The 123,137-nt window shown below is 37.9% G+C and overlaps 7 protein-coding genes, 4 long non-coding RNA genes and 2 other non-coding genes across 20 annotated transcripts; 8 read left to right on the top strand and 5 right to left on the bottom strand.

The window, feature by feature from the left end:
• Positions 1 to 22,503: 22,503 nt before the first annotated feature.
• On the top strand, positions 22,504 to 25,247 carry LOC149618861 (uncharacterized). 2 transcript variants are annotated; one of them, XR_016375246.1, is made up of 2 exons: positions 22,504 to 23,691; positions 23,761 to 25,247. It is a non-coding gene; the product is annotated as an uncharacterized LOC149618861 (long non-coding RNA). The 2 variants fall into 2 exon arrangements; XR_016375247.1 differs by having other exon boundaries at positions 23,755 to 25,247.
• LOC149618860 (U2 spliceosomal RNA) lies at positions 25,059 to 25,250 on the top strand. The gene has a single exon (XR_016375641.1). It is a non-coding gene; the product is annotated as a U2 spliceosomal RNA (small nuclear RNA).
• Positions 25,251 to 25,689: 439 nt separating this feature from the next.
• Positions 25,690 to 25,808, top strand: LOC149618859 (5S ribosomal RNA). The gene has a single exon (XR_016375582.1). It is a non-coding gene; the product is annotated as a 5S ribosomal RNA (ribosomal RNA).
• A 2,548-nt stretch (positions 25,809 to 28,356) lies between these two features.
• LOC149618858 (major facilitator superfamily domain-containing protein 6-like protein B) lies at positions 28,357 to 30,775 on the top strand. Its single transcript, XM_089854336.1, has one exon. The coding sequence runs from the start codon at positions 28,792 to 28,794 to the stop codon at positions 30,640 to 30,642; it is 1,851 nt and encodes a 616-aa protein (XP_089710462.1). The 5' UTR covers positions 28,357 to 28,791; the 3' UTR covers positions 30,643 to 30,775.
• Positions 30,776 to 31,944: 1,169 nt separating this feature from the next.
• On the top strand, positions 31,945 to 45,313 carry LOC149618857 (putative pyridoxal-dependent decarboxylase domain-containing protein 2). The gene is made up of 16 exons (XM_089854333.1): positions 31,945 to 32,130; positions 32,334 to 32,407; positions 32,480 to 32,542; positions 33,153 to 33,248; positions 33,311 to 33,463; positions 34,187 to 34,379; positions 37,072 to 37,347; positions 37,417 to 37,488; positions 38,891 to 39,046; positions 39,717 to 39,845; positions 39,912 to 40,079; positions 40,150 to 40,255; positions 41,146 to 41,204; positions 41,266 to 41,503; positions 42,627 to 42,938; positions 44,457 to 45,313. Exons 1-16 carry the CDS (start codon positions 32,044 to 32,046, stop codon positions 44,639 to 44,641), a joined length of 2,367 nt encoding a protein of 788 aa, XP_089710459.1. The 5' UTR covers positions 31,945 to 32,043; the 3' UTR covers positions 44,642 to 45,313.
• Positions 45,314 to 46,731: 1,418 nt separating this feature from the next.
• Positions 46,732 to 54,658, bottom strand: LOC149618856 (uncharacterized). 2 transcript variants are annotated; one of them, XM_089854330.1, is made up of 10 exons: positions 53,313 to 54,658; positions 53,187 to 53,254; positions 52,990 to 53,109; positions 52,265 to 52,369; positions 52,100 to 52,191; positions 50,891 to 50,970; positions 48,446 to 50,812; positions 47,757 to 48,105; positions 47,083 to 47,187; positions 46,732 to 47,017 (listed from the first exon to the last, which is right to left on the bottom strand). In XM_089854330.1, exons 1-10 carry the CDS (start codon positions 53,359 to 53,361, stop codon positions 46,900 to 46,902), a joined length of 3,453 nt encoding a protein of 1,150 aa, XP_089710456.1. In that variant the 5' UTR covers positions 53,362 to 54,658; the 3' UTR covers positions 46,732 to 46,899. The 2 variants fall into 2 exon arrangements, with proteins under 2 accessions (XP_089710456.1, XP_089710457.1); XM_089854331.1 differs by having other exon boundaries at positions 47,757 to 48,075.
• Positions 54,659 to 55,084: 426 nt separating this feature from the next.
• LOC149618855 (WD repeat domain phosphoinositide-interacting protein 3) lies at positions 55,085 to 61,247 on the top strand. 3 transcript variants are annotated; one of them, XM_089854381.1, is made up of 9 exons: positions 55,085 to 55,216; positions 55,277 to 55,544; positions 56,774 to 56,950; positions 57,006 to 57,188; positions 57,629 to 57,819; positions 57,896 to 57,981; positions 58,319 to 58,420; positions 58,502 to 58,626; positions 60,830 to 61,247. In XM_089854381.1, exons 2-9 carry the CDS (start codon positions 55,478 to 55,480, stop codon positions 60,934 to 60,936), a joined length of 1,038 nt encoding a protein of 345 aa, XP_089710507.1. In that variant the 5' UTR covers positions 55,085 to 55,216; positions 55,277 to 55,477; the 3' UTR covers positions 60,937 to 61,247. The 3 variants fall into 3 exon arrangements, with proteins under 3 accessions (XP_089710507.1, XP_089710506.1, XP_089710505.1); XM_089854380.1 differs by having other exon boundaries at positions 55,101 to 55,303; positions 55,390 to 55,544; XM_089854379.1 differs by having other exon boundaries at positions 55,101 to 55,544.
• Positions 61,248 to 62,741: 1,494 nt separating this feature from the next.
• On the top strand, positions 62,742 to 102,195 carry LOC149618850 (ATP-binding cassette sub-family C member 1-like). Of its 4 annotated transcripts, XM_089854324.1 has the most exons (25): positions 62,742 to 64,533; positions 64,636 to 64,808; positions 65,454 to 65,543; positions 70,672 to 70,894; positions 70,970 to 71,040; positions 72,589 to 72,765; positions 73,488 to 73,601; positions 73,666 to 73,803; positions 73,878 to 74,015; positions 74,178 to 74,236; positions 74,349 to 74,651; positions 76,150 to 76,324; positions 76,393 to 76,647; positions 84,188 to 84,391; positions 88,873 to 89,016; positions 89,224 to 89,314; positions 89,753 to 90,123; positions 91,236 to 91,403; positions 92,589 to 92,764; positions 95,156 to 95,264; positions 95,947 to 96,471; positions 98,917 to 99,116; positions 99,430 to 99,556; positions 100,530 to 101,299; positions 101,377 to 102,195. In XM_089854324.1, the coding sequence occupies exons 5-25, from the start codon at positions 70,996 to 70,998 to the stop codon at positions 101,486 to 101,488; spliced, it is 4,401 nt and encodes a 1,466-aa protein (XP_089710450.1). In that variant the 5' UTR covers positions 62,742 to 64,533; positions 64,636 to 64,808; positions 65,454 to 65,543; positions 70,672 to 70,894; positions 70,970 to 70,995; the 3' UTR covers positions 101,489 to 102,195. The 4 variants fall into 4 exon arrangements, with proteins under 4 accessions (XP_089710450.1, XP_089710451.1, XP_089710453.1 ...); XM_089854325.1 differs by lacking the exon at positions 65,454 to 65,543; XM_089854327.1 differs by having other exon boundaries at positions 64,636 to 65,543; positions 70,975 to 71,040.
• Positions 71,688 to 74,649, bottom strand: LOC149618854 (uncharacterized). The gene is made up of 8 exons (XR_016375248.1): positions 74,529 to 74,649; positions 73,926 to 74,459; positions 73,679 to 73,849; positions 73,426 to 73,614; positions 73,117 to 73,217; positions 72,883 to 73,046; positions 72,370 to 72,752; positions 71,688 to 72,307 (listed from the first exon to the last, which is right to left on the bottom strand). It is a non-coding gene; the product is annotated as an uncharacterized LOC149618854 (long non-coding RNA).
• On the bottom strand, positions 75,883 to 76,915 carry LOC149618853 (uncharacterized). Its single transcript, XR_016375250.1, has 3 exons — positions 76,684 to 76,915; positions 76,395 to 76,624; positions 75,883 to 76,312 (listed from the first exon to the last, which is right to left on the bottom strand). It is a non-coding gene; the product is annotated as an uncharacterized LOC149618853 (long non-coding RNA).
• Positions 78,222 to 82,548, bottom strand: LOC149618851 (uncharacterized). Its single transcript, XR_016375245.1, has 4 exons — positions 82,086 to 82,548; positions 80,666 to 80,759; positions 78,760 to 79,955; positions 78,222 to 78,703 (listed from the first exon to the last, which is right to left on the bottom strand). It is a non-coding gene; the product is annotated as an uncharacterized LOC149618851 (long non-coding RNA).
• On the top strand, positions 79,581 to 82,021 carry LOC149618852 (uncharacterized). Its single transcript, XM_089855793.1, has 3 exons — positions 79,581 to 80,557; positions 80,624 to 81,643; positions 81,739 to 82,021. The coding sequence occupies exons 1-3, from the start codon at positions 79,581 to 79,583 to the stop codon at positions 81,860 to 81,862; spliced, it is 2,121 nt and encodes a 706-aa protein (XP_089711919.1). The 3' UTR covers positions 81,863 to 82,021.
• Positions 102,196 to 109,110: 6,915 nt separating the features above from the next.
• On the bottom strand, positions 109,111 to 110,022 carry LOC149618849 (nose resistant to fluoxetine protein 6-like). The gene is made up of 5 exons (XM_089854534.1): positions 109,997 to 110,022; positions 109,810 to 109,933; positions 109,519 to 109,693; positions 109,312 to 109,454; positions 109,111 to 109,218 (listed from the first exon to the last, which is right to left on the bottom strand). The coding sequence occupies exons 1-5, from the start codon at positions 110,020 to 110,022 to the stop codon at positions 109,111 to 109,113; spliced, it is 576 nt and encodes a 191-aa protein (XP_089710660.1).
• Positions 110,023 to 123,137: the final 13,115 nt, after the last annotated feature.

Raw genomic sequence — 123,137 nt, 5'->3', positions numbered from 1 at the left:
AATTCGCGGCCATCTTTGAAGCTTCCACACCTCTGTTCATACTCCTTGGGTGTTTTCAATTTCTTTTCTTAAAGAATTGAGAAGTTGAAACTATATATTTTATTAGTGGCGTATTTAAATATTTTTTACCGTCGCGAAACACCACAATGATAAGGAAAAATGTTTTTAAAACATAAGCAGACGAATTTGAGTTATAAAGGACTAAAATCCTGTGCATACCTAGGAGTAATGGAGTGAATTTTTACCAATGTCCAGAGATGATAAACATAAGCGGGATTGTTTCATATTTCAATAAAAATACTGTTTCCACTAATGGGTTTATACTCCTTGTTTGTGTAAGAGTAATGTAGCTGTAGAGTGTAATCAGGATAAAAGCTTAAATTAAACTGACATTTTTTAATCCTCTTGATTTATTATTAATAAGAATATTAAAGATTTATTCTTTGTTAAAAAATATTTTATGAGCTTTGATTCTAAGATTGCTTTAGAAAAATCCGAACTTGTTGGGCAGGGTTAAAAAAGATATTTTTAAGCAAATTGTAGAGATTGAAATTGATATTTATGTTTTAAATAAGACTAAAGCTTCCACTATTGTGTTTACACTCCTTGTTTGTTTGACCTAAAACCATATAGCTTTAGATAACAGTTCGAAAAAAAAAATCACTAAAATTATATTTTTAAATCTAATGAGATAACGCCCACCTAGTTGAAAATTGACCTTTTTAGTCCGCGGGAGCCATTCTTAATGAGAATTTCTATGCTTGTAGGTTGTCAATTAAACTACCGGTATATTATTGTTGTTGGAAGTTGGAGAGTAAGTGAAATTAAGTGGTTGTAAAGAGCCAGCAGGTTTTTGCCGCTTCTTTTTGTGAGTATTTGACTTTTTGTATGTAAAATGGAGGAAGATAATGTTGAGAGTAAAGAGGAAATGCGAAAGCGTAAAGCTAGGGAAAGGATGAGGGCAAAAAGGTCGGATCCAGAGTTTAAAAAGAGAGAAAATGAAAGGAGACGAGTTTTAGCAGCTCAGAAAAAAGCTAAGGGTGAAGGTAGCGGTGCTAGAACGTCCAGTCCTAATATGTTTGATAGATCTATGGCGTCGCCAGTCGGCCACGGTAGTTCTGGTTCAGATCGCTCTTTTGTAAACCCAGAGCTGGTTACTGACGATGAACCTATGAATTTAGTTAGTAATAATGCTAATAGTTCGACAATGGTAGCGAACGATGAACAATTACCTTGTACGTCTCATGGTAATGTTTATCCGTTAGAGAGAATGAGAATTTTGAGACAGAATGAAGAGTATAGAATGAAAGAGGCGCGATCAATGGCCAAAAAGCGGGAGAATGAGTCATATCGTGAAAGGGAACACCAAGTTGGTATACTGACCAAGAGAGTTAAAAGGGTGGATGAATGTTATAGAGCAAGCGAAAGAGTTAAGAACCAGTTAAGTATGGCTAATAAACGGCAAGATTTAGAGTACGTTGAAACTGAACGTGTTAGAAATCAGTTGGCTATGGCTAGTAAACGCCAAGATTTAGAGTACGTTGAAACTGAACGTGTTAGAAATCAGTTGAGTAAGGCTAGTAAACGCCAAGATTTAGAGTACGTTGAAACTGAACGTGTTAGAAATCAGTTGGCTATGGCTAGTAAACGCCAAGATTTAGAGTACATTGAAACTGAACGTGTTAGAAATCAGTTGAGTAAGGCTAGTAAACGCCAAGATTTAGAGTACGTTGAAACTGAACGTGTTAAAAATCAGTTGAGTAAGGCTAGTAAACGCCAAGATTTAGAGAACGTTGAAACTGAACGTGTTAAAAATCAGTTGGCTATGGCTAATAAACGTCAAGATTTAGAGTACGTTGAAACTGAACGTGTTAAAAATCAGTTGAGTAAGGCTTGTAAACGCCAAGATTTAGAGTACGTTGAAACTGAACGTGTTAGAAATCAGTTGGCTATGGCTAGTAAACGCCAAGATTTAGAGTACATTGAAACTGAACGTGTTAGAAATCAGTTGAGTAAGGCTAGTAAACGCCAAGATTTAGAGTACGTTGAAACTGAACGTGTTAAAAATCAGTTGAGTAAGGCTGCCAGGCGTGAAAATGTAAATGTTAGAAACCCAGAGCGTTCTAGAAATAGATTGTCTATGGCTGAAAGGAGGACAAATCCTTTGTTTATAGAGCAGACTTATTTTGAAAGTATTAAAGAAGGTCCAACGTGGCCATGTGAAGGGTGCTCTGGCCTTTTTTTTAAAGCATCGGGTAGCTTTGTTAAGTCTACAGTGCTTTTGGCTGTTCCTGGGGTTCACGGTCGTGAATTAGGTGACAAAGTATTTTTATGTAGTACTTGTAATAAAGCTGTGAAAATGAACGAAATTCCCAAGTTTTCCAGAGAAAATGGATTTGAATTCCCTGAAATTCCGGCAGAACTAGTTAATTTGTCCAATTTGGAGGAAAGAATGATTTCACCAAGAATACCTTTTATGCAAATAAGAAGGTTAGGTTGTGATCAACAAAGGGGGATTAAGGGAAACGTGGTCAACGTTCCTATAAATGTAGAGTCTACAGTGTCAGTGTTACCACGGTTACCTCGTGAAACAGATACTATTCAAATTGAGTTTATGAGGAGAATGCAATATAATACACCCTATTTGTATGAAACTGTTAGGCCGAAAAAAATGCACGAAGCTCTTAAGGTTTTGGTGAAAACACCGTTGTATATTAAGCATGGGATAACCGTTAGGAGCGATATATTAGATCCAATTCCAGAAGAACTTGAATTTATTGTTGACGAAAATGACCGTCAGTTAAACCATGGTGATACATTAAGTGAAAACCCACAAGGGTCAATGAATGTAGAGAATGAGAATGATAGCGATGAAATTTGGAATGAATCTAACGAAGTTAATTCATTCCCAGTTGGGAATCAAGACACGTTGTTAGTGTCATTGTCTGATTTCCTACCCACTAATACCATGCATGTTAAGTTTGCTCCTGGTGAAGGTCAAACGCCAATGTCTTTACTCTATGACGAGGACGCGGAGGAATTGTCATTCCCCTGTATTTATGTGGGTCAGAAGAGAGACCTTAAGGTTAAAGGTAGTTTTGGGGACATTGCTAAGTGGGAGCTTCGTAATGTTGATAGGCGTTGTGCTAAAAATCCGTCTAAATTGTTTTACACTTTTGTTAAGTTGGAAACTATGAAAGTTAGAGATTCCATACAAGTTTGTATGAGAAAAACCAAGAGAAAAGATGGCTCAAACTACACTGCTGGGTTTTTATCGTCTGCTGGTGCACTCGATTCAATTGTTAAGCAGGATGATGGTTTTAGAGTATTAGAAAATTTGCAGTCCTCGCCTTCATATTGGCAGCATAGGCAGAAAGAGTTAATGGCTATGATTAGACAGCTTGGTACGGCTACCTTTTTTATAACGTTTTCAGCTGCGGAAGGCAAATGGCCTGAGCTTTTGAACATATTGAGGGTGACTTCGGGTCAGGATCGCTTAGCGAATGATGATATTGGCAATTTAAGTTTTTCGGAAAAGGCAAAGTTGATTCAGGATGATCCTGTTACTTGTGCTAGATATTTTGACCACCGTTTTCGGGCTCTTCTTAAAGCTCTGCAAAAGCTAGGCCCTCTTGGTGTTATTGAAGATTATTACTTCAGGGTTGAAATACAGCAAAGAGGCTCTCCTCATCAACATGGGTTGATTTGGATTAAAGATGCGCCGAAGCTTAAAGGTGACTTGTCAAATGTTAAAGAGGTAGAGGAATATATTGATAAAGTTATTTCTTGCGCTGGTAAATTGAACGATGATAATGGGGATTTGTTAACGTCATTGCAAATGCATAAACACACGACAACGTGTAGGAAGAAGGTTAATGATAGTTCAGTTTGTCGTTTTGGAATTCCATTTCCTCCCATGCCTAGAACTATTATTTATGATCCGAGTTTAAGAGAACCCGGTACTCTTGACGAAGAACTTAAGTGTAAGAACAATTCAAAGAAATTGCGTGAGCTTTTGCAATCGAAAGAAAAAGAATTGTGGGTAGATAGTTTTGAGGAGTTGTTGGAAAAGTTGCGTATAACTGAAGATGATTATATTAAAGCCATTACGTATGATCTCAAAAGGAAAGTGGTTTTATTGAAAAGACACCCTAAAGATACTAGGGTTAATCCGTACAACCCGTGCACTTTGCGCCTCTGGCAAGCGAATATGGACATTCAGTTTGTTCTTGATCCTTACGCTCTGGTTATGTATATCGTGTCTTATATAGGGAAATCTCAGCGTGGTATGTCAATGCTTCTGCGTGAAGCTGCTAAACGAGCGCAGTCAGATAAATGTACGGTGAAGCAAAAGTTGAAGGTGATTGCTAATCAGTTTTTGAACGCGCACGAGGTAAGCGCGCAGGAAGCGGCTTATAGCGCTTTACAAATTCCAGTCTCCAGGTGTAGCCGGGCTTGCATTTATGTTAATACAAATGTGCCCGAGAATCGTGTTCATATTCTCAAAAGCAAATTTGAGCTTGAACAATTGTCCAAAGATAGTTTGGATGTTTTCGCTTCTGGAATGTTAGACCATTATGTTCAAAGGCCAGATGATTTAGAGGCAGTAACGTTAGCTCAATTTGCGGCTTGGTATGAATTTTCCAGAAGTCGTAGAGTTTTGAAAACTCAAAGTCATATTGATGACGGTGAGAGCGATGAAGTTCAATGTGGTAAATGGTTAAAACTGAAAAATGATTCAGGGTTCATTAGAAAACGTGGTCATTCTAAAATTATACGGTATCGTAGATTCAATTTAGTGAAAGATCCCGAGCAGTTTTATCGTGAACAAATCATGTTATTCTCGCCTTGGCGTGATGAGAGTAGAGATATTTTGACAAAGGATGTAAAATCTGAGTATGAGCTTAGACTTGAGATTATAACGGAATCCAGAAAAGAATTTCATAATGAAATTGACGAAGTAGCTATTGAACAGGCTGTGAGAGATTTCGAAAGTGAAGCTATTGATGCTGATCTTACTAATATCCAACCTGAATTGGAACATCAAAATGAAATAGATAGGTCTTTAATTGTTGAAGATTCTGAATTTTTAATTAATACAGTGGAAGAGGCGATAGGAAATATTAACAGAGATATTCTTGATGGTAATGCGGAAAAAACTGTTGCTCCATCAGTCACGTTAGTTAATGATTCAGAATACAATGCCCTTGTTAGAAAGCTGAATTTGAAACAGAAAGAAATATTTTATGAAGTTCTGCACCATTTAAAGTGCAAAGAAACGCCTTTACGGCTATTTGTTACAGGAGGCGCTGGTGTTGGAAAAAGCGTTTTGATAAGTGCCATATTTGAATCTGTTACTAGATTTTACAATAAGCAACCAGGGTCTAATCCCTCGGAGGTTAAAGTTCTGCGATGCGCACCTACGGGCAAGGCTGCCTTTAATATAGGTGGGGCGACTTTGCATAGTACCTTTTGTCTACCCGTTAGTCAATTTGCCGGAAACATTTCCAGATTAGAAAGTGAAACTCTTCACAATTGTAGGTTGATGTATGGTCAAGTGAAATTGTTAATTATTGACGAAATATCAATGGTTGGTGCGAAGGTTTTTAACCGAGTTAACTCGAGAATGCAAGAGATAATGGGTTGCCCAGATTATTTTGGTGGTGTCTCTGTACTTTTAGTTGGAGATTTTAACCAACTTAGACCCGTCCGGGATCATTTCGCTTTTCAAAGTCAAAGTGATAGTGACAATCCATATGCGTCTTTAATTGGTAACCCAATATGGGAGGAATTCCAATTTAGTGAGCTTGAAGAAATTATGAGGCAAAAAGATGATAAGAGGTTTGCGGAAGCTTTGAATAGAATGGCTGTGGGAACTATGAATCAGGATGATATTGACTTATTCGTAAGTTTGGAAGTAAACAGAGAGCGTGTACCGCCAAAAGAAGCGATACATCTTTTCCCTACTAACGTTGAAGTCAACCAATTTAACCAAGAGACTCTATTAAAAATGAGTACGGAAAAGTCTGTTTCAATTTCAGTAGATGTTGTAAATGGTGATCTTAGTAGCGAAGTTAAAAGTAACATTCTTTCCCAAGTTCAAACGTTAGCAACGTCTGATACGTATGGTCTTCCCAAAGAACTAACACTCGCTTGTGGTGCGAGATATATGATGACTAACAATGTCGATACGTCTGATGGACTTACGAATGGTGCGACAGGCTGGTTAAGAAAGATAGAGTACGGTAAAAATAGGCTCGGGGAACAAATTCCGTTCAGGGTTTGGATTGAGTTTGCTGATGCTAATGTTGGAAAGTGTTTGAGACAAAAGTGTCTTGGATTGTACGAGCAGAATAACTATAACAGGACTTGGACTCCTGTCGAGAAGGTTATTAAGGCATTTAGTAGAAAATGGAGGCAAAATAATGTTTCAGTCTCTAGGAGACAGTTTCCTTTAGTAATTTCGGAGGCTATTACGATACACAAGAGTCAAGGCGATACATACTCGTCTGTAGTAGTGCATTGTAATCCCAGAAAAAAATTAGAGAGAACTCATTTATATGTTGCTTGCAGTAGGGCGAGAAACGCCTCCGGTTTGTATATTGAGGGTAAATTTCAAGTTCCAAATGCTCCCAAAAACAATCAAGTAGAATTGGAACTTCAAAGATTGCGAGATACGAAGAGTATTGTATTACCGTTCTTGAACGAACAAGTTTACATTTATGTTCATAATGTGCAGTCCTTAAACGCACATTTGGAAGATATTTTAGCAGACAGTACCGCGATAAGAAATGCCCACTTATTATGCTTTGTTGAAACGTGGAAGAAGGAAACCGATGAGTTTCGTGTGCCATTCTTTAAGGAAGTGGGGGGTATTTATCTGCCAAGAACGGCACGTAGAATTGCTTTTGGTTCTTCCATTTATTTAAAAGATACACCCGAAAATATAGTTAACGATTTGGAAAATAGGGTTTTGCGAAGCGATAGACCTTTCAGAAATTCGCATGTGGAACGCTGTTGGTTAGATGTTTCCATTGAAAATGAACCGATTAGTGTTGTGTTGTTATACAAATCGCCCGGAGCAAGTTTGAAATTAGTGTTTGAGGATTTTAATCCTTTATTCGATATTAGATATGATGCCTCTGTTCCAACAGTTGTTGTGGGAGATTTCAATATAAATTTTTTAAAAAGTAAAACGGCACTGAAGATGTTCTTTGATTCCTTTGATATGACACTTATGCCTGGCCTTGAAGAGAAAGTTTCAACAGACTATCATTGCCAGTTAGATTTAGCGTTCGGAAACAAACTATTCCGAGACAGATTCAAGGCCTGTTACAGAGAAACTTACTACTCGTATCATAAAGGAATATGTTTTGTTAAAAAGTAATAGGGGTGTCTGTTGTCCTAGCTGTAATAGCTTTGTTAAATAATAGTTGATGGAATTCCTAGCATTGTTACCTCGTCTCAAGTGAAAATACTCAGCAGATTATCATTGCTAATTATATTTATGCTTTGAAAACAGAGCTTTATAGACCGATACGTAGCCTATTATAGAGAAAACTATTATTCTTATCACAAAGAAATATTTTTTGTCGAAAAAAAAAGAAATTTAAAGCTGGCAAATCTTGGTGTCTAAAGATATATTTATCAAGCGACTATTCATAGTACAACCAGTAGTAGATAAAAGTGGGTGGAGAGGTGGCTGTATCTACTTGGCTTACCCGGGAGGGTCTTAGCCTGTAATTAATTAATAGAGCGGTGGCGGTAAGGTAAGATGAAACGTCATACCCTTCTATCTCTTAGTCCGCCTACTGGGCGCTTACAGTTTCTTCTCTTACAAGAGCGCGACCAAAGGGGGGATACGTAGTCTACTTTTCTCTCTACCGCCACTACTCTATTACACGTCATGCCTGTATAAAACTACGTAAATGGCTTGCAAAAACGCCCTTTAACTCTGGGGTTCCATTTGCCAACTTGCTAAATGACTTGCAAAAACGCCCTTTAACTCCGGGGTTCCATTAGCCAACTTGCTAAATGGCTTGCAAAAACGCCCTTTAACTCTGGGGTTCCATTAGCCAACTTGCTAAATGGCTTGCAAAAACGCCCTTTAACTCTGGGGTTCCATTAGCCAACTTGCTAAATGGCTTGCAAAAACGCCCTTTAACTCTGGGGTTCCATTAGCCAACTTGCTAAATGGCTTGCAAAAACGCCCTTTAACTCTGGGGTTCCATTTGCCAACTTGCTAAATGACTTGCAAAAACGCCCTTTAACTCTGGGGTTCCATTAGCCAACTTGCTAAATGGCTTGCAAAAACGCCCTTTAACTCTGGGGTTCCATTAGCCAACTTGCTAAATGGCTTGCAAAAACGCCCTTTAACTCTGGGGTTCCATTAGCCAACTTGCTAAATGGCTTGCAAAAACGCCCTTTAACTCTGGGGTTCCATTAGCCAACTTCCTAAATGGCTTGCAAAAACGCCCTTTAACTCTGGGGTTCCATTAGCCAACTTGCTAAATGGCTTGCAAAAACGCCCTTTAACTCTGGGGTTCCATTAGCCAACTTGCTAAATGGCTTGCATTCCTGTGTGAAAGAAAGAAATCTGTGCAAATTCAAATTGCAATATTCCTGTGTGGAATAAATAATTCTGTGTGAATTCAAATTGCAGTATTCCTCTACGGAATGAAGTATTCAGATTGCAATATTCCTGTGTGGAGTAAAGAATTCTGTGTGAATTCAAATTGCAATATTCCTGTGTGGAGTAAAGAATTCTGTGTGAATTCAAATTGCAATATTCCTGTGTGGAGTAAAGAATTCTGTGTGAATTCAAATTGCAATATTCCTGTGTGGAATAAGAAAATCTTATTGGGGCTTTGGGGCCGTTCACAAATTATTTAACAATAACAGGGTTGGAGGGGGTTTGATTCAATGTTGCTAATTGTTACCTTGGGAGGTGGGAAGGTCATGGGAAATTTTACGTAACAAATTATATTTTGACACAAAAACCTAATAGCATAATTAAAGATAGTCAAAATTTATGATGAAAGACATTCCCATTGAGGATTACTAGTACAACTTCCACTATGTTCTTATGAAGTAGAGGAAAAATGGACGAGTATCAAAATGTTAGTATATATTCTAGCATACAAGAGGTCGAAACAGTTTGTTACGTAATTAAGGGAGAGTTCTCGATTGTTCCTTTTGTTCCGAGGGGGAGATGTAATATAAGATTGCTATTAAACATTAGGGTTCAGAAGTGATTGTTACGTTGTAGACCATTCCTTTAATTGCTTGTAGAGAAACCAACGCGCAGGGGCGGAGGGTTTCCTTCCTACTTGTAAAGTGGCAACGTCTGATGGAGCCCGAGTTAACTACACGCGGGAGGCTAGCTAACTCGCAATGCCTCTAGTGGTGCTTCTTGACGCACCCTTACGCCCTGTTAAGTTCTCTTTACTCATGTCAATAATGAAGTGGTCTGTTACGGGGAGAACACTGTATCAATGAACGTTGTTGCCTATCAAGATCTGTTGTCTAGATATATGTAAATATCAGGATTTTGTAATAATTGGGGATTTTACTCTTAATGGATTCAAACCTGATGTGCGGAATAAAGAGAACTGTGTGAATACAAATTTCAATATTCCTGTGTGGAATAACGCAATAGGTGTAAATTCAGATTAAAATATTCCTGTGTGGAATAAATAAATCTCATTGAGCCTGCTCACAAATTACGTTAGAAGAACAGGGTTTCATCAAAAGTGTATAGATATAAACAAAAAGTACACTTCATTAACAATTCCCTTCCATTGACTGTAGACTACATGTAAACTGAGAAGCAAACTGCAATCCGCTTAACCGATTACATGAACTAACCGATCAGGAAAATTATAGAAAGTAGTAGATGATGCTGGCTATCCTAACGTTCATTTTTGGTACTAGAGCTAGCATCTGCTACTTTATGAGCCTATTCACGGCTTGTTCCCTGTGCAGAGGGGGTCAACACTATCCTGAGATAAAGGAGGACTCCGCATATTACATGGCACTAGCAAGTTTCAACGAAGTGTACTTTTTGTTTCTATTTCTATGTACTTTGGGTTTTATCAATGAATACATTTCCATTGAGTTTTACTAATACTAGCCCTATTTCCACTATGTTCACATTATTTAGAGGGCAATAGACGATATAGATTTAAAGTAGCGAAATTATAGTATACAATATAGTTCGTTACGTAATTAAGGGGGAGAACTCTCCCGATTGTTACTTTTTGATTCGGGGAGGGGGAGGGGAGTGTTAATGTAAATTTGCTATTAAAATGTTTCAGGTCCGTTTTTTGGTTTCCTGGCGATACCTACTTTGAGTCCTGTATCATTTAACGTTGTTGTTGTCTATCAAGTTCTGTTGTCTAGGTGTATGTATATGTCAAGATTTTGTAATAATTGAGAATTTCTGATCAAGGGTTAAAGGATTAAAAAAGGACAAATTGCGTTTAATTGTCACATTTCTTACTGCTTTAGTCAATGTGTTTACAATATTGAAGCATTCGACTCACGGGAGAGTTCGAATGACGCAAGTAACATAGTTTCTTGTTATTCACATATATTCAAAAAGCTCGTTTGCGCAAACTGAAATGCAAGCCTGCTCCAAAAAAAACGTTCGCTGCCATTTCCCAAACGATCCCGTTTAGTAAGTCTTGGTGGAAAACTGAGCTTCAGGCAAAGTCACTGGATGTGTGGCATGAAGTGACGATCGCTGCCATTTCCCAAACGATCCCGTTTAGTAAGTCTTGGAGGAAAACTGAGCTTCGGGCAAAGTCACTGGATGTGTGGCATGAAGTGACGATCGCTGCCATTTCCCAAATGATCCCGTTTAGTAAGTCTTGGTGGAAAACTGAGCTTCGGGCAAAGTCACTGGATGTGTGGCATGATGTGACGTTCGCTGCCATTTCCCAAACGATCCCGTTTAGTAAGTCTTGGTGGAAAACTGAGCTTCGGGCAAAGTCACTGGATGTGTGGCATGATGTGACGTTCGCTGCCATTTCCCAAACGATCCCGTTTAGTAAGTCTTGGTGGAAAACTGAGCTTCGGGCAAAGTCACTGGATGTGTGGCATGAAGTGACGTTCGCTGCCATTTCCCAAACGATCCCGTTTAGTAAGTCTTGGTAGATAACTGAGCTTCGGGCAAAGTCACTGGATGTGTGGCATGATGTGACGTTCGCTGCCATTTCCCAAACGATCCCGTTTAGTAAGTCTTGGTGGAAAACTGAGCTTCGGGCAAAGTCACTGGATGTGTGGCATGAAGTGACGTTCGCTGCCATTTCCCAAACGATCCCGTTTAGTAAGTCTTGGTAGATAACTGAGCTTCGGGCAAAGTCACTGGATGTGTAGAGCAAAGTAACGTTAACTTCCATTTCCCAAACGGTTTGCTTTCTTGAAGGGAAATTGTCAGATTTTCGAACACATAATTATCAAATAGAAGCAACATTGGTGTAATTTTAAAATCCGCTAGGTATTTTGTCTTCATGAATGTGTGTCAATTCTGGAATATTTCCATGATACATTACAATTACTTGTGACTACCTTATACGATAGGACAGTGTCTTTAATCCGTTAATGCAGGGTCAGAAATTGGTAATTATTTCAAGCCCAACACTCACACTAGAGAACAGTACTTATCAGACAGCAACAATTATCAGGGCTTTATAATAAACAAACTTTATTATTGGTTTCTTTAAAATATGCGTTTTAGTTACGTAATTACAACTTAATTATATAATTTTCAATGTTGGGAATTTGTCTTAGCTATTTAGTTATTGATACTAAAAAATATGACTTTGTTACTTAATTACTGATGTTGAGAATTTATGACTCTGTTACTTAATTATTGATGTTGAGAATTTATGACTCTGTTACTTAATTATTGATGTTGAGAATTTATGACTCTGTTACTTAATTATTGACGTTGAGAATTTATGACTCTGTTACTTAATTATTGATGTTGAGAATTTATGACTCTGTTACTTAATTATTGATGTTGGGAATTTATGACTCTGTTACTTAATTATTGATGTTGAGAATTTATGACTTTGTTACTTAATTATTGATGTTGATAATTTGACTTTGTTACGTGGTTAAGCGTTGAGCGCTATTTATGAGGATCAGTTTGCTAAACTAATACGAAAAAAATATGAATATTAATAAATATAAATTAAAATTCACGCAAATGCGCTGTTCTTTGACATTGCTGCGATTCGAAAAGACTGTATAGACACGTAGGCCCATGCATGCTTAAAGCCAGGTAGCCAGAGCTAGGTAATCTGGAGCCGTCCAAAAAGTCATGAGTCAACGCGACGCCAGGGTTACAAAAAGCCATGGCATTGAAAGGTCATGAGACAACGCGACTCCAGGGTTAAAAAGCCCTCGCATTGACGTCATTGGTTACCGCGAAGGTGCTAGCCACTTACATCGTTTGGCGCGAAAGCAAGAGCCACTAATAACGGGTTACAAACCAGCCTCACCAATGTTGACCGACATGATTGGTGCCTTACTTTAACAACATCAGAAAAAGGGGTAAAAAGAGGATGCGGGTTGTTTTCGAGACCACAGAAGAGAAGGACCGAAGATACCGAGTCGGACGGAACAACAATCCAAGAGTCGGTTAATAGACTATGACTAAAGCAGTAGACTTTTACCGTGAGAACATAGCGGAGCGGAGTACTTAGAAACGTTAATGGCAGAACGACCCAGGTTAAACTAACTAGGCTGGAATCACGGGAGACTGGTTCCCGAAAGCGTTCCGAAGTACCTCAGAACCGAAGGGAGACGAGAACAGGAGTCAGAACTGACGTCATAATGATGATAGCCAAGGCGATGGCCACGCCAACTATTATTATGTAACTACAGACAAGGACACCAACTGTAGACGTCCACCCCGTATGTCTGAGTCAAAAGGACGGATGTAGAGAACGATTTCAGAAGCCCTCCACCGATGTGTCGCGAAGTGATAAGTGATTCACATTTTGATCACTATTTTCTTTGTCTCATGCAATCGTAATAGTAGGGCGGCACCTGGCTATATTATTAGATAGCGATATAGTCTTAAACCTACACCTAGTTTAAGTATAAATTGTTATTAATTAAGATACCCAGAAATTAAAGAGAACACTGGCTTGCTCAATTCCTTGTTTTCATTTGGTTAATCAATATTAGTAACATGTTTAAAGTAGCATCCTTTACCTTAGCGGCGGTGCGCGTTCAGCACCAACGAATAGAAAAGAGGGTTGCAAATTAATAAAGAAAGAGTTAAATAGCACTATGAGTTTATCTGTGTGTGTGCGTCCGTCCGTTGTTAAATGCGCCACGTTAGTAGTTCGCCTTCTGTAGATATGTAAAGAAATCCTATAATACCTTTATATTTGTTTTTGTCCTAATATAAATTGATTATAAGGATTTTTTTTGTAATTTCGAAGAATTCACGTAGTTTTGTAACTTTAAAGCTCTGCTTCATTTTGATATTCCAAAAACAATTTTTATACTTTTATTTGAAATGTCTGTTTATATATTACTTAAGCTATACTACAACTGTAGATGGCATAAACCTGGCTTTAGAGATTAGAAAATAAAGCTAAGGCATATCCTACTTGGATGAAAAATGTCGTCTGCTTTACTGTATATGCGCTTTGCCTTCACTACTGCTTTAATAATTCGTAAATTTTAACATAAAAAAGAGAAATAATTCCATAATTAATTAAGTTTTGAAGTAGTTCTCCTCTTGACTCGGAGAGGTAATATTTTGGTTTTCCCAACTTGTTTTTTGTTACAACAAATTATTTATATAAGGACGAGAAAAAAAAAAAAAAAAAAACGCTTCAACAAGAATATTTTTCAGGTCGTTTAGCAGAGCGCTGGGGTCGATGGTTTCTACGGGTCGGAGAAGGCACGGGAAGTGGCGCCTTGGCTACCCCAGGATTTAAGGATAATGCCGGGTCTCTAGAGACGAACGGCTTGATGTTAACGACGTTGATTACGCCATGATTGGTATTTGTTTTGGGGTTGACCAATGCGTAATTAAGGTCGCTAGTCTTTGCAGAAATTTGAAAAGGACCATCCCAGCGTTCTGCTAGTTTTTTGGAGAAATTGTTGTCCTTTGAGGATTGATGATGGGTCCGAGTGAGGACAAGATCACCAACCTCATACGTGACATCGCGCCTAGTTTTATCATAAATGTCTTTCTGATATTCGTGCGCCTTATCGCGAGAAATTAACACATTGGAATTAATTTCCGCAATCTTTTCAGTCAAATGTGTCACATATTCTGTTATGTCGTTCAGGGAACTAGTGGTTTCGCCTCGTTCAAGGAGTCTGTGTAGAGGCAACTTTAAGTTCCTACCAGTTAACATGAAGTGGGGCGAATAACCCGTAGCAGCGTGAGGGGCAGATCGGACCGCGAGAGCGAGTTCGGGTAGGTGTTCGTCCCAACGACGATGCTCTTTCTCAACATACATGGCTATCATTTGCTTGAGAGTTTTATTGGCCCTCTCTGTAGGGTTAGCCTGAGGATGATAAGGCGTGGTATTTTGGACTTTTGCACCCCAATCGTGGCATAGGGAACGAAATGCAATGGATATGAATTGGGGACCATTGTCTGAAATAATCACGCGAGGGACACCATAACGGGGAAAAATGTCCTCGACTAATTTCTTGCCAATGGCTGAGGCGGTGGCCTTACGTAAGGGAAAGAGTTCCACGAATTTGGAGAAATTATCTACTATTACTAATAGATATTCATGCTGTTTGGGACTCCGAGGGAAGGGACCCATAAGATCGAGACATATAGTTTCCCAAGGTTCAGTGGCAGACACTGTACCCATCAGACCTTGCGGGCTTTGATTTTCCGCCTTATAGGACTGACATGTTGGGCAAGATCTGACGTAATGGGTGGTGTCTGCGGTCTGCGTATCCCAATAGGCTACTGTCTTAACCCTCCAAAGCGTCTTTTCAACCCCCAAATGACCCGCACTAGGGTCATCGTGAACTACTCGTAGGATGTGGGCCCGAAGGTTGGTGGGAATCACTGGCAACCAGGCGATTGGTTGGGCGAGCTTATGCTCGTGACGACATGGTCGGGTTTCGTGTAACCGATAAAGGACATTTTCAGAAACGGAGTATTTGTCCGCGTTACCTTTAATTTTACGAGCCAGTTTAATCTCTTTGGGAAGGGTGCTAGTGGTTAAATAGGTTTTTAACGCGAGAAGCTTTGGGTCCGAGTCTTGCGCTTTCGCTAGCTTAGGCCGGTCGAAAACATCGGAAACCTTGAAACTGTCTACAGTGGGTACATCTGAACTAGCAACCAGAGGAGAAATAGAAAGTGATGGGCATGGAACGCTTATCGAATCCTCGAAGTCTTTCGAGTCTATAGTTTCACTTTCCATTTCGGAACCAGAAATTGGGTGACGCGATAGGGCGTCGGGGACTTTGTTGTCAGCGCCCTTACGATGACGGATATCGAAGTTAAACCCCTGGAGTTGGATAGCCCAACGGGTCAACTTCGAGGATGAATCTTTCATTCGCCTCTTTCCGTTGCGTGATATCGGGTTTCCGCTGGGTGCAAGTTCTTGCTCGCGTAAGCTACGACTTGTTCGGTGCCCGCGATATCGGTTTGGAAAAGAACAGCCCCGAGACCTATCATGCTGGCATCCGTTTGCAAGAAAAATGGGAGTTGGTAGTTTGGTAGCTTAAGGATTTTAGGCGAAAGTAAATTCGTTTTAAGCACAAGGAAACTATTTTCACAAGCCGAAGACCATTCGAATTCTACATCCTTCTTAGTGAGGTGTATCAACGGTTCTGCTAAATCCGCAAAGTTTGGAATAAATTCCCGATACCAACCGGTGCATCCGAGAAATGCTCGAATGTCCGTAGGGCTAGCTGGGCGAGGGTACTGCGCGATGGCTTCAGCTTTGGCAGGATCAATACTAATGCCAGATTCCGAGACAATGTGCCCAAGGTATTTAATTGACGTTTGGAAAAATTGGCATTTAGCGCTTCGACAAGTTAAACCGACAACACGTAGCTTATCTAAAACTAACCTGATATGGTCAAGGTGTTCGGCGTACGTGCGGGAAAATACCAGTAAATCATCGATGTAAATGAGGAGGAAATTTCCTAGCTCTTTATCAAAGATACCGGCCATGCCTCTTTGAAAAGTGGCGGGTGCATTTTTGAGCCCGAATGGCATAACGTTGAATTCAAAGAGACCGCGATGAGTCACTATGGCTGTGAGAGGTTTGGATGTTTCTTCTAATTCAATTTGCCAAAAGGCGTCATTAAGATCAAGGATTGAAAAATGCTTCGCCCCTTCTAGTAAATTTAACTCATCCCGTATAATTGGCAAAGGGAAAGCATCCGAACCTGTCACCGTATTCAACTTTCGAAAATCTCCACAAAAACGGGAGCTACCGCCTTTCTTTTTCACCAAGAGTATTGGGGAGGAATAGGGAGACTCACTCTTCCGCAAAACACCTTTGGCCAGCATGGTATCAAGCTGGGCGTCCACAATAGCCTTTCGCGGGGGTGACAGGGGGTAGGCGCGAGATTTAAAAGGCTCGCGGGAATTCAAAACTATTTTGTGCTTCACGGCAGTACAGCGGCCAGTAGTTTCCGAAAATACTTCGGGGTAGTCTTGAATTAATGAATCTATCTTGGCCTGATCATCGTTTACTGGTATGCCAGGAGGGGGTGGAGGGGAAGCATCCGCAGATACTCCGAAATCCTCTACAGGGATCGGTGAATCTTGATCACCAGGAGGCGACTCTAGTTCAGGCAAAGTATGCGATTCCTCTATGCCTGACCCTACTTGACTAGCCAACTTGTATTCTTGCGGGTCGTTTCCGAAAACAAACGTTCCGCTATGAGGTTTTGGATAAATCTGAGTGAACTCAGCGAAATCCCAGCCTAAAATAATGTCACTATCTACATCGGCACCTATGGCCATAGATGGGCACTATCATATCATTTGATAGTTTTACCACTTGATACGATAGAAAACTAAATCTGCCCCTATCAAAGTATCAATTTTGATAGTTATTTTCGAGAAAAATTTGAATTATAATGATCGATTGAGTTTGATAGCTTAGAAAGTGCACTCGAAGTTGATATGATTCATTGATTCGTTGAAATCTTCTAGAGAAAAATATCGATTCTCAACGTGATCTGGCTACTAACCCCATCTTTTAGAAATCATAAAAAATGATAGGCATTATTCCTTGAGAAATAAATTGATTCTTTTAGTGAGTTTATTTGGCGACATCTGTTTTCTGATTTCATTTTAAAAAATTATGTGCTAATATTTGATAGGCAATTTTGATAGTTATGAAAATTTCTGGAAAGATAAGTCGTTTTTTGAATGATATCGAAGTTTTTAATATATTTGAACGTTAGCAAGTGTAGGTTTATTCTATAAGAAGATTCTGTACTTGGTGGTCGTTATAACCCTCTCAAACAAATAAATAAAAATAAAATAAACGATGGTTCAACAGTTCAAACTGTGAAGACGGAGCTTCTTGTATATAGAAGCTCCGTGCTGTCACTGATGTGAACGACTACTCGAGGAGGAAGAACGATTCCACGAAATCATCCAAACGTAGAATTAGATAAATTAAAGTGTAGATTTTCTGATTTTTATTACCCACAGTTTTAATTGCAATTTTTGCCTTTAATTATTATTAGTTAACCGTTTATAGTAGATGGTTTAGATTAAATCAAGGGCGAATAATTTGAAAAAGTTTGGATAGTAGCTTTTGAACTATAGACAGTTAAAAGTCAAACTTGAGAAATGAGATTATGGAAATTATATGAATATTTGAAAATATTAGAAATTCTACAAAATCAGGAAATATCAGGAATCGATTAAACAGAGTAAAAGTAGGTAGAGCCCAAATCAGTTTGATCGAAAACAATGAAATTTAAAGTCCGGAAATTAAATAATCGATTAATTTAGTCGTTCCTAAAGATTTCAATTTGATTTGATAGGCAAAAAATCTATCTAACAATGAGAGCCAATCTAACATATTGAAGGAAGATTTGATAGTTTCACCATCTATGATTTGTTGAGAGGGAAAAAATCTATCTAACAAATAATGCCCGTCTAAAATATAGCTAGAAGAATTGATAGTTTCGCCAAATATGATAGTTTGAGAGGAAAAATATCTATCTAACCAGCAGTGTCAGTCTAAAATATAGTCAGAAGAGTTGATAGTTTCGCTATCTATGATAGTTTGAGAGGAAAAATATCTATCTAACCAGCAATGTCAGTCTAAAATATAGTCAGAAGAGTTGATAGTTCCGCCATCTATGATAGTTTGAGAGGAAAAAAATCTATCTAAGAAGGAGTTCCACTCTAAAATATAGCCAGAAGAATTGATAGTTTCGCCATCTATGATAGTTTGATAGGAAAAAAATCTATCTAAGGAGGAGTGCCCAACTCTGCCTATGGCATAAACATAATTCCAATTTCGCCCTGCAATAGTGGTGTTAAGTTCTGCCTCTCCCTTTATTTGGAAGGGGGAAAGATTGGCATTGTTCATTCTAGGACCGGACCAAGGCCTTAATGTACTAGTTTGACCGCAAGCAGCTTCCCAAACCTTAGTTGAAATAACTGAGATTTCGGCCCCACTATCTAATACAGCGTCTCCTTTATAACATCCTAAAATTATTGGAACTTTCGGACGACGCCTGGCGACCTTAACTGGTCCTTTAGCCAACGGGTCAGGCTGGGATCCCGAAACAAAAGGGGTATTGATAGCCTCTGTCGGAACTAAAGGGAGGTCCTGGCAAAGTTCTGGGTCGAATTCGGATGAAACATCACTAGTACCGATAATTCCTATTACGTGGGGCGGACAATCGTCGGGTGGGGAAGAGAACTCTAACGCATCGAGAGCGCTCTGAACCACGCCTGATATTTGAGCCTGGTCCTCTGCGGCTGTAATGGAAGCCACATTGCCACGGTTGCCATTGTTAGAATTATGATTTTGTTTACGTTTGTGCTTGCTACCACGACTAGAATTAGGACGAAGTTGGGGGCACTGATAGGATTTGTGATTAAAATCACCGCATTTATTGCAAGTTATGGCCTCTTCAGTAGTACGAACGAGCGCAGTGTTACCAACATTGGACCCTAAGTTGGGGGGGAGTGGGTTTCGGCTAGACCGAAATATTCTGTCCCGTTGGGGTACGATGGGGTCTAGAATAGGTATAAGGAGGCACGGTCTCGCGACGGGTGCTCTTCGAATCGTATTCCTTACAGGAATTGTAAAGATTTTCGGCTTGTTGAACCGCGTCCTGAACTTCATTAAGGCTAGCATTGGGAGGTACGGTCAAGAAGGCATGCAAATGTGGGTTAATTCCCTGCAAGATTCGACTAATTATAAGTTGGGGAGCCATCGCCATATCTACCTGTAGGCAAAGCCGCTCCATTTCAAGCATGAAAGGAAGAACCTTTTCGCCTTCCTTTTGCTTTCTTTGGGTTAATTTAATTAGGAGGTCATCCTTGTAATTAACTCCCATGAAAGCGCGGCAAAACTGATCACGAAAATCAGCCCAAGACTGCACACTACGAGAAATCCTGTCCCACCAATACAGGGTGTCGCCCTCTAGCATTACCTCTATATAAGACATTATTTGCGCGTCGCTCAGACGACAGACTCTTTTGAAACGGTCGGCGTTAGCTAGAAAAGCTAGGGGATCCGAGTTAGGCCTAAATTTTGGAACTGGCGGGGGATCTATTCTACCGATAGGTTGAGGTGGGAATCCTGCGTGCCACATTTGACTTCCAAAATTGGGATTAACATTAGGCGCTTGATTTATAAAAGGCATATGGCCTTGATTAGTCGCGTACTGATTAATCGGATAATTTTGATTGTAAAATTGATTTTGAAACTGGTGACTTAAATTATTCGAACCAGCTGGAGTACTACCACTTCCAATGTAGCTAAGGGCACCGGGGCTATTTGTACCTGGTGGTGCTGAACCATTTGGGAGGGTGTTTGAACCGCCCAATATAGGTGGCGCACTTGGGACTACAAAAGGTAAACTATTCGTTACCTGCGGTGCTGTATTGGTTAACGAAGCCGTTACGGGTAAACTTGGCCCGATGTTAGACGTATTCGAAGCGATAGTACTCTGATTATTTAATGTAAAATTTTGAGGGGTACTAGATAAACCTCCTGTGGTCGAGGGTGGCGTGTGTAAAGTTAAGGCTGCTAACAATTGCGTTTGAGCTTGAGTTTGGGCCAAGATAAAGCTAGACAACATTTGTTGTATCTGGGCAATATCGGCGGAATTTGACGTACTCGGCGTTACGCCAGAGCTCATTGTTGTGACTATTGTGTTGCTAGCCCCGGAATTCGCGACCACCAACGACTGGGAGACCGGAGAAGATACTGACGACATGGGTTCAGAATTTGTGATATCCAAATCACTGTCGTGAAACGAGTCAGTATCTTCGTCGGAATTATGACCGTCCGCGTTCAATAAAGGGTCGGGAATAGGACGATTTCTCGTGTTATATTGGCGAATAAGAGCGTCGTTTGACTTAGCCATAAACGAGAAAGTTAACAAAATATACAATAACTAAATCTCGAAGGGCGAAGTACAAGAAACAATAATAATAATAAAAAAATTGGGAACCAAAATTGAACGTGACCTGAACGATGAGATGAGCTTCAAGGTTGACGTGAGTGTGACTCGAAGACACAAGATGTAGTCCAGAAGAGTAAAATGTCTCTTGTTAAGGCGTACACAAAGTTCAGCACGTAAAAAGTTCGATATTCGTCGACGTCCCGCAGTCCGTGCGACGTGAAAGTGTAAAACCGTTGTCCCGCAGGTCGAACGGTGCAATCCCCCGGTGAAAAAGGACAGGAACGGGTCCTTAGATGTCGTCCCGCAGTCCGACAAAAATCCAGAACAGCCAAAGTACCGGGCCCCGGAAAATACGTTGAAGCCCGCAGTCGTCAACGGTAAAACGAGGCAGGAAAACGGCAGGTTACTGGAGTCCAAGTGACGAAAAATCACGGCCAGGAGAAAGGGTGAAATTCGGCGTGTACCACGATGAGGATCAAGAGATCATAAGCATTTAACGAAATGCAGGCCGGCGCCTCCACCAAATTTGTAGCGGTCGATAGTGTTTTTGAGCCCACAGGCTAATTAATTAACGAGCTACAAAGTTTTAACTTATTTTTGACTAAGTTTAAATAATAATCAAGCCGGTTGGGGTAAGTTTAAAAATAGTACACTTTATTGCGACTCTCTCGAAAGAGAGCCAAACCAAATCTGAAGAGTTATACAAAAAGGGTAGCAAGGGCTTAACAGGTAAAGTCCCTTGCTCCCGTGTTGACGATAAGCCGATAACCAAACAGTTTCTTTCCATCTCTATTCAATAGCTCTAGTTAGCCCTTCGCTCCTCAGGTGTGGGTCTTTTAGAACGATGGAAAATCTCCAAAATAGCGAGAAGCCATCGAGCATGGAAAATAACCAGGTTTAGCAAGGAATCTATATTCCAACGTTACACGTCGAACCAAGATCGGTCTCGCGACTATGGTCGCTAAGTTTAAACCAGGCCCCGCACTTCGTCCGTTGGGCTCTCACGCCGTATCTATATGTATATCCGCCAGTACTTACCGTCCCGCGTCGATGGGAAAATAGACGACAACCATCTATTTTAAAAGATTAAAATTTAATTATCTTTATGTGCGCGAAAACCTCTTTTGATGCGCGAAAAATATCTTTTGGTGCGCGTTAATTATCTCTTGGTGCACGTTAATTGGAATAAATCCTACGATTCGTCATGGGCCAAAACGTGGACAAAACCATAGAGATGACTCTCAACTCTAAAAACAATTGAGTACCTCCCCGTTCGCGGGTTTATTTTATTTTATTATTTTCAATTCCATTTATTTCAATTATTTTATATTTGTTTAATCCGGATCCTTAAGATTCTTCTTAGTTATTTCACTCCCTATATCTATTAATTAAGCTAAATCATCCCCTAGACAACGTATTAATTTATATCTACCCCGCAAGTCCCAATAGTGCAAACTTAGCGGTTACCCGGGATTTTATAAAAACCTTTGTAGGGAGACTATCAACCACCACGTGGGTTAATTCTAAACCACCCTGAATATGAATCAACCCCTTTCTTATATTTTATTATTAACTATTTAAAACCAATTATATTATTTTTCTTTATCCCTATAAACTAACAAAAATCTCCTTACAAGTAAGGTAAGTAAAACGGGCAATTCCACTAGAAATCATACTTTACCTCATAATGACGTCATTTCAAGACCAAAAACCCAAAATTTTAACAGGCCAAAATAGTGTCAGGCTATTTCGGCCCGAAAAACAGGCCGAAATAGACACTACGAATTTTAACTTCTAGTAATTTTATGAGTCGCAGTGATGTACTAAATAAGCATCACGGTGCAAAGATGAATTTCCTTATGCCCACTTTGATACCAATCTGTACTTATTGGCTTCTAACAACATAGTAACGTATATCTGTACTTATTGACATCAACAACAACATCACCACTTTAATCAAATTCCAGACATCCTTCTAGATAAGAGCTCACAGAGTCACACCCTCCCGTAAGGTTAGAAATCACAAGAATTTGCAAAATTTTCCATAGAAAAAGCATGGCCTTTTTGGTGGTGTAGCACATCGAATAACTTAAAAACTACAGCAAAGTTATGTTTCTTAACACTTCCAAATTAACAAGCAACTATTCAAGATGTGCCATTTCGAAATTTCATCAAAAACAATAGAGTCTAAGTACCTGCAACAAATCAGTTTATAACGTCTCTAAAGCGGAAACAAACGCAATTTATGCAGTCTTAACTAGCCATTATACCTTGAAGGAGAGAGGAACGTAGGGGAAACCCCCCAGTTCTATAACGTTGCCTCTGTACCCCCACCCAGGGTGGGAAATCAGGATTTTTTAAAAACTGGACATTAGGCCAGCGACCCCCTTGGCCTAGAATAAATAAACTGGTCCATGCCAGGGCACGTCTAGATATAAAAGTTCGTAATACTACTGAGAGACTTACAGTACTCGAGATAACTAGCTCGAGAAGGAGAACGACAATTAAGCGAGTCAATTGAAGTCCTAACTACACTCGGTGGTGGTTAATTAATTTTGCAGGACCAAGTTCCATCTACGTCCTATTTAGTCTGAACTTACTAAGCACTAATTTGACAGCAGCGCCAAAACCAGGCGTATGTCGCTTTACCCTGAATCTATGACCTACTTCAATCACTTGAAAATTACAAGCTTCAGTTTCTAAGTTACCAGAGATTAACAAACTTATGGATGGAACATATCTTATGAACTTATGCTTGTACTTGTTAGCGAAGGGGGAAGAATTTTTTTTTAAAATGCTCTGTTGAGGCTGGGAACAGAAGACCTGTGGGAAAGTACGGCTTGGGGTTTTTTTTCAATGGAAAAATTTGGTGGTCGTAAATAGAACGACTTATTTTACAACACCCCCCCCTCCTCCTCCGCTTAAAGGAACACGTGCTCTGTTTTGCACCGAGGTGAGTACCTGTGAAAGGCAGAAACTACTGGAAGGGGCTGGCGCCATTGAAGTTATTCCCCCCTTCCTATTGTGTCAAGTTCTTTCTCTATTTCTTGGAAAATTTGAGCCCAGGTGCGAGACAGGTTGCTTGTTTACGTATTTCTGAGATGTGTTATTTACTGGGCCTATATTTAGAAATAGAATTATCATTCTAGTGTTGTGGTGCTTTTGGGATGCGTCTTTCTAAGGTTAAAGGTAAGCTTTTAAGTTTAAGTAAATTATTAAGCGCGTTAATGTTTATTAAACTTGTTTAATCAGTGCACTTTACTAATAATTACGCATGTTTATTTTAATATTGTTAATTTTAATGCATGTTCGGAGTTACTTAAAATAAAAGGGGCCAAAGACGAAACAATTAAGTGCAAAATTAGCAAGCCTCTATGTAGATACGGCCAAATATAATTAAATGATAATTGTTACTTAATATCAGAAGTGGATAATAGGGACTTGGCAATTCGGGCTTAACTCCGCCCCGAGCGCCATTATGGTATGTTTTTTTAACAGAATGAAAGCTACATAAGCCCCTCCTCCTGGTATGTTTTTTAGCACTAGTCGAAGGTAGCCTGACGTTGCATGACGTAGTACTGCCAAGTCCCTATAGAAGAAGGGTGACACTCTCAAGTTATATAGCTAAACAAAATAATTATGATTTTTGATAGTGACTAATTACTAATTAGCTTCGTTAACGCATTTATAAAATTTGAAATGCATTCATTTATCAACGGAAACAATTCTAGTATCATAGTTAAGAAATTTTGTAGATTTTAAAAGCTGCTATTTCTTAAGTTTTTTAATATTTAGCTTAATTTTTAGATTTAAAACCGCTACCTTAGAATAATACTTCTCTATTATCCCCTTCTGATGATATTGATCAAATATAGATAGTTTACAAACATGGAGAATTCACACCATTTATATCCGGAGGCCCGGTAATCTCCATGTGTGTAAACTATATCGGATTCAGTAAGTTTGAATTTTCGCCTTTTCTATGATTTATCATATTTTATCCAACAATGGCTCCATCTATTGGTGGAAGCTCTAGCAATTTACCTTATAATTTTAAACTTAAAAAATTATAGTAATATGTTTTTAACAGTTTTTTATCTTAATAAAAATGTATTTAACTACATGATATGAGAATAGCTTAAATTTGATTATCTTATCAACGAAGGCAAAATAGATGGCACGGCTTGCATTATTTTTCATTGGAAGAACGTAAAATTAAGACCCTTATATTCTTAATTATTTAGTAAATAAGGTCAATTTTTAAATACGTTTTACGACAGCACAATATATGAAAAATGTTGATATTTTACATTAAGTTATGAATGTTAACGTATGTATGTGAAACATACACTTGGTATTATATATGACACCTCTTCCATACAGGGTTTAGGTAAGCATTTTTATATAGCCTAAATAGGATACAAATGTAGGTTATCGCTTCTCGGCCTTTTGGCTAAGATCAAAGTGTAGTATCTGTTCTTATCAGCTTAATATCTGATACGGGTCCCATTGGGGCCCAAGATATTAAATTTATTTTTGAACGGCGGCGGAGAGTTCGGGGCTTGCTCCACCTCCGCCACGGGTTGGCCCGGTATTGCAGTACCTCCGGGATCGGCCCACTTCCTTAAATAAACCAAAATCAAATACACATATTCTACCTACCATCAACTTGCAGCAATCAAATTTGCCGTTCTTCATTGACAATGAATTTGGATTGCGTCGTTGCAAAGAAAATATACGCTCCGGGAATGGAAGGTATGTCTCGGGGTTGGGCTGATCAAGGAACTTCCGGTCTATGCAATTTCAAAGTAGCCGGAAATACCTCCGTCAACCGAGCCTGCCTCTGGAGCGTACTAGGAGGGGAGAGACAAAAATTTACACTAGAGGAAGCTACAGTTTCCATTCCTGGGGCGTGTATCTTCTTTGGTCGTTGTTACTCGGGGAAGGAATTTGATATTTATACTATTTTAAATGCAGCAAATGAATAATATTTTTGCGCAGGGCTTCTATATAGTTTGACACTATTCGTTTAGTTTTAAATTGGAATTTTGAGCGAATTCTGTCGGCAACGGCCATATCACGCTGAATACACCGGTTCTCGTCCGATCACCGAAGTTAAGCAGCGTCGAGCGCAGTCAGTACTTGGGAGGGAGACCACCTGGGAACACTGCGTGCCGTTGGCTTTTTTTTGTTCAATATTTTTAATGTAGAGTAGATAATTTTTTTCTCCTTTACAATTGTTTACGCAAATAGCTCTTAATTTGCAATGAGCTACTTTGGTAGGTCCTTGTATAATACATCTGTACCGGCCTGTGTTATTCAAAGCGTTTTACCTCTTTGGTTTATTGATTCAACGTCATGGAGAGGTATTACACTGGATATGTCTGTGTGTATGTATGTCTGTCAAGGCGTTCGCAGTTGGCAAATCGGAGCAAACGTGTTCACAGAAACAAGGTGGAAAACAAAAAAGCCTCTCTGAATCTTAAATAATCAAATATAATTGATATCAATTATTTTAATCGTCATTAATTTATCTTAATTCTAGTTAAATTGTTTTAAGAAACTTTATTCCTAAAATCATTTTAAACATAGCTCTTATTGCCTTTTGAATTCACGATTGGTTTCACAATGATATGAAAACCCGCAATTGCGGGGACCTTTGGTAGAATCATAGCCCCCTGGATCACGCGACTCGCGGACGCAAGCTGCTCGCGCTATAGAAGCCCGCCCAAAGAATTATTTTCCTATGTTAAAGCGCGTATCGGGGATTTTCGCTCGAAAAATCAAAGCCGTCAGCTTTTAACATGGTCTTCTATGGGAGGAACACCGTTTTTTGGCCCTAATTTGGCAAATAATGGCTCAAATCTCTTGAAATTTTAATCGGATGTGTAAAATAAGGTTTGTGAATTTTGTGCAAAATTTCAAAAGATTATATCGTACAGTTTTCTTGTAAAAAAAAATTAAAACTTGGACAAAAATCAAAGCCGTCAGCTTTTAACATGGTCGGCTATGGGGGAACTAAGTTTTTTGGCCCTAATTTGGCAAATACTGGCTCAAATCTCTTGAAATTTTAATGAGATGTGTAAAATAAGGTTTAGGATTTTTGTGCAAAGTATCAAAAGATTATATCTTGTAGTTTTTTTGTAAAATAATTAAAACTTTGCCGAAAATCCGGGGGAACCACGTTTTTTGACCCTAATTTGGCAAATAATGGCTCAAATCTCTTGAAATTTTAATGAGAGGTGTAAAATAAGGTTTGTGATTTTTGTGCAAAGTTTGAAAAGATTATATTTAGTAGTTTTTTTGTAAAAAAATTAAAACTTGGCCGAAAATCAAAGCCGTCAGCTTTTAACATGGCCGTCTATGGAAGGAACACCATTTTTTCGTCCTAATTTGGCAAATACTGGCTCAAATTTCTTGAAATTTTAATGAGAGGTGTACTGAAGGATTTTTAATGATCGGGCAAAGTTTTAAAGCTCTAAAACCAATAGTTTTTCCCTGAAATTCAATAAAGCTTTGTTTGTACATGAGCACAACCAGAAGAACTAGATTGCTTCCGGTGACCTTTGACACCTGTCGGCTTTTTTCAGAGCGTGTTTGGTCAAAAACCTGTATGATAATCATTTCTTCCTAGATGCTATAGAAAAGATAGGAATTAACATACGGAATTCAGGTGCTTGCCAATGAACTGATGTGGTTCAGTTTAATTTTAAGAGGAAAATTCACAGCTGACACAAAGTTATTCTAACTGAAATTTCCCAACTATTTGAAGGGAAAACGAACCTATTTCTAAGATTTAAATGCTTTAATCATACAAATTTAAATCTAGGGAACTTCTAACTGTGGATACTAATTAGCATTTCAGGAATTATAACAAATTGTATGTGCTTATGAATTTTTTATTATCGCTAGAAAATTACAAATTCTTTCTGGAAGGATGGAGGATTGAAGGTGGAAGGAGAGTGGGAGGTAAAGTGAAAACCAGTTTCAACAGCTAGTAACCAGTTTTTCTCACTAATATTTCGCGCCGAAACCTTACCGGGAAATTTAAAATGAATAATGGTTGTGCTCATGTACAAACAAAGCTTTATTGAATTTCAGGGAAAAAACTATTGGTTTTAGAGCTTTCAAATTTCGCTCGGTCATTAATATTCCTTCAGTACACCTCGCATTAAAATTTCAAGAAATTTGAGTCAGTATTTTTAAAATTAGGGGCAAAATACCTGGTTCCCCCATAGACGGCTAAGTTTTAATTTTTTTTTTACAAAAAAACTACTAAATATAATCTTTTGAAACTTTGCACAAAAATCTCAAACCTTATTTTACACCTCTCATTAAAATTTCAAGAGATTTGAGCCAGTATTTGCCAAATTAGGGCCAAAAAACTTAGTTCCCCCCATAGCCGACCATGTTAAAAGCTGACGGCTTTGATTTTTGTCTAAGTTTTAATTTTTTTTTACAAGAAAACTGTACGATTTAATCTTTTGAAATTTTGCACAAAAATCACTAACCTTATTTTACACATCCGATTAAAATTTCAAGAGATTTGAGCCATTATTTGCCAAATTAGGGCCAAAAAAGGGTGTTCCTCCCATAGACGACCATGTTAAAAGCTGACGGCTTTGATTTTCGGCTTAAAATGTTTGATACGCGTTTTAAGGCCCATTGGGCGGGCTTCTATAGCGCGAGCAGCCTGCGTCCGCGAGTCGCGTGATCCAGGGGGCTATGGTAGAATCGATGGTCGATGGGTGTAGAGAAGCCAATGAACAGGGTGGCGTTCCGAGAATCGGTTTGCATAGCCAAAGTCAGAGTCAACTCTCCTGTTTTATTCCTCCATGGTATTACCGACACCGTCAACAACTCAACACTCAACAGTCCGTCACGTGCTCCAAAGTCCAAATAAAATGTCGGGCTGTTTGCCCGACCCGATGTTACAATTGCATCGAAGCCTTTTTTTCTTTCGTTTAAATTAAAAATCAGTGAAGTTTTTGATTAGTTATCTAGTTTGATGACTTCCAAATTGCGACACATTAAAACAAGTATTTCGAACTGATCTTAAGAAAGAACTGTGACATACTACTTCCCCAACATTTGTCTAAGCCTTGTCGCTGTCAAACCAAATAAAAAAAAAATCTTCAAACGAAGTTCAAAAGCAAGAAGTAAATCATGCAGTACGACGTTTCCAAAGCAATTTTAACAGCGACATTGTTTTTTGCCGTCTTCAACGCCGGAAAAACGTGTGTTTATGCGTTTTTGACCGTATTTTTAAGGCATTTAGGCATATCACCCTTTCAAGCGGGTTTGTTACGATGTTTACAGTCTATATGTGGTGGTCTCGCAGCTCCCAGTGTCCTTCACTGTTCAGGTTTATGCGCTCAAAGGAAGTTCGCCATGATCACGTGCATTTTTCTTACCATGGGGACATATTTTGTGCTACTAGTTACTAGTTTACCAACATATACTTGCTACGTACGCGTTCAACCTGTTTGCGATAGCTTGTTCCTAAAGAGTAACGCTAGTCAACCAATACTATCTAGTCAGCAAGTTACGCAAGCTATCACTTTACCCAGAACCACAAAAACATCAAGCACAACAACTCTTAAACCGACAACTGAAGTTTTATTAAACTTGGAAGAGATTCAATTAGTAGGAACTACTTTAAACGACAACCTTGAAGAAGATCCCACTAATCAACCGATACCACTTTACTACGAACCTGAACCCCAGAAACGCACTAATCTTCACAATCAATTCATATACATGCCTATGCAACCTTACCCCTATGCACAGTGGACAAACCTACGATACTTACAAAGAAGGTTTAAACGTAGCGTTAGCGTTAATGCAAATGGAAGTATTTTCGACAACCTTCCATCAATCAAACAATCGAGACAAGAACAGTACACGAAGAAAGGATTATGGCCACTCGGTAGTGACGCCAGTTGTTTCATCATGTTAGCCATTCTACTTGTCGTAGGAGACATTGTTTGTTCCCCTGTCGATAAACTAGCCAGCACTTCGTGGTTTTCATACTTGGATGAAATTGATTACACTGAAAGTCATCGAAGACATTTAACCTACGTTCCTATCACTACGTCACTCGTAGTGTTTTCTGTTGGAATTCTTAATTTTTATTATTGTTACTTAATGGAAGGTCAACCATTTAGCAGCTACCATCTACATTTTTACGTATTTGGTTGTTTGTTAGGTTTCACATTTGTTATGGTTAGTTTTTTCCCGCAACCTTACCGCTCAGTGTCAAATACCCGTTCTCGAAACTTAACTTTACCCAATGGCCAGCCTATTTACTACTACGGAGATTTCTATTTAATTTTAAAATATTTCTGCACAAATTCTACGTCGTGTTTGCTAGTCTTAACTTCAGTCATTAACGGTATCTTGTACGCCTGCGTTCATGATTTTGTGCCGTGGTATATCGAGGATATGGGTGGTAGTCAATTTGCTGTTAGTTGCGCCGTAGCTTTGGCCTATCTCTCTGACGCTGTTGGGAAAGTTTTAGTCTCGAAAGTACAAAAGAATTTATCCAGAAATGGTCTAGTCGTATTGGGTGTTTTAACCTACGGTGTCAGATTTGCATTTTTTACGGTGTTATACACCTCATGGGGTATAGTTTTTACCCAATTAGTGCATTGTTTTAGCAGCGTTTTGTTTTGGAAAGGTATGATAGTGCACGTCAAGAGAAGTTACGATGATAAGAAGGAACAACAAATACTTCTCGTATTAAGTTCATTCCATTACATAATTGGATACTCTATCGGAACTCTAGTTAGTGGTATCCTTTATAATATGTACCATCCCCTAGTTTTATTTTGGGTCATGAGTTGTACCGCTTTCGCGTGGGGACTGTTCCTATTTACTTGTTTCATTGTGCGAGGTGCGAAAGTCAAACGACAACGCGGATTTTCCTTAGATGATATAACGGAAAGTGAACAGGTTAATTTGTTCAGTGTTGATAGCAATGACGAGGAAAATGAAATTTTGAGCAGTGGGACATAAGAAAGATTAATATTATTTTTTAAAAAAATAAGCTAATTAATACCAAAAATTTATATATAAACCCAAGATTTTAAACTAAATAGCAAATTATTTTTGTCCGAAATAAAAATTTATTGTTATCCTTTGAATTAAATTTCATTTTTTTGTTGACTGATTTTTGATATACGCTGCACTGGCCGCACTTAAAGGGGCCGGCCGGAGCTGTTGGGGTGAAGGGGGGGGGGGTCAAACTGTTGGTTAGCATATTGCTTATCCACCCACCGCGAGGGTGACGCCATTCCTTATGGCCAAAGAGCTGGGTGTTTCCCCCCTGAACTAAGGGCGGACTTCACCCCAACAGCGCCGGTTAGCCCTTTAATTGGCATTTTCTTAGGGGACGTTCTTACAGACGGGATTTCAAATCTACGTAATTTTAAGCTTAGCCGGAGGGCTTAGCCTTTGTTGTAATTACGCGTCCATCATGGACGAACGATAGTATTATTATTGTTGGTCAAGGCGTGTGATTTTGTTACTAGTCAGTTTTTAGATGAGAGGCTAAAACAGGGGCAGGCTGACAGGGGCGTGCCAACTACGGGGGGGGGCGAAGGCCCCCGCTCAAATTTTCAACTCTATGGGACTGCGACATTAGGCAGCCATTTTGCGATTTATTTAGTTGATAATTAAAATGCGCCCATTCGAACGCTGGATCTTTAGAAATACAGCTTTCAAAAACGCATGCATCATTCATTCCTCCCCGAGTCCCCGCTAGCCAAAGTCTGGAGCATTTGACTTTCACTCGGTTGGAGCAGCTCAAGACCGGACTCCAAAGTCCAAAGCGCGTGATCGAGTGGGCCATGCCCCAACGAAGGTTACTTTTCATTGCCATTTTGCAAGGAGTACGTTTCTCTGAGTGACAATATAAAACATATGTTTGATGCGCCTTGCACTACAGCTTGCTCTTCTTGAATAATGTTACTCCGTGATGATAGACAGTAGACATCTAGCAGCCAATTGAAAAGAACACCGTATCAGCGTGGGAAATAAGGCGGTGGCACAGGGCAAATGACCAGTTTAAAAATGGCCTGGACCAGTTTAAAAATTAAATCGGAAGGGGGTCAGTGGTTCACTTGACCAGTAAGAAAATTCAAGGGTAACCAGAGTCCAGACATTCAACTATTTTAATTACCCACTTCTTTAGTTTAACAGACGACGTGCCCTGGTCAATGGTCATGGACCAGTTTATTAATTCCAGACCAGGGGGGGGGGGGGTTGCTGGCCCAATGTCCTGTTTTAAAAAAATCCTTATTTCCCATCCTGCACCGTATTAATTTTTTGAAAGGTGCGTCTGCTGTTCTATATGCCAGCGTGTAAACAGCTGCGTAATCTTTTTAAAGGAACCATTCTTTTGTGAGTTGGAAAAAAATGGCGGAAGTTGTAGTAGGGACTGAGATTTTGCCGGTCGATGAAAAGTTAAGCGAGGATAAAAATGACGTAGACGAAACCACAAAAGTAAGCTAATCATTTTGATAAACGTTTAAACTATGATTTTAAAACGTTAAAACAATAATGGACGAGTTGTCAAAGCTGTTAAGAGAATATTTGAAAAAATATTTACTAAGACTTGGCTTCTGAAAACATTTATAATATAGATGTTACATGGGCGTATTATTTTGATGCAAATTTGAATTTTAAAACCTCTAATTCTAATATAGGCTTGCAAAAATGCCATAGACGATATCACGCAATTTGCACAACAGAGTGTAAACGCACTGCAATCATCCAAAATGTAAATATACAATTTTAAGTATTATCTTTATCACAAAACTAATAAAATTGTTTTATAACATGTAACTGTAAGGCATCAATTTATGAATGATAACAAATCTGAATCACATTATGTACCCGGCCCCCTTCAACCTGGGTAGGAAATAGATTCTGTTAATTAATCTCTCATTTTTGAAAGTACAAACATGGATAAAGAATGCGCGTGAGGAAATTTGTTTTCACTCTACAGGACGAGAGCTTATTCTGTATATACTCTGTTACAACATCGGTTGTCAGCACGCGCAAAGCTGTTTCTCTATGTAATGTAGCTTTGTACGTGCTGTCAAGAGACAAAAAACTTGAGGATCTTCAGGATTTAAAATATTTATTTGCGAGTTTTTTTAGCTCGAGTGCACGGACCTCTAGGCCTTAGTTTCAAATACGTGTAGTAGGCTGTATACAATTTCACACGTATTTGAAACTAAGGCCTAGAGGTCCGTGCACTCGAGCTAAAAAACTCGCGGATATTTTAAATCCTGAAGATCCTGAAGTTTTTTGTCTCTTGACAGCACGTACAAAGCTGCGTTACATAGAGAAATATATTTGCGCGTGCTGACAACCGATGTTGTAACAGAGTATATACAGAATAAGCTGTCGCCTGAGATAGGGAGTTGCCTATCCTGTAGAGTGAAAACAAATTTCCTCACGCGCATTCTTTATCCATGGTACAAAGTTCATTAATGCTTTAATCTTGTTTTAACTTATAGAGGCATAAGTTTTAGCGAAATACATCAAAACTTAGAGAGATTAATCCTCGATGCTGAAGATGAAAACATGAGTCTGGCATCAGATAGACCTCGAGGGTATTTAATTTAAATTTGTAAAAGTATCTCAATAAACCTAATTCATTTCATTAATTCACCAGGTCTTCGCTTCGACAACTTGACGAAGTATCAAAGGCAGCTATTGTCTCGCATTCGTTAGCGGCATATATTACGACGCTTGAATCAAGACAACTTAGGAAATTAGCGGCTAGACTATCATCGGATACTGGTCTATGGATATGTCGCTTGATGAGGTATGATTTTTGAAACAGGGTTCGTACACGACCTGGAAAACCTGGAAAAGTCAGGGAAATTGAAAATGGGCTTAAAAAGTCAGGGAAATTTAAAATGGATCTAAAAAGTCAGGGAAATGTCAGGGAAAAGTCAGGGAAATTTAAAATTGACCTAAAAAGTCAGGGAAATTTAAAATTGACCTAAAAAGTCAGGGAAATTTAAAATGGACCTAAAAAGTCAGGGAAATTGAAAATGGACCTAAAAAGTCAGGGAAATGTCAGGGAAAAGTCAGGGAAATTGAAAATGGACCTAAAAAGTCAGGGAAAAGTCAGGGAAATTGAAAATGGACCTAAAACGTCAGGGAAATTTAAAATGGACCTAAAAAGTCAGGGAAATGTCAGGGAAAAATATATTGGAGGGAAATTTAAAGTATAATGGTGACCAGAAAAAGTTTTTGTCTGAGATTTGAGCAAAGCCCCAAATTCGCGGAGGTCGCTTCGCTCGCTCAGGTATTGTTATTGTTATTGTTGAAGGGGGTGACGCGTCGCCGCGTCGAGCACCGATACCAAGGGTATATTGTGCGCCCCGAACTGGTTAGACACGTTATTGCAAATGGTCAGGGAAATTTGTGGAATTTAGTCAGGGAAAACCTGGAAAAGTCAGCTAGGAATTTCATTCCAAAAATTTTGTACGAACCCTGTGAAATTAAAATGTGTTATTGACACTGAAAGTTTTCATTCCAGATTCTTTGATTCCTCATCGTATCTTCACGAAGAAAGTCGGGAAGGACTTTTACGCATTTGTAGAATGGTTATGCATTTGAAATACCCTAATCGTTATGCAATCGAAGCTTATGAAGCGCTGTACGCTCGCCCACCTGTCATTTATATCAGCGCGGCCGCTAAGCCGAATCTGGGACAATACTTATGTACACAGGTATTTAGTAGTTCCTATTTAGTATTAGTTACTATTATCGTAATTTCACCAATTTTGAGCTTAATTTAATGATTTATTCCTAACTAAATGAGTAAATTAACCTTAATACAGAATTTTGATGATTTTGGAAAAGTTGATAGATGGCGCTTTTAATTTGTGTAATCCGTTTCAGTGTCTGTAAAACTTTGATATCGACATCAGTGTTGTTCTAGTTTAAATTACTAGAGGTGTGCGAGTCCTAATTTTTAGGTTGCGAGTAGTGGAAATTGGAAAACAGGACTTGCCAAGTCCTCAAGTCCAATTTCCCAGTCTAAAATTTAGGGGTGTGCAAATACCACTTTTTGGGTATCGAACCGGTTATCGAATACTAAAATATTTTCCATATCAAATACCGAATCGAATAGTTTATTCCAAATCGAATACCGAATAGTTAGGCCTTGGTAAATTTTTTACTTACCGATTAATCGCGAATAGTTAAGCCTAGTATTCGCGGATAGTTAACCCTAATACTCGCGAATACTAGACTTAACTATTGACGATTAATCGGGTGGTAACCCTAATATTCGCGAATAGTTAATACAAAGCAAGGAGAAAAACATTTAGGAGCTCTTAAATTTCAAAATATCTCTCCTCCTTGGTGGTCAAGTATTTCTTAAAATTTTCCTAGGCACTTGCTGGTAGTTTTTGATGAAGGACAAATAAAATAGGGATGATATTTTTTAAAAGAAGGTGGTCTCCCTCAATTTATGGCAGTCGAACTTTAACCGAATAGTCAGTTCGGTATTCGATATTCGTATCGAATAGTGAAAATTTGTTTATCGAATACCGGATCGAATAATTCGGTTCGGTATTCGATCGAATTATTCGATTGAAACGGTTAACCGCACACCTCTACTAAAATTGTTAGCGAGTCCCAAATTTTTTACCGAGTCTAATGAGACTAAATCAAAAATAGTCCCCCAACTACCAAAAATTAGCAACTTTTAACAATAATTTATGAAGTTATGACAAATAAAAAAATAGTTTACAAAAAATATTTTACTTTTAATGGATATATCAGAAAATAAATGATAGACTATATCTTAGCTTGCACTGACAAGTTACAATGCAGCTAAGGACTGAAATGCCATGCGTTATCAGTTATCATGCATGTCAACTAAAGCTATATCAGTCGTTGCCGGCGTTGTGTAGTGACATAGCCCACTCGATCATGCGTTGCTAAACATGGTGGAGTCGGGAATGGCCTATTGTACTGAAAGACGTCGTGTAGCTTGCTTTAGTTGACCACTCGCAAAGAAGAAATGAACTTGCCCTACACAACAGTCTGGGAAATAGCACACGTCCTCTGGTTCAAAACCAGTTTATTAATTGCTTGGACTAGTTTTTAAATTCAAGAAGTGGGGGGTTACTGGTCCTCAGACCAGTTTATTAATTGTACATCTATAGGTGAACAAAGACTGGGACCAGTTCGGAGACCAGTTTATTATTTCGGACACTTGGGAGGGGGGGGGTCACTGGTCAAAAATATCCTTATTCCCAGACTGCTACACAAGTTAGAATAGTGCAAAGACTTACATGTGTGGAAAAAAAGACTCTGAGTAATGTTTATTGCCTTGTGGAGGACTCGCGACAAATTTCTAAGAAAATAGGTTGGGAGTACTTGCACAGGCCTATAAATTACGGATATTTTAAAGTATTGATAGATAGCGCTTTTAATTGGAAAAAATTATGTATCGGTATCACTTCAGTATTGTATTCGGTTAATATCAGCCAATACTAGTACTATTCCAATTTCCATAAGTTTATATGTTCCATATGTGTGACGCTACCTGTGCTTCATAATGCTGAGAGCTAGTTCAAGAACAACGCGAGAATTGACTAAACGCGGTTTTGTAGTTCATCTTCCAATGTAGCCTTTACTAAGCCTTTGACAGCGCCTCACCAGGTGTCGCTGAACGAGAATCTGTGACGTTTCACCATGAGTTAATAATAATATGTTAGCTCCCTATAAGTTACTCAGGCTCCATAGGCGTAATGTATCCAGCGATTTCTTCTCATCTCGCCGGCGCGGGAAAAAAATCCGAATGTTGCGCTCTCTCTTGTCGAAAAAAAAATCCCGCTCGTACGGCTCCAAGGGAGTGTTTTAGTCGTGAATGTTTATGTTTTAACAATTTAACATTAAATCATGGCGTTTGTGTCAGCACTGGGACTAAAAAAGCAGGAACTCAATGCAATTTGCCGATATTGATAAAGAATGCTAAAGATAAGAGTTAATATTGTGACTTGAAACCAGAAAATTATACAACTGAGCTAAATCCAATCCACTGTCACTGATAACCGAGGCTACTGAGCGAAATATTCGGCTGCTTTAATAGCTCCGATATCATTGGCTAGCTTCCACTACACGCGCTTCCGGGGAAAACCGGAAAGAAGAGTAAATAGGATTTTCGTTCACGTGGCGGCCGCAGAGCGTCGCATATAATTGGGAAGCCGGCGGCGCGGGAGAAAATGCTGGAGTATAAAAATGAATTGCCTGAGTAACTTATAGGGAGCTAACATATTATTAACTCATGGTTTCACTTAAAACTCTTCATGACAGGTTCTCATTAGCCAGTGACAAACTTATGGAACATATCTTATGAACTTAAGCTATTTCTTGTAGATCTTATCGTATATATATTTTTCCTTGCAGTTAGGTATTCCTTTATCCTGCTTAAGCGTAGTCCCTTGTAATACCGTCTTCGGAAGTAGTAGCAAAATGGATGTCGCTGCGTTGGAACGAATGATACAAGAAGACATAGCAGCAGCCCGGACTCCACTTTTGCTGTTTGCAAATGCTGGCTCACCCATAAATGGACAAGTTGATACTTTAAATCGTCTGCAAGAAATTTGCAAGGCCAATGATATCTGGCTTCACGTTGAAGGTTTTAGTTTGGCTTCATTGGCGCTCGTTTCAGTCCCTAATTTAGTAAGATTTAAATTCCGTAAGAAACACTTTGTTTTTTCACTGTGTATAAATGTTAATTGAACTTTTTAGCCAGCAAGAATCGGTGATAGTATGACAATACCATTAGGTATTTGGCTGGGAATTCCTGCTCTACCCTTTGTGGTAAGATAAATTGACAAACCCGAGGGGCTAGCCACTTACGAAATATGGTGTACAAGCCTTAAGAAATATATTTCAATATTTCGAGAAATATCGTAATATTGAGAAATATTGGAAATATAGGGAAATATCTGAAATAATGAGAAATATCGGAAATATTGGGAAATAATGAGAAATATCGGAAATATTAGGAAATAATGAGAAATATCGGAAATATTAAGAAATAGTGAGAAATATCGGAAATATTAAGAAATTCGAAGGAATAATGGAAATATTGGAAATTTAAGGGAAATATCGTGAAAATATTGGAAATTTTAGGAGAAATATCGGGAAATAAAGAAATACAAAAATAATAGAAATACTGAGAAATATTAGAAATACGAAGGAATAATCGAAATATTGGAAATTTAAAGGAAATATAGTGAAAATATTGGAAATTTTAGGAGAAATATAGTGTAAATATTGGAAATTTTAGGAGAAATATCGGGAAATAAAGAAATACAAAAATAATAGTAATAAATCGGAAATATTTGGAAATAAGAAATCTGGTGTACATTTTTTGGGGAAGTGAGTAGCCCCTCGGACAAACCCCAAGTGTTTTAATACCCTGTTGGTTCTAGAAGGAATCCTTGTTAAAGGAAAATTTAGGTAGCATAACATTATACCTTAAAAGAACGGCTGCTTTTTCTAAATATGAAAGGAATTAAATATTAAAATTAAAATAAATGGGTCTCTTATTAAAAAACTAGCTGTTACTGGCGGCGTCGCTCGCGTGTCATAAGAACTTTCACCAAAATGATACACGGAATGGGTAGATTTTACTGATGACTAATATTTTTTAGCACCCTAGGAGCGAAGGCACTAGGCGTTGCCCGTCAGCCCGTCGGGATGCATTTTTTATTACTTTTCACGCGGACATTATTCTATAAAGAAGGGTTTTAAGTTTTTGGCCGCCATTTAAAAAGATGGCAACAAATCAAACCCAAAAGACCATTCATCCCGTCTATAGGTTAAAGGAAACCAGTGTACTAAATATTTGTGAAATCGGTTGAAACGCGCGGACTTTGTTGCACAGAGAAGATTTTTTTTCATTTCTGTTCGCCATTTTTTAAGATGGCGGCGGATTGGAAAAATCTTTCTTAGTACGCGCCTACTACTTATGAGTAACGTTCCTGCAAATTTTCAGCCTTCTAGAGCAAGCGGTTTGGGCTGGGCGTTGATTATCAGTCATTCAGTCAGGACTTTGATTTATTTAGATATAGATATAGATAATTAGCATTTAATTAGTCTTAAAAAACGAGGACTACTGCACAATCCGACATTGGTTTAATGGCGTCCAATCTTATAGCTCTGTTAGCCAAATCTTATAGTCTAGGACATGACATAATATTATTTCTTATTTTAGACGTTATTTAAAGCCGTTGATAGTACTTCAGTTCACGCTGCGGGTCTCAGTTCCTTTAATCTGCAAGTACGTTTGAATTGCATTCCCTTATGGACGGTTTTGCAAACTTTGGGACATGACGGAGTGGTTAATCGAATTAGGCATTGCTTTGAACTTGTACGTATTTCTGACAATGTTAGTTTAAATTACAGGGTTCATACAAACCTGGAAAACAGGGAAAACCTCAGGGAAAAATCAGGGAAATAAATAGTTGACAAAAACCTCAGGGAAAACTCAGGGAAATTTCGAATTTTTAGTAAAATTCAGGGAAATCAGGGTTAAATTTGAGTCAAACAGGGGCCGAGTAATTAAGCAAAATGTCCGTAAACAAACCCTCCATAGGATTAACATTACACTATACTTTGGAGGCTCTTAACTCTGGTTATATTAGAGATACGGGGATGTCCTTTGAGTATGTTATAGTCCTATTTGTCCCCCATCTAACCATACTAAAAACATACGGCTACGACAAACAGGGGCCGAATAATTAAGCAAAATGTCCGTAAACAAAACCCTCCATAGGATTAACATTACACTAAATTTTGGAGGCTCGTAACTCTGGTTATATTAGAGATACGGGGATGTCCTTTGAGTATGTTATAGTCCTATTTGCCCCCCCCACTCCTTCGTTAACATTTGCTCCATAGGATACTCCATATAAGGGAAAAACCTGGAAAACTCAGGGAAGTATATGGGAAAAAGACTGGAAATCTCGGGGAAATTTGTTTTCCAAAAGTTGTATGAACCCTGAATTAATTCCAGTCAGTTAATGGTTTTAATAATTAAGAGTGAACGACTTCTCGTCAAATTGGAACAAACACCCAGGATAGCGATAGTTGGAAATGAACGTCTAAAATCTAAGGATGGTCAAACATTTTCCGTTGATGATGTCATGAATAAGCCGTTTAGCACAAATGTAGGAATATTTTTAATTGTTTGAAGTTTAATATTAATCTCTCTCTCTTTTTTTGTATCTTTGTAGCTTTTATTTGAAATTTTAGTTCCAGTAGTTTTATTTCAATACGTACCTGAAGAAAGCAACGGTAACAATAACGCCATCTCCATTCCAATGTCAAATGAAGCTGAAAGTAACGGAAATGTTAAAGTAACGAAAAGAAATCCGCCTTATTTTGATAACTTAAATTCTTGGGTAATTACAAGGAATTTTTATTTTTAATTAAAATTGTAAAAAATGGTATGAAGTATTTAATTTCTTTCAGTTAGGGCAAATTTTAATGCGTGATATGCCAACGGTTAAACTGGATATTATTGAGGTTGAGAATCATGGGTTTTCGATGCGATTTTCACCACTTGAATCAGCTCATGGTGAGTGTAACTACGATTTTTAGACGCATGGATTAACTAACGCTAGGGATTGTTCGTTCCCCCTAAAAGATAAAGTATACATGTTCCAAACGCCCCCTAGCCGCGGCTACTATCCCTAACAGGAAGTTATAAGAAAATAAGGACCAAATGTCACGTGTCCTATGACGTCAAAAATTGAAATCCCGGCTAAAATTGGGTGGGCGCCGCCATCTTTAAAATCCGCAAAAAACGATTTATTTTGCCTAGAGATGGCGCTATATCTACATCCGTTTTGGTCCAATAAATTAAGGGGATGATGAGGGGAATCAAGGAATAATTCGGAACATGTAGTTGGCGACAGTATTACATGGGAAACACTGTTAGTGAACAATCCCTAGCGTTAGTTAATCCATGGTTAGAGCAGGTCGAAGGCAGACTTAGAAATAAGGATAATTTTTAAACTAGTCCTTGGGACCAGTGACCCCCCTAGTGTCCTAAATAATAAACTGGTCTCCGGAGTGGTCCCAGCCTTTGTTCTCCTATAGATTTGCAATTAATAAACTGGTCCAGAGGACCAGTAACCCCCACTTTTTGAATTAAAAAACTAGTCCAAGCAATTAATAAACTGGTTTTGGACCAGTGGACGTGTGCTAATTCTAAGTCTGGTCGAAGGTGACTTTCCTTACGAACTCCGGTTTTGGTTTGGTTAGGCGAAGGCAGGAAGCATTTGTGGGCGGGCTTATAAAGTGCATTATATACCCCTTCGCCAAGTCAAAACTGGAGTTCGTCAGGAAAGTCAATTAGTATGGGAACCACGTGACCCGCGCTTTGCTTTAATTTTTCCATATTCTTAGTTACAAGAATAAATTCAACATGGTTGTGTCTAAAATTCTATTTATTAATTTTTTTAGCGATGAGCACAACATTGGAAGATATTGACGATATGCATAACTGGTTACTTCAGCAGTTGGTAATGTCTCACTGATGATGTTTGCTTTACTTTTATTCACTTTTTTGCGTAATTATTTCAGGCGATTTTAAATGCTACGGTGAAACAGAAGGAAATATTTCACAGATTAGTCGAATCGCATAATAATTTGCAAGTAGTCGATATAACCAGCTGGGCTGGTTTAGGAGCTGTTAGATACATTCCCTCTGTTCTCGTCGGACGCTTAAATGAACTGACAGATAGTGATAAGGATGAAATTAATCGTCTCAATTCGGAGTTAGTAGCTAAGCTCAAGTCAACAGACTCGGCATTTTCTTTGGGTAACTGGCCTCGCTTTGCCATATTTCATATATTTTACCATAAGTTTATAAGATATGTTCCATAAGTATGTACAGGGTTCATACAAACTGTTTCGGAAAAATCAGGGAAATAAATAGTTGACAAAAACCTCAGGGATAAATCAGGGAAATTTGCGTCAAACAGGGGCCGAGTGATTAAGCAAAATGTTCGTGAACATACCCCCCTCCATAGGATTAACATTACACTATACTTTGGAGGCTCATAACTCTGGTTATATTAGAGATACGGGGATGTCCTTTTAGTATGTTATAGTCATATTTGTCTCCCATCCAACCGTACTAAAAACATACGGCTACTACAAACAGGGGCCGAGTAATTAAGCAAAATGTCCGGAAACATATTCCCTCCATAGGATTAACATTACACTAAATTTTGGAGGCTCGTAACTCTGGTTCTACTAGAGGTACAGGGATGTCCTTTTAGTATGTTATAGTCCAATTTGTCCCCCATCCAACCATACTAAAAACGTAGGGCTACGACAAACAGGGGCCGAGTAATTAAGCAAAATGTTCGTGAACATACCCTCCATAGGATTAACATTACACTATACTTTGGAGGCTCGTAACTCTGGTTCTACTAGAGATACGGAGATGTCCTTTGAGTATGTTATAGTCCCATTTCCCCCCCCTCTCCTTCGTTAACATTTGCTCCATAGGATACTCCATATAGGGGAAAAACCTGGAAAATTCAGGGAAGTATATGGGGAAAAAACCTGGAAAATTCAGGGAAGTATATGGGGAAATAACCTGGAAATCTCAGGGAAATTTGTTTTCCAAAAGTTGTATGAACCCTGATGTAGTATGACACTACCTATACTTAGTAATGCTAGAGACTTACAGCTCGAACTGGTTGGAGAACGACGTGAGAATTGAGTAAAAGCGGTTTTGCAGTCCATCTAAGTCCTATTTAGTCTGTACTAAGCCTTTGACAGCGCCTCACCAGGGATCGTTTTACCTCGAATCTATGACCTACGTCACTTCATGACAAGCTCCAGTTTCTAAGTTACCAGTGCCAAACTTATTATGGAACATATCTTGTGAACTTATGATTTTATTTACAACTTCTCTTTGCATGTTATTGTAGGCGAAGGAGATGATCAAATGCTCGGAGTTAGGTTTGGTATGGTGACGGACGATTTGGACACCGAAGAACTGATAGCTTTGGTTTTAACTAATGGGCTGGAAGTTGAGGAATCCTCGAAATATTTAGAGTCCATGGCTGAGATGGTTCGGATTGGGATTGAAGAAGCCAATAAGGAATTGGAAAAAGAAAGTGTCGAAAAATTACTTCAAGAAGGAATACTGCGACACGTCCCAATTGTGGGAAGTTTCGTTAATTGGTGGTCACCCAAAAGTGACGCTACTGTCAAAGGAAGGTCTTTCAATTTAGCCTCAGGTAAGAATGTGAATTTTTTATACGTTGTTTACAGACTAGGAGGATTCATACCGTTTGCACAGGGAGGCCAGGCTTCACATGTTACACAAGGAGACCTGGAGACCTGACAAGGTGGAGTCTAAAGCCAGGCCTTCTTGTGTAAATGGTATGAATCCTCCCAGTCTGTAAACTATGTATTTACATTATATTTGACATAATGCACCAACCATAAGTCTAGGTCTCTCTTTCCAAATTATTATTGCATATCAATAGCGTATAGGTAAAGTTTGTCCCATTCACACTTCCTGGCACTGTCTGGGTTCATACAAACCTGGAAAACAGGGAAAACCTGGAAAAATCAGGGAAATAAATAGTTGACAAAAAACTCAGGGAAATTTCGAATTTTTAGTAAAATTAAGGGAAATTAGGGAAATTTGCATCAAACAGGGGCCGAGTAATTAAGCAAAATGTTCATAAACATACCCTCCATAGGATTAACATTACACTCAACTTTGGAAGCTCATAACTCTGGTTTTATTAGAGATACGGGGATGTCCTTTGAGTATGTTATAGTCCTATTTGCCCCCCCCCTCCTTCGTTAACATTTGCTCCATAGGATACTCCATATACTGGAAAAACCTGGAAAACTCAGGGAGGTATATGGGGAAAAACCTGGAAAACGCAGGGAGGCATATGGGGAAAAACCTGGAAATCTCAGGGAAATTTGTTTTCCAAAAGTTGTATGAACCCTGACTGTGTAATATCATACGTTTATAAGATATGTTCCATAAATGTGATACTTCCTACACTTCGTAATGCAAGAGACTTAATTACTGAGAGCTAGTTCGTGAACGACGCGTGAATTGACTTCACTCAGTTTTGCCACTATTTTTTTCCTATTTAATCTGTACTAAGCCTATGACAGCGTCTCACCAGGTGTCGCTTTTCGAGAATCTATGGCGTCACTTCATGGCAAGTTCTCAGTAACCAGTGACTCTTATGAACTTATGGTAATAGCTAATAGGTCAAATCCCCTTCAACCCAGAATAATTAAGACCCCCATATGGGTAAGAATTCCATTAACAACTGTGACAAGGGTGAAACTTCATAGATTCTCGTAAAGCGACGCCTGGTGAGGCGCTGTCAAAGGTTTAGTACAGACTAAATAGAAAGATGGACAGTGCAACACTAACCGTGTGTAGTCAATTCTCGCTTGTCGTTCTCGAACTAGCTCGAGCTGTTGCAAAGTATAGGAAGTGTCGTAACTTATGGTTATAGTTAGGATTTTTGAATTATTCTGCCGCACTAAAGCAAAGGGCAGCAGTGGCTAAGCTTGGTAAAGGCTAGTTAAGCCAAAGGCAGGATTCAATGGGACCTAGTGCATTAGGTCTGATTGGTTCCTGCCATTGGCAAGGTAAAATTAGTGTCCAGAAGATTAGCCAGAATGCTAGGGGTGATAATGGAGCCGCCTCTTACTTAAAGTGCCTCACTCAACTCTCAAACCATTAACAAAACTGAAAAATAAAATTTGTCAATTAGGAGTAATTGAAACCACCGAAAATATATACAAATATCATATGCAAGTCCAAAAGGCTCAAAAAGCTAATAAAGAAGAAACGGAGCGGGAACATCTTATCGTTAACCCTATTGAGAATGAAGAGCATAAACTTGAAATGCAACAACAACAAAATGGCAATACGACAGAACCACCCGTAGCTAATTAAATTAATGTACGTAATTAGAAGTTAAGAAAAGAACACTATAAATAATTAATTTTAGAAGAGTTTTGTAAGTAAATATTAATTTTTTTAAATTCTAATTCACCTTCAACCCAAAATTAAATTAAATTAAAAGAGAATATATTGAAACAAAATTAAATTAAGGTACGACTAACCTAATATTTTTTGCAGATAATTAATTAACAATGCGAGACTAATTAGGTTAAAAAATAGCTCTGCAAAACTGAATATAAATAAGAATATAGCTCATTTTGAAAAATATATTAAACCTTTTTATGTTTGGCTGCCAATTTTCAAACATAATTTAAATTAATTTAATTTAATTAAGATTGTTTATGTTCTTAACTTCTTAAGTTTATAATAATAATAATAATTATTTTTGCAAATTGAGTTTAATTAAAAGTTAGCCTTCACTGAACCTCTAGTCCTATGTTAATTAATTCCAGCGTTGAAATTTTAATTTTCTTTCTATTAACAATGAATTAAAATTAAATCAACTAAAATCGGACAATTATCATAAATTTTATGATAATTTTACGCAGTTTATATTTTAAATTATTAGGTACATTTTCTACCTGTTTGATTGTTTGTTTTATGTAAAACTATCATAAATTGTATTGTTTTTTAAAAATAAATATAAAAATATTTCGATATCGATATTGAATGGAAGTTGGGATTGCTCGTTTTTTTTTCAAATCAAAGTCCTGACAGACTGACTGATAATCAACGCCCAGCCCAAACCGCTTGCCCTAGAAGGCTGAAAATTTGCAGGAACGTTACTCATAAGTAGTAGGCGCCTACTAAGAAAGATTTTTCCAATCCGCCGCCATCTTAATAAATGGCGAACAGAAATGGTAAAAAATCTTCTCTATGCAACATAGTCCGCCCGTTTCAACCGATTTCGCAAATATTTAGTACACTGGTTTCCTTTAAACTATAGACGGACTGAAAGGTCTTTCGGGTTCGATTTGTTGCCATCTTTTTAAATGGCGGCCAAAAACTTAAAACCCTTCTTTATGGAATAATGTCCGCGTGAAAAGTAATAAAAAATGTCGCGACGGGCTGACGGGCAACGCCCAGTGCCTTCGCTCCTATTGGTGCTACAAAAATATTAGTCATCAGTAAAATCTACCCATTCTTTATATCATTTTGATGGAAGTTTTTATTACACGCGAGCGACGCCGCCAGTAACAGCTAGTTTAATTATAAAATTAAATTTGAGATTTTAACTGCAATTGCCGGAATTCGTAACGTTCTTGAAGTTGGTACGGGTGTTTGAAATTGAAAACCAACTGGGGTAATGGGGTGTTTGTTTAATGAATGGTACAGAACCGTGACAAAAATATTAGGGGTGTGCGGGTTGTGATTTTTCAATTTCGAATCGGGTTCGGGTAATCAAAAATATTGTTTTCGGGTATCGGGGCGGGTACCCGAATTTTTGTCGGGTATTCGGGTAACTAGGCTTAGCCGAGAAATGGTTGTCGGGCAACAGTCGGGGGCCGAGTAGTTTCGAATAGTTGGAAAAGTCATTGTGACTGTCCGGTATCGGGTCGGGTACCCGCCCCGATACCCGAACGGGTAATCTTCGGGTATCGGGTACCCGCACACCCCTAAAAAATATCGAAGAGGAAGTTTGACGCGACGTGTGTTGTGTAGTAGTGAAAATAGAAGGACTGATGCTTAAAGCAAAATCTCAGGTAACATAACATTATACCTTAAAAGAACGGCTGCTTTTTACTAAATATAAAAGGAATCAAATATAAAAAATAAATGATCTCTTATTACTAAATAATTAGCATTTAATTGCTTTAGTGGCGTCTGCTAAATCGAACCACATCCCAAACGGGATTGGTTGAATTCTCCCAGGCTGAGAGATGTAATGGTAAGAGGTTCGGGCTAGCAGACGCTTCTAAACCAATGGCGCGACAGTCACAGTAGTCCGTGTTTTTAATATTAATTATTTTGTAATAAGAGATAATTGTTTATATATATATATATATTTAGAAAAAGCAGCCGTTCTTTTAAGGTATAATGTTATGTTACCTGAACTTTTCCTTTAACTATAGCACCTGCACTTTTCCATAACATCTTTTAATATAATCACTTTAAAAGTATACATATTTTATTTACAAGTAATTTTTAATGTTAACAAAAATATGGTTATAGGCAACGAAAAGTTTTAAACCATAAAGGTTAAATTTTAGGATTAATAGAAGTAGGCTAATAAAATAGAACCTGAAGGATTATTCTTTTATTACGTTGTAAGCACCAGCGCAAGGTACAACTTTAAAGAAGGCACTCGAAGGCAAGTATTCCAACGCCAAGTCGGTGAATCCCACAGCTTCGTTAATAGCTCCAACCCTTTGGATTATTTATGAGCAGTTTTAAATTACAGACTCAAACTTGACCAGACCTAGAGGCCAAACCTTTTAAAATACAGTAGAAAGTCTTCCTTTTCGATTGTATCTCTACCGGCGTGATCGGCGTAAGCTGAAACATCATCCATGACTTGATCTATGAATTTCTCAACGCTAATTTGAAGAAAATGACCTATTATGAGCTAAAAACAATTAAAAGGAGGGTGAAGTAGAAAATCAAGTGATTTTTTATCGATTCTTCTACTAATTATAAGACCAGTCTGCATAGTGAAACATTCAGGAAATACCAATTCCGAATGATTTTAAAATTCAAATTAGGTTCAGATTTTAAGGATAATTTTAAATAAAGACCTCCAGCCAATCGCGTAACGCCCTGCCTTTTTATTAACAAAATTCTCGTGGCACGTTCCATGCCGAATGAAATTTATCGCGAGATTTGATAAAATTCGCGCGCGACGTGATAATCGTGGCGCGAGACATGGAGCGTTCCACGAGAATTTTGTTAACAAAAAGGCAGGGCCTTACGCCATTGGTCGGAGGACCTTCTTTAAAATTATCCTTAAAATCTGAACCTAATTTGAATTTTAAAATTATTCGGAAGTATTTCCTGAATGTTTTACTATGGAGACTGGTCTTATAATTAGTAGAAGAATCGATAAAAAAATCACTTGATTTTCTACTTCACCCTCCCTTTAAAAGGAATAATTTTCCTGAATAATTACCTTGGACCCACTAGTCCCAACACTTCCTTGGATTGCCTCATGCCTGTTAGGCGTTTGAAAGTTCTTTTAGCCCATTGATGAAGGGGTTTCATATCTGGTTTTGCATTGTTGGCATTTTTCCTTTTTTTAACTGGTGGCTTCTTTTTATTAGGTTTACCCTTGAGGACTGATCGACGTCTAGGAGTGCTTGATTTTGGCGTTGCTTTTTTTGTACTAGATCTTGCTTGCAATTCATTATCATCTTCTTCATTTTCATCGGATGATTCACTAGCATCTCTTGTTTCATCATCGCTAGAAACGTTGTCCACCGATTCATCACCTGGTTTTGCAACACTGATGTTTTTGGTACCTGATTTGGAAATGCCCGCTTCTTCATTTCTGAAGGCCCGTTCAGACGACACTATTTTTCTCGCTACGCTCGCTGTGCTGAGCTCATCAGATTTTCTGGCTTCACCAGCCTCTAGAAAATTCACTGTTCACACGGACAAAATTTTCTCACTGTTGACATGCTGTTGACCTCGGTGAGGAAATTTTGTCCGTGTGAACAGTGAATTTTATAAAGGCTGGTGAAGCCAGAAAATCTGATGAGCTCAGCACAGCGAGCGTAGCGAGAAAAATAGTGTCGTCTGAACCGGCCTTGAGATCACCAAGATCATCCTCATTCTGGTCTAGTAAGATAAGTTCAGTACTCGCAATTTCCATATCTTCTCTTTCTTCATCACTTGAATGAGCATCTTCCGGTTCTTCGTCATTTGAATGAGTAGCTTCTGGTTCTTCGTCACTTGAATGACCAGCTTCCGGTTCTCCGTCAGTTGAGTGAGCAGCTTCTGGTTCTTCGTCACTTGAATGAGCAGCTTCCGGTTCTTCGTCACTTGAATGAGCAGCTTCCGGTTCTTCGTCACTTGAATGAGCAGCTTCCGGTTCTTCGTCATTTGAATGAGCATCTTCCGGTTCTTCGTCAATTGAATGAGCAGCTTCCGGTTCTTCGTCATTTGAATGAGCAGCTTCCGGTTCTTCGTCATTTGAATGAGCAGCTTCCGGTTCTTCGTCAATTGAATGAGCAGCTTCTGATTCTTCGTCATTTGAATGAGCAGCTTCCGGTTCTTCGTCATTTGAATGAGCAGCTTCTGCTTCATGACCTTTATGAGCTGAAGATGACGATTGGGATTCCGTAAATACCATAGAGTAAAGGAGTGGTATTATCTCTTCATGTTCGTGGCTAAATGAAGGAGTTTTGAGAGGAGGAGGAATTTTCCTTGTTGCAGATTTTGAAGGGACATTAATGTTGAAGCTGGTTGCGGCATCAGCTGACAAAATATTCGACAGTCTTATAGAAGTTGAAGGCATTTTCAGTTTCATACGCTGAGATGAAAGTTCACTGCTGTTGTATTTCTTGGTACCGAAAGAATCAATATCTTCACTTGGTTCGACATCCATGTCATGCGCAGTTGACCATGAACGTTTAGGCTTAGGTGTTGTTTCTTCGCCACTCTTTGGCAATTGTTTACTTGGCGAAGTATTTCTGGAAGGTAAAGACTGTTCTGCATCCAATGTTAATGTTCCTTTAACAATGGACCACTTTGGAGGTTTTGATTGAGGCGTTTTTCTTGGTGAGGGTGTTGGAGGTTTGAGTTTTGCAGGTGATGCGATGGGAGTTTCAGTATCAGATGTTTCCAAACGCAGCAACAAGTCATCGACCTCATTAGATAAATTAAAATCCTGCGAAGAATCAGAATCTACGCTTTCTTCGTTCGTTTTCTTTACAAATGTATTAAATTTTAAGGATTTTCTAGCAGATGTTGATGGTGATGGTGATTTCGATTGTGGAGTTTTTCTGGGAGATGTTCTAGTAGCTGGGGATTTAACAAAAGTTGTGGATTTTCTAGGAGATTTCCTTTGCGGTGTTTTTCGAGGAGATGTTTCAGTAGCAGGGGATTTAACAAAAGTACTGGATTTTCTCGGAGATTTCCCTTGAGGAGTACGTTTTCTGGGAGCTGGAGATTTATGATCAAATGTGGTAGATTTCCATTGAGGAGTTTTTCTGGGAGATGTTCTAGAAGCTGGGGATTTATGATCAAATGTGGTAGATTTCCTCAGAGATTTCCACTGAGGAGTTTTTCTAGATGTTCTAGAAGCTGGAGATTTATGATCAAATGTGGTAGATTTCCACTGAGGAGTTTTTCTGGGAGATGTTCTAGAAGCCGGAGATTTATGATCAAATGTGGTAGATTCCCTCGGGGATTTCCATTGAGGAGTTTTTCTAGGAGATGTTCTAGAATCTGGAGATTTATGATCAAATGTGGTAGATTTCCTCGGAGATTTCCACTGAGGTGTTTTTCTAGGAGATGTACTAGAAGCCGGAGATTTATGATCAAATGTGGTAGATTCCCTCGGGGATTTCCCTAGAGGTGTTTTTCTAGGAGATGTTCTAGAAGCCGGAGATTTATGATCAAATGTGGTAGATTCCCTCGGGGATTTCCATTGAGGAGTTTTTCTAGGAGATGTTCTAGAAGCTGGAGATTTATGATCAAATGTGGTAGATTTCCTCAGAGATTTCCATTGAGGAGTTTTTCTAGGAGATGTTCTAGAAGCCGGAGATTTATGATCAAATGTGGTAGATTTCCACTGAGGAGTTTTTCTGGGAGATGTTCTAGAAGCCGGAGATTTATGATCAAATGTGGTAGACTTCCTCGGGGATATCCTAAGAGACGCTCTTGAAGCTTGAGACGTTTCAATTGTTTGGGATTTTAGAAGAGATTTCTTCTTCGATAAATCAGTTTGTGGTTTTCTAGGAGAAGTTCTTCTAGCTGATATATTTGGGGACAAATTAAATCCAGAAGAATCAGAATCTTCAGAGTCTGCGGCTTTATTCTGCGCCAGTTTTTTTCTCGGTGATCTTCTAACAGATATATTTGACGCAGATTCAATTTTTGAAGATTTTATTTTGCTCTTTTCTTTGTTGCTTAAACGTGGAGCTTTAGAAGCTGAAGCCGTTTCTCCATCAATAGAATCAAGTTGTCGTTTTCCAGGTGAACTTGAGGCTGATCTTGTTGTGACTGTAAAATATTTGTCAGTTATTTATCTAATTGGGGAAAGACGCCATGGGTCAATCAAAGGTTTACGGCTTTACGCACCTGGAATTTGTAAACCAGCTTGATAAATATCTCGTTGTAATTTTTGAAGCTTCTTAGTGTAATCCCTCTCAGGAACACGCCTGATATGAAGAATAAAGAATAAAGATATTTAAATATATATTACAGGGTTGCCACGGAATTTTCAGAACCAAATTCCCTGACATTTCCAGGTTTTCCCTGACATTTTCTGAGATTTTCCCTGACCTTTTTCTGAGATTTTCCCTGACCTTTTTCTGAGATTTTCCCTGACCTTTTTCTGAGATTTTCCCTGACCTTTTTCTGAGATTTTCCCTGACCTTTTTCTGAGATTTTCCCTGACCTTTTTCTGAGATTTTCCCTGACCTTTTTCTGAGATTTTCCCTGACCTTTTTCTGAGATTTTCCCTGACCTTTTTCTGAGATTTTCCCTGACCTTTTTCTGAGATTTTCCCTGACCTTTTTCTGAGACTTTCCCTGACATTTTCTGAGACTTTCCCTGACATTTTCTGAGACTTTCCCTGACATTTTCTGAGATTTTGCCTGACATTTTCTGAGATTTTGCCTGACATTTTCTGAGATTTTGCCTGACATTTTCTGAGATTTTGCCTGACATTTTCTGAGACTTTCCCTGACATTTTCTGAGATTTTGCCTGACATTTTCTGAGACTTTACCTGACATTTTCTGAGACTTTCCCTGACATTTTCTGAGATTTTCCCTGACATTTTCTGAGACTTTCCCTGACATTTTCTGAGATTTTCCCTGACCTTTTCTGAGATTTTCCCTGACCTTTTTAGGCCGAAAGTGTAAATGTTTACAGCACGTTTTAAGTGCTTATAATTAAATAAACTCTCTACATTAAGTTTTCCAATGTATTTGTTGCACCAAAATGAATAAGAAACATTTTAACTATAAATAACAGTCTTAAGAGATTTTTTTAGAGAGCATTTACTTTACAAAAACAATTCTAGACATTTTTAAGGATTGCTCTAGAGTTTTCTGTGTTAAGAGAGAACGATGAGAAGAAACTTTCATTACTCTTTCAATAAAGGCTAATCCCCAGAAATTTTACCCGCTAAAATCAAATTCCCTGACTTTGCTGAAATTTTTAAAATTCCCCTGACTTTTCCCTGACCTTTTCAGCCCATTTTTAAATTCCCTGACTTTTCCAGGTTTTCTCTGACCCGTGGCAACCCTGTATTATTAACTAAACCGCTGTTCTTTGGAAATTACCTAGTCTGTACTTTCAAATCAGTTTGAACATCTGACGCATCAGAATCATCTTCCGATACGTGTAATGGAAGATGTTTAATAGCTCTATTAATCTGAAATATTGATTAGTTTGATCGTTTTATCTAATAACTTTAAAGATTTATTATTTTAATGATTGAATCCTACCAACTGATCATCCATCGTGTTAACAGATGGGAAATCATAAGTATCAATTTCCGAATCAGATGAACTAGAACTTGCAACGGGCAAAAGTTTAATAGCCCTCCTAACCTATAATTAATTTGACAAATTAAATAAGTTAATTACTTTTAAATTAATTAAGATGATATAACAGGGTTCGTAAAAAATTTTTGGAAAGAAATTCCTAGCTGACTTTTCCAGGTTTTCCCTGACTAAATTCCACAAATTTCCCTGACCATTTGCAATAACGTACATAGCGAACATATATGAAAACCAATCTATATTCACTCAAATAATTTTTGCACGAGTTATTTTTATAAAAATTAGCCAATTAATTCGTTTAAATTTAATTTAAAGTAAATCATAAATAACCTGAGCGAGCGAAGCGAGCTCCGCGAATTTGGGGCTTTGCTCAAATCTCAGACAAAACTTTTTCTGGTCACCATTATACTTTAAATTTCCCTCCAATATATTTTTCCCTGACATTTCCCTGACTTTTTAGGTCCATTTTAAATTTCCCTGACTTTTCCCTGACTTTTTAGGCCCAGTTTCAATTTCCCTGACTTTTTAGGTCCATTTTAAATTTCCCTGACTTTTTAGGTCCATTTTAAATTTCCCTGACTTTTCCCTGACTTTTTAGGCCCATTTTTAATTTCCCTGACTTTTCCAGGTTTTCCAGGTCGTGTACGAACCCTGTATAAGAAAAGTACCATAGAATTTTCATGAGAAGGTCCCGCATTTCTGGAGTCAAATGTTTTGGAGATATCCATTGAAGCTGAATCAGAGAGACTAGAACTTGCAAAGGGCAAAAGTTTAGGAGCCCTCCTAATCTATAATTAATTTGACAAATTTAAATAAGTTAGAAGTTACTTTTCAATAGTTTAAGATGATATGAGAAAAGTACTACCATAGATTTTTCAGTAGAAGGTGCATTTCCGGAGTCAAATGTATTGGGGGTATCCATTGAAGAAGACCCTATTTGGCAAACAATATAGTAAATTAATGCCATAATGTACAATAATAATAATAATACCCAAGTTTCTGGAGCTCCTTCTGGATGATTTGCGAGTACTTTTGTTCATGGCTCAGGCCTATTCCTAGACTCCTTATCAAATTAATAAATATAAAGATTTGATAACTCGCGTAGTTGAAACTAAAATCGTAAATACCGCGTTGCCGGCTTTCCACCAAAATTGGCGCTGGCGGTTCAAATTCAAAAACTATTTTGTTTATATTCGGTTTGCCAACAACAAGAGGGAAAGGTCATAAGACCGAATGCACGATTTCTGATTGGTCGGAAAGTCAGGATGCACTGAGGACAGGGTAGGAAATAAGACAGGTTTACAAGTCCAAAACCAGTTTATTAATTGCTCGGACCAGTTTATTTATTCCAAAGGTTGGGGTCAGTGGTCCCAGGGACCACTTTATTAATTATGGTTTTTGGAAAAAATAGACGGTGGGACCAGTTTATAAATTCGGGGTTCCTTATTAGAATTTTTCTAGCTCAACACATTTTCTACCAATTCTACTCCTAGGTAGTTAGTACTCCTTGGCTACAACTTCCCTACAAAAGTTTTGTAGTCTTTACTAGGAGGATGGAATCATGGAACTCGTTCGAGTTCCATCCTCCTAGGTCTTTACTTTTGTGTCTTTCGTGCTTTTTATTCTCACCATTTTAGAAAATTAATTTATAGTGGGACCGGTAAAATAATGATTAATGCGAGGGTCACTGGTCCCAAGGGCCAGTTTAATAATTCCATTATGAGGGGTCGCTGGTCCCGAGGACCACTTACAAAATTCACTTTATTTCCAACCCTGCGAGTCTGGAGTCTGGAGCAAACTGGGAAAGGGTTAGTCTAATAGCACTCGTTCAGAGGTTCAAAACTAGTTTATACATTTTTCGGACCAGTAGTTTTTATTCAAAATTCGGAGAATACTGGTCCTTGGAACCAGTTTATTATTTTTGATTTTTTATGAAAATTGAGGGGGGGACCAGTTTAAAAATTCAAGTCATTTTTAATTTTTACTCCATGGATATACACTCCTAGCTTTGGCTAGTTCTCATTCTCGCCAATCGCCATCCTTACTACAACCCCAGCCCACTTGATCACGCTTTGGATTGACGCCGGTGTTGTAGACAGTCTGGGAAATAAGGATATTTTTTAAACTAGTCCTTGGGACCAGTGACCCCCCTAGTCCCCGAAATAATTAACTGGTCTCCGGACTGGTCCTTTAGAATTGCAATTAATAAACTGGTCCTGAGGACCAGTAACCCCCACTTCTTGAATTAAAAAACTAGTCCAAGCAATTAATAAACTGGTTTTGGACCAGAGGAAGTGTGCTATTTCCCAGACTGGTTGTAGAGGCCCCCTCCCCCAAACAATTTTTTCCTATGTTGCAGCGCGTATCGGCATATATGTACTTTTGTTATCGGGAATATTCGGCTTCTTTGCTACGAAAAATCAAAGGAGTCAGAAAAAAAAAAAAAAAAATACTACCCAAGCCTATAAGGCTTACATGTATTCAACCAAATAAATAAAATAAAATAAATAAATAAATTAACAAGGCTATTTATGGGAGGAATACCGCTAAGCATGCTGGGCGGACTATGTTGCCATAGGCAACGTTATAGATATGGGGGTTGTCCATGGATTAACTAACGTTAGTTAATCCATGGGTTACTAATTACCAAGTTACCACTCCATCTCTCTCTCCTTCAAGGTAGAGACATGGCAGAAGCGTTATAAAAGGTACTGCTACCGACCTCTATTTCACCGCCGTCTCATTCAGTTAATTCTCCAGGTTTACTACTCCATGGAATTACTTCTTAGTTGTCAAACGGAAGTTTGCAATTGTGGCGTGTTGCCGTGTTTATGTTATGTTTATTTTTAGCTATATAATTGGTATTATATTTGTCTGCGTGAACTAAAATAAGATGTAATAGTTGATAAAACGTTTTGAAATTTTTTCACCAATGTTTTTCGTTTATTTAAATAGAAACTGATTGGTATTTGTACGGTTTTTGCGAGTTGAGCTAAGCCTTGGTGTTCAGATATTTTCAACTTCAACAATGAACTTTTGTTTACCAAATACTCCACCCCTTTATGCAGCTGAAAAATCGGAAAAACGCCTGTAGTTTCTGTATGACGTCGCACTATTTTTATTAAATTGTAACAAATTTTCTTTATACCGGTGAAAATGAATTTGGGACCCTCAAATTCCCATGGAAATGGCCTCCTTTATGCTGGTTTCAACCAAGATCAAGGTAAAAATAAATACTTAATTTAAACAGGGTTGCCACGGGTCAGTTAAAACCTGGAAAAGTCAGGGAATTTAAAAATGGGCCGGAAAAGTCAGGGAATTTTAAAAATTTCAGCAAAGTCAGGGAATTTGATTTTAGTTGGTTAAAATTTCTGGGGATAAGTCTTTATTGAAAGAGTAATGAAAGTTTCTCCTCATCTTCTCTTAACAGTTAACACAGAAAACTCTAGAGCAATCCTTAAAAATGTCTACAATTGTTTTTGTAAACTTAATGTTCTCTAAAAAATCTCTTATACTGTTATTTATAGTTAAAATGTTTCTTATTAATTTTGGTGCAACAAATGCATTGGAAAACTTAATGTAGATCGAGTTTATTTATAAGCACGTGCTGTAAACATTTTCACTTTCGGCCAGAAAAAGGTCAGGGAAAATCTCAGAAAAAGGTCAGGGAAAATCTCAGAAAAAGGTCAGGGAAAATCTCAGAAAAAGGTCAGGGAAAATCTCAGAAAAAGGTCAGGGAAAATCTCAGAAAAAGGTCAGGGAAAATCTCAAAAAAAGGTCAGGGAAAATCTCAAAAAAGGGTCAGGGAAAATCTCAGAAAAAGGGTCAGGGAAAATCTCAGAAAAAGGGTCAGGGAAAATCTCAGAAAAAGGTCAGGGAAAATCTCAGAAAAAGGTCAGGGAAAATCTCAGAAAAAGGTCAGTGAAAATCTCAGAAAAAGGTCAGGGAAAATCTCAGAAAAAGGTCAGGGAAAATCTCAGAAAAAGGTCAGGGAAAATCTCAGAAAAAGGTCAGGGAAAATCTCAGAAAAAGGTCAGGGAAAATCTCAGAAAAAGGTCAGGGAAAATCTCAGAAAAAGGTCAGGGAAAATCTCAGAAAAAGGTCAGGGAATTTGGTTCTGAAAAAGGTCAGGGAATTTGGTTCTGAAAAAGGTCAGGGAATTTGGTTCTGAAAAAGGTCAGGGAATTTGGTTCTGAAAAAGGTCAGGGAATTTGGTTCTGAAAAAGGTCAGGGAATTTGGTTCTGAAAAAGGTCAGGGAATTTGGTTCTGAAAAAGGTCAGGGAATTTGGTTCTGAAAAAGGTCAGGGAAAATCTCAGAAAAAGGGTCAGGGAAAATCTCAGAAAAAGGTCAGGGAAAACCTTGAAAAGTCAGGGAATTTGTTTCTGAAAATTCAATAGCAACCCTGTTTAAATGATAAAAAATGTTTTTGCTATTGGCGGAATTTTTGTAGGATGTTTCGCTTGCGGAATGGAGACGGGATTCAGGGTTTACAACTGTGATCCTTTAAAGGAAAAAGAGAAACAAGATTTCTCCGATGGCGGTATTGGCTACGTAGAAATGTTGTTTCGTTGTAATTACCTAGCTGTTGTCGGGGGTGGAAAAAATCCTCGGTACCCGCAGAACAAAGGTATGTTTGAGATAATATTAATCAAATAGCGCTGTTGAACTAAAATATATGACAGTTATGGTGTGGGATGACTTAAAAAAGAAGCACGTAATCGAGCTTGAGTTTTCCACCGACGTTAAATCAGTGAAATTAAGAAGAGATCGTATCGTTGTCGTCTTGGAAACGATAATTAAAGTTTACACTTTTACGCAAAATCCTACGCAATTGCATGTTTTTGAAACGTGTCCCAATCCACTAGGTGATAAAATATCAGCTATAAATTAAATCAGAAGTGAGATGAGACTAGAAGTACTGAGCTAACCAAATTCTTCACTCGGCGAAAGTGAATTAATATTCTTGATAAAACACACCAACGGTTGGCCCTCTGGTGGCGGTTTCAGAATTTTCCCTTAAAAACGTGAGACGCTCGTGGCGGTAGACGGCCGAACTAGATTCAAGCACAGGCGTACGTGTTCGGCCGCTTTAGGATGAGGCGAAGGGGGTAGGAAATGTTTTTGGAACTCGACCAATTTTTTTCTCTCTAGTGTAGGCGCGATTGAAGCGGTATAAAATCCTCAAATTTGTTCACTAGTGCCAGGATCTACTACCAATGCTAGAGCCCTTCACTACTAGTCTCATCTCACTTGTGATTAAATGGATAAGAACCGATCGAGCTCTTAATTTAAATTTTGCATTTAGGATTATGCGTCCTTTGTCCCAACAGCAACAATTCTCTCTTAGCATTTCCCGGCCGTAAAATGGGTCATGTTCAAATAGTTGATTTAGCCAATACAGAGAAAGCTCCGCTCGATATAGCAGCTCACGAAGCTTCCTTAAGTTGTATCGCTCTCAATTTACCTGGTACAAAATTAGCTACAGCTTCGGAGAAAGTTAGTCTTAATTCTTTAGTGGATTACAATGCTAGTCGAAGATAATCTCTTAAGATTTTTATTTAAATACGTAAAGGGTACTCTAATAAGAGTTTTTGACACTGTTACTGGAAATTTAATTCACGAGTTACGAAGAGGTGCCAATAATGCAAATATATATTGGTACGCTTAAATATTATTCCTTAAAGGGACTGTAAAGAAGGCATCGGCGGGTGGGTAAAAATTATTTGAAATACGTCAGAGGCACGTGACCGAAGAGAGGCGTGGTCCAAAGAAGCTTAGTTCGTTTTATTTCGAAAACTACCACTTCATGGAATTGGCGCTGCAATCTCGCGAAAAACAAGGACTAGATGTCCAGTTCCACTCCATGAGGAGCCTTTGTATCTTGGCATCACGTGATGTCTGTGACGTATTTCAAATAATTTTTACCCACCCGCCGATGCTTACTTTGCAGTCCCTTTAAAAACGTATCATCTTATGGTATTTTAATTTTTAAAAGCATAAATTTCAACCATGATTCCTCGTTATTATGCGTATCGAGCGATCATGGAACAGTGCATATTTTTGCTGTTGAAGACACAAAGAAAAATAAGCAATCAAGGTATTATCGTAATTTAAAACCTATTTGTTTTTGGAATAAAATTTTCTTCTGTAATAGTATTTTTTAAATTTTGATTTGAAGTCTCGCATCAGCTACACCATTCCTTCCAAAGTACTTTAGTTCCAAATGGAGTTTTTCTCGTTTTCAAGTGCCGGGAGGAGCTCATTGTATTTGCGCATTTGGAGCAGATCCTTGTTCAGTTATTGGTAATTTTATTTACTAGGTGGAATGGAAATATAGCCTGATGAGGCTTTATGAGTAACAGAGTGAGGCGCTTGCAATTATTGCCTAGTGTGAAACTTTGTATTAAAAATGAATGTAAAGTGGCCGTGGGGTTTGGAAAGGAAAATCTTGTTGATAATGGTAGTTGGAGCCTTAAAGGGTCTGTAATGAAGGCATCGGCGGGTGGGTAAAAATACAGGGTTGCCACAGTACCTGGAAAAGTCAGGGAATTTAAAAATGGGCCGAAAAGGTCAGGGAGAAGTCAGGGAATTTGATTTTAGTGGATAAAACTTCTGGGAATAAGTCTTTATTGAAAGAGTAATGAAAGTTTCTCCTCATTGTTCTCTCTTAACACAGAAAACTCTAGAGCAATCCTTAAAAATGTCTACAATTGTTTTTGTAAAGTAATTGTTATTTATAGTTAAAATGTTTCTTATTTGTTTTGGTGCAACAAATACATTTAATTATGAGCACTTAAAACGTGCAGTAAACATTCACACTTTCGGCCTAAAAGGTCAGGGAAAATCTGAGAAAAAGGTCAGGGAAAACCTGGAAAAGTCTGGGAATTTGGTTCTGAAAATTCCGTGGCAACCCTGAAATAATTTGAAATACCGTCGTCATAGGCACGTGACTGGGGAAAGGCATGCTTGAAAGAAGCTTAGTTCATTTTATTTCGAAAATTACCACTTCATGGAAAGCCTAGATGGGCAGTCCCACTTCATGTGCAGTCTTTCCATCTTGGCGTTGTATTTAAAATAATTTTTACCTACCATCCAATGCCTTCTTTACAGTCTCTTCAATACAATACATACAAACCACCAAAAACGAGAAGGAGTTGATAACACCTTGGGATAGTAGCCGCTTTGAATATCAAAGCGCGCTTAGGGCTAAGACCATTAAACACACTCGCACATAGGCGGAGAGAAAGAAAAGTTTCGACTCCTAGATCATGTTATGTCTATGGTTTGAATCGAAAAGTTTCATTAGTTCTGCATTATATACTGCCATAAGTTTATCATGCCTCTAAGTAGAGAAATGGCTGCTACTCCTATGGCAATAATGTTTGTCTGGCTCCCTTTAATGAAATCCTATACTCTCTCTCCGTATCATTTATCACCTCAACTTCAATAGAAAATTGTACTGCCTAGCCTAGCGTTTCTTTTATCCCTTTTAGAATGTTTCAGGACTGAAACCGCCTCTATCTCACGAGAGAGAGGGATTTTCGGGTTGCTCAAGTAAAGTTCGTTCCCCCCAATGCCTGCCTATACGAAACGTAAAAATCTCCTTTATCCCATTGGATGATTTTTTTTCACGTGACCCATTTAGTAATCGTCTCGACCGCTTGATGGCTGCACCGCGACAGAAATTTCAAAATTTTCTCTCTTCGGATTTTAGCGCTATACGAGTTCTGACGTCACAGTAGCCTGCCTAAAGGCCCGTTCACATTACCCAACGTTAGTCAGCTGACAAAGCCGATCTGACCAGTTAGGCCAGATTGTCAGGCAATATGAACGTTTCACCCAACCGTACTATTGTCAGGTTCAAGCTCGGATTTTAATCGGGTAGGTAGGCGATTGGAGTCTGGCCGACTAAAGTCAGAGAGCGAGCAAACCAATCACAATAAGCCTTGGCTATTACGTCATGGGACACGTGGTTTTTCTTCCAGCTCGAGAGAGAGAGAGAGAGAGAGAGAGAGAGAGAGAGAGAGAGAGAGAGAGAGAGAGAGAGAGAGAGAGAGAGAGAGAGAGAGAGAGAGAGAGAGAGAGAGAGAGAGAGAGAGAGAGAGAGAGAGAGAGAGAACCGAGAGTCTATGATTTGTCAGCTGACTAAAGTTGGGTAATGTGAACGGGCCTTAAGACGCCCAGTTGTAACCCATATTTGTGTACTTAGAGGCATGATAAACTTATGATACTGCACTAGTTCTGATTGGTTTCTCAACTTTCTCCCTTTTGCAAGGCTAAATTGGTGTGTTGAAGGTTAGCCAGTATTATAGGGGGCGCCAATGCGCCCGCGCTTTGTTTTAGGGGTCTTTATTTGTCAATCACAGATGCCGTTTGCTATGCTAGCGTTACACTCGATTACTTCTAAAGCCTTCATAATACTCCCTGTTCAAAGTTATAAGCACTTGTCCTTTAAGTCTTTGAACTGTAATGGTATAAAATAACATGTTTTCACTTAATTTCAAAGCTGTCTGTGCTGATGGAAGTTACTACAAATTTATATTCAATAGCAAAGGAGAGTGTAATAGAGATGTGTACGCGCAATTCTTAGATATAGCGGATGATAAGTCGTAACTCAACTAATGTAAAAGTCAAGTGTTGACGAAGCTAGGAGTGTGTTAAGTGAGAAACTTGGTTTTTTTCTTTCGGATTCCATTGATGAGTTATTTGCGCGGCAGTTTATTGCAAAGATAATGGAATAACTAATTGTAATATAATTGTAAAGAAAATATATTTCCGATGGGAATAGGGGACTTTTTTGGCTGCATATAATTCAGTTTAGCGAGAAGAAGACTATCTTTTTACTACAAAATAATATAACGCGCCTTTTCATCGTTAAGATATGTATAAAGTTGTTAAATGAAAATAAACAATATTATTAATAATGTGTGATTAATTTTATTCGCTTTATTTAATGGAAGAAAAAGTTTGAAACAGTTTAACTTTGCCCCTTAAATTAAAAATATGAAATTCTAACTATGGAAATAGCCCACTCAATCATGCGTACGCGGAGGAAAACTTCTCGTGCTATAGGTGCAACAGCGACTGGCGGAAAAATTCAAATGAGAGTAAAAAAAATGAACGTACTCAAGGTTCTATCAGAAGCATTCCATGAGAGGATTTTTTGACAATTCCTTATCTCCGACGGCAGCTTATAATTATTATTCGATATATACTCTGTTCCAGCTTCGGTTGTCTGGATGTGCAAAGGTCTCTATTATATATAACGTAGCTTTATGCGTGCTGTCAACCCACGAAAGGAATACTGAAAATGCAGAAACATTTTTTAATATTCTGCAAAATGAAAATATTCAGGTTTTCAACGCAATTGGGTCCCTATAAGGGTCCTCGGCAAGATACTGTTAATGAGGCTTCAGTATGTGATTAATCAGGGAAGGAAATGAAGTTTACTTGGGAGGTAACTGAAGGGGTATTGGGGTCAGGTGACCTCCGGTGGATACGGGTCAGTCGGAACATATAGGGTACGATCGCCGACATGTCTTATTCCCCCAAAACCTTTCACACAGAAACTTGGCTTACAGAATTGGCCCACAATCCCAACTAATTTGAATTATTCACGCGTTATAAAAGGTCTATTCACAAGTAGGTTGGCATTCATCCACAATTATCAATTCTTTAATTTTCCCAAGAGGATTGCTTGTTATTTTTACCTTTCCGAGTGACGATGACCTCACGGAGAGGTATTACACTGGACGTATCTGTATGTGTGTCTTTCTGCCTGTCACCGCGTTCGCAGTTGGCGAATGGGAGCAAACGTTTTCGCAATATCCGAAATACATACTGTCGTGTAAGCTACATTCAACAAACAACATTTGTCGTGATTTGAACTCATACACGAGTCATAATCGCCAGGCCAAACAAGTGACCATTTTAAAATTGAACTCGGAAGTTTTCCAAATGAATCAAAGGCTAGAAAATTTTAAGATGCCTTTAAATTGAAGCCATACATTTATATGACTTACCGCTTTCGAATCGCCCCAGTTTCAAATAATTCAATGTATCATGTACATTTTTCGTCTAAAGTGGACTCTACCGATTTACTGACTGTGTCCAGGAAAGGTTTCAGTTCGTTAAGTTTACGAAGAAACTGATGAGAGAAATTTTTAAAAAAGTTATCATCGGTAATTCCTATGAACTTCAAGTTGTTACGTCCAGAACACACGACATTAAACCAAAAAAATGTAAGCAATCCTAAAAATATCTTCATTTTATTGAGACTATGTGTATTTTTGTTAACAACTGAAAGTGACATCTAATGCTTAACTAGTTCATACAAATATGAGTTGGTGAACTGTTTTTCACTTCCTGCAAGGATTATACTGATTACTGACAGGTGTTTTCAAACGTACTTCCTTCAATCTTTTTGGCGGTGAAAGAGTTCAAACACCCGGATACACTATGAAGTAATTTTATCCTTTTGCTAAAGGTGTGGTTATTTAACCAGACCTAGCCGGGGTTAGTTGCACCAAAAACAGCGTGGATAGAAACCCATTAATGGAAGATCCGCTACTACCTTGGAGCTCGTAATGTGAAAGAACTATAGCGTATGGTATGCGTTACAACAGTTGTTTTCCTGACTTCGGATAGACGTAAAAAATGTTTCACGGAGCCCTTTTTAAGAAAATGCCCGCTCCTGCTCTTGAAAGTATTGGCAAAGAAACAACATTGTCATCGTCAAAGAATTACTTCAACCCTCAAGTTTAGGTTTTTATTCACGGCTGTATCGAAGCCGGTTTATTGGAAAGCGTCTATAGGCGAAATATTTTCTTTATAGACCGGTTGGCGAAAGGTCAGGAAAAGTTTACAACTACAACCATAACAACAGCCCAACAAACCGGTCTATAGTGTATGTTTGTGTGTGGAGGTTTAGCTAGATGTTGTAAGAACTTCATGTCCCTCAATCGTTGGGCCATCTCGAATATTACCCTAGTGAGTTAGAAAACATGAATACTTTACTACATTAGCACATACGAAACTAACACGCCCTTACCAACCCAACCACACATGGCTAATACGGGAATACCTTTGTTGGCTGGATTTCTCGTCCACTACCTATCCTGCGGATGGTAATATCTCTTACAAGTGATGATACACCTACCTACGACAACTTATCACCCTCAAACCAAGGAACATGGAGATAGGGAAGTTTGGTCAGTATAGGAATCTCTCTTCACGAAATGTAGCAGGCCACATGACTTATATTCGGCGTTAGTTTGAACTGCGCAGGAACCCGGTAGTTCCGCCTATCCTCAGCACGATGCGCGAGAAAAGTGCGGCGCATGCGCACATGCACATCCACGCCGAAAACGGGATTTTTGGGCGACCGGAGTTATAGCGTTACTCGAAACTTCCCTATCTCCATCTTCCTTGCTCAAACTAACGACTTAACGGAAAAACTAATGGGTCCTTAAAAAATATTTTGGCGCATTTCGTCCGCAATGAACAATTAAGCCATGTTCACACTTTCACGAGAAACCTGTTCGAAGCGATTGAAAACGCTTCCAAAGTTAATTGTGAACAAACTGATACTCGAGAAGCTAATTACAAACGCTGTTTCTTGAAGTTGCGTCGCGAACCTATTTAAAGCGGATTTGTAATTAAGAGGCTAGTTATTAGTTTTTAGGGGTATTTCACCAAGGATGAGACAAGTCTTAAGGGTATTTTCACCAGCCTTAGCAGACAGCACCAACGAAAGCAAATGTAGAAAGTACTAACAAAAGTGTATTAACGTGTGAACAGAGGCCATGAAGAAAAAGAGAGTCGACTCTATAACATCGGTATGATATCCAATTTTCGAGACAGTGGGGAAACTAGTCCCCCCCCCCAAAACATCTAATTATGTTCCGCAAGGAAACTTGAGGCCGCTAGAAGCACTAGCTTCTGCCACGCCTCTACCGGACGGTAACGGAAACTGCCAGAGTCAACTCAAACTCTCCTGACTGCCTGTTTTCTCTATGAGGCTGTTGAAATCGCTTCGAACTGGTTATAAAGAGTGTTTCAAAACTAGTTGGGCAAACGAGTTGTCAACCAATTCCAGTGCAAGTGTGAAGCTTAAATAATTCATTATTTAATTTTTAACACATGCACTTGCTTATAAATATATGACAATAGTTGCATATTCTGGAAAAAGGTTGGTCTCGAATTGTGGAGGTAAGATTTGGTTTCCCAACTTATTTTACTTTACGGAAACGAGAAAACACAGCGAACTTAATCTGTTAATAAATGTTCTTTCTTCGCGACGGACACAAGCAGACAGGATTTCGTTGGCTCCGTTCGAAGTCACGTGTCTAACCAGGAAACGGAATGCCGGAAGTAGATCCAAATTTTTTTAACTGGATGCGACAACTGTTCACTCTTTTACTCTATATCCTCAATGATATCGTTGATCTTGCGTAAGCTTTTCAGAGCGAATTATTAGGAATACGGTGAGTCGATGCGTTTTTCAAAAGTGGCTTTTTGATTGGGGATTATAAAAACGAAGAATAGGGAGAAAATAAAGGTGGAGCTAAATGAAGCTGGGCCCCGTCTTGGGACTTGGCAGTACTACGTCATGCAACGTCAGGCTACCTTCCACTATTGCTAAAAAACATACCAGGAGGAGGGGCTTATATAGCTTTCATTCTGTTAAAAAATCATACCATAATGGCGCTGGGGGCGGAGTTAAGTCCGAATTGCCAAGTCCCTAGAGTAACGGATGGGGGAATAGAAAAAAAAATTAGAAAAAATTTAAATGCAAGCTTTTACACCTAGCGGCAGCACATGTTTCCATACATAGTTTGAGTTATTCGGCAAAGTTTGCCTAAAAGGGCCCAAATCGAGCAGATTTCCGCTTTAAGATTTTTATATTTAAATTAGGGGGTTTTTGAGTATTCGAATAAGATTTTAATTGTTAATCACTATTCGATATCTGACACGATTAACTTAAAAATCTAATTTTTTCATTGAATTCAAAATGTCCTCGATTAATCGAAAGAAAATCATATAAACGAGACAAACCCGAATACTAATAATTTAACGATTAATGTATGATTGAAGCTGTATGTTGGCTGGTCTCAAATCATTTTTTGTAGAATCAACCAAATCACCGTCGTAATTTCCATCAAATCTACAATAAGAATGGCTAAATAGGAGGAAAACATGGATATTAAAGTCTTAAACTCGTAAGTTCTGTGAAGGTCGCTGGTGTTGAAAATTTTAAACTTTCTTATCAGTTTCGTGTTAATTTTCGCTAAGTGTCATACTTATGGTTGAAAGTGAACGAATTAATTAGAAATATATCTAATTAAATTTTAAAATAATTTTCATACTTTCGGGGATTCGAAATCACCATCCTTCGACCTTCGTTCAACGCCTTACCCATTACATCACCGGATAGGTGAAGCCATTGATGTTTTATATTAGTTTGAGATTCTATCTTTTACACATCGTAGTATAAGATACGCTCTTAGTTTGTCCCGAACCGTAATATTAACAGTAGTAGCCTTGGTGGGAGTTGTCGCTTTCGTTATCGTTAGTTTTTAGCTTTAGAACTCGATAGTACCTCAACCCACCCATTGGTCGAACTGAGCTCGGTTAGAGATTTTATTTTAAAATTTTCCAGGTCATATCCGGGAATCGAACCCGAATTGTACCATTGCATAAAGACTCGATTGAAATTGCTACTTTTTATCGTTTCGTATCTCTAAAGTGTCGGAGATGGGGTGAACCCTCTTTATTCATGGTGTCGGCTACTTCTGAATTATTTTTCTCTTCTTTTTATTCATGTGCTAATTAAATAGATAACGACGTGGCTACAATTATGGCCAACCCCTTGAGTCATCTTGCTATTGTTATTTTCAATATTATGGGCGATAAGGACCGGGAGATTTTGTACTTTTTAAATAATAGGGAGGGGAATATGACTGTGGGGTGGTCTTTTGTCTTGGGGGTATTTAGTATTTAGTCCGTATACCACCGTAACGATATCTAATCAAAATTTGGATATACGGCCTAAATATAATTTTATTCCATGTGGTTACTAACCTTTGCCTATATCTAGTTTTTACTCCGTGTGGTTATTCGCCTCTGCCTATATCTAGTTTTTACTCTGTGTGGTTACTAGCCCATGTCTATATCTTATTTTCACTCCGTGTGGTTACTAGCCCTTGTCTATATCTTATCTAATCACCAGACGGAGTTATGCCTGTGGGTCGGTGGGTGGGTGGGTAGGTAGGGGTGTGTTTTTTCGGCGGACAATTTTGTATAAGCGCTCTGCTGTCTCAGTAAGTAAAACATTACTCGCAAACGATGACCTGCGAGAGGCTTATAAAGTTCTGATGATAACCTTCCGAATAAACCTAATAAAATAACTTTATTTATTTATGCTTGAAATATCTAACCAATTGCATACTATCAGAAGTCCATTAAATTAGCCTAGGAAGTAAACAATTGCAATAGCTGGTATAGCGTACGTCTCCTCCTTCTAACTCCATGGATGGGGGTTTAGTTTTTTCCCACTTTCCTAACCGTGTTCGAAATCTCGAGCTCCGCTCTTGGAAGTCTTTCTTATCACGTGAGCGGGTCGTGACTTTTCAGCCCATGAACGCTGGATCTCTAAAGGGACCGGAAAACGGGATAGATTCCTCTCTATAGCACGTTTGCTTTATCTAAAAAAAAAAGGAACGGCCCACGGTCGTTAAAATTTTTTTCAATAGGTTTATGAAGAATCACAAAAGACCAAATGGCCTTGACTGTTCCCAAATTCACAGCCCCCATCCCTTCCCCTGATGCGATGCTAGAGAGGGCTTGGTTTGTACAGTGGAAGGGGGCGTTTTCCGGTCCTTTTAGAGACCCAGCGCTTATTTTCAGCCAATAGCTGTTTCTTTCCCAATAGGGCACATTTTGGCGTACGAGTCGCACCTAAACCGGAGATCTGAGAAAAGTTATCGCGAGGTGGCGAATGTGTCGGCCTTATTCAGTATTGCTACACAAGAGAGGGGAGTCCCAAACCCTTCTTTTGGTTACTTCCTCCTAGGCTAATTTAATGGACTTCAGATACTATCTATTATCAGAAGAAGGTCACTCAAAATAACTATTTAACGTCTTTGGAATATTATCTTAAGCCCAGATAATTCATCGTATAAATATGGTCTTCAAAATGTCATGTACAATTTTATAACGGGAACTGTGAGATTTTATCTAGAATACTAACCAAGGTTTCACCAGTAATACATAGATTTCTTCTTGGAATCTTTAATAGGCCATAGACCCCATACTAATAGCTGATTGAATGCAAGGGGAAGGGCTTTAAACTCTGTTGAACCGTCCTGTTCACATGTATAGGAACAAAAAAGAAATTAATAAAACCACAGGAAAAAAACCACACCTTATCAATCAAACAACAAAATAAATCCACCCAGCGGCTCTAAATAACTCAAATTCATAAAAAATACTTCTCCCTTTATCAATAAATATATAGCCATTAAAACAAAATAATAATAATAATAATAAAAAATTTGCTAAAGCAAAATATTTCGACATTTAATTAAGGGAGATTCCTTTAGGTTTTAAAATCTCAACGTTAGTATTTTTATTCTTAAAAAATTAGGATTGAAGTATTATCAATTGTAGCAGAGTGAAATTCAAAACATTTATTTTTTTATGATCTAAAACAAAAACATTCGTTTTCATGTTCTATTAGGTGTTTATTCTAACAGCAGAACATAATGGATTTGATCTAAAATCAGATCATTGAGGACTAAAATTACCACATTATTGGGTTTGTGTCTAAAATCAGAATGATAAAGTTTTAATTTCTAATATTAGAATAGAATAGTTATAAGAACAGTAATGTTTTTAGTTCTAATATCAGAACAGTAAAGTGTGGATTACGACTAATAATCGAGGGGCTACTCACAAAAATCTCGGCGATCTTAAACTGGATTGGGATAAGGGTTACGTAGAAGTTACCGGTAATTCTACAGGGCCGGTAGGCTCTTGTAGATATGACTTGACCAAGGTCTGTAAATGCGCAAAAAATTGCACTATTTGACTTGACACCCTTCCGTAATGTTAAAGAAAAAATCACATGCTGTTACTAAATTTCCCATAGAGATTAACATAGGGTTTTTCGTCATCTTTCCCCTCAAATTACTTAAAAAGTACAGCGAAGTTACTTTTCAGATTACTCTTAAATTAACAAGTAACTATTCAGGGTGAGCCTTTGGCAAGTTTCATCCAAAACAATAAAGTCTTAATTAATTTGAAAATTATGGCAAAAACGTTTCTCGCTGTACCAAGTCAGTTTGGTGGTTAAAAAACCAGTTGCCTGGAATTGTGCGTGCTAACAAGTTAAGTTGGTAACTAACTATTACCCAAACATGTTAAGTTGGTAACTAACTATTACCCAAACATGTTAAGTTGGTAACTAACTATTACCCAAACATGTTAAGTTGGTAACTAACTATTACCCAAACATGTTAAGTTGGTAACTAACTATTACCCAAACATGTTAAGTTGGTAACTAACTATTACCCAAACATGTTAAGTTGGTAACTAACTATTACCCAAACATGTTAAGTTGGTAACTAACTATTACCCAAACATGTTAAGTTGGTAACTAACTATTACCCAAACATGTTAAGTTGGTAACTAACTATTACCCAAACATGTTAAGTTGGTAACTAACTATTACCCAAACATGTTAAGTTGGTAACTAACTATTACCCAAACATGTTAAGTTGGTAACTAACTATTACCCAAACATGTTAAGTTGGTAACTAACTGTTACCCAAACATGTTAAGTTGGTAACTAACTGTTACCCAAACATGTTAAGTTGGTAACTAACTGTTACCCAAACATGTTAAGTTGGTAACTAACTGTTACCCAAACATGTTAAGTTGGTAACTAACTGTTACCCAAACATGTTAAGTTGGTAACTAACTGTTACCCAAACATGTTAAGTTGGTAACTAACTGTTACCCAAACATGTTAAGTTGGTAACTAACTGTTACCCAAACATGTTAAGTTGGTAACTAACTGTTACCCAAACATGTTAAGTTGGTAACTAACTGTTACCCAAACATGTTAAGTTGGTAACTAACTATTACCCAAACATGTTAAGTTGGTAACTAACTATTACCCAAACATGTTAAGTTGGTAACTAACTATTACCCAAACATGTTAAGTTGGTAACTAACTATTACCCAAACATGTTAAGTTGGTAACTAACTATTACCCAAACATGTTAAGTTGGTAACTAACTATTACCCAAACATGTTAAGTTGGTAACTAACTATTACCCAAACATGTTAAGTTGGTAACTAACTATTACCCAAACATGTTAAGTTGGTAACTAACTATTACCCAAACATGTTAAGTTGGTAACTAACTATTACCCAAACATGTTAAGTTGGTAACTAACTATTACCCAAACATGTTAAGTTGGTAACTAACTATTACCCAAACATCTTAAGTTGGTAACTAACTATTACCCAAACATGTTAAGTTACCAGCCACTTTCCACTAATATAATAAGTTACTGACCGCCTACCACTAATATATTAAGTTACCAATCGCCTTCCACTGATAAATTAAGTTACCAACCGCGTACTAATGGTGAATTAAGTGACCAACCGCCTACCAATGATGAATTAAGTTAGCAATCGCCTACCAATGGTGAATTAAGTTACCAACCGCCTACCAATGGTGAATTACGTTACCAACCGTCTACCAATGATGAATTAAGTTACCAACCGCCTACCAATGATGATGAACCATAAGTTCATAAGATATGTTCCATAAGTTTGTCACTGGTTACTGAGAGCTTGTCATGAAATGACGTAGGTGAAACGTCATAGATTCTCGTAAAGCGACGCCTGGTGAGGCGCTGTCAAAGGCTTAGTATAGACTAAATAGTAAGATGGACAGCAAAACCGAGTGTAGTCAATTCTCGCGTCGTTCTCGAACTAGCTCTCAGTAAGCCTCTATAATTACGAAGTATAGGTTATATCTTTCCATTTTTAATTAGGTTTTAAATTTATAATCAAATAAAATTATTCAGAACAAAAACCATATTTTAGACCTTCACATCATGGCCTTTGATTTAAAATTAACATATGCCTTGTACTTTATGTATGTACAACCACGCGAACCATATAAATATTTGCATTCACCATTTGCACGTATGACGTTTTGATGAATGAATTTTATTAATCTGCCAGCCTTTACTTCGTTATGTGAGACATAGGCCTTACGACGTTCATTCAAACCCTTTTAATATGAATGCTCCATTTTTTTTTAATTTATAGACTTTTATTCGAATAATCAATTGTGTGTCTGTTATCAGACAGACAATCTGAAAGTCTTTCCTTCGAAGGATAATTTTATCAGTGAAACGGCTTTTTCATAAAGCATCGGAACGATTTTATCGTCTGAAGTCTGGCCTTTTTTTATTTTACTCTTATGGACAGTAATACGTTTTGAAATGCACTGGTGATCGATACACGACTAAGCATCGACCAGGATCTAAATGTAGGTTTTTAAAACGCGCCAAAGCATCGTACCACCTAGCCTATTAATCAAAATTCTCAAAATAATTTACTTTAGCAAAGATTCGTGTTATTTGTCTTCAAATGGATTCATCATTTTTGGATGACTTTTGTAAATCTCCATTCTGGGTAAGTTCTGCTTTCTTTACCGGTGATGGTCATATTCCCACTGCACATAATCCCCCAAACCCTTTTTTCCGCCCGAATGGGCATAATAGAAAATCCCCACTTGCAAAATTGGAGACAAAATCTTTTCAAAACTAAGGACAGAGATATGCCCTCTTAAATAAAGAAAAGGACGACGATATTTTTCCTTCGTGTATTTTAAAAAGAAAGAGATTATTATATTTAAGTTTTAGCATTGCATTTAATTGCACAAGTGAATTGTGTTTTTAAGTTTGCACGATATATTTAAAGCAAAGCGCGGGTACAGTGGATCCCCTACAAATTGACTTCTCTTAACTCGAGTTTTGGCTTGGCGAAGGCAGGAGGCATTTGCAGGCGGGATTATAAGTGCACTTATAAATCCCGCCCACTAGCCTTTGCCAAGCTAAACGCGGAGTTCAGGAGGAAAGTCAACTTCTAGGGGATCCACTGGACTCGCGCTTTGCTTTAATGCGAGAGAGACGATTATGGTATTGCCTTAATTTAAATGGAATGTGTCGTACTCTCTTTAAGACCAATCTGCATAGTGAAATATCCAAGAAATAACACCGAATGTGTTTTTAAATTATAATTAGTTTGAAATTTCATGGATAATTTAAGTACCTCTGACTAATAACGCAACACCCTGCCTTTTTATTAACAAAATTCTCGTCGTGATGGAATATTACAATTTCTCGTCAAAAGTTCTAAATTACAAGTTGGGAAACCAAAATAAACGTCTCCGAGACTCTAGACGAGAGCGATCTACCCACTTAGGAGGTTTTTCTTAATTTGATGTAAATTATTTTAATCGACATTATAGTACCATAATTCTAGTTAAGTCGTTTTAAGAAACTGTATTCCTAAAATCATTTTAGACATAGCTATTGTTGACGTTTGAATTCTAGCTAGCGTATGCCTCTAACAATTTTAGGAAATTTAAGATATATATAAGTTAGAGTCAGAATTATTGCAATTGCGTGAACCTTTGATAGAAAACCCTGCCATTTGGAAGCTAGACGTTTCTCGTATCCCTAGACGAATACATTTTAACCCTAGCGATAATAATGGAGTAAAAGCCAATATTGGTTTCTGTGAACTACGAACGCAGTCCGGATATTGCGAACTCGTTTGCTCCGATTTGCCAACTGCGAAAACGGTGATAGCCACACACACAGATACGTCAAGTGTAATACCTCTCCGTGGGATTCCGAAATGGTATTAAACGGGCGACTTGCCCTGGGCCAGGTAACTGTCGTTATCGAATAGTGATCGGTTAGTTGCCGGCGTTAAAAAAATTCGAAGTTGCCCTACAAGAACAAAATTTTCGCCTTAAATTCGCCAAGTGAAAACCAGGGTTCTCCTTTCCATCGCATTTTGCAGTTAACAGAAATATTAAGGTGCAATCTCGGTTAGCTGTGGCATATAGGCTAGCCACCACCTCTCTATCCATTAAAATCGTGACCCATTGAATTTTAGGCCCTGTCTGTTATTGACACGCTGTAAAAGCTACATTATTATTGTTTTTAAAAGGACGCAAATTTAACTTGGTACACGGACGATCCGGATTTCACGACGTGTTTCCAAAAGACCATCTTGATCTGGGTACCCTGCGCTGTGTTATGGCTGTTTCTTCCTTTAGAACTGTTCCTAATCACCAAGACGGAACGACGAAGCGTTCGTTGTTCTCATCTAGCCTTTACAAAAAGTGTAAGTTCTTTACTCAATGTTTATGGGGCAATGTTTGCGCCAATAAAAGTACTGTACAACTGCCGTAAAAGAATGCGGCCGTTCTCGTTACTGCTCATTTGTTCCGTACTGGCTTACTTTTAAAACCAAAGACCGAAGTGTTCCTATAATCCAACTGACGTTTGATATCAGAAAATCCCACTGATTCAAAATGCGCCATTCCGCTTTAGTTTCAAAAATCGTCTGGCGCATTTCGGTTGAATGGAATTTCAATGGTAATTAGTATGATACCGTTATGATTACTAAAAAAGTTTGTAAAACTTAATTGTAATTAATATTTTAACCTCACTCAAAATGAGTCGAGAACAATACTTCAGTCTATCTCCTGGGCTATATTGAACGTGTAGTGAAAAATAAGCTCCAGATGAAACAAACTTTTGATTGTCATAACAACAATAATTCCAGAAGTTGCCCTGGGAAGTTAATATCGTATATTGTCTAGCTCTACCCAAAGTTTTCAGACTAGGAGGACTCATACTATTTACACCAGGGGTCCATGCTACTTGGAGGAAAAAGTAGTATGCACTTTGGTCCTCCAAGTAGCCTAGCCTCCTGTTGCAAATGGTATGAATCCACCTATTCTGAAAATTATAAATTAAATAGTTAAACAGAGGCTTGTACATTTTTAGAGGGACTAAAGGCTTCGCGCAAAAATAGGTTCTACTTTTGCTTTGCGTTTTCAGCTCCTGGTTTTGTTACTAGCCGCAATAAGCGTCTTAAAATTTGGAAAACAAATTTTCCACGGAAATTTTGAAGCCGTTGACAATTTGGCGGATGTCCTCCAATTTGGAACTTATGTGAGACAATTTTCTACATGAAAATAACGTTTTGAGGTACAAAATTTAATCTTTTTTGTTTCAGTTACTGGCGTTACTTCTGATTATTTACGGCAGAGGGGGTGGACCGGTTCTGTCGGGAATCCTGACTATATTTTGGTTTCTTTTATTTATCACGCAAACGATTATACTGAGATCCACCATCATGAAGTATTATTTTCAAGTTAGTAGGCCTAACGATTTTTCCCCGTTTTACAATAATGTTAAGGCTATAGAAAAATATATGAACTATTTCAGAACGTTGAAAATAATTATTTTGAACTGATAATTGAGTCGGTAATTTACCCCTTAGTAGTGGTTACACTTGTATTACACACACTGACTGACACCGCTCCAGACTTTGGAAAATATACGCGTGCAATGGAAAACAAATCGGTAATACCTAAACCTTCTCACCATAAGGTTATGTAAAATAAGTTCGCTATTTACTTAAAGCTAGTAGTTAACTCTGCTTGCTAGTCATTCTCGAGAAATATGTCTCTGAGAGTTTTGTATTAATGTGCTTTATCAAAAAGATGATTATTTTAAAACTTTAAGAAATCGAAGGAGGATGAGGCATCATTTTGTTCACGTGTTGTACATTCATGGCTTACCGGGTACATATATTTTTATTTTTATTGTAAAAGAAATTATGGCAGTCCTGCTTATTATACTCGGTTCTGATATTTTGATAGAAAGGTTTATTTTCCAACTTTTAATCGAATTTAGCGTCCTGTGGAAAGGTTGGAAGAAAACCCTGAAGCCATCGGACGTATACGACTTGAATCACTCGGAGCAAGCGCTGACAGTCTCGCGCATTTTCGAAAAACACTGGAAACCCTACGATAGGACAAATTTGGACGACGATAAAATGGAAATGGAAAACGTATCGAAAAAACGAACTAGTACCAGAAATCAAAGCAACTCCATCACTTGGCCCCTGTTTAGGACAATTGGGCCTTGTTTGATTGCTGGAGTGGTCTTTCAAGTTATGTCCGACGTAGTATCCTTCGCCCCGCCTCTCCTGATTGGGTAAGTACTTGAACTCTATAAACAACGTTATATATCAAGAAAATAAGATGAAACTGAAAATAGAAAACTAGGCTGTAGAAAACATTATTTTTCCTTTGCAGGCAGTTGCTTAATTTTTAATCGTAGAGTAATAAATGTTTACATAACTGTGAGTAAACAAAAGTTAACCGGAAATTTGGATAAACTTTTAAACTGATTCCAAGAGATGCACTTGCAAATTGTTGGCAAAACTGCAATGATAAATTACAAAGAGATAGCATGTGGTGAACAAATATGAATTACTTTATTATATTTAAATAATACGCAGAGCTTTCGACCCGTGGTTCTTCATCAGCCCAATAAGTAAAATAACGAAAGTTAAAAATTACAAAAAATATCGACACGGTTGTATATCGGATCGCGCCCCCTTCTGGTTTCAAATACTAATCATTAATGATGCCCCATTCACTACAACCTTGATTTAAGTTTAATTTTATAGATTTTTAATAAAAAAATGCTCAATAAATGTTCTTTCGTGTTTTTCGTGATGTACCTAATGTGAATTTTTAACTGTGATATTTTCGATTATTTCATTTATTGGACCGATGAAGACCCACTAGTCGAAAGCTCTCCGTTTTACTTTAAATATAATAAAGTAATTCGTATTTTAAGCGCCATGTGTTATCTCTTCGTTTAAAAACAAATATATTATCATATACTAGGAAAACAATACCTATACAAGAAAAACCGGTATGATAAACTTGGGAGTAATTTTGGACTCTCAGAACTTATTTTGACTAGGCATACTGAGATACAGCAGTACAACTGTTTAAGGAAACTATATGTGCTACGTACCGACTTGCGAAAAAACTAAGTAATAACAATATCTTCTTAGCCCTCTTTATTACGTTAGTACGAACAAAGTTAGAATACGGTAATTTAGCTTTCGGTCGTTGAGCTAAATATAATATCAATGAACTGGAAAGAGTGCAGCGAAAATTTACGGAATTGTACTTTCCAACTCTCCAAGTTAAAAATTCTAACAATTAAAGACCGATTCAAATACTTAGGAATATCTATTCTATTTAATATAATAAATAACTTCGTTAACTGTTCTACGCTTTTAGCAAATGTCAAACTATTAACCCCCCCCTCCCAGAAAAAAACCAAAACCAAATACGCGTTCTGTCTCCAATTAAGAACAGTTGAATCCAATATACCGAATTCAAAACTCGTATAATCTGAGTCGGATCTCCTCCATGTATATTTTACCGAGTTCTACAACTTGTCATATATTTTAATTGTTTTATTTTATCTGTTTTTAGACCGTATTTTAATTTAATACTCTGTATTCCTGTGCAATGCCCCGATAGGGCGTTTTTATACAAAGGCAATAAACTAGAATTGAATTGAATTTTTTTATCTATTCGCCACGGCTAATGAAATGTTTATTATTTAAAAACTGCAATGATGTAAACTTTGGAACTGAATTAACCATTTTATTCATTTCCGAGTTTAGTTCCATTATTGATTACTCTACGAGCGAAGATCCTTTCTGGAAAGGCATTTTCTACGCTTGCCTTTACGGTTTGGCCGGTCTTGCGCAATCTTTGTTGCAAGAAGGCAGCGCCATTTTCCACACCAAACTTGGACTGAGACTCAAATCAGCTACAATGCACGTTCTTTATAAAAAAGTAAGTTAGTGTTATCTTGCTAGTGATTATGCAGGAAGCTAGTTGATTAATGAGATTTTTCGAAGCAGACATTTCGCTTGTCGAGTAGCGATCGGCGTGACCTGGCAATGGGTGAAATACTCAACACGATGTACGTCGACACGAACAGATTCCAAGTTCTGTCGCCTCAATTGAGTCTCTTGTGGTCCGTCCCGGTGCAAATAATACTGGGTTTCGCCTTCATGTACCAAGAACTGGGTTATTCAGGATTTGCAGGGATCCTATCTATTGTCGTTGTTGTGCCTCTGAACTATTTGAACACTAAGAAATATAAAGAATTGCAGGTAATGTTGTCCGATTGATATTGAGAGCCGACTTACTGTATTCGGGAAGTAAATTCAGGGATACTGGATGTTTAGGGGATGAGAAACTAGAGTAAATTGAGCAAGAGTTATCGGTGTGCCATACGCAGTAGGGTCTAACGGACTTTTTTGTAACTTTCTGATACTAAATGAAAGCCTCCCCTTACTGAGACTTGGGAGACGATTAGTCGTGATAGGGTTGCTTTAGAAATTACGTAAAAATCTGGAACCCATTCAATAGAGCCGTAGATGATTTACTTTTTGGACAATTTAAATTTTGAAATTTCTCACTGTGAGGGTTTATTTACACTTTCTATGATTGTTTTTAATTTTCTACGATGTACGAAAAGACCAAAAAAAATTGTATGCTAAACTTGAAATTACACCTTATCGTGCGAATATTGAATATACAAGCATTACTCAAGTTTATAAATTTTTGTCTGTGAGCCACGGCATATGCGTGTTGTTGGGTGCTCCACAACCTTCCCACATTTGAAACCACACAAAATTATTTTTGTACTTGTTAATTCCTGGAATAGTGCTCGATATCTAATCGCGCGCCAGTTAGAAAGAAAATTCGCCGTGAAACTCAGTATAGTGTTTCTGGTGTTACCTTTTCTGTAGAAGTTGTTTTTCGATAGTATATAACAAAATGGTGTATGCCTCATCTTTCACACTCGCTCTTCGTTCAATGCTTAACCCTTACTTCTATAATCCTATCCCTTTAAAAAACCAAAAAACCAGCCTTTGCCAGTGGCGTCGCTAGGCCTTTTTTGGGGGGGGCTATAGCCCCCCCAAATTCCAAACTTAGCCCCCCCAAAATAATCCGTAAACCCTACCAAAAAATTTCTGTTAGCAACCTAAAATTCTGTAGCAATATATAAAAATGATAATGATAGATTCGTTAAGTTTCATCTCTGCAGAGATGAATTTCAATATCAAACAGTACAATTTTCAAGAAAAGAACAGATGGAGACAAGTAAAATGTTTCATGTTCTTTCGAAGGGAGTCCCAATAGTGTGGACTAAAAGCTAACCAAAATTAAAAATAAACTCAAGACGAGTGAAAATCCTTCATAATCGGTTCCGTAGTTTTTATAAATTAAAGGTTGTATATCTTTTAAATACAAATAATTTCACGTTGACACAAATTTGCGGATAGTTTTAAAGGTCTACACATTGTCCACTGAACCCATTTTGCAATTTTTTAAATTAATTTTTTATAATAAATAGTTTGCCCAGATTTAGCCCCCCCCCCCCAAATTTCAAACCCTAGCGACGCTACTGGCCTTTGCGCTAGACGATCGCCGCGTACTTTAATCCTAGCTTAAAGGCCGGCATTTCTGCTAAAGGGTTCTCCTTGAGCAGAAAATTGCCGTGACCGAGTAACAATGGAGATTGGAGCGACGTAAAATGCATGCTATTTTGTACTCAAGATAGCCTCACCCCCCTGGTGTAAATGGACTAATCCTCCACGTGTGAAAACTATCTATAGCTTAGGCGCTAAATTTATGGATTTTCGCCCATACAGAGTTAATAATTAACTATATAATTCAATGCAATTGCCACCAAAATTTATTCAAATTAAAAAAGTAAACGAAACTTATTCCCAACGGTGGTCCCTATAGGGTACACCTGGGATGTTTGGATACAAATATCGCACATGTTTCACAACACATTTAGGCATTACGTCTCTTCGGTGAGTAATGTAATATTCTCTATTGTGTTCAGCACCGGCAACCTTTCTCGCAAGATATCTTGGATCTCTGAATACGTTCATATTTGTTAGGCAGGACCAATATTTTTTATATTTAATTTTCCTGATGCCGGTGTTGTTTCTATGTGGCTGCTGTCCGGTCCCTAACCAGGGAAATTGACGTGACGTGATACACGGCGTCTGGAAGCAGTGTTCACATTCTGGGTTGGTGATATCCCCCCATTATTTGGAATTTCAGGTTTTGGGACTGGTAATGCAGAAATGGCGTTTTTTGAAGGCTGCTGTACCCCATTCGCTTTTCTTTTTCTTGAGAATTTGGACCCTGAGACAAATAGCCGTGTGAAAAATTAAGACTTTAGGAAATGAAATTAAACATACCTAAGCTTTCGCCGTAATTCCATCCATTTTCACTAAAAAGATTTTTGATGGCTTCCTCTTGCTCTTCATTAACTTGGAGGGTAATGTCATTTACTATCGAACTCATTTTTTTTACTACTTCTCTGGTAAGAAGCCTAAAAGCGAGTGCCTTATCCTAGGCAATTTTCTTTGCATCAAACTCTTGTGAGGTCTCTTTTTTTTTTTAATCCTTTCTTTGTGACAAAAAGGGGGTGTATTTTTAAGCTTTTGGGGACTTTTTCAATGCCCATCGTCACTGGGATACTGAATTTTCCATGACGTATGGGTATTTTTTGGGGAAGGTCGAGCAAGGTAGAAAAAGGTTGATTTTATTTAGATAAGCTTGAATTTTTTCTTGCTCGGCCTTTGACCCGTTTTCTTTGCAAATTTATTTTTTAGGGGTTTTTTAAGGGTTTGGTTATTTCTTATTTTTCTTTTTTAAATTGTTTGTTCGTATTTTTCTACAAGAAAGGGCACCAAGCGCCCGTCCCTGTCTCTGTGAGACTCAGAGAGAGAAACCATAGGCGCCATAGACAGCGTCTACAATACATGTCAAAGAGAGAGAGAGAGAGCCGAACGCAGCGTATTACTACTATTCATGAATACCAGCTTTACTTTGAACCCCCCCCCCCAACCGGGAGGTATTTCCATGAAGACACCAACTCTGGAAAATTACTTGGGGGCGGGGATGGGGGTCACAGAAAAGCGCGAAGGGTTAAATTTTTTTCCATTTCATTCGTATTTTGTACCGATATTGAGAATATTGGGTCGAAATAATTCAGTAGGGCGATCACAGCTTAGCTATGGAATCGACAAAGAAAATGCAAAAGAAACGCCTTTCAAATGGATCGGAAAAACTCTACGCTTACGAATATGCTAGTTTGGACGTTAGTAAAAGTATTTCTATGTATTTTAAATATGAAATGGAAAAAAATGATTTTGATATAGAATACTGCGTTGCAAAATTCGAAAATCGTAACTTATCGGTTACGGAAATATTTGTAAAGATAGTCAGTTACTTGTGTTATGTGCCGGGACCTCTTCCGTTGGGAAACTGTCCAGAAACTACTGATAGTTACTCCCATGAAAACAGGATGGCTACGCTTACAGACGTAACAAATTCTCCAAGCAAGAAAGTAGCACGCGTTTCAAAGATCATGGCAGATGGAACCTCTAAACTATACGAAAATGAAAGGAAATCGTCTATCAGAAAAGTTATCAACCTGGTGTTTGACTCAGCGGCTGAAAAAAACCAATTCAGTGAAGAGCTATCCAATGTCAAGAAAAGGTTTAAAGGATCAACATTGGCTCAGATATTAAAGGGTGGTCTGTATTTTCTAATTCAAGAGAAGGAGAAGGTTCTAAATTTTAGAAAGCAACCTCCAATCAACGCTATCAACCACTCAATCGAATTGGCGAACACTGCAAATATTGCATCGGACAATGATTTTCCAACGAATGTCGAAAGTCAGTCCTTTTATAATGAGAGTAACAGTGACGCAACCAAAAGAAATGCGTCATTTGAGCAAGAAATTTCCAAAACTGGAGGGCTATTTTTCGACTCTATGCCGGAGCTAATTTGTTGCGACGAGACTTCTTTTCTAAAGGTTTTGCAAGATATGGAACGTCACGGAAGAACATGTAAAGGTTCATTAACAATAAACAGAAAGGAAAACACTGGCTTTGCAAAAACGTATTTTTGTGAATGTGACGAAAATCACAAATTTAAATTTTGTACTTCGAAGAAGCTCGGAAATAGCTATATAGTCAACTTGGTGATGTTCGTGTCTTATATATGTTCCGGAATGCTTGAAATTCAATTCAGAAAATTTTGCATCTTCTCTAGAATTGGAAATTTTCATCAGTATGTGATTCAAAAAATGATTACTTCAGTGGAAGCTGTAGTCGATATCCTAAAAATGCACTCCTTGAGTGAGGCACTTTTTGAAGAAGCTCTAACAGAGCCAGAGGCCAACCCGAACCTGGATACTTCGCGCTATATGAGAGTGTCCATTGAAACTGATGCGAGGCACGCGTGCCGGAAAAATTCTTTTAACTGTGACGTGGTGGCTTTGGGAAAAAATACCCACAAAGTCATTGGAATAGTTCACGTGACAAAAAATATTGAAACTTCCAGCCAAAAGCACGAAGCAGTTGGAACTACTCAACATTATCAAGAATTTGATAATAAGGGTGTAATAGTTATTGATCACGCTCACGATCGAAACACGACTGTAAATAAAATTATTAAATCTAAGGTGGACCAGGGTACAACTAGCACCAACGACCGATGGCACGCCCTAAAAGCCATAACGAGGGACATAAAAAAAATTGGTCAAGGCACAAAGAAACAGGAGGGGGTTGCTTGGCACCCAGAATTAACAGATAAGGTCGCGGCTGTAAAGAATCACATATATTGGGCCATTGATAATGCGAATTCTTGCGCGGAAACCTTGAGAGCGTTGATAATGAATTGTGTGGAACATTTTAGTGGTGACCACAACAATTGTGATCAAGCATCCCATTGCAAAGACACTGACTACATTCCAAGCACCGTAATGATTGAAGCCCCAATAGCAAAAGGGCTAGTAATTAATTTTTTGAAAAAGACAACGTTGTTCGTGAACGCGGAAGACTACGTGAAGTGCCGTGACACGTATTACACGGAAAGCTTTAACAACACTGTATTGATGTATATTGATAAACGAATACACTACAAAAAGTCATACCCGCTTAGGCAAGCTTTGTCAGTTCTAGATTGGAATGAGCATGTTTGTAGAACTTTTACCTCGTTATACAGTACTGAAAGTGCGAAGCATTGCAACAAAGTAATAGGAAAAAAGAATTACAAGAATAAAACCTATTCGTAAGTACATAACTTTGGAACGCTTTTCCGAAGGGTCCACCCCTTGATTTAGACTTTCCGATCATGCTTATATATTGTATTTAAATAAATTTCAGGTTTGTAAACCAGATATGGGCAATGTTGGCCAGATGTCCTCCAAACGAGGACAATCCAATCAATTCTTCATTTTCAAGAACCAACCTGGATTCAGACAGCTCTTCGGAAGAAGAAAATTCATAGTTTTTAAAGTGTTTCGTTTACTTTTTTAATTTGAGTAAATTTTGGTGGCAATTGCATTGAATTATATAGTTAATTATTAACTCTGTATGGGCGAAAATCCATAAATTTAGCGCCTAAGCTATAGATAGTTTTCACACGTGGAGGATTAGTCCATTTACACCAGGGGGGTGAGGCTATCTTGAGTACAAAATAGCATGCAGTTTTGTACTCCATGTGGCCTTACCTCCTGGTGTAAATGGTATAATCCTCCACGTATGAAAACCATCCCTACAAATTCTGGTTACATTTTCACACACACAAAAAAAAGGCATTGGTTTTCAGAGATTTTCAAAGACTCGTTCTAGATAGTTTACAGGCATGGAGGATTCAATCCATCTACAAAAGGAGGCGAGGCTATAGGCTGCGTTTTTACTCTCTAAGTAGTCCTCTCTGGCATCCTTGTGTAAATGGAACCCTCCATGCCTATAAACTATCTATAGAATGACTTTCTAGGCAGTTTCATAGTTTCGCTATTGGTTCTTTGACGTGAATGGAATCAATTTGGTATTTCATAGTGCATAGACTAACAATTGGCGAGACTAATCCCATGGTGTACAACAAATCGATTTTTTACTTTCAAAGGTGATTAAATTAGCCCCATTATTGTGTATGTTTCAACTGATTCAAATCTAGTCTATTGATGCTATATATTTATTTTATTGGTCGGTCTTCTGCTCAAGTAGAACCGCACTCTCGGTGGTTTCGGGGTGTCGAAATTTGGGGCCAAAAATAGGGGCCGAAATATTTTTCGTGACGACAGTAGCACGGTCTTCTGCTCAAGCAGAACCCCGAAGCACGGTCTTCTGCTCAAGCAGAACCCCGAAGCACGGTCTTCTGCTCAAGTAGAACCGTTTTTATTTTACGTCGCTCCGATCTCCATTGTTACTCGGTCACGGCAATTTTCTGCTCAAGGAGAACCCTTTAGACGACACTTTTTTCTCGCTATGTGCTGAGCTCGGAAAAGCGAGAGTGACGTGTAGAGAAAACCGTTGACGTTTTCAACTTTTTTCTCGCTTTCCCGAGATCAACCATGTGAAAATTTTGGCCGTGTGAACAGTGTATTATCTAGAGGCTGGTGAAGCAAGAAAATCTGATGAGCTCAGCACAGAGAGCATAGCGAGATAAAAAAAAGTGTCGTCTGAACGGGCCTTAAAGGGAGGGTGAAGTAGAAAATCAAGTGATTTTTTATCGATTCTTCTACTAATTATAAGACCAGTCTGCATAGTCAAACATTCAGGAAATACTTCCGAATAATTTTAAAATTCAAATTAGGTTCAGATTTTAAGAATAATTTTAAAGAAGGTCCTCCGACCAATCGCGTAACGCCCTACCTTTATGTTAACAAAATTCTCGTGGCACGCTCCGTGTCTCGCGCCACGATTATCACGTCGCGTGCGAATTTTATCAAATCTCGCGCTGAATTTCATTCGGCATGGAACGTGCCACGAGAATTTTGTTAATTAAAAGGCAGGGCGTTACGCGATTGGTCGGCAGTTCTTGTTTAAAATTATCCTTAAAATCTGAACCTAATTTGAATTTTAAAATCATTCGGAAGTATTTCCTGAATGTTTCACTATGCAGACTGGTCTTATAATTAGTAGAAGAATCGAAAAAAAATCACTTGATTTTCTACTTCACCCTCCCTTTAAGATGATGGAGTATAAGCCAATTTGTGCAGTTTTCTGTGTATGTGAAATAGACGAAGACCGGTATTATAAAATATGTATAGATTAGTGCTTATGTGGAACAGATGGAAACTGTAGGCGGATGAGTAGCAGCATGTAGCAGGAAAATCGTTCAAAGAAATGTTTGATAGTAAAAGTTTAAATTGGGACTTAAGTTGAATCGATGACATTTAAAATTTCATTCACATGTAAACGCGGTCCTTAAGTTGCGAACACGTCGGAAAAATCGAACACGGTGCACTAGAGTAACAACGCTCCTATTGGAAAGTACGAACGCGGTGCACTAAGGTAACAACGCTCCTATTGGCAAATACGAACGCGGCGCACTAGAGTAACAACAGACAAACACACACAAGCACGCGCAGCGCACACCCCGCGAAACAGACATGTCTCGTTTAGTACAACAAGCGTAAGGTTGTATAGCGGTAGTGTGCTTTGATTCTAGTACTTAAAACCCCGTTGCAGCCCAAGGGTTCTCGAAACGAAGAGCTCACGTGTTTAATTATACGGTTGGCCTGTTATTCTTATTGAGGCGAATAGTAAATACAAAATCAGCACCGGAGAAGTTCACTGTGAATTTTTTTATGATCTCATTTATTAGGTTGAGCTGATGAAGCTGAAGGACGACAGAGTGAACATGATGAGTGAAATCTTGAACGGAATTCGGGTCTTGAAGCTCTACGCCTGGGAAAGATCGTTCCAAAAAATTATTCTTAAAATCAGGAAAAAAGAAATAGCACTCGTAAAGAAACAGTCTTTCTTCGAAGGAATAAACTTGTTGATATGTAATATCACACCGGCTTTGGTACGAATATTAAAAATTAACCAGAGTTCTGGATTGAAAAGAATCCGAGAGCGCGATGCACCATGTCGCGGTGAGGAATGACGACGCCAAAGTTTTAACAATAAGTTAAAATACACTATACCCATGAGTAGAGCCATATAAGAACGGTGGGAGATTTTAGTTTTTCTTTTTTTTTCAGAGGCCCTTACTATGCTCTAATCTCGAAATGGATTGCATATCTTAGACATTTTCCATCAAATCGAAGGTTGAATTATTAGCAATCCACCTCTAGATATTCAGAGCAGCAAAAAGTCGACAAGCGAATACTTTTTAGACTATTATGGCTGGCGACCGTCATAACTGGTGTACGAGGAAAAGATTTAAGCCTCAGAAATGATTGTAGTCATTTTAGCCCAAAAATAGAGGGAACCCGGAACAAATTTAAGCAAAGCTGAAAATTTTAGGTCTTATGGATTAAGTTTAGTTTTGTTCTGTTAGTATCGGGTTAGGTTTGGTGCTTTGGAACATTTTTGGGGGTTGGTTTTGTTAGAAAAAAATTCACCCAATTAACGCTCTCTGGACATCGTAGTCAACATATTCGCTCAACCGATTATAAATTCTCAGAATTTTTGTGTCCCCAATATTCAATATTCCAATTGTCGACACCCAATTGTCTTTCACCCAGTTGTTGTATACCCAGCACTTTATAGAAGTCTGTAATACGTTAGAAACGGTACCCGACAATTTGGTCTCGCCGATTTGGTCTTGGGACAAATTGGTCTCGGGACAAATAGGTCTCGAGACAATTGGGTCTTGGGGCAATGGGTCTCGGGACACTTTGGACTCGAGACAAATTGGTCCGAGAACAATTGGGTCTCGAGACAAATTGGCCTCTGGACACGAAAGTCTCGTTTTAATAAAATAACACCCCTTAAGCATTTTTTAAAACACCCAAATTTAACCTAACCAAACCTTACCTAACCTAACCGAACCGAACCTGACCAAACCTAACCGAACCTAAACTAACTAAACCTAACCTAACCTAACCCAACCCAACCTTGTTCGGAGGTAAGAAGATTATTTATATGAGTATTAACAGGAGTTCATAATAGCCCGAAGTACGAAACTAATTAAAAAGCCCGTAACAATAAAGTTTCGCCGTAACGCTCAGCGGATTCATACCCCGCTTAACTTCCAAAGAAATAGTTACCCCATTTTTTAGCGCCCACGCGCATTAACTTACACACATCCGGTTTAGCACTATTTTTATCTTGTGATTTTGGGAGCGAAAATGGCTCACGTCTGCTTCTGTCGGAACAGTGTACATTAAGCCTTGGCTAAGAAGTTGGCTTTTAGTCGGGGTTTCTAGTTTTCTACAAAACATTTAAATGATCGTCAATGATGTTTTGTTGTGATATGTGTTAGTGAAAATTCCGTGGTTAAATTAAAACGGTTTGGACAAATTTATTCCCAGTATCTTTAATATAAGAATTGCAACGTGTTTCTACGTCCACCATATCGCCATTTTTCTTTTCGACGGAGATCCCAGCCAACGGAAGTTTTGGAACGCAAACCAAGGAGCATAGATACCACTACGATATACTGTAAGGTTGTATGTCCATAAACAGGCTAATCCATTCTATGCGCAACGACAGAATCTTGTTGTTCGCGATTTTTACCATTAGCTCTATGGCCAGTTTCATACTTCCCCCTGAAGGGGGGTTATTATGAACTCCTGGTATTATATTCCCGCCTCTTACCACGAACAATTTATTAGCAATAATAGAAATATTTTGGAAAAGGTGGCAGCTAATTAATAGGAGAATATTTTGAAAAAGGTGGCAGCTAATTAATAGGAGAATATTTTGGAAAAGGTGGCAGCTAATTAGTAGGAGAATGTTTTGGAAAAGGTGGCAGCTAATTAATAGGAGAATGTTTTGGAAAAGGTGGCAACGAATTATTGGGACCATTTCTTTGGAAAAGGTGGCAACGAATTATTGGGACCATTTCTTTGGAAAGGGAGGCAACTAATTAGGTAACCAAATAATCACGAGACCAAACCGTCCCGAGACCAAATAATTACGATACCAAATAGTCCCGAGACCAAAAAATCACGATACCAAATAGTCCCGAGACCAAAAAATCACGAGACCTAATAGTACCGAGACCGTAAAATCACGAGACCAAATAGTACCGAGACCAAAAAATCTCGAGACCTAATAGGTCCGAGACCGTAAATTCACGAGACCAAATAGTACGGAGACCGTCAATTCACGAGACCAAATGGTCTCAAGACCAAATCGGTCATACCAATTAGTCCCGAGACCAATTCAGCGAGACCATATTTTCCTGTTCCGCGTTACAAAACACACAAGAGACAGACTAGATGACTTTTCCACGGTCACGCCACGCTTGAGAAAGACAAGAACGCCACATAAAAAACAAGTCACGTTAAAAAATTTACGTATTAGCTAGGTGTGGTTGAGGTGGGAAGGGCGTGTTAGTTTCGTATGTGCGAATGTAGTACAGTATTCATGTTTCCACTCGGTTTTCACTGAGCGAATTTCTTTCCGGAAAAAAATTGGCAGAAAAAGCGAAAAAGGTTAAAACCGCCATAGAAATTTTTATCCTGTGTGGTCGGTTTCCACTGGACGAAACCACGGCGGAAATAAATATCTGATAAGCCCCGTGTCCGAACTGAGCGATTGAGCTCATTAGATTTCCTTCATATTAACATCTTTGTAACTTAAATTTCTTCTATCCCAAAGATAAAGGATAATTCCTTTCTTTCCACCAAAATTTTCGAATCTATTCATTTTAATATTTAAATAACATCACAGTTCTCTAATCAAATGATGGTAAACAGGTTAAGCCTCGGTCAAACACCGCAAATTTCAAAATGGCGGCTCCCTAGTAATCACGCGTTCAGTGTTAACCACGTGACTAGCATACCCTCAATGATTGGTTTCTGCCTACGGAAAAAAAACGAGGCTCGGGAAAATTCGCAAAAACAGAAATAGGACCCGCAACGCAAAATCGCGAAATTCGCCAAAAAAAGAGGAAAAACTTTTCCTTTTCCGCAAAATTTAGCGAAAAACGCATGAAAAACGCCCAGTGAAAACCGAGTGTTAACTCGCTAACTTAATATTCGAGATGGCCCAACGTAGATAAAAAGGTCTTTTCGCCTATCCAGCCTCCACAGACAATCCACAAACATACACAGTCACAGATCATAATCGTAAAGCCAGTATGTCTTTCACAACTAAAGCATGGTTTTCACTTGGCGTAAATCACGACTTTTCGCCCGACGTCAAGCGACAACCGAAAAAAAACCTAGTTACGCTGGACAGAAATTACGTTGAGTGTGGCGATATTAGCTTTCTATTTTTTCGGCCGCGTTCAACGTTAACGCTCTGCGCGAGCCAATCAGCAATAAGCTAGAGTAGTGACGTCATTTTCGACCACGCGTGTTCGGAAGAGGCCGTCCGCGGTCCGCCATCTTTTTATTTATTTCGTTCCTGATCGAGTCAATAACTAGTACAAATCCCTGAGAATGCCGAAGTTAAATGCTGAAAGGTTTATTGAAGAGGTTAGGAACGATACAAATATGTATGATATTAGAAACAAAGATTGCAACGAAGAAAGACAATAGATGGGCCTCAATTAGTGCAGTGTTCAGTTTATCTGTTAAGCCTTGGTTGCATTATTTGCATGAACTACGCTAAGTGAAAACGCTATAACGCTGGGCGACAACGTAAAAAACAAATCTGACGTTTGACGTCCAACTGCAAAGTAGTGTTTTTCGGTCAAGTGAAAACCATACTTTAGATAAAAATCTATAACAACTATATGTTTTGAAGGGTCAGGAGATGTTTTCCACGACAGTATAAATAAATAGCAGCAACCCAGCCTTTACACATAGTGCCCTTTCCGTATGAAAATGAATCTCTCATTCTAGCTACCTTGCCCGTATTCCCCTTCCTCCTTCGCTAACCCCAAAAACCGGAGTAAAGAGAAAATATTTTAATCCGTTTCGATACGGCCGTCCGTCAAATGAACCCTAAACTTAAGGGTTGCCGCAATCTAACCGGGTGAATACTTTGACGATGCCGATCATATTTCTTTCCCAATCCTTTGAAGAGCCTAAAGACGATCTTTTCTTAACTATAGGTCCAGACAAACTTGTTTTACGTCCATCCGAAGTCGGAAAATTGCCTTTAACTCATACCATAGTGCTAATGTATTTCCTCTCGCAATTCTTTCACATTACGGGCTCCAACGTGGTAGCGGATCTTGCCTTAATCGCTTTCTATCCACGCTTGTTTTTCGTGTACCCGGGGTTAACTCACAAACACACACACAGACCCCCCCCACACACACATACAATCCATCAGCGCAAGAAATAGGTTTGATTATATAACCACGCCTAGCTAATTACTTACTTGCTCTTTTATCTCCATATTGATTATTGTTCGCTACAGATATTTTTTCAAAATATTTAGATTACTTCACCGTGTTTCGCCATGTACGTACTAATTGACAATAACGTTCTCACCATGAGGAAAGCTTTCGTGTCTTTCCAGTTGATACGATTATTATTGTGGTCAATGCATACGTTTCCGGATTTATTAAATACCTTAGTTTTGGTGAGATCAATGTAAAGCAGGTTGAAGGGAGGGTCCAAAGATAAATGTAGTGGTTATTTGAATTTCTTGCTCCTACTGTTTTCCGAGAAAAAGGCCAGATAGCTTTTCTGAATTAAATATTTTTTTGAAAAATAATCGATACGATTGAAATAATGACCCTCCCTTTGGTTAAAGCATTTCAAAATTACACTAAATGGTTCTTTACAGACTCATGTCTCAGTGAAAAGAATAGCGAACTTGTTAAGTCGCAGGGAAACCAAGGATTACGTGGAGCTAATACCTAGCAACGAACAATATGGTATGTAAAATAGGAACAACGCTCATTATTTCTCGAAGCTATTCCTCCACAAACTTATGAATTAGAAGCTCGAAGCGCGGAGAAAGGAAGAATTGAAACCACTTTCATCTAAGCTCAGAACAGCATCGGGTATGAATTAAGAAAAAGGACTTTTCTCTAATGAACAAGTTTATTACTTCATTCCCGTAGTATAGGTCAAAATAATTTGTGGGTAGGATAAGGACAAACGCAATAGTCAGTTTTAGAACTCAACATTACAAAGCGTCAACTATTTCCTTGGCATATTTTACATCTAATAAAAGCTAATCAGAGTGACGTTTTGCTAAGCCATTTGTCTACAGTATTTACTGTTTACAGATATTATTGAACTAACCTATCATTTCAACGAGCGATTGAGGCACTATTAAATACATAAATTGATTTGTACGAAAATTACAGCAATTGAGATTACCGAAGGAATATTTAATTGGAACCTGGAAGAGCCAGCAGCAGCGTTTTTGAAGGACATCAATTTCAAAGTGTCCCGTGGTTCTTTGGTGGCCGTGGTGGGTCCGGTGGGTTGTGGCAAGTCTTCGCTCTTGTCCGCTTTGGTATCCGAGATAGAGAAGGTGGAAGGGAAGGTGAGAGTGGCCGAGAGAGTCGGATACGTCACTCAACAGCCCTGGATCCAGAACATGTCACTCAGAAAGAATATACTCTTTGTCGAAGACATGGACCAGGAAAGATACAACAACGTCATACAAGCATGCGCCCTCCAACCAGATTTAGACCAACTACCCGCTGGCGACGAGACCGAGATCGGAGAAAGAGTACGTATCATCAAAAGTAGATCTACTTTTGTTATCATCGAAAAAACGTTGTTTTAACCCACCAAATTATCAAATAACAAGGTGGGAAACCCAAAATATAACATTTCCAAGTCAAGTGCAATATTGAATGTCCATTTATTTTCTCTGATTATGCAAATTTTATGGCTATTTAATGATAACCTATTGCCATTACAATCATAATTTTTAAATATTCATGCGATACTCAAAAATCTATTCACAACTAGATTGGCCTTTACAAAACGTTATCAATTCTTCAATTTCCCCAGCATTATTGTTAAGTTTTATCTCTCCGAGTGACGATGACATCACGGAGAGGTATGAAACTTGAAAAAGGCACACCTTGAATAGTTACTTGTTAATTTGAAAGTATTCCGAAACGTAACTTCGCTTTAGTTTTTAAAGTATTCTATGTGCTGGAGCACCAAAAAACCCGAAGTTATTCCTATGGGAAAATCAGCGCCGCGGAAAACTGTGAATTTTCTTTGTGTGGGATCTTATCTAGAAGGGCTTACCGGCCCTCTAGAATGCAAAATTTAAACAACTATACAGAATAGTAAATTGTTTATTTAAAGCGTGACGAACGACTAAAGTTAGTCATGATTCTTTTATCGAGATACGACACATTACATACAAACACAAGTTTATGAAACGTGAAATAATATCCCTTATGTATTGCATCTCAATAGGCCGCTAAAATGGACTTCAATACTAGTTGAGAATATGACTTGAATTACATTTATACTGTTTTCCTTGGAGTGATGCTAATTTGGGGGTTCCAGTAGGTGTCACCGTGCCTCGATGTCGCCTGACAAGTTTCTGGGAAATTTGGTTTTGGATTGTTTTTTGAGGTGTAATACTTTGATTTTGTACTGTATATACTTAGGGAATAGGTTACCTTCAGAACTTTCTAGAATTTTTTCGCTACTTATTTGTGTGTATTGTTGGAATATTTTTGACCAAAGTTAAAGGGAGAGTATTTTATTTAAAGGAAAAGAATGCGCTAAATTTTGATAACTAAAATTGAAAATGTGGGATGGTTACAATGTTCACTTTCATTGGACATATTCTAATTTATTTACTCTGCATTATAGGGTATCAACTTGAGTGGTGGTCAAAAGCAAAGGGTGAACATGGCAAGAGCAATTTACCGCAATGACGATGTCTATCTCTTGGACGACCCGTTGGGGGCGGTTGACTCACACGTCGCCAAACATCTCTTCAACGAAGTTATCGGACCAAAGGGACTACTTCGAAATAAAGTAAAAGACGTTAATTATACCAGTGAGCCGTAAACACACTGCTCTGATTTTTTCCCTGTTGTGCCAATTGCGCATGTGCGGAACTCCAATACCGAGCCACAGCTCGGTACCGGTTTTGAAAGGGAGGGGGGCTAACGGAGAATTTAGTCTTTCCGAGCCTCCTCATTCGTGCTCACTGCTAATACACTTCCTGTGAGAGAGCAGATAATTCATTAATCTAAATAAGGGGACGTGACTGATGCCTCGTTTTAGCATGGAGGAAAAAGGGGAGGAGTCGAAATCAGGGCTTATATTGCTGGAGAACCGTGATGCCTATAACTACAGGGGGGTGTTAAGAAAGGGGGTCGAAACCGGGTCTTTTTTGAGACGGCGTCACCGTTGTCATGACGACGTTGTTACACATAATTTGGCGCTCTCTCTCTCTCCAAAAAATGTTCTACACGCGTCCGATATTTTTGAAATTATATTTCCACGTGGGGGCACGTTTTACTGTGATAGGGAAATCATGTTTCACCCGTTCTTCATTCTCGCGTACGTACGTAATAACGGTAAACATTCAATTAAATTATAAATTATAATGGACCACACGTATTGCAAAACGAATTGTAAAAAGCCAACTAAGGCACAACAGAGGAAGATTGATAAAGGTACGTTTACAATAGCCAATGTAGGTTCGAATATTTAATGGCATTATTTATTCGGGAATTGCTTTTAACAATTCGTTTGTAAAGAAAAACTTAAATGTCATTCTATCTAAAGCATCGGGAGGGCGCTACCAGCGTTATATTTGAGCTTTTACGTCATGACCAGCCGAAAAGACCCGGTTTGTTTCCCCTTTTTTTGTCAGCCCCCCACTCACGTAGGCATCGCGGTTAGCCGTTAAAATGTTTTTACAATTCCACTCCCTAACGCCTTTCTCTATGGTTTTAGTTAGTCTTTGAATATATTGGTCCTAAATGTAATCAATGATTTTTATGTGAAAACAGAAGATGTAAAATTCAGCTGAAATTTTTTTTATTGGCTTATAACATATTTACTTAAGTTGCAAAGATTTGTTTTGAATTTGCGGACGACTTCAATAATTGCAGCTTAATACCGATGCTGTATAAAATATTTGAGTCGCTCGTTCTTCTCTGTTCGATAAATTCTTTCGTACTCGACAAATACGTTTTTATTTTGTTACAGACGAGAGTTTTGGTGACGCACAATTTGAGCTTTCTACAAAAAGTGGACGAGATATTTTTTATGAACAACGGGCGAATCATCGAGAGTGGAACTTATTACGAGATCATGAATCGTCAGGGAATGGCCAGAGATTATTTTGCGCGACACGTAAACGACAAGGATAAAAATGAAATGTCGTGAGTACACGGGATTTTATGATCAATTTATTCACTAACATGAATAACTATGTCTAGCATTACCCTGTAATCGACTCCACTGTCAAAAAGCGAGAGAAGCCATATTTTCGCGCCACTCGTGTGATGAAAATTTTATAACCAGTAAGAAGCAAACTTTGGTGTTAGGGCCTGCCTTTAGGTTTCTCATAGCAGACTGAATTGCCCACTCGAATATCGCGCTCACGTTTGCAAGCTGCTCGTGCGATACGTGGCCGTGCAGCTTGCGTCCGTGAGCACAGTATTCGAATGAGATATGCTACCACTAAATAGGTTCCTCCTATCGCCGACGACGCCGAGTAAGGGGCGACCTATAGGGTAAGCCTGATAGTTATTCATGTTAGCAGAAGTATATAATACTTCTCTTCGAGAGAAGTGTAACACAAAGCGTGGTAAGTGTAACGTCATTCTTCCCAACATCGGAACATTTGGAGCAAGGTTACTAAACCGAATCACACACGCGATAAATAGTTTCCGCATCATTACTCTATTAGCGTTAAACTATTTGGCAAGACAGGCTTGCGGAATTTTGTCCCACCCCAAGACCAGGTTTGTGGGTTGTTTGCTGGAGATTTAGTGCCAAATAATTACAGAATTCATACGGTGCGATGCCCATTTGAAGTTTGATGAGCGGGAAAGCAAACAAAAAGTGTGAACCTGGGAAGAATGACGTATTGACGTTACATAACTAAAGTATTAAGAGGACACAGAGTGTCAACATTCTTCTATTATCCCCTTCTGATGTAAGTGAATCAATTCATGATTGTACCTATCAGTTCTTCGCTGTATGACAGAATGGAGTCTTAGTAATTAACCATGCGCTGTAAAAAGTAACAGAAATAATTTCTTTGTGGGCTATCGCCAGGTGAGGTGGCGTGTAATGGGTGCAGAAATGTCCATTTTTTTTAAAGAAAGGACCACCATTATTAAAAACATTTTAGATAAGTAGTACTACACGTAAAAAATTCGAAAATAGTTACTTAAGAAATAATTTGTTTTGAATTATTTGTATTATTATTTTCAACATAAAAATACCTCATTCAGCTTAGCAACATTTTTCCAATAGTTTAAAGAGACTGTGATGTCATACGAGATAGCGTTTGAATTTGTTGCACATTGTCCAATGATAAGAAAGGAGCGAACAGCTGGGATTTCTCTGACACAATGCGACAGTCGCCCGCTCGCGTCGTAGCATCGGGGCTTGGGGCCCAAGCGGCTAAGCCATGGTTGCTTATTGGTTTCTTGCGCTGATTCTGCGATGTCTCAAGCTCCTATGGCGTTTACTACGGTTCAAAATCCCTATACTCTCCAACCTCATTATATTAGGCCTAATTTTGTTTTTTGTCTCGTCTATTTGGTTGTTTTTAAAATCATAGACCCATGCGGATAATGCTGCTTCGAAAATCATTGTTTACTTTCGATAAAGACCAATAATGCCGCGATACTGCCATCATGTCACCGTGAAACGACGTTGACGAATAAAACGCCGATTCGCCGAATTACGTAGAACATCACAGTTTTATACAAAACGGCAATGGCGCCTCATCTTTCCATTTCTAAATTTGTTTTAAATTTATAATTAACAAAAATTAATTCAAAAACAAAAAGTACTTGCAAATTTTAGACCCTAATATCATGGCCCTTGATTTAAAATTAACATGCAATAGTGGTGGTTATTTCCTTTAAGCTGTTGAAGTGACCAAGTTTGCGAAGGGCCATCCACTTGCCGTAATCGGTGTACACCATTCAGTAATGATTACGTCATCGGTATGTAATCGTTCCTGTAATCATCTGTAACCTTGGGTAATCATCCATAATCATATATAATCATTAGGTAATTACACGAAATAATCTTGCAATCATTAGGTAATTACACCAAATAATCTTGCAATCATTAGGTAATAACACGAAATCATCTTGCAATCATTATGTTATCACACTTAATAATCCGTAATTATTATGTAATCACATGACATCATCTGAATAATGTCGGAACTGATTATGTAATCACACAAAATCATCCGTAAATATTATGTGATCTCTTGACTTCACCTGAACTCAAGCATAATCATTTAATCATATGTAAAATATCACCATCTGAAATTTATTACTATAAAATACCATATTCATCGTAATAATTGTATTCATACTTTAATCATTTCGTAATCATGGTGATCATTTCTTAATCAGTATATACATTTTGTAATCAGTGTAATTATTTGATCATATGGCGTACTCACTGCTCTACTCATTGATTACGTTATCAGTGTACAGTCAAATTCTCCCTGGTTAGCACCTAGCAAATTTGCTTATCAAGTTGAATATACCTTGTTAAATGATTAATTTTTTTTGTAGTAGTAAATTAAACACCGAAGTGGAAAGATTTCATCTTTCATCCAAAGGAAGAGTCCTAAATGAAGATGAGGCGAAACTTATGACTAAAGAAACGCTCGAAGAAGGAAATGTATGTACTACGGAAAATTCCATCGGGTCCTCGTGGTGCACTCCCACGGAGCAATAAAACTTGGAAAACCGTGATTCATCAACTAAGAGTCTCTAACGATACTGGAATCTACTTCACCCTTTTTAGCCACATCTTAGTATACGATAGGCTCTTAGTTTGACCCGAGCCGTAATAGTACTAGTTGTGGCCGGAGCTTTCGCTTTTATTATCGTCAGATTTGAGCTTAAAAGGAACTCAACCGCAGCCATAGCGGTAACTGAGCTTGGTTAGAGATTTTATTTCAATCAAAAGTTTTTCACATCGCACCAGGGAATTAAACCCGGGTCGCTGACTTAGCAGTAAGACAATCAACCACTGTACCATAGAGTCTATAGGAGATCCGAGTTTTCATCTTCTAGTTTATCTCTAAAACGTCGGGGTGTGGGGACGGATACTTTTGAATTTGTATCTTTAGGGTCTTTATATTAAATTTCTTTTTATTTATGGGCTAGTTAAATAGATGATGATGTGGCTACTATTATGGCCCAGCCCTTGGGTCAACTTGCTATTAATCGCCCCGCGACGACCCAATTTAATTCGGCATTATTTTTAAAGAAAGGGAGTGTTAACTGGGCTAGGTGTGATTTTTCGTTGCCTTCTGCACCTTTCTGCTTTTGATGATGTTTTTTTTTTGCATTTGCAGATTTCATTAACACAATATAAACAATATATGAAAGACTATGGTATAATGTGGTGTGTAATCTTCGTGTTAATAGCTACCAGTGCTGGAGTTTTTAATTTTTCGGCCATGTACTGGCTGTTGCTGTGGAGCAAAGACGCCAAAGAAGAAGAAAACGTGAGCCCTGAAATAAAGACAACTCGTATAGTTGTCTTTTTCGTTCTTTGTCTTGGCCAATCCGTTGGGATTTTTGCCTTCGTAATAATCAACTTATTTCGTTGTCTTCGAGCGGCAAAGTGCTTACACGAGAAAATGCTCAACATCATTACTCGTTCTCCCATGTCCTTCTTCGACACAACCCCCGTTGGAAGGATTCTCAATCGTTTCTCCCAAGATCTCGACTCCCTCGACCAGCAATTACCTCCATTTTTTAGAAAAACGATTTCCGGATTTATATTTTTCACGTTTTTTACGTTAACAAATTCAGTTTTATTACCAATATTCGCAATTCCCTGCATTGGTGTCATTGTTGGATACTTTTTACTTCAGGTAGGAACTTGACTTTTGTGCCCTGTTATAAGTAATTACTCAGAATCACACGTATGGAGTAAGAGACTGCCGCTTTGATTTTTCAAAAATGTCAGAGGTAGCTGAAGTTCAGCCCTTCAACCGAGACTAAATAATTATGGAAACTAAACTTAAGTGAATCTGAGGCTTAGAATCATCGCTTGCCGCGTACATCTTACCCCTAACGATGATAATGGAGTAGAAGCCAATGTAGCTTTCTACGATCAAGTTTGTTCTGTTTTGCCAACTGCGAACGCGATATGTTTTGTGACACACACTACACTGATACTTTTAAAAGCGTTAAGCTACATTCTTAAAGGTGTTAAGCGACACTCTTAAAGGTGTTAGGGACCGTCAATAAACTACCTCACGCAAAAAATGGCATTTTCTGACCCCCCCCTCGTCCCCCAGATTACGCTTTTGACTTTCAAGTCGAGTAAAAAATTTCTGAGTGGAAAAGAAGAAAGAATCTCTTTTGAAATTAATCAAATTAAATTTGTAAATTAGGACAAATCATAGTCCGTTGGGGGGGGGTTTAAGAAATGTGGCGTGGCTTTCAGGGGAGGGGTCTTAGAAAACGTCACAATCTGGGGGAACGGGGGGGTCAGAAAAATGCCATATTTTTCGTGACGTAGTTTAGTCCCTTTAGTGCGACATAAGAGTTGAAAAGGTGTTAAACTGCACCTCTTTTGCACAATTTCTATTCTTATATTTAACAAACATTGTTCAATAAATCCTTTCAGGGGTTTAAATGAACAACCGAAACTGTATCCTCCCAATGAACCGAAGTCCCATTTGACCGAAATACGCCCAATAAGATGCGAAACTAGCGGAAAGGCGGGTTTCGAACCACTGGGTTTTACGAACAACGTTCTTTTAAAATTATCTGCTTTTAGCGTAAATAATATTGTAATTCACAATTACAAAGCAATTTTTGTTTTGAAATTCTCATAGGAAGTGTCATCGACGTTCATTATCGATTATAGTTTCATTATTCTCTCTTGTGCTGAAATTCATGTTAATCTAGGTAAGGTCAGGTTACGTTAGGTTAGGTTTGGTTTGGTTAGGTTATGATGAGAAACGTCACTATTTCGTACGATTCAATTAGATTAGTTATAAGTTGATACCTTTTCCAAAATATTGTTGCTTACAATTAGATACTTCCACAATAATTTGACGACTTTTCCAAATTATCTTTGCTTACATTCAGTTTCAGTTGAATTGAAAGTTTAGAAAAGAAAACCCAAAAAATAGCAAAATTTATTCTGCACTAAAATTGCTTGATTCTGCTTATGAAAACCACAGACAAAACTTTCATTAAATATCCATTAAAGGGACCGTGAAAATGCCATCGGCGGGCGGTTAAATATTATTTGAAATACGTCACTGGCACCACGTGACAGCATGACAGAAAGACGCCACATAGAGTGGGACTGGACACCTATTCCTTGCGAGATTCCATCACCAATTACCGGACGCGGTGGTTTTCGAAATAAAACGAACTAAGCTTCTTTGAACCACGCCTCTCCTCGGTCACGTGCCTCTGACGTTTTTACCCATCGCCGATGCCTTCTTTACAGTCCCTTTAATATTTCAACAATTTACTGGAACATGTTTACTTACCCTAATTTAAATATAAGTTTATCTTTTTAAGCATCATTTTACAGTAATATCAAAGGATGTGTTATGTATTACGGCTGATTTCACCTTTTCCTTATATTTAGAAGCCTTCAAATCGTTTTAAAATGTACCTTTTACCTACATTTTCGTTAAGTGCAGTCTTTTGATACTATTTCCAACTTAGAGAAAGCCGCCCGAGGTGTGTTAATTCGATCGAATGGAACATCCCAATTTTCGCTCGAATGGGAAATCGGTTCAATGGTAGGGAATCCTTGAAACTGTGTCAAATTTGGGCCCATAAAAACTACTTTGAAAGGTGTTTGAAACACACTGAACACACTCCATTTTTTAGAGTGTTTACAGTTAAAAGTGTAAATAGCACCTTTTTATAGAGTAGCTCGGTGTGGTAAAGGTGTCAAACTGTAACAAAGTGACACTATATGATACACCCGTGACCCTTCCTACAGTATTTTATGCCTTTTCTTAACTATTTCATACTTCAGTAGCCCAAATTCACACCATTTAAAGAATATTGAAAGAATATTCAAACACTTTAAGAACACCTTTCAAAAATATTGTTCTTTAAAGGTGTAAGAAAAACCTCAATAAGGTGTACAAATGTGTCTGTGGGAAATATTTTTAAGATGCACTGTTAAAAATGGTCCATTTAACACTTTCATAGGTGTTGTTTAACATCTTTAATTGTGTTGTTTTTGAACCCGTCAAAATTAAGACAAAAGGTGCTAAACTACACCTTTTGTTTTAAGAGTGTACTTCATAATTAGAAGAATTTTCCAATCTTTGCAGCGCTTCATGATGGCAAGTAACCGTCAATTTAAACGAATAATTAGCTTAAGAAATTCCTACTTGTTTTCACACGTGGAAGGGGCATTGAGTGGCAGCACTGTCATCAGGGCATGCCACGTCGGAGAAAGCTTCGAAGTACACTTCCAGAAACTGATCGACGAATGCACTGCTGCTAGTTATATGATGAACATGGCTCAGAGGTACCTACAACAATGCATTTTTCGTATTGGTAACTAACCGAAAACTCTGTAATTGCAACATTAAAGGCTCGTTTCCATACCATCATTTTTTGGCCGAAAGCGCTAACTTTTACAGCATCTACAGTGAATTTTTATCATGTTTGGATGAAATTTTGACAAAAAGCACTGTAGTTGCAGGACAAAATTTTGTATTCCAAGCGATTCCAAGAGCAATTTTCAAGTTATCACTTTTTTGTTGTTGTTGGAACAGTTGCTCTTAACTTTTGCAAAATACAATGATTTCTCAAGTCAATAAAATGCAATTTCTTTCCAGATGGCTGACAGTACGCTACAATCTTTTGGGCAATTGTTTAATGTTTTGCGCCGCACTTTTCATTGTTCTGAGCAAAGAAACTATTTCAACCGATTATGTAGGATTACTCTTGGTTAATGCTGATTATGTAAGTGCTACGAACGAAGACTTACTAATTTTCTAAAGTAGTAGCTGGTTATTCGTTAAACGCTTGTTGCTGAGTGAGGGCTATGTGAATGTTCTAATATTTCTACGCTATTAAAATTTAAATCCCAGATAACCGATTTTTGTAATTTAGTAGGCCTAGTGTATAAAACTGATTGCTCGACACCAATGTTAATAAGATTTAAAGGGAGACTGGATGATTTTCTATAAGAACCTGTTCACATCGCAGTTCAATATGAAACTTTTTTTACTTGCTATGAGCTTCCCTTTAAGTATTAGCAGAAGTAGGATGAGGACTAGAAGTTTGGAGGAAACCCGGTCAATTCCTCACTCGGCATGGATGAATATACTGGAAAAGACATCGACAGTTAGCACCCAGTTTCTGTATTTTCTCTCCTAAGAAAATGAGCCGCTCCAAGCAGAATATGGCCAAACTAAATGAATGATTGAGGGGTAGCAGAAGTAAATAGGGGGAAGTACGCATCTGCAGTTTTAGCTAGTGTAAGGCATCCTTTCCCGTAAAAACACACGGTCATAAAGCTAACTAAAATCGTTCAACCTGGACAGACGAAAATAAAATAGTATCGGTGAAGTGCATTCATCCGCGAGTTCCGGATCGACGGCCCATATTTACTTCTGTGGGATGCAGGTCCTCCCCAGAGAGGAGTTTAAAATGTTACCATTCCACGTTCTTATGGTATCTTGAATTCGTTCTTGGAAGTATCTATTAGCAATACTACAGTCCTTTACTTCTAGATCTCATCCAATTGCTCTGTTTTAGTAATTTGAAATTTTGTTTAGAGCGATACAGTTAAATAATAGTACATTATTCTGTAATCTGAATGGCTAATAATGATTTTTCCCGAATGTTCAAAAGATATTGGGTAAACTTTTCCAACACGTGGGGCATATATTTTCAATGAAACTTTCACCAATTTATTATTTTTATCTTGCAGCTTCTCCAATCAGTGAAATTTTTTATTGTTGCCTCTTCGGGTTTGGAAAGCAATATCGTCTCTGTAGAAAGAATTGACGAATACTGTCATTTGCAGTCCGAGGCCGAGTGGGAGAAACCAGAATCTCAACCGCCAGCTGATTGGCCTCAACGAGGACAAATCATATTCCGCAACTTCAGCACCAGATATCGAGAAGGATTGAACTTGGTCTTGAAGGACCTAAATTTCAGGATCGAGGCTGGAGAGAAAGTGGGCGTGGTGGGGCGGACAGGCGCTGGAAAGTCGTCGTTGACGCAGGCGCTGTTTCGTCTGATCGAGAGAGTGCGGGGTGAGATCGTGATAGACGGAGTGGAGGTGGGGGGATTGGGCTTGTTCGATTTGAGATCGCGGCTGACTATCATCCCTCAAGAGCCCGTACTCTTCTCGGGCACGCTCAGACTTAACCTGGATCCCTTCGAGCAACAAGACGACCAGCGACTGTGGGTAGCCCTGGAACACTCGCACCTGAAGTCCTTCGTGGCTTCTCTGGAGCAAGGACTGGATCACCCCTTGGCCGAAGGAGGACAGAATCTAAGTGTCGGCCAGCGTCAGTTGATCTGCTTGGCTCGTGCCTTGTTGAAGAACACCAAGATCCTCGTTTTGGACGAAGCGACGGCTTCGGTCGATATGGACACCGACGATCTCATTCAAAGGACCATCAAGAAGGAATTCACCGACTCCACTATCATCACCATCGCGCACAGAATAATCACCATCTTGGACTACGACAAGTATATCAACCTTTTAAAATGGCTTAAGTAACGCTGCAAAATAATTGTCTAATTTCGTATCATTTATCTCGTCATAGGGTAATGGTTCTCGAAAAGGGTCGAGTTGTGGAATTTGACTCTCCGCTAGTCCTCTTGAAGAATGATCAATCATTATTCTATGAATTGGCCAAAGACGCCAATATTATCTAGATCACCTTTATGTTTTACAATTAATGTTGTATATACAGTTGATTACGAATCTAAGAAATAACCTTCATTTTATTATCAGGAATTCGGACTCCTAAAAGACAGTTATGAAATCCTGTTATTATTAAAATAGAGACAGATGGTTTAGTTATTTTTCTTTCCAATATTCTAAAAGATGAGATAGTATTCAAACAAAAATCGAACTAATGTACTTTTTATTTTAAATATTAGGAACAAATTTTGTAGACGGTTTAGGGTAAAAAGTTGGTCGCCATTTTACAATATGTCCTAGGTTTTGAAAAATGTTTCTTATTGAGTACCTAATAATTACTATCATCCGTGCGAAAACTGTGGAAAAACTTTGCGAATTCAAGTGATCGAAATTAAATTTTGCTAAAACTCGCTAAAATTCTTATACCTTACTATTAATGAAAATTACCCAGACTGGTCGTCGGCAAAGGTTTCCATCATGAACTAAATAGTGACATAACGGCTATAGCTTTGAACGTACAAACCCAGACAACCACTAGTTGTAACAAGGAGGGGTTGTAAGAGAGCAGAGGGAATTTATGCTTGAGACAGAAAAAGCAAATTGGAGACAAACTGTAGCCGTTATTTCCGGTTTTGCTAACGTCATCTGCGGTTGAGCAAATGCGCTATTATGTTTGTAGTTTCAATGTCATTCCATTAAACGTTTTTGTGAAAACTCATTTTTATATTTTTAATTATCATGTATTATCTTGTCATTTAATTTTATGTGGTGTCGAGTATTAAAATTTATAAAATGATTTCAGCGAGCAAATTGTATTAAAATAAGTGATCCAGAGGTTTGAACTAAACATTAACTGTAAAATTTAACTTTAAAAATCTCGATACAAAACTCTAAAAAATGAACTTAAAAAGAACTAGAAAAATAAGAGAAACCAAAAATATCTGCAACCAAAAAACCCAATCCGGGATACTGGTATGGGTAGAGTGGGATATAGACCGAGTGGGGAAAGGTGAAGCCCCGCCCATTGACATGCGCGGTAACCACTGGATGTTTTACTTCCAACAGCAACACGTAGATGGCGGGAAAATCTACACTTTGGCGCGAAATTTAAAATGCTTCGTTTTACAACATTGGTGTTGATATAGATAATGTTAGTTCAAATCTTAATAAAAAGGTGAATATTTATGTTAAAATATAGATTTTAAAATATATTTCCCACCATGTTTTAAACACAACATACATATTGTTTATTACAAAACAATAATAGTAAATATGTTTAAGTTCATGACTTTTGCAATATTAAATATATATTATGGGAGTAGTTTTTTTGTAGGATTTAAATTTATTATTTGTTAATTAAACATGGGTTGTAAATGCCCATTTTCGAGTTTCTGAAACACAGAAATGAATGTATATTTCCCAAATAATCCCAACGTCAGTAAATTTATCAGTGGACCGAGCAATGATGCCTTAAAAAGAAAGTACCGGCACCTCCGTCTTTGCATGGTAATGTTTTGTTCTATCAATGAGAGAATAATAGTTTTCTAATAACCAATTCGTTTGAATGTCGCTGAACTCCTACTTAAAGCAAAGCGCGGGTCCAGCGGATCCCCTACATGTTGACTTTCCTTACGAACTCCAGTTTTGGCTTGGCGAAGGCAGGAGGCATTTATGGGTGGGATTTATAAGTGCACTTATAAATCCCGCCCACTAGCCTTTGTCAAGCCAAAACTGGAGTACAGGAGGAAAGTTACCTTGTAGGGGATCCGATGGACCCGCGCTTTGCTTTAATTGACTCCTAACACATCCGCACAGCAACTCAAACTAAAGATTTGGGAACTAATTTAGAAAATTAAAGAAATTTACGGAGATAAACCACGTGTAATTAGAGTTAAATAATAATTTATTTAAAACATCCAAATTAAAAATGAGACGTTTCGAGCCGCGGCTCGTCGTTCAGTCTGGTGAACCATAGTGAGTTACACATTAATAAGCTATACACTAAAAAACTAAAAAACAATATATCTAAAAAAGGGGGGGGGGAGTATAACATTTTATCCCTAGGAGATTATTTACATCTAGAGGGTGCCAGGTTGTTCATCTAAAATTTAATACTTCACACCAGATTAATTGGGATAATATCTCTATTTTGGCTAAAGAAAAGGATTATTTTAAACGTAAAATTACTGAAAGCATATTTATAAAAAAATTTAAACATAACAATTTTAATTTAGAAGCCGGAATCTCCTTAAAAAATAATTGGAACATTAATAACCTATTAAAATATAAAAATAAAAATAAATAAATTCCCGCGCCAACCTGGCACCCTCTAGATGTAAATAATCTCCTAGGGATAAAATGTTATACTCCCCCCCCCTTTTTTAGATATATTGTTTTTTAGTTTTTTAGTGTATAGCTTATTAATGTGTAACTCACTATGGTTCACCAGACTGAACGACGAGCCGCGGCTCGAAACGTCTCATTTTTAATTTGGATGTTTTAAATAAATTATTATTTAACTCTAATTACACGTGGTTTATCTCCGTAAATTTCTTTAATTTTCTAAATTACTTCACACCCGTGTATAATAATAGTTATGTTTGACCTTTTTAAATTTGGGAACTATATTCGACGCTAAGTTACATTTTTGTAGGATCGTCACCAAGACTATTAGCTTAAGACGTCGTTCCTAGAGATTTCGTTTAAGTTTGGTAGTCAGTTGAAATCTCTGCGTCATTTCCGCATCTTATATTTAAGCCTAGTTCGTTCCAGGTTGCTGTTTGGTTGGGTTGTCTGTAGCCAATTTCTCCTAAAAAACGTAGAAGCAGTACAGCGTAATTTTATAGAGTTCGGGCATAAATACTTTTTACCGAAAGCTATACATATAAATATGGACTATTTTTGGCAATACTTGATCTCCTCAAAATTAATGACTGAATCATATTACTTTTATTCACAAGTTAGTTCATAACATTCTCCAGCCCTCAACTCTATTAAATGCTCTTAATTTTTCTGTTCCTAAACATTTGCGCAGCCCAAAATACATTTTACAATAGCAGTGTTACAATTAGGATGCAAATTCAATTCCTTAACTAGCGTTTTTGATCTTTTTTCGAACAACGTATCTGATGTACATAAAATAATTCGACTTCAACTTATTGAAGGTTACCGAATGTTAAAAAAAGAGAGGGAGAAAAAATTCACTGATTTACTACTTTCTTTTTTCCAATTTAAATTTGTACGCGTGACTATTTCATTTATGCGTAATTCTCTTGATATTTTGTATTGAAAATGTGTATCAAGTGTATAATCTCGTGAGTTGTTTTACAACTTTTTTTATACACAATAAACATTCAATTATAATTTTTCTCTGAATTTCTTTGGTAAAAATAATAAAGTAACTCCCAAATGCAGATCAATTGAAGCCCCTATGATGAATAAAAGAATAAACAGCGGAAATGTATAATAAAATTAGATTTAATAACATATCTTGCTTGTTTGTTATCAGGGTTGTTTTTGTGATTTATTGAGGTTAGTTTCGCCATGAGGAGAGAAGTCTTTGTAAAGAACGGCGCTTGAAGTTACTTGAATTGGCCAAAAATGTAAATAATCACGATTATGAGATAGAATGAATGTATGTTAAACTTGTTTTGCTTCGGCTATATTAATGCAAAGTTAAGTCAATAACAAAACAAGTTTAACATACATTCAGTCTGTTTCATTATCGTCATTATTAATGTTTTTGGTAACTAAATTGACTTTAAGCAACGCACTTTACAAAACTACTCTCTTCATCCTGGAAATAACTGCAAAAATTCAGAGAAAAATGATCCTTGAAACAAAAGAGCTATTACAAAACTATTATGTCTTTCATCGAAAAAACAAGGCATGATCTTGCAAAGAAGTGCAGGTATTTTCCAATTTAGGCATCATCGCTCGGTCAACAAATAATTTTAACCATTTTTTCCTAACGTCGGGATTAATAATATTACATGTAAATCCTTTATTGTTTAGAAATAAACAATGTGTATGTTGTGTTCAAAATATGGTGGGAAATATATTTTAAAATCTATATTTTAACACAAATATTCACCTTTTTTATTAAGATTTGAACTAACATTATCTATATCAACACCAATGTTGTAAAACGAAGCATTTTAAATTTCGCGCCAAAGTGTAGATTTTCCCGCCATCTACGTGTTGCTGTTGGAAGTAAAACATCCAGTGGTTACCGCGCATGTCAATGGGCGGGGCTTCACCTTTCCCCACTCGGTCTATATCCCACTCTAGGTATGGGTACCGAGAAAATAACGGCTCCTGATTGGTTGAAATAGATCAAAAATATTATTGGAAAATGTTTTTCTAAAAACTATTAACCAAGTAGAAAAAACACTTCTGTTCAAATTCTGTTCGAGAAGGGTCAGCTCCAAACGTCAGCGAGTTAAACTTAAATTTAAAATAGATTTTTGTTTTGTATTTTTCAGTCGGTCAACTACGAGAATAAAATTAAAAGTTTCTCCCAAGAGCCACGAAGAAATTATGCAGCAAATTAACGCTTCACCAAAAATTATATTAGTGCGGAGCATTAAAAAATAGTGATAAATAAAGTCAGAATAATCTATATGGTGCCAGAAACCGCGGGGACCGTTAGATAAAATTATTCGATTACGCGTGTGCAAAAACTCTGTCGCGTACTAGTTCAAATAAAGAATCTAGAAAAACAGTGAGGTGACCAAGTGATCATTTAATCCATAAACAGTGATTAGAGTGTGAAATGATAGGCAACGTCCGTTCACCTGATGGAGGAGGAGCTTCGCAGTCAGAAAAGGCAAAATCGCTAAGAAAAACAGTGCGTAGAACAATCATGACCATGGTGTACAATTTACGATGAGATGGAGGACCAATTAAGCCTCCTGATTATAAAACAAAAGGTGCTGGAAAAACTAGACTCCCAAATTTGCGGGTTTCTGGACAATGTTACCGATTATGAATTAAAAACGGAATTTGATTCAGTGGAACACTATCAAAATGGCTTCAAACAGATTCAAGGGCAAGTGAAATGAACACTTAGGGAAGCCGGTAAAGTGCTAGAGAAGTCGTCGACCAGGACTACAGCGTCAGTGGATTACCAAAAAGAACTAGCTTACATCTTTTCAGCCGCGAGTGAAACAAGACTACCACCGTTAATCATACCAAAGTTCGACGCCGATGTAACGGAGTGACCTGGGTTTTTGTGGCCAATTCGACGGACTCATGGAAAGAAAGAAGCTGATCAAGGTAGGAAGATTTGTCAGTCGTGCTTAAAAAGTATAAAAAATATGAAGCCCTCGGACGAAAACTGACGAGGTGGTTGTAATGCCAAATAAATAGATTTGATAGAAATGAACTCATAGAAGAAAATAAATTAGAACCTGTGAACAGTAAAAATTATTTGGTCGGTCTGAGAAAGTTATATGGCGAGTGTGAAACAAATGTAAGGAGACTTAGGTCATTAGGATTAGGTACAGCCGAACGCGGCATCTTTTTGAGTCCAAAATTGATAGGATGTTTGGTTTACCCAAAGATCTCAGGCAGCTAGGAAGGCAAGGAGAATGGGATTTAAATGCTTAACTAGAATTTCTATTAACTGAGTTTCAAAATAGGGAAACGGTCTGCGAAAAACTGGCTGAATGTCAGAGCAACCCAAGAAATGACTACGAGCATAGCGGCAGAAATAAATACAGATCTCTTAAATTCGAAAACGGATTAAAGAACCATTTCCCTCGGCACTCCTCTGTGGCAGTGTTGTCTACCCAAATTGCCCCCACACAGATGAAACTTAATGTAGCAGACCTGATGTAAAAAATAATATAGTAGACCTGGGAGAGAGATAACGACAGTAGGCCAAAACTGATAACGAGCTAATGTGCATAAACAGTGGCAGCCGGGAATATAGGCACCAGTTGACGGGTCATGGAGATAAGTAACCATTGTACATAGAGACGCGTGCGGTGTATTGCACTAAAACATAGTGCAAATAAGGAAACGTTGATTTTAGAGCCAGTCGTGATTAAAGCCCCCCTAAAAGATGCCTTGTCTGCTACACGTTGGCTAAGCTTGGCAAAGGCTAGTAAAACCAAAGGCAGGAACCAATGGGACCTAGTGCATTAGGTCTGATTGGTTCCTGCCTTTGGCAAGGTAAAATTCGTGTCTAGAAGATTAGCCAGCATGCTAGGGGTGATAATGGAGCCGCCTGTTACTTTAAGCAACAGACACAATCCCTCTCCGTGACGTCATCGTCACTCGGAGAGATAAAAATATGCAAACGACATACCCGTCTATCTCTTAGCTCAGTGTTATCCCCCTACTGGTCGCGTCCAGAGGGAGGGATACACAGTCTACTCCCCCCTCTCTACCGCCACTATTCTATAGACTAATCTCCTCTTTGATAAAAACATTCACTTTCTAAATGTTTTATCCGCCATAGAGTAGTCGGTTTTTCGAAACTCATTATTTGGTATTCTAGAAATTAGAAAACCGTTATTCGGTATGGCTAATCCGGCATTGGTATGTTAACTTTTCGAAGAACTTTCCGAAGAACGTTGCTGTTAGGATTATGCTGTTGCCGTGTTTGCAGAGTTGAAGCTGAAGGGTTTACCTTACATGGCATTGTCTTATTTATGTCGTATAGCTCCTGCTGTCGTTGAGATAGATATCATTGTTTTGCCCATAGACGCCACCATTGATTCTTGGTATCACCATGATTCTTTCCAACGTTTATTGTTCAGACAACTTTATCCTCGAGGATTTTTGTTCTTGCCAGCTTGAGAATCGTCGGGAGTTGTCGCGCTCTCAATCAGAAAAACCAGAAGCTCATAAAACCGCCCACCCCCTCCCCAAGCATTTTTTTTATGAACTCCTGGTAGAACCAATTGATTTGTCAGTTCTCTTTGAATGAAAGAATAGTTGCGTCTTTCGCCCGGTTTGTTCAAGTCAAAAAGAGTCCTTTCTTCTGAGTTTCATCAGTAACGACATTGGCGGTGAGATACATACTAGCATAAGTTTATAATGCCTCTAAGTAGAGAAATGGCTGCTACTCCTATGGCAATAGTGTGTGTCTGGCTCCCTTTAATGAAACCCTATACTCTCTCCGTATCATTTATCACTTCAACTTCAATACAAAATTGTACCGCCTAGCCTAGCGTTTCTTTTATCCCTTTTAGAATGTTTCAGGACTGAAACGAGAGAGAGGGATTTTGGGGTTGCTCAAGTAAAATTCGTTCCCCCCCAGTGCCTGCCTATACGAAACGTAAAAGTCTCCTTTATTCCACTGGACGATTTTTTTTCGTCTCGACCGCTTGGTGGCTGCACCGCGACAGAAATTTCAAAATTTTCTCTCTTCGGATCTTAGCGCTATACGAGTTCTGACGTCACAGTAGCATGCAGAAGATGCCCAGTTGTAACCCGTATTTGTGTACTTAGAGGCATTATAAACTTATGACACTAGACGAGTAGCTCTGCGTAGAGAAACCGATTACCGAGATTCTCTATTGTCGAGGAACTCGAAGTATCTTGTGACCCCTGTTGCAAGTAAGTGCGTAGGCTGTAGTAGCAGTAAAAATAACGCAAAAGGACTATAATTTAATTTTTATTTTTATTTTCGCAACTGCGATAATAATCTCGAGAACGGAGATTCAACAAGTACATATAGTACGAGTGACGTAACAAAAGTTAATATGAAAGTCCCGCAACACAACGGAATCTGAAAGAATAACCCCCATATATTCGGGTTCATTATTGCTCCTATATCATTTCTCCTTTATAGCTTGGGGTTTCTATTTAGTTAAGAACTCACGATGCTCAATATGGTGAAGTAGAAAGAATTCCTCAAGTTTGCGAAATAATACCTGAACCAAAATAAATGGCACAAATACGCGCAAAATGACAAACGGCTTAAAGGTGTCCATAAATTCCATGACAAAATTGTGTTAATTTTCCCTTTAATGTTTAATATTTCAAGTCTAAATAATTTAAATGTAATAATAGTTTGAACAGATCTTACCTCCTAAGCCCAATGAGCAAACAAATATGATCCAGGCCACAGAGAGTCCCCAAGCGGTGCGTCCCAATGCATTGTACAATGCCCGCCCAGTTCTGTTGATGTCTTTGTTCATTAAACCGTAGACGAGGGACAAATTCAAAAATGCAGCCAAAATCCAACCCACGATCAAATAGATCTGTAAACAAAATACTATAAACAAAAATGAAACAAAGATAAAATAGCTACAGAACGTTGCAGATTTCTCCACTTTTTCTGCTTCAGAGTAGTCACGGTTAAAACTTATTAACACACTTTCTTAATTTTCATTGGACTTTTTCCAATTTGTCGTAGAATGAAACCCAATAGACATCCGACTAGAAAAGGCCCACATCGAACGTAAGGCATAACGTACATCTGATCAGCTCTATCGCTATCTCTATCAATTAAAACACACACTTATAACAATCATAAACTTATACCATATCGTTTATAAAATTACATCTCCAATTGAAAATGACTATTCATTTTAATACTATAATTGTAGTAAAAAATTTCTATATCCTCAATGTAATAAATATAAAGAGATAAGATGGATGAAACGAGCCATAAGCTTCCCAAAATGACCAATCCCAGAGTCGGATTCTTCCTAGAACAAACGTTCCAAACTTTTATCTAGGGTGTTTTTGAAAAGTCCATCAATAATGAAGGAGCGTGTTTATTGGGCCCAACTGAGAAGAAAGTATCAAAGAACATGGGGTGTACAACATTTGGTTACCGAGATATGGCCCCTAAAACAAGGAAGCTCTTCAACATTGTAGAGTATGACTTTTTACCGAGTAACCAGCTTGTTTAAAATTATAGAAAATTTCAATAGCCTTCAATCTAGTAACGTTTGTACCTTTACTCAGCAGAAGGATATGAAATATGTAAAAGTATGCCAATCCCAAGTTTCACGGTGTTTGAAGATCTACCAGGACCCATTGCATTCGAACAATTTTTGGATTCAATGTTGGATCCCTATCAAGTCTTTTACATCACAGACTGCGCTCTTGTACGCTAATTAATTGGCTAAACACTGTGAAACTTAGGATTGGCTTGACATTCCCGTCGTAAGCATAGTTCTACACATTTCATACCCTTCTGCTGAGTAAAGGTGCGATTTTAGATTGAAGGCTTTTGAAATCGTCTAATAGTTCTAAACAAGCTGATTACAACAAAGTGGGATATTTCCTTGTTTTAGGGGCCATATCTCCGTAGCCAAATGTTGTACACCCCATGTTATTTGATACTTCCCACTCAGTTGGGCCCAATAAACACGCTCCTTGATGGACTTTACAAAAACACTCTGCATGTCGAATATAACGCACCGTTTAAGAAATATTAAGAAAACGGGACTAATTACAAACAATTGGGTGTCAACTGTTAGATACCAAGACCAGCTGAGACACTATAGGTTATGTCAAAGAACGATTTAGTAACGTAATTAACTCCACAAAGAGTTTCTGCTAACTACACGCCAATTCAGGCGATACAACTTTTTGAATCATTTAGATAAGTCAACTCGAGTTTAGTAAACTACTTGGGTCGTGTGAAAAGAAGCTGGACAAAAAGGACTCACCATATTAAACATTGATCACTGACCAATTTTTGCTGACTCAACTTTTTGACCTATCTAGTTGAGTTATAAGTTGTATCAAATGTGGATGAGAGGGAAAGTATGACAATGGCCATAGAGCCTGTGTTAAAAAACGCGGACATCAAAGTTTCGCCAATAACTATTTAGTCTACTAGTGACTGATGGACTTGCAAACTCGCGACTGAAAGTAGTTCAGACATTTATGCTCCATGGTTTAACCATAGCCCATTCGATCACGCGCGTCACGACGCAAGCTGCTCGCCCAATAGCTAAATTACCGAGATTTGATTTAAACGTATCTAGTTTTATGTGCTCTTCTATTGCTTCGATAACCTTACTTAAATCCATTTCATACCTTCAAATACCTTTTAAAACATTACCAGCTACTCTGTAGTCTGTCCTGACTACAAACTCAAATCGCTTTTAAAACATTACCACTACTCTGTCCTGACTACAAACACAAATCGAGGAAGTTCTAGCATACACAATAGCAGACGATGGTAACCGCGTAACCGCGAATTAACACAAGACCTATTTTAAGGGAGTGAACAGGCCCAGTATAGCTACGCCAATAAAACGGTCAACTACGGCGAAACTCTGACTCGCAACTTTTGGCCATTTTCATACTTTTCCTCTCATCCACTTTTGGTTGTATCGTCTGAAAAGGGCCTTACTTGTTCTCGGTATTTTAAGATATTCGATACGTAGAGTAAATTATACCACCAGGTAGATCTACACTGTCCGGTAAGCTCGTTTGTTACGATTAAGTTCCAAAATGGACCATCGCCAACGTGTTTCCAAATCGAGGCATAAAACCAGATTACGAATGCGTAAGTCGGGGTTAACCTTAATTAAATTACAATATAGTTACCCAAAATAAATATCTATATCAATAAAACCAGAAGTAAGATGAGACTAGAAGTAAAGAGCTCTAGCATTGGTAGTAGATCCTGGCACTAGTGAACAAATTAGAGGATTTTATGCCGCTTCCATCGCGCCTACACTAGAGAGAAAAAAATTGGTCGAGTTACAAAAAATTTCCTACCCCCTTCCCCTCAACCTAAAGCCGCGGAACACGGACGCGGGTGCTTGAATCTAGTTCGGCCGTCTACCACCGCGAGCGTCTCACGTTTTGGAGGGGAAATTCTGAAACGGCCACTAGAGGGCCAACCGTTGGTGTGTTATCAAGAATATTCACTTTCGCCAAGTGAAGAATTTGGTTAGCTCAGTACTTCTAGTCTCATCTCACTTCTGATACTACTGATAAAACTTATTCTTTGCACTTTGGAAACCGTTTTGAATCCAAACAATAAACAGCCACAAAAATAAATAAACGGTTTCAAATTCACTAGCTACGTGATTTTACTAACCTTAAGAATCGATATAAATACATCCATAAAATCGATAAGTACGACACTGACGTTTGACTCTTTAGAAAGATGTACGCTAAAAGAAAACCGCTATCCAAAAAAGAAATAATTTTAAAAGCAAAAATAAAGGAGATGTAAAAAACTAAATTCTAATTTCACCCATTCTGTTTCACCAGGGATAGATTTAATTTTAGAAGTAGGAATGAAGAACTGTTAGTCCGACTCATAGCCCAGTATAGAGCCCCTCCCTCCAACACGTAACGAAAATTTTAAATTACCTTATAGGCTCACTTAAACTACGTTGTGATAACGTTGCTGACGGGAACGGCGAAAAATACGAAATTCCTTTTCACCTCTGTCGCTATGACCCGCCTCTTCTTTCAGACTGCGGGTGGTCCCTGGGAAGGGGGTCCGGGACTTTGACGCGCGCCCAGTGTTACTCTGTTCTTCATTCCTACTTCTAAAATTAAGTCTATCCCTGGTTTAACTTAATACCTAATTAAGAAGAAAGTATCAACAGCAAAAAGACCCCCAGGTATTGCTTTAAAATGCCACAAATCAACTATGTCCATATAGTCGGCTAAATTACCTAAAAATGTCCGAAATAATTCAATGTATTTTCATAGTGAATTTAAAAGTACATTTATAATATACCGGTGGCATTACGGCCGCTCTTTATCGGAACAACAATGCCATGCGATAAAATTATCCAACACAAACTCAAAACCCTAATACCGTCCAAGCAACTGACGCGCTGCCCAATGGCCGTGTTCTTATTGGTGGAAACTGGAGTCAGACTTGACAGACTTTTCAAAATGGAAAAGCTAGTGAAAAATCCTGAAAGTACAGATTTCAAGTTGAACAGTAACTGGAACTCATGTCAGTCACTGGAAAAGTAGTTTTATAATAGGAAAAAAAACAAAAAAAAAACAAGATGATAGAAAGACTGGGCCATAATAGTAGCCACATCGTTATCTATTTAATTATCACATAAATAAAAATAAATATTTAACAAAATGCGATTCGTACTATTACCTACTGACTTCCGACCGCCCCCCCCCCCCCAATGTATCCGACTACACAGATACAGATACAAGATATATTGAAGTCTCATCCCATGTTAGCATCCCATAAACTCTAATACAGGCATCGGCAGGAAACCGAAATTATTAACTTTTGACCCCGCAAATTAAGAAGTTGCCGACCAATCAAATACAGAAGTATCCGACCCCAAAGACTAAAAATTCAGAAGTATCCGACCCCAAAGACTAAAAATTCAGAAGTATCCGACCCCACTGATAAAGATATTGCTAAACAAAACTAATGCAAGTCGAACTGTCGAAGAAAGGTGTTTCGAAAATGTATGATCTAAGTATTCAAGCGGTGGGAAAATTTGTACTCCAGATTCACTTGACGGCTGTCGCTCGCTTTAAGAAAAAAAAAATATCACAAAATACCATAAAAAAATCTTTTCCATGTTCTATAGGAATATTGCTCCTTTGTGGACAATTTGTCTTCGTCATTCTTCACTTTAGTTTCTTCCTTAAAACATTTGCACGTGTCTAGTATCGTTCCAAGCCCGCACAACAACAGTAAGGAAGCGATGACGCATCTAAAGGTCAGAAAAAAGCCTTAACGGCGGACTTACGCATTTTATGAGCTTCAATATTTACAAGAAAGCCATAGACACTGGTTCTAACTGTGGCTTGTCCAAACAACGCACTTCCATTTGAAAATCGAATGGAAGTATAAGGTGAAATAAAGACGTATCTAGATGTTTAAAATTGTGTATTACATTAAAATATCAACTTGGTTCAGTTAATCGTAAAATAACTCTCTCCAGGGGTCAAAGTTGCAATTTACATTCAAACCTCTCTTCACGAGCTCTGATTAAAAATAAGCAGAGGTATTTAAATCAGAGGATAGAGGAAAATTTCGGATATCACACGGGCCTTAAGAAATATCTTCGGAGTTATTGCATACAGTGTGTAAAAGATCAGACCAACACCTTCCTTTGTTGACCGCTCCCAACACTGGCAACGGATGACATCACTATACTAAATTATAGAAATTTAGAAGGTAAATGTTCGGGTGCGCATTCTTGGAAACTGAATAGTTGGATCCTTCTGCTTCGATGAGAACATCACTGAAGACATTTACTTGGACTTACTGCGTCTTGAGTTTAGTACTTGCACATGGACAGTCGTCTTGAAGAGTGCCTCCACCACGATTGTAGACACATCGAACATTTACGTCGAGATGTTTACCAAACAGGTTTAACAGGAATAAGTCTAATCGTAGGACTGTGCTTTAAAACATTTTGTTGCATTCAGGCTTATTCCCCGATATTCCTTTTGCACCTTCTCATTTGCATACAGTAAAACATGAAGTTCAAAACATATTTATTTAGACCTGTATTAGAAGTCTATCATTTAGCATAGTAACGTTAACCGTTGGCAATATTGGAGTTGTCCACAAAGGCAGTTGTTATTCCGATCTTTTCCATCGTAGCCTCAGGAATCTATCTAGGCCAGTGCCTATCGCGAAGCTAAAATATGTTTTTAACCAATTTAGTCCGCAATGTTTTCACGCTTGGTGGCGCTTTCAGTACCGTAAAATAAGGAAGTTCAGCCTCATGACCCCATCGACTGCTACAATATTAGGGCAAGGCTTAGACGTAGAGTAGAATCTAACCAAAGGATTAATGAAAAGTGGATAGCCCCTAAAACAATTAGCTTAATTTAAGGGTGAAACCATTCTCTTTCATAAATCTTTATGAATGGCCCCTAAAATATCAATGATAACTTATGGAAGACCCCTGTCACAACGGTAATAAAAGCGCCATCTAGGCCTAGTACACATATAGGGTGAAAATATTTTCGCTATGAAACTGAATGTTTCCCCACGTAAAAATCGACACGCAGGGGCCTTAGATAGATTCCGCAGGCTCCGTTTCCACACAGTATATCGTCTAATAGCAATACATATTTCCGACCCCTATTAACATTATTATACATTTTTGAACAAGATTCTCACTTAAAAACCTGTTTCCAACTTCGTTAATTGATGCAATTGAACACTTTGAAGGCAAGCACAAACCAGACGTGACTGAAAGCCCCACTTTTTCACGTTTGGAAAGCTGATAATAAAAAGGTTATAAAAGATACACATTGAAATTAAAAGCAATGGCTTTTTGTGGCTATACGTGTGTATGAAATACATACTGTCGTGTAAGCTACATTCAACAAACAGTATTTGTCGTGATTTGAACTCGTACACGAGTCATAATCGCCAGGCCAAACAAGTGACCATTTTAAAATTGAACTTGGAAGTTTTCCAAACGAATCAAACGCTAGAAAATTTTAAGGAGCCTTTAAATTGAAGCCATATTTATATATTACTTACCGCTTTCGAGTCGCCCCAGTTTCAAATATTTCAATGTATCATGTACGACATTAACACATTTTTCGTCTAAAATCGACTCAACCGATTTACTAACAGTGTCAAGGAAAGGTTTAAGTTCGTTAAGTTTACGAAGAAACTGCTGAGAGAAATTTTTAAAAAAGTTATCATCGGTAATTCCTATGACCTTCAAGTTGTTACGTCCTGAACACACGACAATAAACCAGAAAAATGTAAGCATTCCTAAAAATATCTTCATTTTATTGAGACTATATGTTAACAACTGAAAGTGACATCCAATACGTAACTGGTTCATACAAATGTGAGTTGATGAACTGTTTTATCCTGATGAACTATCCTGAAATAAAGCTTTTATTTATTTATTTTTCACTTCCTGCAAAGATTATACTGATTACTGACAGGTGTTTTCAAACGTACTTCCTTCAATCTTTTTGGCGTTGAAAGAGTTCAAACATCCGGTAGTTTTATCTTTTTTCGCTGTGTGGTTATTTAACCAGACCTAGCTTGGGTTGGTTGCCTGGGTACACCTAAAACAAGCGTGGATAGAACCCATTAATGGATGATCCGCTACCACCAAGCTTAGAGCTCGTAATGTGAAAGAATTAGCGTATGGTATGAGTTTACAGCTGTTTTCCTCTCTTCGGATACACGTAAAAAATGTTTGTCGGGATCCTTCGAAGAATTGGCAAAGAAACAACATTGACGTCATTAAAGAAATCACCCGGTTATATTGCGCCAACCCTCAATTTATAGTTTAATTTGATGGATGGCTGTATCGAAGCCGGTTTATTGGAAAGCGTACATAGGCGAAATTTTTTCTTTATAGACCGGTTTGTTGGGTTGACGAAGGGTCAGGAAAAGTTTTCAACTACAACTATAACAGCAACCCAGCCTTTATGCATAGTGCCCTTTCCGCCTGAAAATTAATCTATCATTCTAGCTAAATGTGCTCGCATTCACCATCGTCAACCCAACAAACCGGTCTATAAAGTGTGTATGTTGAGTAATTGACACGAGGAGTGAGAACCATGGTAAAACTAAAGGTATCATCGTTTTCAGACATTTCAAATACAAGTTTCAATGTCAAATATTTCAGAACGTCCAAAACTTTTCACAACCTAATGCTCTTGCAAAATTTTCTAAGAGAGCGGTAGAAGTCCATCATCATACGATGTGTCTAAACATCGGGGTGGTTGAAGAAGCCTTTCGGTAATCCGTCCAAGCATGAAGCGAGACGACAAGGATCTAGCCGACGTCTGCGAAGGGTGGTCAGTATTTTTAATTAATGAACTTAAATCGGAGAAAAGATGATTGACCAATTTAGTTATAATGCTGAATATATATATTTTTATTTCGAATTATACAATTATAATTTTATAAGAGGAATCATCATAATATTAAATATGTGCTTCGTGTTAATTATAATTAATTAATATTAATTCCATGCCTTAGTGTCTTTGATGATTCCAGTTTACAATTAGAGTAACGCATCAGTTTATCCAGTTATAAGACCTGCAATTAAATTAATAAGTTATTCTGGAGTCTACGACGAGTTTGATCTAAGTTTGATGTGTACATATCTAGGATTATATTGAACTAGCTGTTACCCGCGGCGTCGCTCGCATCTAATAAGAACTTCCATCAAAATGATATAAAGAATGGGCAGATTTTACTGATGACTAATATTTTTGTAGCACCCTAGGAGCGAAGGCACTTAGCGTTGCCATTCAGCTCGTCGGGACATTTTTTATTACTTTCCATGCGGACATTTTTCCATAAAGAAAGTTTTTAATTTTTTGACCGCCATTTAAAATGATGGCAACAAATCAAACCCAAAAGACCTTTCAGCCCGTATAGGTTATAGGAAACCAGTGAACTAAGTATTTGCGAAATCGGTTGAAACGCGCGGACTTTGTTGCATAGAGAAGTTTTTCACTTTTCTGGTCGCCATTTTTTAGGATGGCGGCGGATTGGAAAAACCTTTCTTACGCGCCTACTACAAATGAGTAACGTTCATGCAAATTTCCATCCTTCCAGGGCAAGCGGTTTGAGCTGGGTGTTGATTATCAGTCAGTCAGTCAGTCCGTCAGGACTTTGATTTATATAGATATAGATATCTGTTCCAAAATTCACCCCCCCCCCATCCCTTCTCCTAATTCTATGCTAAAGAGGGCTTGGTTTTACAGTGGAAGGGTCGTTTTCCGGTCCTTTTAGAGATACAGTGTTCATATTCAGCCAATAGTTTTTTCTCTCTCAATATGGCAAATTTTGGCGTACGAGTCGCACCTAAACCGGAGATCTGTGAGGTGGCGAATATGTCGATCTTCGTCAATATTGCTACACAAGAGAGGGGAGTCCCAAACCCCGCTTTTGGTTACTTCCTAGGCTAATGTAATGGACTTCTGGATGCAAATAATTAGGAAAGCCTACTTCTATGGCAAGGAATAAAAACAGCTGACAGGAATCATCGCGACCCTATATCTCTATGTTAATTTCTATACAGGTTTAGCTAGATCAATAATAAACGAGTTTATTTTCTATTTTTCAAAATGAAATATGATAATGATCGGTCTCTTTGATTGCCCATTATCAAGATCGGCATTCAAATTTAAGTTTAAAAAATTGCCTAAATGCAGCAGAGCTATGAAATATAGTTTTTCCCCGTTTTTATGCACTTAATAAAAAATATGGTTTTCACTTACCATTAGCTTTTCATTGTGAATTAAAATTTGCGTGTGAAAGATAATCAAAATTAAAGTTTTCTCCCGTGTTTTATACACTAAATGAAAAAGATTAATTTCACATACCAGAAGCTTATCATTGTGAATTAAAAGGTGCGTGTAAAAGGTAATTAAAATTAACGTTTTCTCTGCGTTTTATGCACTTAAATGAAAAAAAAAAAAAGATTTTCACTTACCATTAGCTTTTCATTGTGAATTAAAAGGTGCGTGTAAAAGATAGTTAAAATTTAAGTTTCCTCCACATTTTTATACACTAAATTAAAAAGATGAATTTCACGTACCAAGGGCTTATCATTGTGAATTAAAAGGTGCATGTAGAAGATAATTAAAGTTAACATTTTTTCCACGTTTTATGCACTTAATGAAACATATGACATTCACTTACCTATACCTTTACATTGTGAATTAAAAGGTGTGTGTAAAAGATAATTAAAATTAAAGTTTTCTCCGTTTTTTTATACGCTTAATCAGAAGTGAGATGAGACTAGAAGTACTGAGCTAACCAAATTCTTCACCCGGCGAAAGTGAATATTCTTGATATCACACCAACGGTTGGCCCTCTAGTGGCGGTTTCAGAATTTCCCCTCCAAAACGTGAGACGCTCGCGGTGGTAGACGGCCGAACTAGATTCAAGCACCCGCGTCCGTGTTTCGCCGCTTTTGGTTGAGGGGAAGGGGGTAAGAAATTTTTTTGGAACTCGACCAATTCTTTTCTCTCTAGCGTAGGCGCGATTGAAGCGGCGTAAAATCCTCAAATTTGTTCACAAATGCCAGGATCTATTACCAATGCGATAGCTCTCACTTCTAGTCTCATCTCACTTCTGGCTTAATGAAAAAGTGGCATTTCACTTACCTACATCACCTTATCATTTTGAATTAAATGGTGCGTGTAAAAGATAATTAAAATTAAAGTTTCCTCCGCTTTTTTATACACTTAATGAAAAAGGTGAATCTCACGTACCAACGACTTATCATTGTGAATTGAAAGGTGCGTAGAAAAGATAATTAAAATTAACATTTTCTGCGCGTTTTATGCACTTAATGAAAAAGATAAATTTCTCTTACTTCTATCTACTCATAGTGAATTAAAAGGTGCGCGTGAAAGATAATTAAAATTAAAATTAAAGATTCCTCAGCTTTTTATGCACTTAATAAAAGTATGAATTTCACTCACTCGCCGCTTATTATTGCGAAATAAAAGGCCCGCGTAGAAGATAGTTAAAATTTAAATTTTCACCGCGTTTTATGGACTTAATGATAAAGATAATATTCACTTACCATTAACTTTTCAATGTGAATTAATAGGTGCGTGTGAAAGAAAATTAATATTAAATTTATCTCCGTGTTTTATGCACTTTATGAAAAAGTGGCATTTCACTTACCTAAAACACCTTATTTTGAATTAAAATGTGCGCGTAAAAGAGAATTAAAATTAAAATTTTCCACACGTTTTTATGCACTTAATGAAAAAGATCAATTTCACATACCAGCTTTTTATCATTGTGAATTAAAGGGTGCGTGAAAGATAATTAAAATTAACTTCTTCTCCGCGGGATTTTTTTATTTGAACTTAGATGAATTTAACCTACCGTCAACTTATCATTGTGAATTAAAAAGTGCATGTAAAAGATAATTAAAATTAAAGCTTTCAACAGAAATTAATTAATAATACTTATATTTAATAGGTAATAAGACTAAATTTATTTTCTTATTGTGTAGGATAAATTATTTGTTAAAAAAATTCTCAGTCGAATTGCGGCCATTTTCTAAACCTTGTTTCCATTTTTTCTAAAGCCTTGTTTGAAGTTGTTTCCAATTGTAGTACACCTAGTGCTTGCGCTGATAGATTGTATGGGTGTGTGTGAGGGTGTTTTTGTGAGTTAACCCCGGTTACCCGAAAAACAAGAGTGGAAAGAAACCGATTAAGGAAAAGTCCACTACCACCTTCCACTATCTATGTTGTGAAAGATATTCGATAATAATTTGTGAGTGTGTATGTTTGTGGTTTGTCTGTGGAGGCTGGATAGACGAAAAGACCTTTTTACAGATCTTAATGTACCCCAACCGTTGGGTCATCTGGAGTATTAACTTAACCAGTTAGAAAACATGAATACTGAACTACTTTAGCACATAGGAAACTAACACGCCCAACCACACCTAGCTAATACGTAATTTTTTTACGTGACTTGTTCAAACAAAGTTTCCATATCTTTCAACTTATTTTCGTAAGTAAATTGACTGTTCAACGGAAATTTATAAGCAATTTCAAACCAAGGTTGTTTTAAAGCTTTCTTACCGCCAACTGAATCCGCCAACTGCGCCAGCACGACAACGGCAATAGTGAACACAGCAAAGAGGAGAAACATCTTGTTGGAAAACATCTTGGAAATAATTCTATTACTTTTTGGCTGCTTTATATCTATAAAATATTTCGTGTAAAAAGGATAGAGGCATACGTTCGTTCGTACTAAAAACTCGTTAACGTAACCTATTTATATTCGGTTTACATTTACGTGTCTGAATTTAAATCGCCCTTGAACAAGTAAACGCCAACGTAAAACTTATTTTGAGGTGTTTAAATTCGAAAACAGCGACACCTATAATAAGTCTCTATCCGTATTAAAAAAAAACATTGAAAATAGCGTGTATAAAATGGATTAGCCGGCGACCTTTAATATGATCATAGAGGAGACCAAGGCTTAGGGTTAAAATCAATGCTACGAACCTGATAAATGACATAGTGCCAAATAGTTTGTTTGAAAATCGTAAAAAATCGAAAAAATGTTGTCAAAAAGATATGGAGAACTTCTAGCCTCTCCTTGCTCTAAATCAGCTTATTTTTAATTACTGAACTTAAATTGGAGAAAAGATGATTGACCAATTTAGTTCTAATGCTGAATATATATTCTTTTTATTTCGAATTTTACAATTATAATTTTATAAGAGGAATCATCATAATATTAAATATGTTCTTCGTATTAATTATTATTAATTAATATTAATTCCATGTGCCTTCGTGTCTTTGAAGATTCCAGTTTACAATTAGCGTAACTCATCAGTTTATCCAGTTATAAGACCTGTAATTAAATTAATAAGTTATTCTAGAGTCTACGTTGAGTTTGATCTAAGTTTGATGTGTACATATCTAGGATCATATTGAATTATAAATGTCGGTGTTAATTTAAATTGAGGGTGAAATGGGAAATCAAGTAATATTTTTATCGATTCTTCTACTAGTTATCAGACAAATCTGCACAGTGAAACATCCAAGAAAGAACAGTGAATGATTTTAAAAGTACAATTAGTTTGAAATTTCATGGGTAATTTTCAATTAGCACCTCCGACAAATAGCGTAACGACATGCCTTCTTACTAACATAGTTCTCTTGGCGAGTTCCGTGTCGAATGAAATTTATCGCGAGATATGATAAAATTTGCGCGCAATGTGACAATAGTGGTGCGAGACATGGAGCGTACCATGATGATTTTGTTAACAAAAAAAGGCAGGGAGTTACGCGATTGGTCAGAGGTACTTATTTAAAATTATCGACCATTTCTCAAACTAATTTGATTTTTAAAATCATTCAGAGGTTTTCTTAGACAGGAGCTGACAAAAATTATTGTCAACAATCTTATATAGAATATATTTTATCTTAATAATTCTGGATTTGAATCGCCCTTGAACACGTAAACGCAAACGAACAACTTATTTTGAGACGTTTAAATACGAAAACAGTGACATCTATAATAAAAAAACATTGAAAATGGCGTGTATAAAAAGGATTAGCCGTGGACCTTTGATATGCTCATAGAGGAGACCGAGGCTTAGGGTTAAAATCAATGCTAAGAACCTGATAAATTGCATCATGGACCACATTTTTCGTATTAAGTTCATTTTCAGATTGCTTTAATTCAAGTTTCAATAGGTGTTTAAGGGGGCAAACACGAGGAATGGTTTTGCATGTATTTCCTACCGAACGCCTGTAGAAATGTTTCAGCCCCAGAACACGAATGTCCAATGAGAAGATATCGTTGAGGTGAAACGAGAGGATAGTGTTTACACGGCAACCCAGTTGTGAATGTAGCTTTGATCATAGAGACGTAGACAATTGGGTTACGTAACGGTAATATCTCTCAAAAATTTCTACTCTTCGTTTCCAGTTTTTACCCCATTGACTGATTTTCACATGTACAGTACAAGACATATCGTTATTGGATGTAAACTGTCGTCTGCTTTACTGTATATTCGCTATACTTTGAATACTGCTTTATAATTCATAAATTTTAACTTCTGCAATTATTCATAAAAAGAAAGAGAGAAACAATTCAATATCTAGGTAAATAAGTTTGTAAGTAGTCCTCCTCTTGACTTGGAGAGATGATATTTTGGTTTTCCCAACTTGTTTACATCCTTCTGCACGGGTGTTTACATAGATGGCGTTACAATAATAAACTGATTAGGTCATGGTGGG

The sequence above is a fragment of the Phalangium opilio genome, unplaced genomic scaffold (genome assembly GCF_054372755.1).
Source record: "Phalangium opilio isolate 3A_F unplaced genomic scaffold, DU_Popi_V2 ptg000209l_1, whole genome shotgun sequence".
Classification (NCBI taxonomy): Eukaryota; Metazoa; Arthropoda; class Arachnida; order Opiliones; family Phalangiidae; genus Phalangium; species Phalangium opilio.
Note: the sequence above shows the minus strand (reverse complement) of the source record. Positions and strands in the feature narration are given on the sequence as shown.

What these genes read in the sequence shown, in the direction of transcription:
- LOC149618849 (XM_089854534.1), bottom strand. Translation starts at nt 110,022, where the DNA reads ATGAATAGTCATTTTCAATTGGAGAT. An exon ending in AGTCATTTTCAATTGGAGAT is followed by an intron (nt 109,934 to 109,996) that starts GTAATTTTATAA and finishes TTTAATTGATAG; the next exon opens with AGATAGCGATAGAGCTGATC. An exon ending in GTCCAATGAAAATTAAGAAA is followed by an intron (nt 109,694 to 109,809) that starts GTGTGTTAATAA and finishes TTTTGTTTACAG; the next exon opens with ATCTATTTGATCGTGGGTTG.
- LOC149618858 (XM_089854336.1), top strand. Translation starts at nt 28,792, where the DNA reads ATGCAGTACGACGTTTCCAAAGCAATTTTAACAGCGACATTGTTTTTT.
- LOC149618850 (XM_089854325.1), top strand. Translation starts at nt 70,996, where the DNA reads ATGGATTCATCATTTTTGGATGACTTTTGTAAATCTCCATTCTGG. An exon ending in TCCTCCAATTTGGAACTTAT is followed by an intron (nt 73,602 to 73,665) that starts GTGAGACAATTT and finishes TTTTTGTTTCAG; the next exon opens with TTACTGGCGTTACTTCTGAT. An exon ending in GTACATTCATGGCTTACCGG is followed by an intron (nt 74,237 to 74,348) that starts GTACATATATTT and finishes AATCGAATTTAG; the next exon opens with CGTCCTGTGGAAAGGTTGGA.
- LOC149618857 (XM_089854333.1), top strand. Translation starts at nt 32,044, where the DNA reads ATGGCGGAAGTTGTAGTAGGGACTGAGATTTTGCCGGTCGATGAAAAG. An exon ending in TGGATATGTCGCTTGATGAG is followed by an intron (nt 33,464 to 34,186) that starts GTATGATTTTTG and finishes TTTTCATTCCAG; the next exon opens with ATTCTTTGATTCCTCATCGT. An exon ending in GTCTTTCAATTTAGCCTCAG is followed by an intron (nt 42,939 to 44,456) that starts GTAAGAATGTGA and finishes TTTGTCAATTAG; the next exon opens with GAGTAATTGAAACCACCGAA.
- LOC149618855 (XM_089854381.1), top strand. Translation starts at nt 55,478, where the DNA reads ATGAATTTGGGACCCTCAAATTCCCATGGAAATGGCCTCCTTTATGCT. An exon ending in TGGTTTCAACCAAGATCAAG is followed by an intron (nt 55,545 to 56,773) that starts GTAAAAATAAAT and finishes GAATTTTTGTAG; the next exon opens with GATGTTTCGCTTGCGGAATG. An exon ending in AATAATGCAAATATATATTG is followed by an intron (nt 57,982 to 58,318) that starts GTACGCTTAAAT and finishes AATTTTTAAAAG; the next exon opens with CATAAATTTCAACCATGATT.
- LOC149618852 (XM_089855793.1), top strand. Translation starts at nt 79,581, where the DNA reads ATGGAATCGACAAAGAAAATGCAAAAGAAACGCCTTTCAAATGGATCG. An exon ending in TATATAGTCAACTTGGTGAT is followed by an intron (nt 80,558 to 80,623) that starts GTTCGTGTCTTA and finishes CATCTTCTCTAG; the next exon opens with AATTGGAAATTTTCATCAGT. An exon ending in TACAAGAATAAAACCTATTC is followed by an intron (nt 81,644 to 81,738) that starts GTAAGTACATAA and finishes AATAAATTTCAG; the next exon opens with GTTTGTAAACCAGATATGGG.
- LOC149618856 (XM_089854330.1), bottom strand. Translation starts at nt 53,361, where the DNA reads ATGAACAAAAGTACTCGCAAATCATCCAGAAGGAGCTCCAGAAACTTG. An exon ending in AAGGAGCTCCAGAAACTTGG is followed by an intron (nt 53,255 to 53,312) that starts GTATTATTATTA and finishes TTTGCCAAATAG; the next exon opens with GGTCTTCTTCAATGGATACC. An exon ending in GATTTGAAAGTACAGACTAG is followed by an intron (nt 50,971 to 52,099) that starts GTAATTTCCAAA and finishes TCTTCATATCAG; the next exon opens with GCGTGTTCCTGAGAGGGATT.